Genomic DNA, 133,455 nt, shown 5'->3' on the forward strand with positions numbered 1-133,455 from the left:
GAGTGAAACAGGCAGCTAAAGATACACCTGTTTAAACAGTTTGGAGAAGGGAAGGCAAAGGGTTTTTTGACAGATGACAAAAGCACTACATGAATTGATTATTCAGTATTTGGAAAGAAATCATCTCTTTAGTAAAGTATCAGAATGTAAACACTTCTTGTTTTCTTCCTTTGCAGAAAGTTCAAAAGTTTAATCTAATTTTGGAATTTTCTCTGAGCTCATTGAACAGATACACAGTATAATAACTTAGCTGTGCCTTCTGTGTTGAAGTATCAACATAATTTATTGTACAGTGCAATCTCAAAAGCTGACCATGTCTCACCCAATTCTGGCAAATTTCCTGCCTCTTCCATGTTTTATATTGAATGATATTCTGATGTAGCAAGTCAATTCAAACATGTGCAACTAAGCATATGCCAAACATTAAGTATTTATCTAGGTCCAATACAATCAGTGCTGTACTTGGGTTTCAGAGTATAATCAAAATCTCTGATTTGACTAGAAAAAATAATAATAAAAAAGTCTTTTCTTTTACAGGGCTTCTTTAGTATTTGATCTGCTCGAAAATGAATATGGATTTATACACAACGAAGTAACAGGGCCTGCCTGCATCCTAATCTCAGTGAGACAACGGTGTTTGGGATAAAGGCATGCCGAGAGAATTTGCGCGCAGCGCCCGTGGTCTGAGCCGCTTTTCTCAGCTTTGGCTGTGGCAAAGCTGCACTCTAGTGGAACTGAGGCAGAAACACGCCCTGGGCTGAATCCACACCTCAGCCCCTTTGCTTCACTGCAGCTCTGCTGAGGGGTTTCGTGTGTCTGGAGTTCACTTAGGAAGTACTCCAGGCTGAGATGATCCCGAATGGCACAGCTGATGGGTGATTCCGAGGGAAGTTTGCGCTCCATCTGTACCGTGTGGCTGCTCACCTCAGTGCTGTACAGAACAAAGGCATTCACCAGCTACGCTGTGCAGCCCCTACATCTCCATGGGCAGCACCATCCCTAAACCACCAGAACATCTGGGGTTGTCAAGATTATGGACAGGTTATTTTCCCAAAACATCTCATCTCTGCAGACCCCACTGTTTTTAGTGACTACCAGTGTCATATTATTTAAAGTGTTCAGAGATTTTAAGTGCCTTAATAGGACATGAGTTCTTTATAGTATGTCCCAAGAGCACCTGACCTTCAGGCTGCTTAAATCAACGTTGATACACAAAAGTCAAGTAGTAGAGACAAAGCTGGAGTTATTGACAGTGAGTGAGTTAAAGTGAGGCTAAGATCAGTCCCTGTTATTGGAACAATACAAGATGTGCCTTGGAAAATGTCCAAACTTCACCTGACAGGAAAACAGATTTAAACTAAAGGGCTTTTGGTTGCTACATAGCAGTCAATAGCAACCAAAAAGAACCCTTTGTGTCGTGTTAACTTCACTTGTGTGAACTCTAAGTTCTGAACTAAAGCCATAGGTGAAAAAAAAAGCATAAGAAAAACCAATTCAACCATACAAATAACACAGGAATTAGTGCTGAGTTATTAAAAAATACAAGAGGGAACACATTTGGTGGCTGAATATTATATACATTGAAATCAATTTGGCTTCTCAAGTAGAGATACCACTGTAAGTTTTGCTGCCATCTTCTGTTGCAGCATGGACATATCCAGTAGGTCTGGACTCCGGGTTGCTGTGCCTCTGGGAACAGGTGAGTATGCCAAAAAATCTGCTGTTCATAGATTAAAGAGGAGTTTGTGAACACTTCTACACAGTGGAAATTAACTTTGTTTCTTCTTCCAAAACAAATGCAAAATTTCAGTAGAATTTGCCAAATATTCTTGGCATGAGAAGTAGAATCGGGGAAACATTTCTTTTTGGCGTTCTAAAAATGAAGTACTTAAAGACTTTCTGAGGTAAATTTTGGGCTACCCACGATCAATTCTGAAGATTGAAAAAAAAAGTCAGGACAAAATATGTAAATCAGAAATGGACTGTTTGACCACTTGCACTACAGAAGTCCTCATTCTAAAGGTTCTGGGGTTTGTGGTGTGTGCTGTGTCTTTGTTGCTGGTAGGCCCTCACCTCTTAGATGAAAGGTGCATCAGGCAGGTCATGATTACATCTCAGATATGCCCTTGCTGTGTGCACAGCAGAGGGCTTTTGAAGCTTTCCTGTTATCTGTGTGTGCAGCACTGTGAATCTGGTTTGATGATCTAGAATTCACACTACTATTGCCAATAACAAAGAAACATCCTCTCTCTGAGTATCAAGTCCACATTTTGTGCTGAACATTTTAGCCTGCACACCGAATTGCAGGTTTTGTGATAGAGGCAGTACTTCAAGATGCTAGGTTCAAAAATACAAAGGTAGTTTAAAAGCTGTTCACAGCTGATTAAGGAAAAAAAAGAGACACACAAGGGACTTTATTTCCATGATAGCTGTGCCTTCATCTCGACTGTCAGCAATGTGATTCTGTCACAGGCTTTCTTTGCAAAACATCAAAATACCTCCCTTTTCAGGGGTAATGTTAGCTATCTCTTTTTGAAATGGCATCAAGGGAATGTGCTTTTCTAACTTCAGTTTCCAAAAAGAGAAGCTAAGGTTTGAGCTCTTCTTCTTGCACTGAAGAACCCAGAGACTTAATATCTTCTGTTTCAGAGAACACCCTCCTTTTGTGCTTAATATACCATGGTCTCCATCATTACAATATTTCAAAAATAAATTTTAAAAAACCAACCAACCAAACAAACAAGAAAACCACAAAACACACAACAAATTTCTTTTTTTTTTTTTTCCAGTCATCATAAAGCTGTAGCCCATACATCATCAGTCAGGTGCATGAATAAAACATTATGAAGCAATTCTTCTTCTGCCTTGTCCTGTTTAAGCCACTTTTCAAGTTGCTGGCTTCAGGCAATAATTTGTTAATGCAGGTGTGCCATGTTTTCTTGTGACTGCAGAAGCTGAAAAAGTGACTTTGAATAAAGGAGGGTGGAAATTCTAAGGCTGTAACAGAACTGGGCCTAAAGATAGGGCTGTGGCCTGACAGGGACCTTCATCTTACAGCCGTGCCCATAGAAGGAGATTTCTGCCTTCAGAAAATGGAGGAGAGCTATTTCAGTAACTGATTGAAACACACTCATGTATTCAGTAAATGCAGTTAAGGTTAAGGGTTAAAGATGTATCTCATGTCTGTCTTATGCTCTTCTAAACATGGGCAATTCCCCTACCCTCTCACACTCCCTTCCCATGGTTAAGTAGTGAGGCAGAGCAAGGATTGGACCTGGCACTATGAAAGCAACACTCTATTCAAATCAATTTGTCTTAACAAGGCCATAAAATCACAGTCTAAAATGGAAAGCTGTCCATCTTCCCTGAGGTTTCTGGAAGACTGAAACTCAAGAAGGATATCGGTGGTTCTCCAGGTGCTGACACTCTCCTAAATCTCCCCACTGCTCATTTGCTCCAAAATCTGGCATCAGCACACTTTGAGTCAGGCTCTAAAATTCTACTTTAATGCTTTTGTTGTGAGCTTTGAGCTGGAGATGTTGCAGGAAGGAAAACTGTTGAAATAAAATAGAAGGAGAAATAGAGGGAGAATATAAAAAGATATTCAGATTTAAATAAAGCCTATTTTGCAGATGCTAGGGTTAAGGTGCTCAACAATCAATACAGCTGACGTTTTACTCTAATTGTCATCCTTGTTGCTCTTTTCTATCAGGCCCACATGCTATGAGAAGCAGTGAAGAGACAATTTCATATCTACTAATTATTATCATGATGTTATTAATTTAGAGTAAAGATAATAATAAGATAGGGTGTGTGTAGAAAGAATTCATTATGAAATTAATTGCACTGATTAGGGTCAACACATAAGATAAGGTTTATAAAGCATTTTAGAAACAATTAGTTTTGATGGCTATTTGGCATCCTAAGACATGTAAATCTAGAGTATGCATTTTACATTTCTCCCCCCTCCCCATTCATATGCTAAGTCCTCTGAAAAACGCAGCTTGTTCAAAAGAAAATTGAAATCAGTGGATTGAAGCAAAGCTGGATAATGAGGTATTATTGATATATTCTGTAAATGCTTCAATTATTTCTGCCTTTGGGTTTGAAATTATTTCAAAGAAACAAAGAAATATATTAAAAATGGCTTTTTACAAAGTCAATTTTAACGTCTCCATTGCATTTGTGGTTGTTGTCTTTTCCCCTTAATAGACATAGAAAGGGCTTGATTATAGTTATCTTTCTGAATATACTGTTGCTTTTTGCAATTCCTTTCTCTTGACTCTCAAGGGCTCTCTCACAGAATGGTGGCCCTCAGTTATGTGAAGCACCTGTTCCCAATTCATCTCTGTAAATGAAACTTAACATGGCTTTGTCTCCTTGCATCCTAAATGCCCTTTCTTCTTTTCTTTCTTTCCCCTGAATTCTTATAGAAAACAACTGACAGAAGGAGCTAGCAGAAACATCCTTTAAACCAAAGAATGATTGTGCATTCAGGGTGTTCTTTACCATAATGGTCTGCAGTAGTCTACATTCCTCCCTAATGAAGTTGATTTTTGGCACTTGATTTCAACATGACCATACTTGGTCAGTCCTGACAGCTTTCAAAGACCTCATCCTAAATACAGGCTGTTCACACCAAAAAGACAGTTTAGCTAAACTTAGCTGCTTCTGACCCAACAGAGAGGTCTGATCCCTGTCTGCCACAACACGTGGGCTCTCATGAGGTTCATCAGTGTAGCTGCCCTGAAAGTGGACACATCCATTTAGATCTTGCTCATCTCCCTTTCTCCCTGTCCAGTCACTCAGACTAACAATGGAAGCAGCCAGCTCCTCTGTACAACAAATGAGAAGTCCTCGGGCTTTTTTCTTTTTCTAAGAAGCAACAATCATTATCTATTTCTTTGCAGATGGGGAAACTGAGGCCCTGAGGTGCATGACTAATGTACCCAGAAGACCAAAGAGGTGCTGGCATACCGCCCATTTCTCCAGAGCCCTGGCACAGAAAGGACATTAGGGAGCTGTGGGTACATAAGCACAGCATATACAGCTTCCTGGATTCAAATCCCTGAGAAACACAGGAGGGTGCAATTAGGAATGGAACCAGAGCTTACTGAAGTGAGTGGAAATCCTTCCAATTATTTCAACAGGTATCTGGCACTGGCCCCTGATGAATCCTCTGGGGCTGCCTGTTGCCTGCTCTGCGTGGCTCATTAACAACAAAACTCATTGTGAGCATGTAACTCCTCAGCTGGCAGGTTTGCAGGTATCTGTGCTTATCTTTCCACTGCAAGCAGCAGCTAACAGAGACAGGATGGGGAAAAGAATGTAAGAGGGGAGAGATCAGCCACAGCAAGTCACAAGAGGAAGCAGCTTACAGCAGTGGCAGGACCTCTTGTTCACTTTTGCCTGTCCTCCAGGAGCTTGGCAGAAAGCTGACAACTTTGTGGCAGTCAGTAGAGCAAGCACCATTTCTCAGCTTATTTTCTATTGCAAAAGTAGCTTGATACTGTGACTGATCGATGCTCCTGGAGAGTCAATACCCAGATCACATGCAGTAAATCCCAGGAGCAGTGCCAAAACTGCAGTGAGTGACTATGTCTCAGCACACTGCCAAATTCTCCTGCCCCTCCCACACCAGAAACCCACCAAGCCAATGGAGCTGATGTGAGTGACATCAGCCCACCAGAAGCTAGAATTTGGCTCATTTCAGTCTCAGAGACATCATCATCAGACATATAGCTCCAGGGGAAAGGTCTAGAAAAAGCAGCACGTTCTTTAAAAGTGAAAATAACACAGATAGGAATTTTGGAGAGCTGCAGTAATGCAGTACAATACCCCAGGTGATATGCCACTCAAACAATGCCCTGCATCAGGGCAAGCTAGTCTATTTCATTAGTCCAGTAGAAGAAAAAGAAAAAGAAAAAGAAAAAGGAAAAGAAAAAACCAGATTATACAACAGCAGGCAGCCCTGCTGCTCAATACCAAGTAATAAAAATCAATTGTATGATCAATAGGCTTTTCTGTCCACAGGGCTTTGAAGATTCTGCTGTCATGCTCTCTGCTATAATTAGCACTTGATGAACTTAAAATGTTTGATGACTGTGAAATTGTATTCCTTTAGAGACAATGCACATCTGGAATAACAGCGTTCAATTCAGGGATCTATGGAGTCTCACACCATTAAACACAGAACTTTAAATAGAGTTTTCACTGTGAAAACGGGGCGGCCTCTTTGACATGCTAACATCAGCTCTGGTCCACTTGGTCCTCAAATCACTGGTGTAGCAGACAATCTTCAAAAAGCTCAGGATACACTTTTACGCAACTACAACATTTGCTTGTTTAGGAATTAATGTATTCTCCCAGGAGAAGATGAAGAGAGGCAGACCACCCTTACTTCAATTTCACCTTCACAGTCAGAATGAAGGCAGAATGGGATATATCACTCTATATACCAGTAAATACAGGGAGAGAGAAAGACTCATTAACAAATTAACCCATTCTAGCTTCAGTACAAAATAAGCTGCTTTGTGATAAGAGATTAGAAAATAGAATCTTTTGTTGGAAGAAAAAATGAGAAAATGCATTGCAAACACGACTGACTCCAACTCAGTTTTGCAAGGCTGAGAATGCAATGGAGATGTACAGGAGAGTGTATGTTTCCTTCTCCAGAACCAGTATTTTTCACCGTAAGCATTTCTGCCTTGTACACTAAACGAAAAAAGCCTTCTTTTGCCTGAGCTGGGAACACACACCTGAAAAGGAAAGCTGAACTGGGGCAAGGGCAAGACAAAGAGCAAGGAGAGGCTGATGTTTTCACTCCCAAGAACAGCAAAACCTTGGCCACAGCCTCAGTTTAGAACTGATTCCTTCATAGTGTCAGGATAACCTGCACTAATGTTTCCAGCTGTGCTACTCATTACTCCTCCTGGAAATAAAAACCCCGAAAGAAAAGGCCCATTTTATCAGACAGCTATTTCCAAAGGGTGGACACACAAGACAGATCAGGTGGTGTCACCAACCCTGCTTTAAGGGTTAATGCCAGTGTGAATGTGACTTTCAGAAGACATTGCTGGTAAGAAGCCGGCCCTCTCAGAATGAGGGCCCACAACATGGGAGCACTGGGTGGCAGCTCAGACTGGCCTAAGCTGCCTCTCACTCTACACTAAAGCCTAAACCCAGAAAAACTAAAAATGAAGGCCTGCAAATGGATCTTGTCCTTCTGGGGGTGTTCAGGGCCAGTGTTCAGAACCAGGACACTGGCTTCTACTATCATGCTGGGCAGATATCAAAAGCAGCTGAGTCCCTATCAGAATTCTCTCTTTTAGTGCTGCCTCCTCAACCATTGTAAAAAATTCTCTTCTGTCTCTCTACATGTCCCACCATTGCCCCCAGAGCCCAAGGAAACAAATGTAAGCCTAAATATTCATAAATATTTTCATGGTTTCAGTCTGACTACATGTGTTTCTGCACAGAAATTCAATGTGGATTGCTGCTTTAGATCTTGTGCTTGACCTCTTCAGTTTTTGAAGAGCTATGGAAGGCTTGTCATGAATCAGAATCATGGAATATTTTGAGTTGCAAGGGACACACAAGGATCATTGAGTCCAACTCCTGGCCTTGCACAGGAACCCCAAGGATCACACCACGTTCCTGAGAGTGTTGTCCAAACACTTTTGGAACTCTGTCAGGCTTGGTGCTGTGGCTCTTCCCTGGGGAGCCTGAATTTATTGTGAAGTAAGAAAGGTAAAACCATCAGCACTCTTCTAGCATTCATTATGCGACAAGGTTAGTGCATGGTAAGGTTTGAGGGCTGGATATGAATCTGTAGGGCTGATTTCAGACTTCAAGCTGAACTTTTTAGAGGTTTGTCTATGCTAACACTGCTAGAATTATCCAAGTTGTTCCCATTTTTGATCTGTAAGGTCTGAAAGCACATAAAAATACAATGAAGATCAGACATTGCTGAAACAGAGCAGCATCTCATATTTAGAGACACCTGCAAAAAATGTGTGAATATGGATCAAAAACCAAGAAAAAATTCCCTTCGTATATCACATGAGAAGTACCAGTGTGTACTTTCTGTCTGCTTTTGTAAGGTGCCTATAGAACATTTTAAAGCTAGGGGTTAAACATTCAACCTCTATTTTGAGCTTTCCTGCCCCTGAAGTGTTTCCATAGATACTTAAAATATAAGACAACCTGACCTTTGAAGGATGCTCTATTGAGTTTTCAGGTATTATCTGATTGTAACACTTTACCCCTAACCTATTCTTGGCTTCTGCTTTGTATTACCATGAATCTCTAGTTTGTACCTGTAGGGGCAAGGTCTTAGGGTTTTTTCTTCAAACTTTAGTAGCATGGCACTGGGACCGGCTTTTGCTTCACCAATTCTTTGATCACAACAGAACTGCAGCAAAACCATAAAGAGCAGAAAAGCTTTGTTAATTCAAGTCCCTACTGCTCTTAAACTCTTCCCCATACTCCTCTTTATTTCTTTTTCCAGAAGGTGGAGGTGTAATTAGCTGATAGTTGCCACTTCAGCCACAACAGGCAGCAGGACAATCTGAAGACATGGCACATCTTTGCTTGGCTGTTTCACAACCTGTTGCATGGGTAGCAAAGGCTGTGCCAAATTCCTGTGTTGTCCTAAGGGCACATCCCAGCAGGCAGCCTGGAACATCAGTTACTGATCTAATGCACCTGCCTTGTCACACTCATCTAAACTGACTGGATCACAGTTTATATTTAGGGAAATATCCCAAGTTATGAGAGCTGGAGGAGCTGGGCCATTGACCTCAATGAAGACATGATAATTTACATCAGCCAGAGTAGCAGCTTTGTGGAAATTTGCTCATTTAAATCAGTGAAGGATTTCCCCCATTGTCCCTGGAAAGGTTCCACCAAAATACAATGTTGCCTCTAGTCTCTGTTGCCATTGTCTTAAGCAATTACTGCTCCATATTCCCCAGAAAAATGTGCAGCAGTATGTATTTTAGTCTCAAGGTGACTTACTGCCTGTTTTTCTGTAACAAGAGATGGGTGCTTTACTTCAATAGCTTTTATTAGTGGTGAAAAAAGAAAAGGCAGTGATAAGATTTTGTAATTGAATAGAGAAGGTAATTTGCACTGCAGTCTTCTTGGAAATGAGGCTTTTTATTAGAAAAAGGAAAAGGTCTGAAAGGAATAACTGTCTTTCGTGCATTGTGGCACATAAGAAAAAGGCTGGAGAATAGTAGGGGCTGTCCCTTTCTTCCAATGTGTAGTTTTTTCCTGGAGACAAAACCAGAGCTAAATCTTAGCCAGATCTCTGTGGCACTGACCAGTTAGTTGGCTCTCAGGGATCCTGAACGTGGGCAGCCCTTGTAAGCACAGGCCTTGTCTTGCACTGACAACACAAGAAACAGCACAGAGAAAAAGAGGGATTGGGTTCTGAAGAGTGTGTGAAGACAGTGTGAAAACCTGTATCATATTCCAGGCTGTACCTAGGGAGAATTTCCCTGCTGCCACAAGGCCACAGGAGCCAGCACTGTGGAAACAATAGAAATAGACAGCAAATGGATCCTTCACTGCTGACATATTTGAGGTAGGGGTACTGCTCCTGCAAAATCAGGTGTCGTGAAAAATCAGCACTGTGTACTTCGAAGAAGTAGAAAGCCTCAATTGTAAATAAAAGGCTTGCAATTAAAAATGGTGTCAATAATTTCATGAATGAGACTGAAATCAGTGGCTCAGAGAGTTATGATTCCACTTAAGTAATCTGGAACATGGTTGGAAGCCCAAAGACTTTTGTTTTACATAATACAAAGTAACATTTTTGACGATCTTTGGTAAAGTTTTCGGGTGAAGCAAAAAAGCCTGCTTACAAGTTGAATTTACATTTCCATTTCATTACAAAATAGTAATTTCTTTTCATTTGCTTATTAAAATCCAGCATGAAACACAAACAGAAGGTGAAAATGCCAGCTTTACTTTGGATTTCTTCAAGAAAAAGAAATTAATAGTCAAACTGCAGAAGCAGTTGATGATAAAGACTCCACTGTCAGAAAAAAAAAAAAAAAACACCCTGGTCATTTCCTGATTAAGGAACAAAAGTAAGAACAGTGATATTTTTCAAAGACTTAAAAAAAAAAAACCTAAACCAACTGAAATACTGTTTCCTGACTGCATTTTATACAATGGAATGGATTTTCTCACTGTTTTCATCTCAGACTTTTCTCTGTCTGCAGGCTATTCCCCATGCCTGCAAAAACCAGATAATGATGCTGATACATAAGTAAAGAGGAACTCACTGGAGCAGAGAGGTGTGAACGGTTGAGCCAGCCTTGACTGGAGCTCAGAAGACTATTTGTTGCTCAGAGAGGCACTAGATGGTTGTGTAAGATGGGGATGGCAAGATCAGCTGCAATTAGAGTCTGTCCTGAGACTGGAACAATCAGCTGTATGACTGCAGCAGAAGGAAAAAAACCCCATAAACAAAAACTTTCCTTTTAGAAATATTGACTAACATCCTCTGCCAAGACAATCAGCTTCTCAAGATGAACAGAGCCCAGGACTGGGCCATCTGCACTTTGAGTTCATGTTTTCAGAGCACGGGAAATGCAGCAACAACCACCACCATCAACAGGTGCAGCTGAAGAAGAACATTTTAAGTACCATATATGAAGTTTTACACTTCAGAATTACTGGGGGCATCTTCAAGATGGGACACAAATATGAACTGTAGATTTTAATTAACTGGTGTGGTTTTGGTTGCTGCCTCTATTTGGTTGCTGAGTATATGGTATGAATAAATGAAGAGAGAGAACCCAGGGGGAAAAAAACCCCACATTGCAAACACAGTTCAGCCAAGCTTTACTTTTCAACTGGTTAAAGAAGAAGCTTCTTAAACTTAATATGACCTAGAAACTGCACATTCCCCAGCAGCCCTAATTAGTTGAAGAAACTAAGCGTTTTACCACATAACCTTCAAATAATCTCTTTGAATTCACTGGTTTCCCAAGTGCTTCTTCCTTGTCCCATTTCATACAGTTAATGAAACATCTCAATCAAGAAGCAGGTTTTTATATGTGAGCAGTTTCTGTCTGCATTCTAAAGGGCTGAGATTTGAAACAAATCGCCACTCTTTGCCTTGTTCCTTAGGGTAAAAATGAGTGTCAGCACCATATCCTCTTTCTGACCCAGAAATGATTTCTCAGGTACCTCACCTCCATTTTTAGTCTCAGAAGAATACTTTCACATCTCAGGAGGAAAAGAGTATGGGCATAGGAATCCAAAAATGCTTTGCTTCTCATGTACAGCTGCTAATTGGAACGTCCAGCCCCTCTCCAGCTTTACATTTGAGGTGGGGTATTTTGGTCTGTGCCCTGGGAAAGTTCTTGTGAACAGAACACAGTTCATGCTTGTCAAGGCACTGATGTTGCCACAGCTGGCACATATGTATGTAAATAAAATTTAATCAATCCAGGGCAGAGGGTGACAGGGGCATCCTGTTCATGGAAGGCCTGTCTTCCTTTTTTTTTTTATCCAGCAGCTGTCCAGAAATTGCTTTTCAGTGACCTTTAGTCCAGTCTTCCAGGAACAGATCTCTAACATAAGATACCTAAGCTAAACTGACCAAAGCAGGGTCATCCCATTCCAAAGTCTGGGAAATTCACCCACACAGAGAAAGTCTGGAATTTGTGCAGCATTTCTAGAGCTTCTTCTGCCTTTCTCCTTGTGTTCCTCCACTCACTTATTTCCACTATGACTAAGTAGGACAAATACAGTTGAAATTCCTATTGGAATTATTGCTATTGGCAAATCCTCTACTAAGGGAAAAATCTGTTGAAGTTTAATCTATATGGAGTCACATAATTCAGATGGTTAAAGTGTTCATGTAATATAGGTACTTGATGACCTTCAAAATTTGGGGTCTGGTTGGCTCAGTGAGCTACCCCAGAATCCTCAATATGGTCACTGTTTGCCTCTCTTTCTCACTTTGAACTGCACTTAGCTAAAAACTTAGTGAAAAGGTTTATAAGCTCATCAGTTTTGAGGACAGCTGGTAAGCAAAAGAAGATGAAGTTAACTAATCTGTAAAATAATTGTTAACACTCTTTTACTCTATTTTTTTTCTAAAAATGCTCAACTAAATGATCATTTAAAATATGAAAAATTATTGCTGGATTTCCACTAAAAATCCCAATTCTGCTCCTGCTAAAGCTGTAGGGGTTTTAGAATAACTAAAGAACATTGTGTGTGTGAAAGTGTTCCAGTGAAAACATTTGGCCAGCCCCAACAGACTCCTAGAAAACTTCTTCTTTTGTCTTACCGTTACAAATGTGGGTATAAGTACATAATGGGGTAAAGAAATTACTTATTGACCAAGGCTTTTATCTATTTGCTTTCTGAAATAAGAACACATTGCAGTTTTGAAGGCTATAAAAACTACAATGCAAATGCAAGCTCACGATCTGCAGCATTATAACTCATTAATGACTAGGCACAAGGAAGAGAACAAAGACCAGAAGGGAAGAGGTGAAAGAAAGCATGGCATACAAATCTAACCTCAAGAACCAGCTGGAAATTATCCATCAGAGGGTTCCCTAATTGAAAACAACTTCAACAAAACTGCAAATTGCATTTTTTGCAGTAATTATTTCAACTCCACAGTGGGAGAAATTGCAATGAAGTTATTTCAACAGTTTTCAACATTTTCAAATCCTACTTCGGGTCATAGACAAATGCTCAAAGGTTGAAATATCCCTTAGGAGGGGAAAAAAAAAAGTTGTCCAGACTTGCTGCTTCACTTTGATCTTCCTGAGTAAGATACTCTTTTGACAAACAAATTCTCATCAGGTGGAAGCAAACCCAATGGTTCAGAACCCACTGAGTTGTCATTTGGCTCACAGCTCTGACAGCCTCTTTTTTCCTGGATGCTCTTGGAAGAATGCTGTTCAGAGAACGTGTTTGCTTCTGGTGCCAGGTGCATTTCCTTTTCAGAGTATCTGGGGCACACAGAAACCAGCTCCATCAATGTTCAGCACCATGTTCTGACTTCTCACAATGGGGTAACAGAGAAGGTTAGTATCGGTTCAGTATCACATAAACCTGTGATACACCTGTTCTGCTGCAACTGTTACTCCTTTCCTAAGAACTGTTCGTTCTCTTCCTGTGTAAAATTTTACAGCTGCTTGAAAACGTGCTCGTGTTTCTGGCACTATTTTTGCCTAGAAGCGATTCGCTAACTTGGAACTTTGTGAAAAATGCGGTTGATTCTTTTTTTCAGCTTCGGAAAAATAAACCGGGCTTGTCGTCCTCAGCCGAGTGTCCAGCCCACAGCAGGGACATAGCAGCTGGAAGCTGGTGTTCCTTCCGCCTGGAAGAGCAGTGCTGGAGCTGGCGGGCTGCTGGCACCATCTAGTGATGCCTGCGGGCTTGCACAGCTCCCTCCTGCCTGAAGCACGAGGGAATGCTGGCTCAGGGTGCCAGAGATCCCTGGAAGGAAAAACAACTCTTAAACCACAAACACTGTTACAAGGACTAGAGTTCTATCCTTGGTATCACCATTTTTAACTGGCTTTTCCCGTGACACACCATGTAACACTAAGTACGTTTGCATCACATTTGTATGGATATCAAATGAACTACAGAGGGTTTACAGGGCACAACAAAGTGGTACTTACTGGAGAAAGCAAGATGCAGTGGGAAGGTTCAAACACATTTCCAAATGCATTTCTCTGTAAATCCAAAGTTTTCAGTCAAAAAAAAAAAAAATCTAGACCAACCCCCAGGTTTTCTCTCCTCCCTGCTGAAGCTGACAGCTCTCTCAGGCTCTGCTCATATGGCAACAAGGAGAACTTCCACTGGTCCTCTTTTGGAAACTTTTGAAAGGCCTTCACCTCAAGGCACTGGGGACACTGGCCTTTCTCTCGGTCTCCTCATCAGGTGTGAGACTGGACTTGGGTTCCTGTTGCAGAAACCAAGGTGGAAGGTGCTGCCACCTGTCACCTACCATGAAGGTGGGCTGCAGCGGAGAGGAGGCCTGTGTTGATTTCCCACCTTAGTAACAAGAAGTCCATGCTCCATTGTGAATTTGACTGTAGGTTCCTCCTCTCATCCCAGTCAGGTCCCTTAGTGGTCCCTTGCCTTTCCTGCCTGCTCTTCTGCACAAACCAGAAGGGAAACAGCGCAGTGCTCAGCTCTCCGAGGACTGACATCACCTGTAAAGCTGGACACATCTTTTCTTTCCTGCTTCCCGTCTTCAGGAGCAGATGGTTTTGGTCAACCAAAGGCTTTTGTGACTCTGTCCCCTTTTTTTGGTCTGTTGTTGCATTTTTTTCCCTTAGAGGAAAATTAATCAAGGTATCTAAGGCCATTTTAGGCTCTATGGAATCAAAATGAGGCCAAAAAAAAAAAATTCTAGGGGAGTTGGAAGCCATTTTTAGTTTAAAAATCTTCTTTTTTTGTAAGACATTCCAGAACTGCCACTGAATGACAGGGTCAGAGTCAAAAACAAGGGTTGAGGCTGACCAGAAATTTTTTCCCCATTGTTTTCATCCACTGGTGGATATAAGAGGTCAAAACCAGATTACTTTGAAAGGAAAACGTTTCCTTTCCTCTGTCCTCCTTCTTCTTAACCGGTGATCTGAGTTTTGGTGATATATTTAGTGCCACATCGCTGCAATAATAGCAGTGAGAGACACACTAAAGACCACAGGAAAGGCAGAAGATCACAGAGAGATCATCAGGTTGGAGAGGGCCAAGGACAAAGCAGGGGTCTTTGCCTGAACAGAGCTGGCTGGAGAGAGAGGCATCCATTTCCAAATGAGGTCAGCTCGTGCCCTCAGCTCCCAGGCAGGACTTGAGTCACACCCATGGAGTGCAGAGCAAAGTGACCCCTAGAAAGAGGTTTGCTTAGCTCCAGCTGGCCGATGAGCATTTCACTGGATTTCAGCCCTTGCCAGGGCTGCAAGTTCATGCTGAGGCAAGAGACCTTGCCTGGGGCTAAGGGTTATGTCAGGGGACCAACAGGAGACCCCCATCCCCTGGAGTGGTGCTTGGAGGACCAGCCCAGGAATTCATACTCTTTGTAAGGACCAGCACTATTTAGAAAAGATAGGGTTTGGTGGATGTTTTTTTAATTAGAAGTGGGAAACAAGGAGTTACAAGCCTCAGGATCTGTGCTGTAAGTTACGAAGCTCTCAGTTTATTGCCTGTCTCCAGAGACCCTTGTGTAAAAGTAGGGGCAGTTCTTGTCTGAATTGTCAGAGCATTTCCAGGGTTTGCTGGCTAATGCTTGAAAAAAGGCATAGAAACCTTTGAATGAAAATTCTGTGACACAGAATTCAGGAGACTAGAATTAAAACAGAGCAAGAGAAAGAGCAGATTTGTGTAAAAAAACGCCCCACAAACATGTCTCTAGTTCTGCCATGGGGAGCTATTCACCTAAAAATGAACTTAAAGGCTATTGGTGACTTCATGGGGATCTTTTGAGTTTGAGGGCAGAGAATATGGGAAGGGATGAGAGCAGAAATTAGGTGCTCTCCATTTTTCCTGCCACTGTGCTAAAACTGAGGTTGGCATTGTGCTCCCAGAGACTGAGTACCTACTCACAGTCCAATCTTCTACTAAAATTATCCAAAGAAGTCTCACCTGAAGAGTTAAGTTGCTGAGTGCTGTCTATATATGAGCTGATAGATGCACTCTGCAACCACTCAGGGCACTGTCAACATCCCTGTTCCTGGCATCCCCTCTGAGGGACCCATCACTATCTTTCCACTCAACTTTTTGCCATAACTCTCCTTTGGCTGGTTTTGATGGAAACAATCCCATCAATAAACCTCATCTGTCCCTCACATGCAGCACAGCCTCTGCTGCAGATGACAGCAGCTTGAGCACTCTGACCTTTACAGGGCTAAAGGAGACCAAGAAGGCTCCTTTGACCAGCCCATGGGCAAGGGACAGGTTCAGCTGTCTGGCTTGAGCCAGGGTGCGTTGCTGCAGGTCTGGTGCTTCCAGCCAAGGGCGAGATGCAGAGAACTCAATTTACCAAGGTTAAAAATACAACCTGGGCAAGGGAAGGATCTATCCTTTTAGATTTACCTTTTCCTACATATAGCCTATGTTATACATATATACACTTACATTACATACAAGAACAGTGGTAAAGCCACTTATGACAGCATGGCTAAGCTTTAAAAACAAACAAAAGACAACCACCAAACCGAAACCAGGAACCTAGCATTTCAGCTCCTTCAGAGCGTTAGCAAAGCCTGAGTAAGGCAGCTGAATTAAGAGCTTGCTCTGTCCCTATACATGCCATCAGGAAGCTAAGCCATCCCCCACACAAGCCAATGCACCTTTCAGGCAGCTCAGTTTGTGGGCAGGATCTCCCACTGGCCTGCACGGTACTGCAGAGCCATGCGCTTGTGCTTGGCTACCTGGTTCTGTTAAAAAACAATTTAGCACAAAGCAGATTCTTAGCATCTTTTCAGCCTAGTAGGTTTTACCCTGGTTTTCTACCAGGAAAAAACCAGCAGGTTTTCTGCCAGGGTGCGAGGAACTAGTCAAAGATAAGGATGACCTGACTGCAGGTTTAAGGGAAAATGATTTCTCAGGTTGCCAACCTACTTGGGCTCTCTAGATCAACCACCTTGTCCTGAAAATGCCTTCCTGGGGGTGGGGGGCAGCACTAGCTGGTGGTACAAAAGGCAGGGCCTCCTGTATTGATGCAGTTTGAAATCATTAACTCGCACAACACAGGCAGAGGCGCTCACGTACCCAGCCCCCACCATCTCTATGCCATGCTCTTAGATCTCCCTTGCAGTCCGTGGGCAGGCCCAGGCACCACTCCTGTTCCCTGTCTGTACCATAAACTGCTCACATGCTGCCTACAAAACTTCAGGAGCAGCAACCCAAGCCTGCCCCTTGGCACTGACAGCCCCTGCCACACTGCAGCCCCCCAGGCTATGTCCTGTGGTAGCACTGCACCCTGCTCTTTGCTGCTTGAGTAACAACTGCACAGCTCAGAAACCCACATTTTCATGACAGGCTAAGATGACAGAGGGCAGGGGGGCACTGCTTATTAGAAAACATTTAATCAGAGACGACAAAAGCTCTAGGACTGTTCAAAGCTGCACATAGAGCTATCCCCCTATCAAACGGTTTGCCTTTATCCCTTGGCAAGTAGGAGTTGTTCTGTGCTAGTAGGAAGCAAGAATGACCAAGCCCCAGAAGGTAAGTCAGCATCATGGGCTAATCAGCCCAGGTTTTCTAAAGTGGCCAGGCTGGCAGAGGTGAAATGTCACCTTTGCAGGCTATCCCAGGCTCCACAGCTCTAAAGACATTTTCAACAGCTCTACAAGACAGTACTATAGCCATAGGGATGATGGATGACACAAATTTTTATACATCTATTGCTAATTCCCTGAGTGAGACTGCACCAGAGATCCTTCTGGAATGCAGAATGGTCACCTGCATTACCTCTGAAACTCAAATTTAAATCCCACAGCTTCCATCAAGCTGCCTTTCTTCTCCTGTGGCAGAGAATGTTGCCTTTCGTGCCCATTGGGCCCACCCTTCCAAATCACAAACCGGTTCAGCATTGTGTTTGAACCTCATCCATGTGCATGCAGCCCCCACCTTGCACCCTGTCCTTACTGAAGTGGACAGGGAAATGAAAACAAAACATTGAAGAGGAAAAAGAACGTTCTTCTGGAGCCACTGCCCCTGTCTGCAGTCAAGTCTGGCATCTCTGTACTGACTCCCCCAGTCCCATCTGCCTGGCTTGAGGTCTTCAGGAGCTCTGTCTAACACTGGCACTGCTCCTGCCTCTCATTACAAATGGCTTCCACAGCCATTAATAAATGGAAGATAGAAGCTGCAGGTTCCTTAATAAAGTTTATTTAATCATAACTATGCTTAGGAAAATACACTTGTAAAGGTTAATATAATGAAATTTAGTTTAACTTTATACTACATTTTGAACAAAAGACTTCTTATACATGATTTAGGTAAAAACAGGAAGTATGATCTGGCTCGTTTTACATCTATTACAAACGTAGAAAAGACTGTCATGCACTACAGTAGAGAGCATGAAAAAAATTACCTTTGGTTTAATTCAGAGAATACAAGTATTGCACTGTAAAAGCATCAAACATGGTGCAACTAAACATCATAAACATGTTTCCATGCCAGCTTACAAAAGTTTGTTAGCTAGTGTAATTTTAGAGGGGGGGAAAATATATGTACACATAAAACAATTTAATTAGCTATTTGGATTCTGTTAATATCATATGCACGCCACATATCTACACAACTGACATTCAAGAAAACTCTTGAATTTGATTTAATACCTTTCAGCTACATTAAATGTGTTGAAATCAATGACATTACTGTATCTTAACTGGCCTGTCAGCTGTTAAACATTCTTCTTTACATGACTAAAGTTCCAGCCTAGATCATCAAAATCCAGAAGCAGCAATTGCAATACCATGGATTTTAAGTGCCTAGCTACCCATTTCTTGACCATTTCTCCAGGCAGTTAGTTTGAGTGTATAGATTCATACAGAAAAGGCCCAAAACACATGACTCAACTGAGGGCTGGCAGTGTAGGGGTGTATAAGCGTGCTAATCCTTCCAACCACATATTGGAGGTTGAACACAAATACAGGTATTATTGCCAAAAAACACAAACATGCTAGCATTGGCAAACCCAACACAAAATAATTTAACAATATTGAAAGAGACCAAAAAAAAAAACAAAGGCATTGTTTATAGGGAGATACAGCAATGTAAGACCACCATATATGGTAGGCTACGTGACCCGCACTCCCCCTCAAATACTCATATTAGCAGTGCCTAACATTTGAGATAAACATAATGCATAAACACAATACATCCTTGCCTTTTTACTGTAACATAATCCCAAACCTTGCAGACAATTTCAACACAGTTCTGCACCAAGATTAGCTATTTCAGGACATTGTCAACGGGTCTTAGATAGAAAAAAATCAACTTTTCTTCTTTTTAATACGTTAATAATTTATTTTCAGTTTCTCATCTTGTGGTAGAAAACTCCGCCAAAGAGGAGCCGACTGTTGTCTTCGACGAGTTCTTGTCAGATCAAGCATTGAAACCTTGACCACTTCACAGAAATGTGCAGCACAGTATTTCAGGGAACCACCTTTGCTTTTATCTCACAGAGAGAAATTTAAAGTCAGTCAACAGCATCATTTTCATTTAAAAACAAACAGGAAAAAATTATCAGGCCAGTCCATGAGTTTACTTGAACATAGCTAAAGTCCTTGAAGTCTCTCATAAAATAGCAAGGATAGGAAGGGAGTTTTAAACCTCTACACGTACTGGAATTCCCAGCATCTGCTCATATCACTCACAAATGGTGGCAACATTTATATATAAAAGAAACACTACTAAGAGGAAAAAAAAATACATCTAAAACTATTACAACTGGTACTTTAGGAAAGCAATTCAACTACGTTTGTTTTCTTAATGTTTAACATAAATATAGTTGCAACTTGATCTTGAGTTGACAATGATTGTCGCAGCCAAGGTAAGGATTGAACACCATCTATGCAAACAAAAACTCACTATACATTATACAACTTATTTCTGCCATGAGGGATGCCTTCCCTCTCAAATCTTTGGCCTCCTATTACTAATCTCTCCCAAAAGCAGAAGCAATGTAGCATTGTTGCTCTCTATTCATTCACAGCAGTGGGTTTGTTTGGAGGGGAAGATGCTGTGGGGACAGTGAAGAATGGGGTTTATTCCAGAGCTTACACAGAGAGTTACTTGCAATAAAGTGCTCTGACAAATGCTGTCTGAGCTCTTCAACTCCACTCTCCAAATAACACCTGCCTCCAAATTTGTTTCTTTGGAGCTGTCCCCAACTGCTCCCACTGGAAAGGCAGCTAATGACAGTCGGAAGAGTGCACAGATGGGACCTGGAAGGTTTTCCTTCTTCCCTGCTGGTTTGGATTTTGTTTACATTTTGCCACTGGTTGGCAACCAGCATTTAGGTATGCCATCTCTCTTGCATTTGTGTGTGCTAGAAATGAAATCTGTTTAGAATTAAAAACTCCTGGTATGACATGTAGACCTGAGATGACAATCTGATCACTTATATGTTTCTCTCTGCATGGAAGCTGGATGGTTTTATTAAATGCAACTTGAATTAATACGGAGCAGAAATTTCTGCAGATTTTTAATGCCAGGTTTGTTGCTTACCAGTTGATTTATCCTTATTTGTTTGTTGTGGTTTCTTGTGTATGAGATGTTAGATTATATCACTGCTGCTATTTTATTGTTTTAAAGCTCTTGAAGTTTGACTGCTGTCCACCACAAAAATGAAAACGGAAGGGGAAAAAAAATAATCATCCAGACTTGCAGAATCTGCAGACTGTTTCCACTGAAAGCAATTTTTTCCTGCCTGGTGATCCCAAATTATAAATCAGAATTTATCACTCTGCATGTGTATTCAAAGAATCAGAAGTGGCATTTCCATGACAGAATAAATCTTGTAAAAGAGCGTTTTGGAGCTGCATGTGTATCCTTTTGCTCAAGGACTGTACAATTCTAAAGCCACTTAAAAATGCATAGCCAAGCAGTTCATAATTTCAGCAACTTCATGCACAGCTAATCACATCCCAGGAAAACAAGAAAAATCTGCAGTAAGGAGCATCACAGAAAGCTGCCACAGAAAACTGTCTCATGGTAAGCAACAAGTCTGAATGTTTTCAAATAAAAAAAACTTACATATACAAAACCAAACATGCATATATAAAGTGTACATATACTGCACAAGCGCTATTCCTAGAAGATTAAACTGCATAGGTAAAAATCAAAAACAAGTGCAACATTTTAAGCCCTTAAAGCACAATCAAAAAACAAAAAGCAGAAATTAAAAATAACAAACTTGCTCCCCCACAACAAAGCCAATTACATATCAGTGATTAAGATATTAATCAAGACAAAGACTTTCCAATCAAAAGTTGGAAGTGATGCCTTAGGGTTTAACTTTTATATTTTTCAAATCCTGTACTGCCTAGTGTGTAACTCTGAAGTTTCGTGTGGCCTGTTAGCTGCTGCTCTCTCATGCTGGTTAGACATAACAAACCTCTCTAGGTTTGCTCTCCAAGGACGCCCAGATTGTCCTAGGTCCAAAATGTGTAAATGAAAATCTTAAGAAGGGGGGTAAACCTGGGGAAATTACATCATTAACTGAAGTTTTAATTGGAGAATTAACCCTGATATGCAAATGAACCAAACTTATAAAAGTGTGAAGAAGAACCCGTGACCTGCATCCATCTTGGGTGTAGCCTTTTGACTGCCCAAGGTGTACCCTGAAAGCCCTTCAAATAAATACCTACCTTTATTCCCTTATTCTTGTCTAGCCTCTGTTTTTAGGTGGCCACCCCAGGCATCAGAAGGACTACTCTCAAATTTTGGCTCATCATTCACACTTAGGGGATCTGAAATGTATGTTCATAATTGTAATTAGCTTAAACATTTATGTTCATCACTAGCCAACTTTGATTTCTTTTACAAAGTGCTCTTTATGTAATAGAAGCTATCTTCCTGGTAGAAAAACCATCAAGTAGTTTAACACTGAACATCAAGATACATTGAAAAGAACTTAAAAAAAAAAAAGTGGGAAAGGGAAAAAGGGAGAGAAAGAGTTGGCTGCTAGAACAAAAAGCAACTTATGCCAGTGGCTCTATAAACATCCAACTTGTATATTGTTAGCTCCAGTCTTGTTCCTAAAACTCAGTTTATAAAAGAGCTGCATAAGCTAATAGACTAGAAGCTTACAGTGACTTTATAGGACAAAACCTTATACACCCTACCTGCTTTCTCTAATTAAGAGATCCAATAGTTAATGAGTTCACCATGACACATAAAGTTGTCAAAAATATTTTCAACTTAAAAAAAAAAAAACTAAACCAAAAAAGAAACCAATGCAGACACTAAAGCAAACCATGCTTAAAAAAAAAAATCTACAGTATTTTTACACAAGCTGTGTAAGATCTTACAAAAGAAGATTCCCCAAACCACAGCTACTTCTACTCCTGCCCTTTTGCTGCCTTCTCAAGATAATACACATTAACTAAGTGCCTGTTGAGGTGCTTGCTGTATTCACCTTCCTTTTTAAATGAGCGGTCACAAAAAATGCACACATAGTTCTCCCTGGCCACCGTGGTGTCCGGAGCTCCTTGTGACATCTTTGGACTTGTTTCCTCTTGTACAGAGCGAGCACCATTTAACCCCGAGTCATCGCTTCCTTCTGATATGTTGTCGCTGATGTCGCTGCCTTCATGGCTGTGGATGCCCTCATCCTCATCCATTTCCTGAGACTCATTCACGGCTGTGTTATCCCGAGATAAGGACAGAGCCACTTTAGGGCTTTGTGTACACCCTTCTCCAGGCACAGGTGCTGGCGCAGCATCTCCTGTCGGCTCTGTCGCTGGCAGGCATGTCTTGCTCAGGTCCATCAGGTCTGAGTTACTCTCAGTTTCTGCCACAGTTTCCTCTGGCTCCTTCTCAGGTGCCAGATCTGGTATCACATCCATGAGCACATCCAAGCTTTTTTCAGAAGACACTGCATGGGAAGGTTTCTCAGAGCAAGTGTCTTCCCCTCTGTCCACCTGTTTCTCCTCCTCCTTTGCACCACCAGTGTCTTCACCCTCACCTGCTGCTGCAGGCATTTCTTGGTCCTTTACCTCAGCTTCTGTGTTTGCATCCTGAGCTGGCAGATAAAGCTGCCCTGGGCCTTGGATGCAGTTTCCTTTGGGATCAGTGCTCTCCCCACTGAGAGCATGACCACCATTGTTGTTTAATGCCACTGTGTCAGTGGGATCTTGCTCCTTCTGGTCACTGCCCTCAGTGTCCAGCTTCACACATCCATCTTCTTCTTCTTCTGTAATAGGATACTCATCTGGCATCTCCTCTTCCTCAATCTTCTCCTGATTGAGTTTACTGCTTTTTTTACTATGCTTAATTTTCAGAGCTTTCTTTTTTCTGTTTTTCTTGAGGCAGTAATTTTGCTTTTTAGGCTCTTCCTCTGGTGCAACATCACTTTTTTGAGCTTCCGGGCAGTCTCTGGGTTTAGCTTCCACTTTCTTTTTCTTTTTTGTTACTACTGAGGTATCATTTGCAGGCTCTTGCTTTGAGGAAGTTGCCTCAGTTTCTGCCTTTCTTTTGACCTTCTTTGTTTTACATGTTTTCTCAGTACTTTTCTCAGTTTTAATATCCACCTCCTTGTTTTCTGAAGCCGATTTCCGACTTCTGGTTGTCACCTGGCCCGCAGAAACATTGTTTGTTGACTTCTTTTCCTTTGCCGAATTATCTTTTTTCTCCACCTTCACAATTTTCTCCGTTTTCTTTGCAGCTGAATCCCCTTTCGTTGGTTCCTTCTCCACTTTGTCATTACTGCTCTCAGAAAAGTCAGCTTCGCTCTTTTTAGTCCGTAGCTTCACCTTTGAGACATCCATGGTGATGTCAGAACAATCAGGATGCCTGGACTTGATGTGATACTGCAGGTTACATTTTTTAGACGCTGCATAATCACAGACAGGGCAGAGAAACTGGCGCGGGTTGACATGGAGCTCAACGTGCTTTTTGAAATTGCTGCGGTCAGCGGTTTTGTAGTTACAGTGCGGGCAGATCAGAGGCTTGGGCCCATTGTGCACTTGCCTCGCATGACGAGTCACCTCGTGCTGGTTTGAGGCCACGTAGCTGCACTGGTCACATTTGAATGGCTTCTCACCTAAGGAAAGGAGGACGGAACAGAATGATGGTGATTATTAAGCATGGTGGTTTCGGAGCAATCACGTCCCACTAACACAGATACAGAAATATGAAACTTGAAAAGGATAAAAAAAAAATTATCCATGCGCCTTTAAAATTAAGCAAAGTCAACATAAGAAATCCACAAGTCACAAACACATTCACGAGACACTAAGAAAAAAATACAAAAAAAAAAAAAAAAAGAGAGAAGGGGTGAGGGTTGGGAGGAAGGGGATCCAAAACCAAACAAGCAGTAACAACGTCACAGGTTCTGGCTAGGCATACATACCGGCAGAGATCTCTCTACAGTAATATTAGCAAATGGAATCCATACCCAACTGGTCCATTGAATGCATTGTAGAAAAACGGAAATGTAACATTTGATGAATAGCAGTTTCACACAAGCGTTTCAAAAAAAGTCCAACTTTACACAGATTTAGCATACTTCATGTTTGCATTGAAAAGGAAATGAGGGAAAAGAAGCTGGCAAAAACCTAAGAACATGAAAGGGGTGCCCAGATGATCTTTACCTCTGAAAAAATTCAGTTCAGTGTTTTGGTGCCTCCAACACGTGGTACATTGCCTGCAGGCTACTCTTGGCAAGTTAAACAAACATACTTCAAAGCCATCATGTTACTATTAAAATCTGCATTTATGTTAGTGCAATGACTCTTGCAGAAGTGGTCCTGAAACGTTCTGTTTAGCACATGCCACTGCAGCAGAAGTAGCTTTCCCTTACACATCAAAGCAAATAGGAAAAACACTTCTAGTGCAACAACTCAAGTCCAGAAATACTTCGGGAGCATCTGTGCATGTGCCAATTTAGCTGAGGAATTTGGGATGCTCCTGAGCTCTGAACCAGCATCTCAAAACTGATCTGCAGAACTAATGCATGCTACTTCTTCAGTATGTTGAAAATCCATTCTAGTCCCTTCTGCTCCCATACAACAGGGCTTCTCCCTTCCCTGCAACCCACTGCCCATACTCAAGCATGCTCTGTAGCATGACTCAGGAGACCAGCCAGCCTGCAGTGAAGATGTGGTGCCTGTGTGTGTTAACCACGTATCTGCAACACCCTCACAAACTCTAGAAAAGCTGTGCTGCCTCCCTGGCAGGAAGGAGCGGGACACTTGTTTAAGAGTCCAGATCATTTCATGTCTGTCTGCAGCATCTAATTATTATTTAAAGAAGAGCTACTTTGATTCCCTCCCTCTCCACTTTACTTCCTTCTTTTTTTCTCCCACTTCCTGGTGACATTTTCCACAAGTTTAAGCTTGATGTGTTTATTGCTCATCCTTCCTCCAAGTATAGAGCCTTTATCACCTAAATTTCAAAGAATAGTTCTGTGTTACACTGGGGGAGGACAAGAACAGCCTCTCTTATATACACATGAACAAGCTGTTCTAAGCGCACAGAGTGCTCAGAGGCAGCTGCAACAGCGTAACTCAAAGATAGCATGTGAAGAGTTTGTGTCCATCGTCTCTACTAAATCCAGGGGTTTTACTGCGCAAGTGAAAAGGATATGTACCAATATGGCTAAAAAAACAGCTCTGAATTAGGCTCTAAACCACTGTTATTTGCCATCCGGCATGGGAAGAAAGCTACAGCACCTGCGAGCCTGTGAACTGCAGGACTCCAGAAACTGCCATAGAAAAGGTGCAGATGTCTGGGCAATGCAATAAAACATACAGCAGAATTTAGGGGAGCTAGTAATACAGCACCCCTGACAGCAAAATCATGCCTTCCCTCAGAGACCTTTGAGGCAAGGGCCACAGGCAGATCACACTCCTTACCTCCCTCAGATTTGAGACTTCCTTGAACAGAACAAGGGCGGAGTAATATGCTAGTGACATGGTTTCCAGGCTCGGTATTGATGAAACCATTTGCAAATTTGGTGGTTCATTTGCAAACCAGAGGTTCAACCAACTATTATTTTTGTTTCTGAAAGCAGAATACTACATTCACAAAATTCTCACACCAAAATACTGACATGACATTTTAAAGCTGGCTATTTTTAATGGGCCCAAGCCTCACTCCACTACAGTTAAAACTGACTGACTCCTGGTTTCAATTAAAAGCCTCATCAATTGAAATTGAGACAATTACTGCTCAGGAGACTTCAACTCCTGTTTGCCAGCATTAGGAATTCACCTAGGGCTGGTCAATTCAGATTTTACAAAAACAAATCAAAAGCACAGGCTCAGGTCTACCTGAACTCCCCTATAAGAGTCATAAAGGACAACTATGCTTGTGTCTATGGTGTTACAGCTCCCAAAAATGCTGTTAATTCATTCAAAAAGAGATTCACGAGCGCAAGGGCAGATATTTGTAACACCACACAGCTCATGACCAGTAACTGGAAATAAAGGCTAGTGAAAATTGTTAATTTGGCTTTTAGTGCAATGAGACTGAGTTACTTGTGAACATCCTCTTGAGTTTGCTTTTTCTCCTGTGTCTCCCTGCCACAAGCAGACACTAATTTATATCACTGTGTCATACTAAACAAAAGCTCAGAACCCCTAGATGAGATCCAATCCCAGACATCACAGAGGAGACTCTCAGCTACTCAAAATTTTCCCAGCTTCACTGATTTGAACTCAGCTATGACAGCAGGCAGAGTACAAAGATTTGTTCCTATATCATCACAATGTTGTATTTATTCCTAGATTACTAGGACTACTAGAGCAGTCCTATGAATATCAGAATAGATCTTGAAAAGTAAAAGGATATATTCCCATTATCAGTTATATTCATGGCACTTAGCATTCCTTAGCAAGACAACCTTCCCCATTATAAAAGGAGCTAAAAGCTCAGGCCATACTCGCTAAGATGGCATCTCACACAGAACTGGGCAGGCTGCTTTAGGTGGCCCTTCTGGACCCAGGATCTGGCCCAGATGACCTCCAGAGGTCCCTTCCAACTGCAACCATGCTGTGATACTGTGACCCACCCCCTTTTCCTCAGTCACGCTGCTGCCACTCTGTACCAACCTGAGTGGGTGCGCATGTGCCTGGTTAAATGCGTCTTCTGAGAGCTGGAATAAGGACACATCGCACATTGATACGGTCGCTCCCCTGCAAAAACAAACAGCAAAGTAGTTACTGAAACACAGCAGATTCCCAAACTTGGTTACAAAGCCACACAGGGGAGGCTGTCACAGATCCTCACACTGTAGAGCACGTTATCTCGCAGCAAGGGACAGTGAGAAGTATATGCCCAAGCTGGACCACTGCAACATGTCATGCCTTATGAATGAGGGCAGTGAAAGGGCAGGATATGACAGAGGCACATTCTAATGTCCACCTGGGGTCAAGAGTAACCTCAGCAAAAAGGTGATGAGGACAGACAACTTTAAAAAGCCTTAAGCCACCAGAACTGACTTCCCTACAGCATTTTCTCCCAACACTCAGAAGATGCACAAAAGATCCTGTAAGAAACTAGCTATGTTTTTGCTTTGCATAACATCTTACACAAAACCTCCATGTTTAATTTGGATTAAGATGTGGTACAACCACCAGAACACAACTGCAGATAGACCAAGTCTTTACTTCCAAAGTTTTACTGGCAGAGTGAAAATAGCTTGCAGCATGGAAAAGCATGATGCCCTGCTCAGTGAAATTATGCTGCTAGCAAAAGCTTAAATGTAGCATAAACATTTCTTTTGAAGACTCAAAACCCCATGCCTGAAGAGTTCTTGGTTCTGGAGAACTAATGGAAACTAAGATGTCATAAATTATATCTCCACTGAGGACAGTCAGCTTGTAATTGTAGCTAAAAATTGTATCAGTACAATGATACTCGAAAATCTTTTTCAAGTGAAGACAAGCTCCAAACAAAGGCAGACAGTTTTATAATTAACATGTTAGGCAGGTCCAGATAAGCACCAGGAGGTTTTGCCCCAAACTGCTAGCACACTGTCTCCACTACAAAGACTTTTTAGTCTTGGGTGGACGCCCACAAGAGAAGAGAGGAGGGAAGCTGAAAAGGGAAAAAGAAGTTACTCAGTCATAGTATTTATTCAAATCATACCCAGAATTACACTACAGCATTTTGATAAATTTGCTACGTATGAAGCATACAACCAAGGTGCTCTCCAAATCACAGAGACCTGGACATCAGCAAAAGCCCTGCACACGGGCTATGTGTTCACTCTCAGAAGCACACCTGTATCTGCAGCAGCAAAGACCTGCATCTGCCAGTATGTGATGTCAGGCTCCGCTGCTGGCCTGTGCCAAAACAGCAGTAGAAGCAGCCTTTGTAATGCAGATTAATTCCACATTTCTTCCTTCCATCCAACATTTAGACTATCGTTCTTGATTAGATCAGCAGTTTAAAGGTAAATTCACCCTAACAACCACAACTCCTCTCCCTTTCCAATTAAAACAAAGTAGGAGATTGGTGCAATACACACAGTAAGATTAAGTCATGTACAAGGGAGGGGTACTCCTTTTGTTACAAAGAAATGGTTTTGGTTTTAAATGACTCCTTACAATTAAAAAATATGTGGCCGAAGGTCCTGGAATATTCAGTCATATCTTCTTCCCATTACCTGAAATTTCATATCTGTAAAGTTACCTACAACGTTAGGAATGTGAAACAGGCTTTCTTTCATGCCCTTTTTTACATAGGGCACAGCCACAAAACATACTGGATTTAAGCATAATGAACACAACTAATTTAAAATGTGTTGTTGCCACTTGAGAATTAAATGCATTGTACAGGCTGTTCTGTCAAATACAATCCCCCAAAGGATATGTATTGTAATTTTATAAGCTCGTTCATTATATGCAAACGAGCCATCAAAAAAACCTCTCCAGAAGACACTTACAGAATAAGCTGCAATCTAGCAAAAGCTTAAGCAGGCACTTAACTCTATGCAAATGAACAGGCAGACTGATATCGGCATACAAATTTAAGATCATCTTGTTAAGGAAAGTTCCCACCATTCAAGAGACTCTGGCAGCCACACTCCCAAGGCCAGACTGCTGGGTCTGAAGCCCCTTCACGGCAGGAGCTCCAGTGACCCAACACGTGCCCCACTTGACTCCCTGCACACCCCACTCACACAGTGTCAGACCAGGTTTCCTCACTAGTTTGACCCCAGGTTTCCCAGAGCAGAGTCTCAGATGTCTCATTCCATAAAGCCACTTACTCATGGCACAGTAACACAGAAACACCCGGAGCTGGTGCCTCCAAAGAGGACCCCCAACGATGGAACCCCTGGGCTCTTATACCCTCACAATCTACCCGCACGCAAGTCTCGCTCTTCCTCCCCAGCCTTTGCTCCTGCTGCTGAGCCTCTCCATGTCCATCTACCTCGCTGGCATCACCAGTCTTCATCTGCTTTGTTATCCAAAAGGCTGGCAGTCCATGGCTCCTGCTGTGCCTCTCAAGTGTCCATTCACCTGGCTGGCACCACCAGTACAGGGTTGGCAATTCATGGCCTCTCTGCGCTCTCACCCTGAGCAAAACCTGCATCTCGAACTGCAGCTTGCACACTGAGCTACCTGCACCAAAGGTATTCCTCAACAATGTCTTGATAAAGCCTTTTTTAATAATGCCAAAACTAGACACAGAACATTGTAACTGCCTGAAGCAGATGTCTTAGTTATATAGTCCTTCAGATTATTTTCAACGAAGTTTTCTAGAAATTTCTTCTAACAAGCAAAATACGGAAAAAAGAAAGAGAACAATGCTGCACTGTCTTGCACATAGTACAGCTTCAGGATCAGCAGGTAAATCAAGTCAAAACTTGGTCTAAAAGGTCTAACGAGCACTAACGAGCTCAGGTAGATCTGTCCCTGACACAAAGAGTCCTTTCTGCTCCAGCAGCAGAGGGAGGGATTGCCCTGAACATCTCCAGCCACCCACTGGGCAGCAGACAGGCTCTTCCAGATGCAGCTTTCCCAGGTGGCAAGTCTATGACCATCTATAGGGTCCTTGAAACATCCGTCTGCCCAAGGTCCCCCACATTTGTCAGCAGCCTGTCACACAAGCACTGTCACAAGCTGCAAGGTATCTTCAGTACAGGGTGGGCTCTGGGACACCTGCTTTTCAACATGGATGCAAGCAACAGGCAGGCAGACAACCTCAGCCTGCCTTCCCGTGGTCCCCAAGCATGCAGAGGATAGGTATGTTTCCCAATCATGCATGCAGCCCCCTTCCCTGCTCCTGGCCACGTGCTCTGGTGTTTGCATGAGCCCTTAGTAAGGCAACTAAGTTCACTAACCAGCAGAGAACCAACCTGGACAAGAGGATCTCCTTTACTCCATTTTAGCGAGCTGAATCAGCTAGTCCCAGGATACAGGTAGAAAACTGAGACTGCCTTTCTCCAGCAGCAGCAGCACATTCACAGTGGAGTGAAACCCCACTCTGTACAGTCAGTGTTTCAGAAAACTGTACGGCTCTAACACAGCAGAATCAAATTAACTGCAAAGAGGCATTTTCCCCCACAAAAAAAATTTTTTTAAAAAGTCTGGTGAAGAACATAAAACAGGAGAAAGAAAAGTATCTATCCAAAATTATTTCACCTATTAGCAATCAGGAAACCAAAGAAACAAACAATTCCAACTTTCTTCTTTAATATTCTGAACCCATAAAACAGGAAGAAAATGATGGATGGATGTATCCCATTCATTTTTCCCAACAAATATGTTTTTTGGTTTCAAATGAAAACTACAATCCAAAGCTATTTTGGTATCATTTAGACAGTTTTTACTAAATTCAATACTGTTATGTAAACAGTCTGCAAATACTTTTGACTATAAAATATCTGCGGGTGTTTTTTCAGGATTTTTTGGGGTAGGGGTTGTTTGGGAAGTTTTTTTGTGCATTCTGGTTTTGTGTTTTTTAAGGCAACTTATTACACACTAACATTGGCAGAGACTTTTAGCCTGGTATATAAAATATACCTGCCAGAAGCTTACTCATTCTTCTAATACCCAGCTTTAACAGTCTCCTCCACAAAATCAATGTTACTGGAAACAAGGCACATTCCTAAATCATTCTACTAACATATTTGGAAGTTTTTTATCAAGCAAGAACTGCCTGAAACACTTTAACTATGTAGTTATGAAGTAGCAAAGAAACACCTACAAGGGTAGACTAAAACATGCCGAAATCATAATCGCTCATTCCAGCTTAATTACAGTAATGAAAAGAACCAGAAACCTTGACTGCACCACTGTCTTCAAAGGAGCAAAAGAGGATCTGGATATGCTTGATTTTTTTAAAGTTTAACACAGTTCATTGGTAAATTGGTCAAATGCAGTGATAAGAGAGCGCTTCTTCAGCAAACATGCTTTCATGGTTAGTTTCTGTAAAACTCAACAAGTGCTTTCAGAAATCAGAAAGGGGGACCTAATGTCATCCACAAACACAAGCAGAGATTAATTTAAAGTTGAGACAAATGTAAACTAGACAGGAACTACAGCACTGGCTCACATTTCACCATGAGTTCCCCACATGATTCATTTAGGTTTTTTCTTACTATTTTGACATTTTTACCTGGTCTCTTTCCTGTTATCTCCTACAAAACACACAAAGAAAATGATCTGGAGGATAAACCACACCATTTTCCTAATACCTCTCACAATAAACTTTATTTACTTGTTTAGAAAAAAAATACTGAGACAGGACTGATTTTGAAACTGATGGTATCCTCTGAACAACAGCACACAGCTATTCTTAGGAGAATAGTATGTCTTAAAGTACTGAAATTCCCAGCAGACCCTCCCAGCCTCAACAAAGCAGATACTGAAACGAGCCGACGAACACAAACTCCTGCACACTTAAGCTCAAGCCCAGCCCCGAGGCCTCCGGAGTGCCCAACCCTTCCAGACAGCTGCAGCCAACTGAACTGAAACCTCCAAACCATTCATGCCTCTGCTGTGACAAAACACGACTTTAAAGGAGAAATTCCCCAGTGCTTTGCTCAGCCAGCACAGTCTAAAATAAAGGGGAACCAAGTCAGGTGAGCACACTAGGAGATGGTTAACAAGCCAACCCTCTCCACAGAAAAGCCCTGACACGGTGGAAATAAAAGCTTCTAAGAAGCAGCAAGGAAGCTCTGAATTGCCCTCTCACTTCCACAAAAGGGATTAGGAGGCATAGTAAGTGTACCCCATGGCCCAGAGAGGTGACATGGATATGATAACCCCTCGTTGAAAGGAGTTTTGGTTCGTCAGAACTCCCCATGTGAGAGGCTGGTGAGGCTCTCTGATGAAAAGCAAGGTATTTCCTAAGTCACCTGTGGTCCCAGCTCACAGGATGGCAGCAACACTGCAGGTCCTCTGATTCCACTTGGTATACACCAGGGAAAAAGGGGCCTCACACTGTCCCTTCCAATTACAAACCGAGGCTAGGAGAAGTCAGGAAGTCAGGCCAGACTCCCTCGAAGGCTTCCTATATGGCAACAAAAGTATGTGTCTACTTCTGGCTGCTGCAGTGATGCAGGCCCTAGAAAAAACGAAGCCTCTGAGCATTAAAAGGAATTAATTCACTGTTCAACTCTTATTCTGACTTTGTGGATGCTGGATATATACTCCTTTGCATGTATATATCAGCTCTTTCTTCTCTGTAATTACATCTTAGTCAAGTTTCAGCTCAGTCTGAAGGTACCATTTTCAAAACTACCTATGGGATTCAGGCACCTTTTGTCAACCTGTTTGTTTTGGTTTTAGAGTACATCAGGTTTTGGCGTTGTAGACCCTGACAATTACCACTGGCACACTTTGTCCTGCCCTCTTCAAAAAACTGGCTTAAAATTACTAAACAGGATGCCCTTCATCTTCTCTTGGGCATCTGAAATTTCCTCAGTCCTCTAGGACTGTAGACTGGAGCTCAGACCAAATTCCATGAGGCTATAACCTGGTAGAACCAAGAGAAAAGAGCACAAAGCTTTATCAGGGTAGAACAAACTTTGCAAAAAGAGGACTCTGCTTGCTTCATTCATCACAGATTCTCAGAAGTCTTACTGCATTTCAGTCAAAAAAAGATGAAAAACTTACCTGTGTGAGTTCGAATATGTTGAATATAATTGTTCTTCCTGTCTGAAAAATAGGAGCACTCTGAGCAGGTATACACTTTCCTGGGAAAATGATTTCTTAGGTGTTTTTTCCAGTGATATTCACTGACAGTAGTGTAAGTGCATATGGTACACTTGTAGACTCTCTCGTTTTCGCCTGCTTTGTTGTGGTGCTTCAAGTGAGCCAGATAGTGATCATATCTGTTAGTGTTATAGCCACAGCGATCACAACGGATTGGGCCCTTAGAGAAATCCACCTCTTCTGCACTGCAGGAATCAGACTCCTTCACCTGTGCTTGCTTTTCTGCATTTTCTTCCACGAAAAATTTCTTAGCACTGTGAACCCTGATATGATGCACAAACTCCTCTTCAGACTCTGCCTCGTACTGGCAAGGCTTACAACGAAATGGTTTGCTCTTCAAGCTCTTACACTTGTCCTCTGTGCTTTCTGGAGTACCCAGTGCTTCCAATGAGACATCTTTGTCCACACTGGGAGTCTTAGGAGGGGAACAAGCAGCTGGACCTTGAGTTTCCACACTAGGAACCTCAAGGGAGCTTAATTCCATATTTTCAGGTGCTTCACGGTCACTCTCCGCAGCCTGGGTATCTTCCATACCCTCTCCATCACTATCTGAGAAGTTGCTGTCCCCCACCGTTGTCAGTTCTGCCATTTGTCTCTCTTCTCCAACCAGGTAATCACAGCAGTTGCCACTAACTTCTCCCGTCAAGGCCACATTTGCCAACATAATAAGCTGAGGAGCTGCCAGCTCAGCTTTAGAAAGGTCCTGTAAGTCATACATGTCATTGGACAATGCCATGCCAATATTAGAACTGCCAGGAAAGAGGCTGTTCCCACCAGACTGTCCCAGCACTTGAGTTGCCATGGCAGTAATTCTGTTGGAAGAGAAAAGGAACACCTGTAAGCACCCGAGTGTGGAAAACCCTCCTCTGCTGTGTACTGTCGAAGCAGCCCTCCAGGGAACACCAGCGAACTAAAGCTCTTTGCTGACGTGTTGGGGCAGCGGGAAGCAGAACCCGGAGCTGGGGGACCTCGGTCCTCGCCCGAAGGGGCTGTTGAGCTCTTGCCTACGTGTGGTGCAGGATCCCACCGTGTGGAGGACGGGTGGGAGGCGCTGACAACGGGGTCCCAGGGCCCAGGCGGGGCTCCGGGCAGGCGAGCGACCCCGGGCCGGGCTCCGCGGCTCCTGCCACGCCAGACACCGGGGGCCCGCCGGTGGGTGCTGCGGCCAGGCTCCACCGAGTGCCCCTGTCCGGCCGCCGCCCGCCCCAAGGGCCCCGCCGGGCCCAAGGCCGCCAACAAAGGGGGGCGGCCCGGCCCTGCGGCGACCTCCCCGCGGCCCGGCGCACATCCGCCGGGGGAGACGGGCCGGGCCGGGCCGTGCCCCCGCCACCCTCCCTCCTTCCCTCCCTCCCTCCCTGCCTGACAGGCATGCGGCCATTTTCTGCCTGCCCACACAAAGCGCCCTCCCCGCGCCGCCCCCGGCCCGCCCGCTGCCGCCGGCCGGTCGGGACGTCCGGCTTCCTCCTCCCCCCGCGGCGGCCAGGGCAGGGCAGCGGCGCCGGCGCGGGGGCGCGGGGCGAAGGAAGCGCCTCGGTACCGGCAAGGTCACGGCGGCCGCGCCCACCCGATGCCCGGCTGCGGGAGGGGGAGCGAGCGGCGCCCCGGGCCTGCGCCCGGGCCCAGGGCCTGCGGCTGCGCCCGGCCCGGCCCGGCCCGGCCAGCGACGGCTTCGCCTTCCGGCGGCGGCGCGGCCCGGCGAGCGCCCCCGCGGCCAGCGCGGCTCCTTAGCCGTGGTGCTGATCGCCCCGCGGCCCGGCCCGCCCGGCCGCCCCCGCCCGCCCGCCGGCCGCAGATCAGCCCTGGACAGCGCCTCTCGCCCGGCTCCCGGCCCCCCCTCCCCGGCCCCGCCGGGCCCCGCCGCACTCACTCACCCACCGGCGGCGCCGGGCCGCCCGGCCGCGCGGCTGCTGCGGGGCGGGGCGGGGCGGGCGGGAGGCGCTGCTGGCGGCGGCGGCGGGCGGAGGCGCCCCCGCATTCCAGCACACAGCGCGCAGCGGCGGCACCGCCCCGCCCGCCCCCGGCAGGAGGGGCCGGGCCCAGCGGGGTCACCCGGCAGCGGCGGGGGCACCGGGCGGGCGGCGTGCGAGGGGGAAGGGGCACCCGCCCGAGGGGAGGGTTCGTACCCAGGAGTAGAGTTGGCGGCCGCGGGGATTGTCTGTGCCTGGCCCCGCTGCTGTGAGCTCCTTTGTCCCGTTCAGGGATGATAACGCTGATCTGCCCAGCTTCGAGGCGGTGCCCACGGCATCGCCTTCACGAGGCGAGTCCAGAGAAGGGCAGCGAAGCTGGTGAAGGGTTTGGAGCTCAAGTCTAATGAGGAGCATCTGAGAGAACTGGGTATGTTTAGCCTGGTGAAAAGAAGGCTCGGGGTGACCTTATCGCTCTACAAGCACCTGAAAGGAGGTTGTAGCCAGGTGGGGGTCGGTCTTTTCCCCCAGGTAACTAGTGACAGGAGGACAGTCTTCAGCTGCACCAAGGGAGGTTTAGGCTAGATATTAGCCACGGAAGGGATGGTTAGACATTGGAATGGGCTGCCCGGGAAGGTGGTCATCGTCTCTGGAGGTGTTTAAGGAAAGACTGGCTGAGGCCCTTCTTTCCACGGTCTAGGCTGACATGGTAGTGTCCGGTCAAAGGTTGGATTCAGTAGCCCCAGAGGTCTTTTCCAACCTAACTGATTCTGTGATTCACCCTGCTCCACCATCGCATGGTCCAGGCCACTAAACTGCTCAAATTGCCCTTGAAACATAAAATCCCTTAAGCAATCATGGGACTCAAAACCTCCATAGTTTGTCCTCATTGTTCCAAAACTAGAGAAAACCCAAAAAAGTTGCTCTTTCAGAGCCTAGCCATGCACTCACTGGCTGCAACAGAGAGGTCAAGAGCAGCACCCAGTCCTGCTTAGGCAACAATCCCAGTCCTAAATGAGGAACCCAAATTTCTTAGTGGTTCTTTCGTCTCTTGGGCACTCACGTGACTCTTCACCATGAATATCTGAAAAATTTCCTTGGCCCTGACATTCCTCAGGCTGAGCTGATTTATGAACATCAAAACTTTCAGCAGGACCTGAGTACCTATTGAGCTGACACCACTGGGAGACTGCAAAAACCCCTCTCTCTGTGTCATCTGGCCAACTTCAAAGCGAGCTGTGCTGCACCGCCTGGCAGTGGGTGCAGGCAGGGCCAGCCACCCCAGCTAGCAAAGCAGAAATGTCTCTGAAACTGGAGAAAGTAAATGGGGTTTTTCCCTAGCTACAAAAACAACTGGAGAATACAAACTACATCAGGAGTTGTTGAAGGAGCAAAAAGATACTTTGTTAGATATTTAAACTGAGCATGTAAAAAGTATCCCTGATCTACTCCTGTGAGTAACAGCCTTCCTAGCCTGAACAGCAGAGATGTTTTGTGTGTGCTGGCCAGTCTTGCCAACTGGCCCTACTTCTGCTTAGCTATTTCTGTTTCCCAAGGGCAAGCTCCTTTCTCCAACCTCCATATATGCCTGCCTGTCATTTTCATCATCCAGAAGAGAAACTCTGTAATACGTGTATGTTGTATTACAAATTTATACATATTTTTATGTATTATGTTATGGATTTATTTGGGAGAGGTTGCCCTAAAACCTTAACCTGAGGTCCCTTGCCTAAGCACCACATCCTTGCAAACTCCATGTGTCTTTCTTCCTTCTTCACTGCTCTCAGGATACTCATAGTTTGGAGCAGGGTGCTTAGAGCACAGCTGTGCTCTGGTACTAATAAAGGTTACAGCTCTGAGCAGCTACTCTGGCAAAGAAACTTGAACACACAGGGGGACAGACTCACATCAAAGCTTTGCCTTTACAAAATACATGGATGCTACCGGCTCAGACTACTTGGCTCCAAAAAATCTAACCCAACTTCAGTCCAGCTTCTGTAAGCAGTTTTGACATTGCCATTGCCTACCCCTCTTCCTGCAGAACTTACCTTATTTGCAGACAGCTCCTTCTTTGCTCAACGCTCTCCTTATGCCAGGCAAACACAAAAGATGTGCTCCCCGGTGAAAAACTCCTTTGAGCTCTATGTCAAGTCTGAGCCATTCACAAACCCCCTTAACTCTAGGGCTGCCCCATCAGATTTATAGGTTAAAACCCAAGTTACACCACTCCTAAGCTATGACAGCAGTCAAGTGCAGTTAGTTCTCCAGTGCTTTCCAAAAAAATCCCACATGTGCACTCCAAGAAATCTTAGCAGCACGCGGAAGTGGCTACACCAATTATTCCGTGGTCAGGATGCTCTCGAGCAGCTTGAATATAGACAGTCCTGCAGTGAATATGTATCGTGAAAGAAATGTTCCACATCAAAGCCTGTAATGTCTGCAAAAAATGCAATCATAAATAAAAACTTCTGCCAAAACAAGAAACCTGACATTAACACTCAGATGGATTGTTTCCATCCTGCATCAGCTGGAGAGCAGGGATCTGCAACTGCGTTTCTAATAGAAAGCATATTTCAATATTAACATCCATCTGTTATAAAAATAAAGGCACTGCATTTAGAATTGTTAAAGCATTTTAGATGACTTGAGATTCCTGAGGGAACTTTGGTTCTTTCTTTTGTGTATAATTTCACAACTGAATTTGACATAAGCGCCCTTTTAGGTTCATTGCCTGGAAGAAGGTTTTTTGCACCATCTGGTTTTCCTCATTTTTTTTTCTAGTGACCAAATTGCTTAGGCTTCTCTGAAAGCACCACTATTAATGTTATCTTAATAGTATTTTAATGTTTATCACTTCAACAGAGATCTCTTTCACCTTTCAGAAACCAGTCTGACCAGATTTCTCAACTTTTGTACTCTGCAAGTACACCAATGTGCCGTAACTGTCTGTGTTAATGTGGTAAAAATGTGTTTATGGTTCCAGTGTTCTAAAAAAATTAAATATTAATTGCTTCACTGCCAGGAATAGAGCCTACAAGCACTTGCTTTAACAATGCAAACACTATTCAGAGCCTCACACCATATATACACTTTGTAGTATTGTGCTCTGGGAGGAATCTCTTTTAGTGCTGGTGGAGAAAAAGCATTGCTGTCTGGGTTAAAAAAGGTCTCCATCTGTTTTGTTTTGCCTCCTTTGCTACTTACAAGACATGTCATGTTTGAAAGACAGATTGGGCCAAAATTTCAAGCTCTATGCAGCATCACTTACATCTCAGAAATCCTGGCCTTAATCCTTTTGAACAAGCTCGTTCTACAGCTTTCAGTAGACACAGATCTCATGATGAGAGCAATCTAATAAATTATTTTTTTTAAAAGTCAGTAAAATTCTCTGACTCATAGCCATTCCACTGTGGCACCTCCTCCCTCCTTCCAGCATGAAGGTTTCCACACCTGTGTGGTGAACAGGATCAGTAGAACAACACATATTAAAACTACCTCTCCAAAAAGCTCCTCATCTGTGAGTAGCACTGGTTTTTCCTACCTTACAAGATCAGTGGAAGCGCCATGTTCTCACTTCTGCCTAGAAGTGGGTGTAACAGGGGTCAGTTTGAGGGAATACGAGTTTCCAGAAGGTTATCCACACTTAGCTACTTGCTCTTTGCTCTTTCAGAAAAGCACACAGAACAGATTGCATTTGTTATGGTTTCGCTGCCTTCTTGGATAGCAGTTGATACTGTGAAGGGACAAACTTTGGCAAAGGCATCATTTCATACACTACAAAATATCATGCACAAATAAGACTAAGACTCTTCAAAAAGGTACTTACTGAAAGTTACCTTTTTTATTCAGAGGATATTTCTCTACAAGCAATCAGGCTTAATATTTGTACCTATTTTAACATAGCCTTTTCAAAACATCTTTCAGCTTCTAACATAAGACTGTTTCCAACTGCTGTTGCTGTGATTTTACCAAGCAGTAAACCCAGTGTTCAGGTTGCCACTGCCAGACCTAATCCACCACAGCCATCTGACTCAAAGCACAAACCTGGCACAGAACACGTCCTGTCAAGTCCTGTTTGTTTCAAGATGCTCTGAATGGTTAATTTTGTGCCATCAGATTTTACACAGTTCCCATTTATGTGGTTGGTTCCACATGATTTCAGTCCATGGAAAGGAGAGGCAGTAGGTACCAAGAGATGTGGAAAATGTGCTCTCAAGTTTGCAGCTGAAAGCTGTGCAGCTGGGTGTCAGGGCTAGGCACACAGCACCTAATCCTCTGCAGCAATTCCTGGCTTCTAAAACTAAAGTTGCCTGAGTAACTATTTGGAAGGGGAGGGTAATGTTGTGCCTGAAATCACAGTGCCACAGCCTAAACAGACGTGCAGCTGCAACAACTTGTAAAACTGTTTTTAAAGGCCCTTCTCGTATGGGAGTACTGGTGTAACTGGATTTGGAGCTGTACATCTTTTGTCTTGGACGACGATAGGGTTGGGAATAGTGTGCCTGGTGTTTGACAACAGTTCCCTGGATGAGCAACTGTTGCTTAAGCAACAGCCCTCTGCTCTTTGCCACTGGCTAATTGAAAACAACAGGGATTATGTGGGGAGAAGATGTAATGTACAATTGCTGGGTGAGAGGAAGAGCAAGGGAGGAGGAAGGCCCCCTTTAGATGGAACACGTGGTTATGTGGTGGGGCTCAGCTGTTCTGACCACAGTCCTGTCCCTTGGTTTCCCCTTTGTTCCCAGCAAGTCAAACTCCATGCTGCATGTCTGCTCTCAGTAAGTCCTGCTGGCAAGAGTCTGTCTTACTTCAGGTTCAGAAATTCCACCTAACTTTGCTAAACACCTCTGCATTTAAGTCACAATCCTCTTGCTCCTGCTTCTCACCAGGCTTCCTATGCTCACTGGCTTGGAAGTGTCACTCAGTCAAACCCATGTGGGATGTTCACCCTTTAATGAAGCCCTTCCTTCCTCTGTTTCCTCCTTCACTGAGTCTTTGCCCTATCTTTCCCAGAACAGCAACCACTGCCTGTTCTCCTACCTGCTGCAAGCACCAGCTTGCCCTCTGACAACCAGGCAATATTTAACCCAAGTCTGACTTCTCTGGAAGAGCTGTACCTTTGCAGTACCAGGGACTGGAGGAGGGGTTAAAGATTGTACAGTAGCAAGGGAAGGATACTTTAAATCATGTGATAAGACTAAAAAGAGACAAAAAAACTTCCAGCGTTCACTCCAGCCCAGCTCTCCAACCTTTGCTGTTTTCAGCAGCGCAACTGTTCTGAGGGGAAAAGTTGAAAACATTGTCTAAATAAACATATAAACTTTTCCACTTTGCCTCTAGTAATTGTTCAGTCAACAGAAACATCGTTTCACTAGCCTGAAATAATCCCTAAGAATCAGTGAAGTGTATGAGCATTTTCCTGAGCATGCTCTCTGTTCACTCCCCTGGAATTGTACGGGCTTTTTCAAATGCTCAACACTGGGCCATGCCGTGGCTTTCCACGCTAGGAAAGCTGCACCACACAGGACACCCACTTACTGTCTGGATGTCAGGAAAACCCACAAACACCAGAGGTTTACGTCCAAAGAGGAGACAGAAGAGTCCTGTAACTTTATTCGAATGAAGGAAGAAACTCCACTGGGGCACACGCCCACAGGGTTTCCTCTCTTGAGGTTTTGGAGGGCGCAGCCTCCTTTTATCCCAAACTCCCGGCCGCATGTTGCCCTCTTCCTTCCCCCATTGGCTAAGGTACCAGGAAGGTACAGCCTGCCTGAACTGCCTCCCACATATCCCCCCTTGAACCTACTATTTTACCCCAAAGTTCAGAAACTCGGGCTTATGCAGACCCACTTGTCTGTTTCAGGAGCCAAACTGTCTGGGCTCTGCAACAAACCTGGTGCCCGAAGTTAGTAGAGACATGAAAACCCATTTCAAAGATCTTAACATCCATACCTTCACCCATCAAATTGTTTGTAAAGACATTAGCACACATCTTTCCCATCATGAACAAAGCACCCAGGGGTGTTTCTTGCCCTTCTGTTCTCGGGATAAGTTGTGGGGTTGTAGCACAGTTTCAAGAAAGGTTTCACTGGTGCAGTCACATCACTCAGTACAACACTGGCTAAAGCCCAGGTTTAAGCAAGGCCTAACATTTCCTTTACATATGGAAAATGCAGTACTCTACGCAGAGAAAATTACTTTTCTATTGTCCTCATTTTTTTCTTAATGGGAAGCCAGAAAAAAACAAACAAAACAAAAGCTGTCATTAACAGCTGCCATTCACCTTTGACACACAGGTAAGTCTCAAACCCCCATTATTAATGTCTCCCTTTTCACTCTTTTCCCAAGTATCTCTGCAGCTCATCTTGAGCCAATAAACCACTGCCCACAAGGTAAGAAAGGAACTAGAAAACCCACCTCCCCTTCATCTTTGCAGGGTGATCCTTGCCCCCAGTCTTTTGTCTGGGGGACCTGAAGGACGGGGATTGTGTCTTACTGGGGGTAAAACACTGCCCAGTATGATCCATCCTTTTCTTTTTCCAGTCTGTGCAAAGCGTTTTTCAGTCGTCATTACCTTTCTGTGCTCGGAGGCTGTGCCTAGGATAAGTAGATCCTTATCCTCATAGACAATGGTGTAAGAGCTATCATACTGCCCTGGAGGAAAGCTCTGCCTACTCCAGTACCCCGACTCTGATGGAGGCCATTAACACCTTCTGTTTCTGGAGTTCAAGTTCTAGGGCTTTTTCAGCCAGAAGTCGTGTAATGGCTCAGTCACTGATGTATTGCTTTTAAGCAAAATCACCCAATCCTTTCCTTTTCATCTTTAGTTTTGGCCTTTAGAATATGTTGTGGTACAAAGTTTGATAAACCAGATTGCCTGTGTTTCAAGGTGCACGTGATTTCTGAGCTGGCAAGATTGTGAAAATGTATGGTTAGGCCGAGCGTTTGGGAGGAGAGCAAGAGAACGGCCAGCACTGACCCAGCAACTGAACCAATACAGAGTCTTCATAAGCCACATGCAGACCATGGGATGCAGCTCCTCCAGCTTGCTGCAGCCACAGTGTACAAGAACACCCTCCAGTGTGCCGGCTGGCTCCACCAGAGCATTCTACATCTCTTCTTAAAGGTCTCTGCTGCTGACTGTTCCATACCGTTGATTTATTTGTCATTCCAGGGCATGAAACATTCCTGTAGCTCAGCTGTCTTCCTGGGCCTCTCCTGACATACTGTCCAAAGGTCATTAAATACAATATTCCCTCACCCACAGCCTCTTGGCTTGGAGGTCTGCCAAGCTGAGGCTAAGTGGTAGCACTCGTGGCTCCATGAGGCCTCTCAGGTGCTTAAGCACACAAAGACTGGAGAGGAACAGATGCCTCGGTAGCAGGTTCAGGCTAGAAACACTCACTGGTTTCTGTGTGGGACTTCCTGTTCTCCCCTCCTCTTCTCAGGCTGAATGCCCTTGGAGGATGGTTCATGCTGTGCTTCTCTCTCAGCTGCTGCAGAAAGTTCTGTTTCTCAGTTATGTCCAAAGCAGTTTCACAATTTAAAAGTCAGTATCTGCCCAAACCCTATCTCCTCTTTAGCAGCTGCATCAGCTAGGCAAAAGGGAATGTATTAGTGTCTTATGTAAAACTGGATTACCTGAGTCAAGTATGGTCTTCCTCTCCTCACTTATGTTTGCACTGTTTCAGCTCTTTACACACTCACTTAGTTACAGCCTAATCCCCAGCTCCTTGTTAAAAAGGAAATAAATTGTTCCACCCGTTAATGTAGAATTAACCACCTAAGCCTGCCAATTCAGAATCACACTGGACTGTGACCCAGGGGGCCTGGCTGATTTTCTGACAGTCTGGATGAGGATACGGGGTTTGCCTACCTAAGGCAAAGAGAACTTCAGCGCTGACAGTAGTTATCAGCAGCAGATGACACTTTGTGCCGAACAGGATCTCCTTAGCTCAAAGCAAAGACAGGAACAACTTTGAGCTGTTTCAGCCTGATTGGAGCTTGTTTTCACCTCGGTTTCAGAAACAGCACAGATCAGTTTGTTTGTGTCTATGCTGCAACCATGTGAATTTCTGCACTGATCTAACCTCACTTTTTACTGGTACCAATTCTTTGCAAGCTGTGTATCAAACTACAAAGAGCCCCAAACAGGTCTGATTTTGTTGAACACCAAACCTGGTACAGTTCTAAGTCTTCCACTCTCGCAGTGCGGAAGACACTGATGGCATTATTTAAATCCACATCAATAAAGTACTCATCCAACTCCTGGAGAAGAATGTTGATAAAGTAATCCCAGCATGAAGGTTAGCTCCGCAAAATTGTTCCAACTCAACATTTTATCTACATTCATTGTACTTTTTTTCCCTTTCCCCCAGCTGCAATTGCTGTCTGTCCGTTAAAGCAGATGTGATATGTTTACAGCTGCTAAAGGACATGAAAATGACTACAGGAGCTGACTGGGAGATGAATAACTCCCATTAGGCAGCAGCAGCAAAAGGTGTTTTGGATTGCTGGTAATTCCAGTGCTGCCTCAATAAAGACATCCCCCCCACACGCTGATTACAAGGACACAGGAGGCATACAGAAGGCGGCTTACAGGAACAATGATGTCAGGGCTGTGATCTCAAGGCCAAGTCTCATAGGATCCTGCACAATGACATCTAAATAAAGTTGCACAGCAAAGACTGCATAAGTCTTGGTGCCAGGGAAGTCAAGGCAAATGCAGTAAATGAGGAAAAGCTCCCTTTGCAGTACTTCAGAGAATCTGGTCTTTAAGCAGGCAATGATTCGTCTCCTCCAAATCTCACAGTGGGTAGTTTGAAGTCTGCATTATGGTATGGCTTAGATGGCCCCCAGAGCAAAAGGTGTCAATCCATATTACTGCTAATTGTCTGTAGGACTGAACTTCAGGGATGCAAGATAAACTTTTAAATCCAGTAAAATAATCCTGATACAACTGCTGTTGTGTGAGAAGAGGGAGCAGGCAGGACATACTAGGACACAGACTGCACCTGCAAGCCTGGCTTTGGCCTACTATAGATGTAAACTTGCTACCCTTTGTCATAGTTGCTTGCTGCTCTTTCCATGTTTGGCCTTCTCTGTTCACTCCAAGTCACACTGCAGCAGGAAAGAAACACAGATGCACGGCCAAGTCACTTTTCTTCTGCTTGGCATTTTCAGAAGCACCTGGTATCTTTGAACATACATCTGCTTACAGGATTTGCAACGGCATGATTGTGGAGTGGCTGAGCTAGCACATCCTAGGCCAGCTTCCTGGTGATACAAGTCTTAGTCATTCCTAAACTAGGATGGAAAGGATGTTTTTAGGTCTCCTTGCTGCCAGTTCACCAGCCCTTAATCTGCTCCAATCCCCAGCTGCGACAGTGTACCTTTGACAAAAATGCTTCTCTGACAGAAAGCTAAAAAAGTCCTTCCACAGACATACTGCCCACAAAGGTCAATTCACAGCCTGACAATTGGTCCCCGTGACTTCATCGCTATCTACTCCATCCATTCCCAGCTGAATGCACTTTTTACAACTGCTCGTCCTTTCCTTGCTAAAGAAACATTGACCCCCAGCAGGAACAGAGGGAACTATAAGATGGAACACAGTGGGAGATAAGATATACAGGCCACATAAAGGGAGTCTGCTGATTATTTCCATTAGCATTGGCAAATCACAGCTGCAATAGAAAAAGGGGTGTCAGAAAGTGAAGACTACTGCAGCTACACACAATATTTGGAAAGCAAAAGAACTGGCTGCAAAGGAAGGTTTCAGCAAAATATGCCAAGTGATAAGGAGCCTCTCCCACACAGCACTCAAACCTGAGCTACCCCAACAGGTACAGAAGGAAAACAAGGGACCTGATGTTATGTTTCATTAGACACAACATGAGACAACAGCACTGATTGCTGGTTCACACTGCGTTGCTGTGAGATTTTAATACTTTTGTGGGTTTGCTCATATACCTTAGTTCACAGGCAGCTGGGCTATTTCTGAAAATATTAATACTACTTTGCTTTAGTAAGGAAGAAAAAATACAGCACTTGTAATTGGTGCTATGTGCAAGTGCTGCATTTTCAGCTTTTAGACAGCTGTGCAGGCAGGTAGGTATTGCTTGTTACTTCAGTAATTTCTCTCTGCAATAGCTTCTAGTGCTGGAAACTGTGCCACCTGGCTTAATTCCCCTTTTGGAACTCAGTGATGTAAAGTGATGACCACGGAGGAATTTTATTTTTAAAACCAACCACCTACCATCTTGCTTTGGTGCTAAGTCAAACACACACATGGCATCCAGGGAAAAGAGCAAGGTGCACAGCATGAGAGTCCGCAGAACCAGCCAAGATCTGACCTGGCAGCTGAGTCACAAGACACAGCAGCACTGAGAAAGCTTATCTCTATCTTTTTTTTTCCTTTTGTCACATGCTTCATGGGAAGTCAGCTGTAAAACCAGGAGTTTCGTTTCTGTAATGAGTTTTAGCTTTGTGTGCGGATGTAAGCCTTGTCACAGTACCAGCAGTTCTGGTCCCAAGTGCCAACTAGAATTGCAACTATCTACAACAGCATTTAACAGTTTAAGCATTTACATATGCCTTGCAGCAATGAAGTTGCTGTGAAAATGCTTCCAAAACCCCACCCAGGAGCAGAAGGGAGACTAGGAGCTTCCAGATCTGATGCTCAGGAAGGAAGTTCAAGGTCTCTCACAAATATCAGCTTTAAGCTGCCTTCCACAAGTTCTTTTCACTCAGGAGCATCAGCAACATTTGACAAAGGAAACACTGACAGCAGGATTTGCAGGCCTTTGTTTAACACCAGTTTACAACTGCCAAGATGTTTAACTCTGTGTGTAGACCACGTCTCTGTTCAGCAGTGACACAACCTCTGTGTAAGAAGCCAGTACATCAGCTTGGGCTGTCCCTGTGCTGAATTCTGCTCTGTCCACAACCAGGAACAGCAGCAGTGATTATAAATTCTTTTGAAGGGTTCAGCTCACCACCTTGTAAGAGCAGGAACTTGCTCACATAAGAGTTTTTCTGCAGACTCAGATGCCAAACCTTGATTTACAAGACAGCCTTCAATTTCTTATAGGGTTCAGTGTTTTGTTATTGAAAACTTAATCAATGCAATAACTCTATTCCCAGTATTGTTTTATTTTATTGAAACAACATACAGCTTACCCACTCTGCATCTGAGGGTAAAGGATGGTATTACACAACCCAGGAAGTGGATGATGAGACAGACTCTGAGAAAACACACAATTCCATCCCTGCAGGCCTCAAGACACTGATTTAAAAACAAAAATACTCCTTATTCACTTATTTCATTCCTTTATCAAAGGGAAGGGCAAAAATATCCTACAGATTCAGAATCTATGTAATTCATCAGATTTAGGTATCAAATCACATTTCATGCAGAAACTATAAATACATAAATAAAAATGTAAACATTGTCTAAAACATTTCATAACATACTGTAATTTGAGAGCAAACTTTGGCTTCAAGCTACCCAGTTAGAAAAAATCCGGTTTCATTGTTATGCGATTAGTTGGCATAATCATTGACTGTGACCAGCTTAACCTGAATACACTTAAAAATAAGTAAAGACTCCATATTTAAAATACATTTTTTTGCTACACTATGTCATAAAGGTAAGATTTACCATGGACTTTCTTCTCATAAAAGGTAGAGCTTTCCCTTTTTAGGTTCATAGTGCAGGCTATTAATGCAGTTATTTTCCCCCAACCCTCAGGGAGCTCTGAGAAGCAAACCACCACTTTACCCTCAAATTATCAATTTCATTTGATACTTTCAAAATAACACGAAGTACAAGCACTTTTTCATGAACCACCTTTTCTGTCTGTCTGCTTCATAAAGATGTCTGGGTTTTGCTGGTTTTGCTTGCTTATGTATTTTTTTGTTTGTTTTCTTTTCTTGTTTTCTCTCTTTTGGTTGCTTAAGCCACACAACGAACTTGGGTGTTACCATATGAGCTTCTGTACTCACGAATGGACATGGCTGCTCTCTGGTGAGTTATGCTGGAGTCAGTTTCTTAGACTAACCAGACCTACTGAATCTCCTTGTGCAGATGCACCTTGTATCAGCTCAGCAGTGCTTTGCTTTTGCTGTAATAGCAGGTATCAGCTCCCAGACACAGTATTTTCACAAGGCTGGAAGATAGCGCTTCTCTGGCTGCTGCCAGCATACGCAAGCTGTGCACACACAAACACTTCTACACTCTGTTAGCATGGCTCGGGAGAAGAGCTGGTAATCAAGCAGCCCGTTTTTCACTCTTCCTCTCTCCCCACAACCCTGAGAAATTTCTCTGCTTTTTATCCAGCAATGCCTCTCCCAGGAGAGAGTAAATCACCCAAGAACTACTGTATGACACTTCACAGGCCCCAAAATACCATCACAGAACAAAGCAAGGCCTCTCTGCTTCCCACTTTTTGACAGCACTTTGTTTTAATAACCACAGTTGGGGAAGTTTACATCCTCTTAGATATTCAAGTTCCTTTCTTTGCTTAGTATCAAGGCCTGCTGTGTCCCAGAGATTCCACCATCTTTGCATTAAGACCATTCCCTTCCCTTTCTCAATGCTTTACTGTGCCCTGGACAGGTCATCTAGCAGGACAGACCATTCACATCACAAGTTTTCACAGCACTGCAAACATCCACCATTAAAAGGAAAGTCTGTGGCCTTGATGGAGGCAAAATATCTGTAGTCACCTGAATTTAAATTACCTCGGTCTTCCAGAAACAGGTCCAAATTTCCAGGCTACTTATTTATTTACCCCCGTAAGTTAGAGACAAAATCCCATAGATTTGCACAGTCACCTTGGATAAGCTCTAAAACGTTGAGAATCCATGAATCTGCACAATTTGGCTCCAACAGTCACACAGCACAGATACAAATATTAATGTTAGTCTCTTCATATACAGTTTTGCTCTTGTCCACTGAGGAAGAACTCCAACACTTATCTGAGTAGCTGACTGCACTTACAGTAAAGTTCACATGAATTCTGCAAAGGTGAACAAAAGTAGCTTCAAAGAACAGCCCTTCTTACGTATCAGGTAGATGCTGGACTACCAGGAAAGAGGAAAAGAATATCAGAAATCCTGGATCAAATGAAATTAAACCCAGAACATGAGTAGTAAGATACATGCTTTGAAAATCTGGTAAGGCTGTCATTGCCATAATCCCTCAAGTACAGTCACTGTAACATCATTCTTCTTAACTTGGATGAGCTTTTTCTGCATGACATGCTGCTGATTTGAAACACTGGATGTTCCAGCACCTGTGATACCCTAAACAGCAGTCAGAGTCCACAGAGAAAGTGAGGAATTCTTTGCCTAGTCCTTCATACCTCATATTCACTTCTGAAGTATACTACTACTAAAAGAAGTACAAGTACACAACAAGATTTAGTTCAATCACTCTGATGTAATAATGTCAAGGATTTCATCTTCGTTTTGTGCCCCCAAAGCCTGCAAAGAAAAAAAAAAAAAAGTCAGCTCCCCCATGGCCTTTCCACTGAACTCTCTAGTTCTAAAAAGGCTAAAGGTGGCAAGGGAGACAAGGTAAACATATTCACGTGAAATGGAACAGCAAGCAACTGTGGGCTGACTGGCCTGGAAACTATTCTGCTCTTGCACATTAGACAACCCGCATTCTACAGAGAACATGTCTGTGCATGTTTGCTAGAGAACGGAAAGCCTTAAATTAATGCACCTTGCCAGTGAAGACAAGCCAAATGCTGGTGGTGCCATGCCCACCGCAGGCCTGTGGGGAATTTCATGCCTCACAATGGTTCCCTACTTCCATAGGGAATGGAAGGAAGGGACATCATTACATGCCACCTACACCAACTGGTAAAATAAAACAAGAGGCTTGTTGAACCTCAACTAACATCTGCATGTTTTTGATAGGTCAAAGTCTCTTGAGCTTCAGGAAATTAAAAGGTGTTTTGCCCTACCAGAAGCAGTTCTTGTTCCTGAACTGCTGCCTTCTGTGGAATTCCTTGAGTACCCGTTCATAGGAGGTGCAGCTGTGGGATCTGTCCACATACTGTGATACGGGGAACGCGGCTGTGCTCTGGCACGAAACAAAGCAGAAGAAAGGCTTCATTAGTGGCCTTAGGAAAAATTAAGAAGATACCATTCCAAACAAGAGAACTGACTGCACCTCCAAGAGAAAACTGTAAGCAGTTATTTCAAAGCTGGAAATGTTTCTATTTAATTTAACACGTTGAGAGCAAGGATACCCAGTGCTGTGATATCATGATCTGTAGACTTTCAAAAGGAAATTAGCTTTGTTCTTCAGAATAAGCAATTCTAACAACTGCAAATGAGGAAATTTTTAACTCTGAAATTTTGACCTTAGATTCTGTCAGACAAGAAAGAAGTTTGAAATCTGAAGTTTAAATGCATTTTGGTATCACCTACATCCCAGCCATGTTTGGCAAGAGAAAACATCCTTCTGTTAACTATTTTGAAAAGGTCATATCAATAACACTAACATATCATGGTCTTTGACTCATTGACTTAAAATTACTTGCTTCCATGGATATGGAATTTCCTGCTGTTGAAATTTACAAATAGCTCTCTCACACTTCCTGGCACCAGCATTTTGAGACACATAATTTCAAAAGCCTAAAATACCAAATTAAACAACAGTGGACCAAAGACTGTTTTAAACAAAAAGAAGCCCAAGTTAGGAAGCTTGTTCATGTATTTGAACTTACTCAGTTACATCTCTAATCTTGAACAACTATTTGTGGCTCCTGAAATGGAGGTTTGTGTAGAAATCAGGGAACTAACCTGTATGTAGATACTACATAAATATAGTGCCTCAACACAAGAGTCATGTATTTAAGACTTAAGAAATAACAGGCCAATAAAAACTTCAACACATTATACCTTATAAAACTTCTTAGCAGAATGAATATAAGGCTTCTGTTATTAAAAATAGCCCACAACTTTACAATGAAGATGCTTAGCACACTCCTGTCCATAAATCTTACTCTCTAATCTGTTACATTACTACAGGAATAGACTTGATACATATGCAAGTTATTTGATAAATAGAGAAAACTGCTTAGGCTCTGAAGATTTCCTGCAGGAATCTCGTATTTTCTCCAGTGAAACTTAGAATGGCAGCAATTGTTCTCTTTAAACTGTTAATCTAAAAATGATGCATTCTACACGTCTAAAAGTCTATAGCAAATATGGCCATCCAGACTTATTTTAGGACATATGACACTGATACAAGAGACCCACCTACAGATGATTATATGCTTAATATGACTATGTGTGTTTTAAGGCATTCTGCAGATAAATCGTTTAAATGCTCAATTTAAATTTGCAGGACATCATGCCAGGTCAGAGGAAGCAGAATTAAGTACCTCAGTCTTTCCAATTCTTCCTCAGAAACATGTTTGAAATGTCTCTGGTCCTGGTGCTACAAAGAGCTGCTCAAAATTCTTCTAGCAGTAGGATTTTATAGCTTGAATGACACAGGCCTGAAAGCTTAGAAACAATGTCAACATAGTATATGGCATATCCCCTGAAAGCTTAAATGCTTAAAATCTGATAGTATACATATTTTACCTGTAACTGCCTGCCAAGTAGCCTAGCAAGCCTCCTGTTCCTAATCCAGTCCAAAATCCTGGTCCTGAACTGGTTCCATGATGGGAATGCGTTCCGAAGCTGCTGTCATCTTAAACAAAATGAAGATAGGAAGCATCAGTTAGTAATAGCCTAATCCTCAGGCCAGCTGTTGCAACAAGGTTCTCTCCTGTTAGAGATAACGGAAAATTAGACAACAAACTGTCCTGATTTCAGCAGATTCTTGATCAAGCTTAACTTGAAAGGCCTCATATTTCAGAAAGCAGGAAAACCCACATAAATGAACACTACTGTAAAGAGTTTTATGTCAAAAATCTGCTTCCACTTCATCTCACAGCCCTGATGTTTGCAAAACATAGAAAGAGTCCCTGCCTTCTGATCTATAAACAGACAAGCTAGATTAAAAATAGAAAAGGAAATGAAGAAAGAATAATCTGCTGAAGGTCACAGAGCAGGCCAGAAGCAGATGCAGGAACACAAATCAAGTAGGTAACGCTGTGCGGCGAGCAAACCACAAAGACACAGGGCTCCTAATCTCACTGAGCACAGCTGCACAATCTGAGTCACAGTGGCTCAGTGTAACGCTAACATTACTGGTATTGTTCCTGGTAATCCGAGTCTGGCACTTGTTATCAAAAAGCCAAGCTAACTGCAATCACATTGCAAAGTTTTTATTATGCATGAGTCACCAAGCTTGACAAATACCTTGATGCAACTGCAGGTCGTGGGGGAAGGAGTCGCAAATTTTTTTACATGCGACCTGCGTAACATGAGGTTCTGAGTCAGAACAAATGTCTTCCATTAAAAGTGAAGAGAGAAAATACAAACCCAAACTAAAACAATTTTCTCATCTAGCAAAAATCATGGATGCAAGAATAAGCTCAGCCCCAGGCTTAATACATAAGGAAATATATAAAAAGGACTGAAGATAATATTAGGGTCTCCCTGAACCATGCCCACCTGAACAAGTGGGCCAAAGATGACATAGGTAAAAATTACACAGGGCCTGGTTTGTCTTCAAACTGGTATGGGTTGTCTGAAGTCATAGAAGACAAAACAATAATAAAATAATCGGTTTCAGTCTACACTGGATTTGATGTTGAATTTCATTTTGAAATGTGTGGGGAGAAAGATAAACTCTCATTGGGATGATATACCATTAAATTATGCTGATTTGGAGCAACAACCAAAAAAATGACTTAATTTGCTGCAAAAACAATGCTAATCAGAGATGAACCAACCCATTTGTTTAAAAGCACCATGACCAAACACTGACTCAAAACCCAGTAATTTTTTGTTGAAATATCTGGAGTAAACATTAAGAATCATGTTAAACCACTAACAGAGAGAAAGCAGAATTTAATTAAGATAGTCTAGCTAAACAAGTTTCACAGGACACATTCTGCATGTTAAGGGGATTTAAAATGAGGCAAATTAAATATTAACAGCAATATGTAAACAACATTGCTTTTCATTACTGTCCAGGCTCCAAAAGACTGATACATTCCTGGAACACATGGACATACAAACTCAGAGATATGCTTTTGCTCTGCTCCTGCAGTGTAAGGCAGACACTAAATGCACGAAGTATCCTAACACTTAGTATTTTTAATCTGACTCCACATTTCAGAGTTTTCCTCCTTACTTTGCCTGAAATCTAAAGAGACATCACTGACATCACATTTTACTAAAAACATCACAAGTTAAACATTATATGGCTCCCAATGTGTATTTTAAGTGTCTCAGTTTTCACCAGTCAAGAAAACATTCTTTCAGGGCCCTGCCCTTGCCCGACTTGACACTCCTGCAAAGAAAAAATGCATTGGGGGCAATTAATTGACAAGGAACTGAACAGAAAAAAATGAAAATAACTCTTCACTGTTTCACCTGAGCCCAGTGTGACAGAGCTGCGTGTCATGGCCAGGGCTCTTATTGACCACCACATAGAGCCAGTGCCATGCCTACACACGGCCACTGATGCACACACAGACAGACAGACTGACATAACTACATGCAAACATGCAAAAAAAAACCCCCAAAATTTGCTATGCCAACAGAAGCAGATTCCCTTTAATCTTCTGGTGCAGGTACAGCTGAAAGTTTCTGCTGAGCACACCCTGCACTAGGGTATCCAAAAGAATTACACTGCACCCTCTGTTGGCCAAGCTGCTTAAGTAAAACTTGGAAAAAGCATTAATAACCATTATTAAAATATAAACTTTTGACTAAGTAAACTTAATCCTTGCTATGTGTTTTCTTGCCAAAACCCCTTCTCTATTTTACAAAAAAAAAAAAAAAAAAAAAAGTAAGTTGTGAGAATGTAATTTAAGTTCCAGCGCTGTGAGTAGCTGGCATGTTTACAGCCAGTTAAATGAGTTAGTCAGACACCAGATGAGCAATGTTTATTTCCCTGAGACACTATGAGGAAGACCATTTGTTATGTGACAGAACTCACCAGTTTTCTGGGAAAAGAAAAACTGCCTCTTTTCCCAGCAGCAGCCTTGTCACTGCTTTTGTAATTTTCAACTTCAGATGAAAGGCCCCACATGAGATTCAGATGCTGTACCCGCTAATGACTGTCCACAGACACTGTTCTTTGCTCTGGGAACCAGATCTTTCAGCTGCTGGGACTACACTGAAGCACTGCTAAACAGAGGACTGGCACATGATACTCAACTCCATCAACTGCTTTGTGAATGAAATCAGGGCTGAAAGACCCTTCTGTAAAGTTTCAAAGTGCTCCTTTGGCATGGTTTTGTTTCCGGCTGTGTAAGACCATTCTCTTTTCCAGATTACCTATGACAATCATTCCCCCTGTCACAATCCTGCTATTTCACAGGTGATGAAAAGAATGCTTGCAGAGCATGGGGAGATGGCTTTTCAAAGGTTCAAAGGGCAGCCAGCCCTGAAAGCCTGTGGAAAACCAAGCCCTTATTTCCTCTTTTGAACAAAGAGCAGAATGCAAAGCTGGCCGTCGGCTCTGCAGGCCAATTCGGCAGTCACCTGCAAATGCTGTGGTTTTAACTCTATCCCACCTTCCCTTACCACACATAAAACAGGACAATCCTGCTTGCTCTTTTGAATACTGTAAATGGCTCAGAGCCCTACCTGTGAAGGTGGACTTAAAACCAGGAGGAGGAGGAGGTGCCTGCTGACTCTGCCAGAAGGGCCGAGAGAACCCATCACTGTCCCCAGAACTCTGCTGAGACTGCTGGTTGTTGCTGAGGAAGAACTTGTATACTCCAAAAGCAAGAATGAGAAGAACAATTACAACAATTGCTCCAGAACCAGAATCAGAATAATCTTTCCTTGACTGGTAATAGCTAGAGCCAAAGCTTCCGGAGTTCTTCACTTTCCTTTCACCTTCCTCAGTCAGCTCCAGCCTGAACAGCAAACTACAGGAGCCTCTTAGGATGTAAGGATCATCCGGGTAATCGTAGCCTTCACAGCTCACTTCTAGTTGTCCAAAACGGTATGCATTTTCCAAGTCTGCTTTGCACTGCCACTGAAAAATAAACACAATACAAAGTAAAACGTACTGCCCCAGAGATGAAAACACCTGTCTGCTTCTCCAAATACGCCCTGAAATAACAAATCATCTAAGAGGCATAGAGTAAGACATTTCTGTGCACTCCTATTTTGAAAAGGAGTAGGAATTTGATGTTCAAATGAATTTTAAATCCTAAAACTTAAAATTTAAAAAAAAAAATCTTATCTTTCAGAACACTGAAGAGTTACAACTCTAGAAGATTTCAGTTCTTCACTGAACAGGTTTTTCAAATATCCTTTCTTTAGATACAGCAATACTTCTAAAAACATGCTGTACCCTGTGCAACAGCTACTTAATAAATGCCTGTCCTGTGCAAACTCGATGGCAGCTCCAAAAATGTAATGCGTGAGCCTGAAATCCAGTGCACCCTATTCCATTTCTGTCTGTGCAGAAATCAAGAGAAACTGGGACAGACATCATTAGGCATCCATGTGCAACACTTAACAATTATACTGGGGATTCTCTGGTTGAATATAGGTGGATCCTCAACCTCATGTTTCCTTGAGGTACCCAAACACAGGGATCTCTAATGGCACATGGCATGTATTTTGGAGAGGAAATAAAAAAGTAGTCATTTCTAACTTAATAATTCAGGACAGCAGCACCAACTGTCAATTCAGATTTGACTGTTCTTTCACAATACTGTATCAGTTTTAACAATTACTTTCAGCCTTGTTTCCTGATTATCCATTGACAGGATCCTCGGTAACAGTTAACAAAACAGAGGGTCATGACAATTTACTGACTAGCACTCACATCCTAAGGAGCAAGAAAAAGTCAGGCAAGTCTGAAATTTAGTTTTTAAAAGGTAGAGCAAATATTCAGAAGCCCTGTCCATGCTAATAAAAAATGGAAATCCACAAAGCAATAACAATTCAAGAGCATCGTCTGGGGTTTGCAAGAGTTTGATTTTATAAACTCAAGCATCATTTTATTTAAAACCAACAAAGGTTTTCTATGCCATGCTTTTACATTAGCTCCTTCAAAGATATTTCAAACATACACCTATAGCAGTTATGGAAAATCCAAATCTAAAAGTATTTAGATTAAGTTTTAGCTGCAAGAGTTCATGTAACAAAAAGCACCTGAACTGACAACCTAGCTCATTACTCTTTTTTCCTTCAGAACTTACCAGCTTGGGGGAAGGTGATTTCATAAACAGCTTAACAAGTTTTAAACAGTTACCTGTACATCATAGCCATCCCATCCTTTGTTGTAACACTGAACAACCTCAGGGACACGGGAACACCCTGCAGAGCCTCCTGTGCACTGGAGCTGAGGGAGTGCGGCTGTCCGCCTGGATGTCGTGTATTGCCCTCTGTGGAAAGTGAGCACCTGAACATCCCGCAGCAGAACCTTCCCTGAAACAGGCAGCACAAAGAATCACAGAAGCCATTAGGCTGGAAAAGACCTCTGCGATCATCGAGTTTAACCTCAATAAACAAGCCCTACCACGTCAACCGGACCATGGCACGGAGTACCACGTCCAGCCTTTCCCTAAACACTCCAGGGACTCTAGCACCATCCTGGGCAGCCCATTCCAATATTTAATCACCCTTCCTGTGAAAAAATTCTTCCTAGTGCTTGTCAGCGCTTGTGCAGGTGCACTCCTCTTGCCTACAAGGGCCTCCTCTCAGGAAAAGGCTGCAGATACAGAGACCGAAGCAGTAAGCCTGCATCTTTACGAGAGAAAGCTCTAGGAAGCATCAGACATCCAGAGGGAAACATGGCAGAGCTCCCCATTTCCTTCCGAGGCGGCTCTGGGCTACTCCTCGCATACAGACAGCCACCACTGACCGCAGTGCGGGATTACTGCTGCGACACAAGCCGATACAGAGGGAGCCCAAACCCAAACGCCTTCCTAGCGCGCACTGCGGCACAAGCCCTTCTTCCCCCGTGCCGCCCGCCGCTAAACCGGCAGCACTGCGCAGCGCCGGGCCGCGAGGAGCCGCCGACGCTCCGGGAGAGGCGGCAGGGGCGGCTGAGGCCGCATGAGGCCCCCTCATCCCGCGGGTCTCACCCGGTCGGTCCCAGCCCAGCACGGGTCCCGCGGCGGCGCAGAGCAGCAGCAGGAGGAGCGGCGCAGGGCCCGCCATAGCAGCACCGATGCCCTTCAGCCTCCACCCAGGGGGCGGCCGCCCGCGCCGGAACGGGCGGGGCCCGGGGAGAAGCCCCGTCCCCAGTGCGCCGCGGGGCCAATGGGCGGCCAGGGCGCGGCGCTTCCCGCGCATCGCGCAGGGGGCGGGGCCGCCGGCGGCGGCCCTGCGCGCGCCACGTGTGAGCGTCACGGGGCAGGACCGGGAGGGGCGGGGCACGGCCCTCCCCCCCGGCGGAAGCGGCTTCCGCTTCCGCGCGGCACTTCCGCTTCCCGGCGCGCGCCTCTGGGGTGCCGCGCGGTTGGCGGGACGGGCGGCGCCATGGCCGGGATCAAAGGTGCGCGCGGCGGGGCGCGGCGGCCGCCCGGTAACGGCGGGAGCACGCGGCCCGCGCGGGGAGGGGCCGGGCGGGCCCCCGGGCGGGAGGGGCCGGGAGCCGCCGCGGGAGCCCGAGTGCCCCCGCTCCGCCGGGCGGGCGGGGCTGCGCTGAGCCCCGCGTTTGTTTGCGGGCTGCGGTCGGTGTGTGACACGGTGCGCTGTACCCTTCATGTTGGTTCGATCTGTTCTCGTTGTAGCTCTGATCAGCCTGTCCTTTGGGGGAGCGGTCGGACTGATGTTCTTGATGCTCGGATGTGCCCTTCCCCAGTACAAGTACCGTGCACTCTCCTTCTGTTCTGCATTTCTTTTTTGTGTGTCTGTAGCTTCATAGTAATCCGGCTTCCATAATGGTGGATTGATAAATCCTCTCTCTGTAGGAAACGCCTTAGGTTTTTTGGGTGGGGTTTTGGGGGATTTTGTTTTGGTTGGTTGGGCTTTCTTGGCTTTTACTTCAAAAGACTGGGGTGGGAAAAAAAAGCACCATTCAGGATTTAATTAACCCTAAAAAGTAATGGCAGCAGAAGTTAAACTACCAGGGCTGGCTGCAAACTGTGAAAGGATGTGCTGCCCTGAGTGTCTCGACTGGTGTCCCGCTGTGGCTGACAGGCAGACAGCAGCATCTCCTGAGGTGGGCGGCAAGTGTGTGTTATCCAGGGAAGCACGTGCCTTTTCTGTGGCTGCCTAGTGATAGCTGGGCTGTCAGTGACCATCAGGTGGATCCTTGGCTGTGTCCCACACTGGTAATGTAGCATCTCGAGTAATTGCAGCTGCTATCTGTACTTTCCCTACATTGATTCCTATCTCTTAGCTTTCCGGAGATACCCAGTAGCAGACCAGGTGTTAAGATAGTAAGGCCTATGGCTTTGACTCTTTGCAAGTGAATGCTGATTTTACAGAAAATATTTTAAATTTACTTATTCAGTGTTGAATAAATACTAGATATCCTGTTATTGGTTGTGAATTGCAGTTCTCTACATATATGACTAGAATTCTTATGCCAGCTTTCTCTTGTTACAAAACCATTGCTAGTGGCACAAACGCTTAGGAAGGAGACCCTTATGCGGTTTCCCTTCAAACAATGCAGTAAAGTTTTACTGAAACAATGTGCACTTGTGTTTGTGTGCCTGAGAAATCTAGTCTGGGGCGCTGCAAGCAACAAAGCAAAGTGTTGCCAAATATGGTGGTGTACTTCTTGTAGGTTTCTGCCGGTTGCACTCAGATTTAAAAAAAAAAATGAAAGTCTTGGTTCCCTGCAGTGACTGAGTATGGGCTGAGAACAATACTCTGCTCCATCTGTGCACTGAAAGCTTATTGACAAAATGATGTAAGGGCCCTGTGATGGTATCTCTGCAATTCTTAAGTACAGCTGATAGGATAAACTTGGAGTTAAGCTCACCTTGTGAGGTGGCATTAGATTTAGGCTTGCTTTATGAATATCCTGTTAGTGAGCTCTGCTGCCGTTGAGGTCAGCCGAAGCCACTCACAAATAGTCTGTTGGATAAATGTCAGCTCATTTCAAGGCAAAGGATTTGCCTTCTCTGGGTTTGTCTGTCTTTCTTAAATGGGGATGCTGGATGGGGAAAAGTGCATTGATTTTAGGAGGAGCAGGAAGTAAATCCAGTTAACTAAAACTTTTCTTCTCCTTTCTTTTTCAGCCAGTACTGGCCACTGTTTGTTCTGTTTTTTTACATCCTTTCCCCTATCCCATACTGCATAGCAAGAAGATTGGTAGATGACACAGATGCTACAAGTAATGCCTGCAAGGAGTTAGCAATATTCCTTACAACAGGCATTGTGGTCTCAGCGTTTGGGCTGCCCATAGTGTTTGCAAGAGCAGAACTGGTTAGTAATATTTCAAGCTGTGATTGCTTTTTCATTTTTTTTTCTAGAAAACTTCGTTCTTCATGTTTGTTTGTTTGTTTTTTAATTGAAGGTAAAGCTTTCATGCACTAAATAATTCTTATAATTCCATACTTTTGGAACCTGAATAAGAGTTCTTTTGGCAAGAAAAATCAATACAGAAACAGGAGCATGGCAGACCATTGTGATTGCCAATTGCTTCACGTGGTCATGGAATAAAGCCTAACAAAGCAATGCAGAGAAAATGAGACAGAAAATACTGTGAAAACTTAACAGGGAAGTAACCAAATATAGAAGTGTAAAGAATACTTTGAAGACAGTTTGTGGAATAGTTGGGCTAAAGCAGCATGAATAAACAAACAAACAAAAAAAATGCATTTTTTTACTGAGTGTAAATGATATCGGTGTAATTTTTAAAAACTTCCAGGTTCTCATTACGTACTTCCTGGTATACAGCTTTTCACTAAAATACTTTAAAAGTTCACTTTTAAAGTGGATGTCAGAAGGCGCTACCAAGTCAAAAAACATGGGGTGCACTTTCATAAATGTCTTTAGGCAAGAAGAGTTCAAATGGGCAGTTTGAATGCCTCACATCCTTTGCATAATCCACTTACTCTCCTGTGAAAACATCCACCTCCTTTTTTGTTGCTGGGGTTTTGAAGACCTTAAATATCTGTTTTTAACAGTCTTACAGCATAGCTGGGCTGCAGATGTGTTTGATGCTGTTGTCTAGCCTTACTCTACATACCAAACCAGTTGAGCCTGCTAGCCTGTGCTTTGAGTACAGCTGGGAGAAACTTGCAGTGCTGCTTGGCTGGCTGTGAATTTGTCAAGTAATTTTGGGTAAACCCAGCCTGCTCGGTGTAAGCACAAGTAATGAGACATTGCCTCTTGCATCATGGACATGTTACTGAACTTTGTTGAGAATGGGACAATAAGATGTTACCTTTTGTCTTGTTAGGGTTCAACTCCAAACGTGTCTAACTGAATTCCCCCTGTTCACAGATTTACTGGGGCGCGTGTGCACTCGTTCTTACCGGGAATACAGTCATCTTTGCTACGATCCTAGGATTTTTCTTGGTCTTTGGCAGCAATGACGACTTCAGCTGGCAGCAGTGGTGAAAGGAAGATAAGAGAACTATCCACAGGCGTCTTGTCATGCAGTGGCCATCCATACAAATGAGAGAATGGGCAATAAAGAGAAGTAGCGTAGCAAGCCTCTTGAGTATTCTAGATGCTCCTTTTGACATTGTTCGTTCTGAGTGTACTACTGTTGCTGACAGGGTTTCTACGTTTTTATGAAGTGGAGAGATGATTGATTTCATTTTTACCTATGGTATGTTTTTAGGTGCTCTCTTGGTTTAAAATTGTTATCCTTCTGTCCAATGTTTTATGTGAAGCTTTAAACCAGGAACAACATTTAAACATAGTTTCAAAGATTTAAACTTGGGGGGTTTTGGTGGGGTTTTTTTGGTTTTCTTTTTGTTTTTTAAGTTAAGCATTAATACTATCTTTCAATTTTTTTTTTTTAATACCAGGATTAAATTATATACAAGCTGAATGGAGGTAAAAGATTGCCCACCACCATTGCCAATTACCAGATCAATAGATTGTTGTTATATTTTAGCAGAGGCAAGGTGGGTTGGAGAGTACCGGTTGCAGATTTTCTTCTGCCCATACCTCAGACTGGGTGATGAATGTTGATAGCCTTCATTTCAAGAGAAGGCTGAGGAGCAGGTAGAGTTATCTGGGAGAAGAGTCCTAAATTTTAACACCACTAGCTCTTTTACCTGCTTTGTTACCGATTCTGTGGATGTGACATTCAAATACTCTGTAAATGTATTGATGCTGACATACAAAACAAGTGTATTGTAGGGGAAGAGAAAATGATGTTTAAATTCCATTTTTTAAAAAAAGTATCTTTTGAACTCTTTCTATTTATAAGTATTGTATGGTTTTGAAGTTTTATGTCAACTTTTTACCACAAAGATGGTAAAATGTTCATTTATGGAACTACTGGTCTGTGTTAATTTGAAGCATATACAAAACTATTTCCTCCTCCCCCTTTTTAATTTATTTTATACATAGCATATATATATATAAATATATAATAAAACAGCTTTTAAAATGTAGATTAAAACTTTGTGTTAAACTTGCCTGAGTTTTTCCCCCCCTTTTTTTTTGTTATTTTCCCCCCCCCCTCAATGCAGCTGAGGCATGACTTTTTCGGAAGTCACTGGCTGAACTGATGTCACTGACTGTTTTTAAGTTCTTATGCACTATTGGTTAATAAGATTTACTGTTATGTCTGTAACTGTAGCTTGTGTTCTGTAAGATTGCACATGTAGCTTCAAGTATTTAAGACAAGTTTTCTGCATACCTCTCAATTGTCCGGATTTTTTGTTTGAATAAATCTGCCATTAGACATTCCATCACAACACAGTTAATGAGTACCACTTAACCAGGTTTTCCTGTACCATGCGCAGTGATGACCTTGACCAAACTTACTTCTAAACTTTTATTTTTCAGTTCTTTAAAAATAAGTCTATGAAACTTAACCATGTAGAATTAAAAGCTGACAGTTGCTTAGGTTTTGCTTAACAGTATGAAAAGGCACAGAACTGCAGGTCTTAGCTGTAGTAGTTGTGTGTGGATGCAAACAAAGTATAAAGCTTGCATATATATATATATATATATGTTCATAAATGTATATGGATATATACAAAGTCTGGTAGTAATGGGGTGTGCTCCAGGAACCGGTACTGGCAGGTGGGACCAGCAGGGGTGTAGGTACCTACACACGCTGCTTTGTTAATGTCCTGTGTGTGAAACAGAGGAACAAGCAGGTACCAAGGCTCCAGTGCAGAAGCCAGTCCAAAGGAGACAGTATTTCAAGCATAGACAAGTGCTTCACCAGGCTGCCTGTGATGGTGGTGTTTGGAGCTGCACGAGGGCTGTAGGATCATGTGTTTCTTCCCCTTTTTCAGCAAGATTTCCGCACCCAGGCCCCCAGTACAATGGAGGCTTCAGAAAATCTTCCAAACCAGTGGCTAAAGTTGCAGTCCTCTACAGTCCTTACAAAGGAAGAATGCCTAGGACTTGTACAAATATGAATGTTACCTATTTCTTTTTCATGGTCAGGAACTGTTTTCTCCTTCGTTCCTGAAGCCACGTGATGCTATTTTCCGGATCCCTGGTCATGGAGCTGACTGTGTATGTATCAATGGTGCATTTTTTGTTTGTTAATTGCATTACAGCACTCCCTCCTTGCTTGCACACCAAGTACATGCAGTATTGCTCTGATTTATGAGCGAGACACTTGAGAGGTATGATCCTTCCATATAATATGCACTGAGATTGTGTTACCATCCTTCTAGAGGGAAAAACTTCGAGCGATACAAATTTTAAATAGCAATCTTGAGTTCTGTATGTTTAATCAAAAATACTCTAATAAAAAGAGTATTTTGTTTAAAGTATTAATTGTTCTTTCTCCAATGTGGTTGTCATTCCTGTGGAAGAGATGACACTGGATTGCTCACTAGTCCTTCAGAGTGAGTATTTGTCTTGTTTACCTGGGACTACTCTATAAAGAGGGGCTCCAGTGTCCCAAGTTGCACTGAGCTGACTTTTTTGGTCATATCTCACATGCCAGTTTTTTCTGCAGTTTCTGCTTGAAAGCCAAATCCTGATATATTGGTGGTGTTATACAAAGTGATGGCCACCTTTACCCTGAGTCACACCACGTGCCTGAGAGCATTGTCACAAAGCTTCTTGAATTGTCAGCCTTGGTGCTGTGCCCACTTCCCTGGGGAGCCTGTTCCAGTGCCCAACCACCCTCTGAGTGAAGAACTTTTTCCTCATATGTAGCCTAGACCTTCCCTGACTGAGCTCCTTTCTGTTTCCTTGAGTCCTGTCACTGGGCACCAGAGTGAAGAGGTCGTACTTGCCCTTCCTTTTCCTCTCATGAAGATGTTGAAGACCACAAGGAGGTCTCCCCTCTCTCCAGGCTGAACAGACCAAGTGACCTCAGCTGCTCCTCACACAGCTTCCCCTCAGGGCCCTTCACCATTCTTATGGCCCTCCTCTGGACACTCTCTAACAACTTAATGTATTTTTATCCTGTGGCACCCAGACCTGCCCCCAGCACTGGAGGGGAGGCTGCCCCAGAGCAGAGGAGAGCAGAGTGGGACAATCCCCTCCCCTGCCCGGCTGGCGATGCTGTGCCTGATGCCCCCCAGGGCACACTTGGCCCTCCTGGCTGCCAGGGCACTGCTGGCTCATGTTCAGCTTGCCATGGACCAGGACCCCCAGGGCCCTTTCTGCAGCGCTGCTCTCCAGCCTCTCGTTCTCCCGTCTGTACACACAACCAGGACTGCCCAGGTGCAGAACCCGCACTTGCCCTTGTTACACTTCATACTCGCAGCGTTGCCCGCAGGAGTAAGACCTTGTAGCGCACTGACACAATCACACATCACCGGCTCGGGGCAGGGCGAGAGGAGGCGCCGGGAGGGGCGGGGCTGCCGGAAGGGCACCGGCGCCGGTGGGGGGCGGGGCCCCGCTCGGCACTTCCGCTTCCGGCGCAGCACCGCCCCCGCGACGTGTGTCTGGTCCCGGTGCCAAGATGGCGGCAGCCGCGGGGGCGGCGGCGGCAGCGGCGGGGCTGTGGAGCGAGGTGAACCGCTGCGGCCAGAACGGCGACTTCGCTCGCGCGCTCAAGTCCGTCAATAAGAGTGAGTGCGGCGGCAGCGCCGGCCCCCGCCCCGCGGGGCTGTGGTCTCTGCCCGGGCGCGTTGGCCTTGTGGAGGAGCGCTGCCGTGTGGCGGGGAGTGGGTGGTGTCCGTCCGTAGGCTTCGTGCCGGGAGCAGGGCTGCGGGCAAAGGCTCCGGGGGTCTTACTGTGTTGGGGTAGAGGGAAGAGGGGCAGCCGGGGCCCAGGCTCCGCTGCTGTATCACACTCATCGGGTGCTTGTGTTGCATCGCGCATCCCTTGCTGTGGGTCAAGCCTTCAAGGAAAACTCGTGGGTTTTCCTTCCATTTTGATCATGGGAGGAAGGAGGGCTTTTCCCCCGGGAACTGGAGGAGTGGTGTTGTGCATATGGACCAACTGACTTGGGAGCAATAACTTGCTCGGAACGGAGAGTCTGCGTTGAGGTGTGTTGTTTTTGTAGCTTGGCATCCAAAAGGGGATTGCAGTATAAGGCACGTTGTGGTTAAAAGTTCTGTCTTTGCTGCTAGGCAGTAGGGATTCATCTCCTCTCCTAGAAAAGCTGGCATCCGTGAAAAAAAATCAAATAGCAGAACCCATGGCTCTCTTCTAGTTCTCCCTCACTGTCATCCACTGGCAGAAAGTTTTAGCATGTAAAGTGATTCCCCGATGAGAGCCACACTGTTCTTGTGTACCTGCTGTTTTCCTTCCTGTGTATCCTTTACGTGGCACTGGGGCCTTGGCACTGTGTTCTCTGCCTGGAAGTGAAATGCCATTGAAAGGTTTGCCCAGGTGTGTACAGCCCCTTTGGTGCATCCCTCTTCCAGACATGTTAGCACAGCGGATGCTTCAGGTAAGTTCAGGATTTATGCTGGATTCTTTTATCTTGATGGGGTTTGTTTCATGATCTGAGCCAAAGCAAGCCATGCCGGGATGCTTTAAGTTGATGTGACCACTGTCTAGGATGGGTTTTTGCAGCTGTAACAATATGAGGCTCTTAAAAAGCTTGAGTGTGTTTGATAGTGAGTTGGATTGTTGTGTTGAAACTGGTTTCTTCTCCAGTACTGCAGATCAACAAAGATGATGTGACTGCACTTCAGTGTAAAGTAGTGTGTCTTATCCAGAATGGGAACTTCAAGGAAGCCCTTGGTGTAATCAATACCCACACTAAAGTGTTAACCAGGTGAGTTATGGTTTGCTGTGCTCTACAAAATATGAAACTCCTAAGTCCTTGAGAAGCTGCTGCAGCTTCAGTGGAGGGGACTAATAAAGCAGCAAAATAAAGAGCAGGATATGCTCAGAGGCATTGGGGTTGGTCTTCTCAGTGACACACTGATATTTGGGAGGAGATGAGATGGGGTCTGGTTGAGTTTGAGGCAGTCTTAAACATCTTGCTGTTACTGTTGAAGGGATTGTCCCTAACCTAGTTTTCAGCCTCTTTCACGTGCTGATTCTGCTTGTAGGTATGGCTGGGTAGCACAGCTGGTACAAGGGAAGGGGACAGATCTCTCAGGGAGAGAAGTGAGAAGGGAGAAGCCTTGTTGGTGGCAGTGAGCTGTTGGCTCTGCTTGCCTGTCTCACCATACAGCTCTTTGGGGTCCTTTTCTCTGCCAGCCTGAAGAAACTGCCTCAGCTTCTGGGGTGGTGCAAGCCCTTTGTGCATCCTCTCAAAATCAGGACCTCAGAGACAAACTGTGTTTAAGAACAAGTCAAGCTTCTCATTTGTGTCATTAAGATTCTAATTTTATTCCTCATAAGGATGCTCTTTGTGCAGTGACAAGGATGAAAAGTGCTACCCAAGAGCTGGCTGGCAGCAAAATTTTTGTATTTCAGTTACTGTTCTTATTAAGGAACTTCCCAGAAAGGTGTGTTGAAGTTATCAGTGTGATGAAACATACCCTTGTTTTTGTTCACATCTGAGTAACACATAATTACCCTGTTCACCAATTCCTTCTTACCTGGGACAAAAGGGTTTAATTCAAGTTTTTCAGCTTATTATTTTATTATTTGGTAAGGAGGAGGAATATTTTGTTTTATATTCAACTGGTTTCAGAGTTCTTCCTATAACTTCTTTAGGTTCACTCTACTGTGTGTCTGTTTCTATGTCCTGCAGAGCAAGGAAAGTGGCGGTTCTTGGTCTGTCTTGGAAGTTTTCCTGTCCTGCACTGAGGCTGCTTTGCTTTAATTCTAAATGCCATTAATTTTCAAACTTCCTCAATACTCAGTTGAATCGAGATAATTTTAAATAGGCAAAGAAAAACTGATTATAAGTGGCCGTGGGCATGAACTAAAGGAATTGCTGATTAATTTTCCTTTGGCTTAACTGGTAACTCAGGGAGTAGGTGGAACATAGCATTCAAGGCTCTGCTTCTTTGGGAATGCTTCCCTGCTGGTGTGAGCTTCCTTTGAAGCCAGTTTTATGTTGGCAAAAGCAAACCCTTTTGCTGCAGTTCTGCTGTGATGATATTTCAAAATAGGTTAATGTTACTTTTGTCTTGGTATCAGCCTGTAAGTGGGACTGTGTTTTAGACCTTTTCCTTTCTTTCTGTGAGTCAATTATCTTTAAAAGTGTTCTGTGACAATAGTTCATTGCAATGTGATGCCTTCTCCTTAAGAAAATGTCACAGAATGAAGTTTGCTATTGTTTTACCTTTTAAGCATTTGATTAGCGTAATCAATAGGCAGCCTGGAGCAGAGAGGATTTGGAATGCTATGTGTGTGGAAATGCCATTAAAAAGGAACCCTTTTTTTTGGATGAAGTTTTGATACGCTTTCTCTGTTGAACACAAAGTAGATAGAAGATACTTTCAGTGCACAACAGATACATAATTCAGTAATCTGGGATCGTGTCTTTGGATTTTTGGTTATGTAGCAGTCTGTGACTAATTAGGGCTGCTTATATGTGGGTGAATGCTGATGAATGCAAACTAGTGCATGCTGTCAGCCTTTGTCTTGTCCTTGCAGTGATGTTATTGCCTTTGAGAAGGCCTACTGTGAATACAGGTTGAACCGTATTGAAAGTGCTCTCAAGACCATTCAGAGTGCCAGTCAGCAGACAGACAAACTGAAGGAGCTTTATGGACAAGTGGTAATTACAAGCTTTTCTTCCTGGTGGGAGTTTCATATGCTGGATGCCTTGTCCCTCCTTTAGTGGGGGGCAAGTATGGGGACAGAATTTCCTTCTCTGGCTTGAAGGTAAGGACAGGTATGGTTCCAACTGCTCAAACTTCTGTGGAGCTTCAGTTGCCTGTTTCTGGAGATAGAGTCATCATCTTATTCCCACTGAACCAAAACAATACATCTGTGACTTCCACTCCCTTCCTGGGTCTGGCTTGGTATTAGCCATCTGGTTGAGGAAGAAAGAGATCTGGTGGGATTTGTTAGTGTTTCAGCCATCTGTTTGCATTAGATATGTCTTCAGGAATGGTTTGTGGGACCTGACATCTCAGGCATTAAAAGTGATGCAGAAAAGAAGTTTTGCTTTTTCCTCTCATTTTTTCCTGGTTGATCAGAACAGTTTTGTGAAGAATTGGCTATCTTCTCTCAGCTGCATGAAAGACCATTCATTTAATTTCTTTCTTAGAGAGGCGATCTAATTTGGAAGAAGGCTATTTGAGGACAAAACTGAGTAAACTGCTGCTTTTAAAGAAGCTGTTTTAGGAGTAAGAGCTGTGTCATTTTTGTGCAGGTATCTGGTGTCACTGCTTGAGTCTTTGCAAGTACAGTCTGTATAGTTTGCCCCTAAAAGGTAGATGCAAATGTTAGTAGTGTTCAGCTTAAAACATATGATGCTCTGCTGCCCCCAGTCCATGGGGAGGGAGGAGGGAGGCTGTAGATACCAGCATGCCCTGAAAAATACTGTTCTGAAGGCTAACCCCTTTCCTTTCTCAGTTGTACAGACTGGAGCGTTATGATGATTGTCTGGCTGCATACAGGGATCTCATCCGCAACTCCCAGGATGAGTATGAGGAGGAGAGAAAAACCAACCTCTCTGCTGTTGTGGCAGCACAAAGCACATGGGAGAAGGTGGTGCCAGTAAGTGAGTATGTGTGTCTATGGGTGTAAGAGTGAGAGCCAAGGAATAAGGGATACAGATTGTATTGAACTGTAGATATTGAACAGGACAGAAATGTGTTCCTGTCTCAAAGATTTCTGAGTGTGTTGAAGATCACCTAGTGGTTTTCCCTGTATGGAGGAATAAATGTTATTGTTCATGAATTACACTTCACCTTTGATCTCTAGAAAGCTTGTACTATTAGATGTTACAGCAGAACAGGAAGTAGATTTTCCTGAACCTGCATTAGCAGAACACCTGTGGTGACTAGTACTTTCCTCTCTCATTACCCTCTTGCCCAGGGTTAAAGCTAATTGCTCTGATCACCCAGCCGTGCTTGGGAACATTTTTGTTAAGAACAGTGCAGATTGTAATGTTTTGCTTAGAAATCCTTGGATGTGTGCACAGCGTGCTCAGCTTTCTGCTCAGTGCTGTGGATCCACTTTCTAGTTCTCTAGAGCAGCAGTTCTTACCTGCCCTCTTGCACCAGCCTAAGTAGTCCTCATGTTCGGGCTGGAGTTCCCTTGCTGCCTTGTCAGTTGCCTCCAACTTCGTGCAGTGTGAGGGAAGAAGATCCTTTGTGCTGCAGCTTACTTGCCAGGTGTGTGCCCTGTTCAAATTGCCTCTTAAATTTATTTTGCAAGGATTAGTTTGAATGTACAGGAAATCTCTAGTTTGTGTCCATTGCCTGTCAAATCTGTACCGATCAGTTGGTGTTTATGCAGTGTTATATTTGTTTTTCATGCTAGGAGGATTTAGGCCTTCGAGAAGCTACCTACGAGCTGTGTTATAACAGTGCATGTGCGTTGATTGGGCAAGGAAAGCTGAATGAAGCAATGAAAAAACTACAAAAAGCAGAAGGTAAAAGCCTGGTGAGGTGAGAGGGAAACTTTGTGTGATAGAAGTAGTTATTTGCTCTCTGTAGACGCAAATCAGAGGAAAAGAGGTTTTGAGAATTTAAAAACTGACCAGCAGCAGGATTTGTTGCAAAGCTGGTGTTTTTGTAGAAGTGTTCCTCTGCAGCTCTTTTCCAGAGCCATGCAGCATGTACCATTTCCTGGCTTTCCTATAGCCCCCTGATTTGTGTTCAATAACTTTGAGCAGTTTTTTGAAGCAGGATATAGAGGTGGGTGTAATCTCTTCTCATAAGCATGAGATGTCTCATCTGTTCTAACTCCTGATTTTGTTAGTATGAGTATGTATTTAAATACATGCTATAAAAGTTCAAAATACTTCATGGTATGAAATTAGTATAAGCCAGTAAATGAGCTTTTAGCAAAGAAGATTTTTTTTTTCTCTGGGATGAAAGGGGGATTCTGTCTGTTTAAAAAGCAGGTTGGGAAGAGAACTAGGAAGGACTAGTTCTGTTTGATCTAATTGGTCTTGCAGATAAATAGGTCAGTTCTGTGTCAGTTTTGATGAAGAATAACAGCTGTCCCATACAACTGATAAGCGTGTGTAATTTGAGGCTATGTCCTTTGATAGTAATCTTTTGGAGAGCAAATAAGTGATATTCTGGTGAAGTATGAGAAAGTTAAGAACTGACTAGTATGGATATTGAAAACTAACAGAATTGATGCAACATAAAGGGTGATGTAAACTGAATATTGCAGGTTTGCAGCACCTAACTCACAAGACAGTTGCAGCTGAGTGATCCCTATGGGAAAAATCGGGAACTGTATCTAAGGAAATTTGCTTAGGAGAGAAATTGAGTGTCTGGGAGGGACAGTATCTTCTGTGCCCTTGATATTTCTTTCACATCATTTAGTTTGCTCCCTCATACTCAGTCCCATCCATCATCAGACTTGTAGTCTGTTGTGCCCTTGTAGTGCTGCAGAAGTTTCAGGGATACATGAAAAAGTTCTATGTTCCCCATGCTTCTTTCGTGTTTTTTTCTCCCTAAAGCCTTCTAAATTGTGTGTTTTTTCAATTTCTTTTTCCTTGCAGAGCTGTGCCGCCAGTCACTGTCAGAAGACTCCGTAAGTTCTTGATGTTCTCGAGAGTGTTTGCTTTGCAGCAGCAGGAGCGAGGGTGCAGTCACAAAGTGCAGAGAGCCAGAGGAGAGCCAGTGCTGCTCTGCTGGTACCAGCCTGTGAGGCTGGGGCAGCCGTCATGGCTGTTGCAGGAGGGCAGCTGACGCTGCAAGCTGTTTGCTGCTGTGCTCCTTGCATAGTTGCCTGTTCTGGGGCAGGTAGAAGGGTACAGGTTGTGTGAAACCTCCCTGTGACCTACCCCTGCTAGGGATGAACACTTTGAGTGGGTGGTGACAAACAGGGAATTTGTAACCGATCGTTGCAGAGGGGCAGATTCAATGTACAAGTTAAGGTAATCTTCAGATTCTCACTGGAGTAGGTGAAGCTTTCTTTTCTCCCAGTTTAGCTCAGATATGCTTCTGTTTGTGCTGTGGCTACAACCTTCACCTCTGGCAGCTGGGGTACTTTGCCGCTAATACTGCCCAGAAATGCTCACAGACGTTTGCCAGCAGAATGCTGAAGCCAGGGGCAGAGAGGTGAGATAGCAGCTTTTTACTTTTTGCTTTGATTTTCCTTCAGGATGTGACAGAGGAAGACATTGAGGCTGAACTGGCTATTATTCATGGTCAGATGGCTTATATCATGCAACTGCAGGGGCGTACAGAGGATGCTCTACAGCTCTACAATCAAATAATCAAGTTGAAGTAAGGAGGTTTTTTTTTCAACAAATGCTCAGCCTTCCATCTGTGAGAGACCGCTGTTCAGTAACAGTATGCTTTCTGCTTTTCTTATTTGCAGGCCAACAGATGTAGGACTCCTTGCTGTCATTGCAAATAATATCATCACAATTAACAAGGTAAAGAATTTCATTGCAGTTACTCAACTTGCTTCTCTGCTTCTGTAGAGGGAAGGGAGATAATCAGTAAAGACATTTTCTTAAACAGTAGTTAAATTGCAAACCCAGGGACCTTTTCTTCTTCGAGGAATGTAGTGAAATCTTCTCATGATGTGCAATTTCCCCAGGACCAAAATGTCTTTGATTCAAAGAAAAAGGTGAAGCTGACCAATGCAGAAGGTGTTGAGCATAAACTCTCCAAGAAGCAGCTCCAGGCGATTGAATTCAACAAAGCTTTGCTTGCAATGTACACTAACCAGGTAGGGGAGACTGATCTGCAGTTAGTAGCTACAGATTAAATCCACGGGACTTTGACTGGGCAAAAATGGAGATGCAGCTGTTCTGTGTCAGAAGATAAGGCCATTTGGTTTAGGCACATAAGTGAGCAGAAAAACAAAATCACCCCTGCAAACACAACTCTCTGTTTAGTGACTTGGGTATTGCTATAGGGAAGGGATATGGGGGTTCTTAGATGTGTCTGAAGTGCCACTAAGAGGACTTCATCTTGGTTCTGTGTAGTCATTTCAGGGGAGTCATCACTAGTATCTCTTCTTAGATACTGTTGGTTTCTTAGCCCTGTGTAAGGTGCTCGCTGAGGTTGAGAAAAGTGTATTCTCTCTTCCCACTCCTCAGGCAGATCAGTGCCGCAAGCTGTCAGCAAGCCTGCAGTCCCAGAGCCCTGAGCACCTGCTCCCTGTGCTTATCCAGGCAGCCCAGCTGTGTCGTGAGAAGCAGCATGCAAAGGCCGTAGGGCTTCTGCAGGTGGGTTAAGAGAAAGTTCGCCAAGCTCCATTTAAACTTGTGCTTTGTGTTCTCCTGTGCTGTTTTGCCTTAGTATGTTTTGTTTGGTTTCAATTTCCAGGGGTATCTGACTCCTTATTTTGGTTTGGTCTAATGCTACTGGAAAGCCTTCGCACCAATTGAACAATTCTGCTTTTAAAGGGAAATAGTTCCCTTACACCTCTGATTTTTGTGCTTAGGAAGCTGTAGTAGACTTCTAGGGTAAGCAGTAGGCTTTGTTGCTCTGCTTACACCCTTTTTTTTGGAGGGAATGAGTGGCCTGGGACAGAAATCTGAAAGGGCAGACTTGGGGGTCCTCCTCTGCTGTGTGCTGAAGCCTGCCTGTGCTGGAAAGCTTCTTTTGGCTCTTGCCAGCTTGCTGTGACTGGCATGACATATGATTCACCAAAGCAGCAGCCTGCTGCCCACGCACAAGTTGAATTGTTGTTTCTTCTGACTCTCAGGACTTCGCAGACCAGCACCCTGCCAATGCAGTTGAGATCAAGCTGACGATGGCCCAGCTAAAAATTGCTCAAGGTATCTAGTGTCCTCTTTTGTTGGGAAGTGTCTGCACATGATAATGGTAGAAGGGGTAAGAAAATCAGACTTCAGGGCAATCTTTGCTGCAGTCACTGTTGTGACAGGGGTGCAGAGCAGAGATACTTTCAGATATTTAGCTATGGTAGGATGCTTATAGCTTAATGCTGTAGCTATATAGCTTAGTGCTTATAGGTTGATGTCTGGATACACAGGCTCCACAGATTGCTGGCAGAAATGCCCTCAGTCTCTGTGAATGATATGGCTGAATCTGTTCTGGGGCAGGATAATTTTGGGAGCAGTGTGGGGCTCCACAATGGTACCATTCCTGTATGCAGTCGGGCAGCACAGACTTGAGCCTGAAGAGAACTCCCTGGTAGCCAAAGCTTGCTCCTGAACCCTTGCAGGATGTGGCAAGGGCAGAAAGGTCCATTGTGTGGAGGCTTATCCTTAATTCCTGGAACGGGGGAGATGTTGTGAGAAGGGGAATTGTTCTGTCCTCGTTGTTTACCTTTGGCTCGAAGTTCACTGGTGGGATCAGGTGTTGTGATGCCATTCAGAGTGTGTTCTTCCTTGTCTCTCTTCTAGGTAGTGTTACCAAAGCCTGCATGATCCTGAGGAGCATAGAAGAACTGCAGCACAAGCCTGGTATGGTAAGCAAAACTCAGTCTGAACTGTGTTTTCACAAGTCTCCCTTGTAGGAGAGCTTTGCACTGCCTGCTCCTTTTTGCCTCTTCCCCGTGGTTTCCACTTGACTTGAAGTGTCTACAGGGATTCTGAGCCCATCTTCCTTGTCTTGGACAAAGGTGGTATTGTAACTTGCTTCAGGTAGCCTGAACGTAGCCACAGAAGTACTCTGTCTGTCAGAGAATGCTCTCTGCCAATGTTCCCGCTCCCTGGTAATCTCTTAGTCCTGCATGTTGCCTGGATTTACTTGCGTAACATGACTGGAGCAAACTGCTGGTTGCTGGTATGTACTGTTGGGACATTTTAGAAGCATCTTTAGGACAAGAGGCCTTAGGGGGAAAGTACTGTGTTCCATCCCTGCAGCATCACCCTGGTCTGCATGCTTATCCACACCTGGTATTCAGAAAACCTTGATGACCTTGTAAATGCTCACATGTTCAGCATAAGCATCTTGAACAGGGGCTGATAGTTGTGGATCTGTTCCAATTTTAAGTGTGATGATCAAAGTAATTTATAGGGGCAGTTAACAGTAACAGCTCCTTTTCCTGGATCACCTCTACTTGTGACTGGGAGGTTGGCAAATGGATGGTATCCTTATCATCTCTTCAGTGTTGATTTCTTTTTTCATAGCTCTTACAACAGAGAATGGGGGATGAAAAAGATTTTGTAATGAAACTGAGTCCTGTGATAAGCAAATAAAGTGCCAAGACAAGAATCCTTCTGTGAATGCAATCTTAGGCTTGTACCACAGGAGAAAGATGGTGGGGATGTTCCTTTGGGAGGGACTCGGGTAGGAAGATCTGGCCTGGGTATCCTGCCCCTTACCACAGCTGTTTTTTAGGAACAGAGCAGAAAGCTCACACTGACTTTACTTTTGGGAAATCCCATCATTTAACTGCTGAAACTCTGGCTACAGACAATTTGCATGAAGATCTGCTACTGCTCTTGAATGTTTGCAGGTGTCTGCGCTGGTGACAATGTACAGTCATGAAGAGGATATTGACAGTGCAATTGAGGTCTTCACACAGGCTATCCAGTGGTATCAGCAATACCAGGCAAGTCAGACCAGAGGAGCTAATGTGCAAGAATCTGTCTTGGTATTACCTAGCTAGTCCAGTTCAGCTTTTCCTGTTGATGTGTAGCCCCAGCAGTTATCCAGTTGGGGGTTTGGAGACGGGTGAGCTCCTGTTTTGTGAGCATTTATCAATAATACATTATTTTAGATGTGTTGCAAATAGGGAGAAGCAGCTGCTGTCAGATTAGGAGAGTGGCAACAATGGATACCCAAATGTAGCAATCAGGACTTCTCCCTGATGGGAAAACATGGTGGAGCAGCAAACTGCCTTGTCGCATGCAGTTCTGCCTCACTTCCCAGACTGCAAAGGTGGTCTGCTTTCTGCATGACAGGATGTTCACTCAGTTCTCCTTGGCCAGGCCTCAAGGGCATTAAAGCCAGCTAGAGCTGGGCTCCATGCTGTGATGATAAGGATCTAATCATGGCTGCTGTGTCTTTCAGCCAAAGTCTCCTGTCCATTTGTCACTGATAAGGGAAGCTGCCAACTTCAAACTAAAGCATGGCAGGAAGAAGGAAGCAATCAGCGACTTGGAGGAGCTCTGGAAGTGAGTTGGGTGATTGCTGAGCAGCAGGTCTCCACCCAGAGTCCTCTGCAAGCTGTCTGATGGCAGGCAGTGTCTGACAATTGTAGCTGTCCTTTAGAGTTGCTTTTGCACAGGGGCTTCAATGCAAGGCCGTATTTTGGAAGAAGGGGAGATAATTAACTTGATCTATAGTTGATGTTCACTTGAAAATGTGGTAGACTTGTCCCAGAGGCCTCTTGTGTGCAGTGAACATTGCTTTGGGGACTGGAATGCAGTTTTTTCTAGTGCTACATAAACACAGATGTCTAGGTTTTAGTTTCTTTTGTGCACTTAATGGGATCTTTTATTGGAGGGGAGTGTTAGCTTGCCTTTGCTACTGAGTTTTTCATCTTTCATTGCTTGCTTCATGATACTGTGAAGTTGTCTACATCTCCCTTTGTCCACACCAGCGATGTTTGCTGCGCTGGAGGAGACCACATACTAATAAGCCTGTCCCCACAGATAGCAGCTGTGCTGCAGCAGCAAGCACTGCCTGGTGTTACCAGTCTTTGGGATGAGCAACATTGGTAACTTGGTCCTTTTCTGTTTTGTTTTGCTTTTTTCTTTTCTCTACAAAGGCAAAACCCGAAAGATGTGCATACCCTGGCACAGCTCATCTCTGCCTATTCCCTGGTTGACCCTGAAAAAGCTAAAGTGTATCCTTTTAATGGTGGTGAAAGAGGTGTTTGGGCATTGCTTCCTTGGACTTTCAGCTGTGTGGGGACTTCAGACCCACTCTTACCCAAAGAACAGCAAGGAACCTCTCCAGAACAGCTACATATCCAGGTCAACTTGTCTGGAGCTACATTATTTCTCCAACTGGCTTCATTACTGTGATATCTCAGGACCCTTTTATCTTTGGCCTCCTTCTCTTTGAGAATTAATAAGACAAGGTAGAACCAAAAATAAGAGCACCTCCATCTTTTCTGTCGGAATCTTAAATCTATGGTAGTAAGGCAGGACTGATAAAATGTGGCTAAGCTCTTGCTCACCCAAAATATGGTTGACATTCTGCTTTTGTCAGCTGAGCCACTTTCACAGGAAGTTGCTCCCTCTGTCCCCACATTAAAGAGGGAAAAATGAGGCAGATGGTGATTAAGCAGCTCATCCCAACTTGTGTAAAAAGCTAGTGAGAGAGATGGAAATAGGCCTGTCTGGTGTCTGCATTGCTAACAGACAGAATTTATTCAAGCTGAAGTTGTTTCTTGGTGTCTGGAAGAACATGGGTGTTTATCCTTGCTGGTTTGCATCCCTGAACTCTTCCCTTGCAGTCTTAGCAAACACTTGCCTTCCTCAGACACCATGTCATTGAAAGTAGATGTTGATGCGCTGGAGAACTCCCATGGAGCAACCTATGTTCGGAAGAAAGCTGGGAAGCTCACTGGAGACAACCAGCAGAAGGAGCAAGGGTAAAGCAGGCTGCTATATTGTTTATTTTGTTTTCTTGCTATAGCTCTGGTGCATCCTTCTTTGGGGTGGTTCAAGAACCACACCTGGTGTGGTAATTGCTGCAGAAGGCAGGCTGGTGCAAAGGGAGCCTGTTATTTAACTGCAAGGAGCTTTATGTAGCAGCATACCAAGTTCTTAGAGAGATGTTTTAGCTTCTGCCAGAGCTGGTTTTTAGTTGACTTGTCTGCTCTGTCTCTGCTGTGTCACAGTGTCTTGTTTCCCTTTCAGACAAGGCGAAGTGAAGAAAAAGAAGAAAAAAAAGAAGGGTAAGTTGTATTTCCTAGCTGTTGACATGGCACAGCTCCAGAGAGCTCGCCAGGTTGTTTCTTCAAATAGCCAGCCTCCAGGTCCCTAGGAGCTAGAGCCCTTTGCTAGGACTGAGTCTCTGGGAACCTGGATCTTCATGATAGCTTGTTTGGTTGGGGCATTTTACTGCAGAATTGAGAGGAACACCCTGATGGGATGATGTAGTTGCTGGTCTCTTTGCACTGCCTGTTTATTGACATCCCATGCATGTCCCTTGGTGATGCCTCTAGTGTGTTGACCCCAGTCTCATTTCCTGGCACTGGATGTTCTTCAGGAAAGCTGCCGAAGAACTATGACCCCAAGGTGACTCCTGACCCTGAGCGGTGGCTTCCAATGCGAGAGCGGTCCTACTATCGTGGACGGAAGAAGGGCAAGAAGAAGGATCAGGTTGGCAAGGGGACTCAGGGTTCAACCACAACTGGCTCCTCTGAACTGTAAGTACCCATTTTGCAAGGATTGATATGGAGATTCACTCCTGGGCAGCTGGGAGGGCTGTGTTTGTGTTGCTCTGCTGCAGCTCTGTCACCACACCACCTGCAGGTAGCACAAGTGACATTGTACTTTGCTGCTTGAACCTGCTACCCTCTGCTCTCCCTGGAGATCCCTATAGGTTCCTGAAAGCCAGTGTGATAAGATAGCCATACTTGAAGTTGCCAGTGTGCAAGTAAAATTCCCATAGTCTTTTAATGTGCTTTTCCTAGCTTTGGCAATGAGATGATTTTGCATGCTTTCTCTTGAGCAATTTGCTTTCAAGTCTTTTGGCAGCTGCAGAACGTTAGCCATGATTTGAGAAAACACTATACTTCCTTCTAAGCTGACACTGATTATTTGAGCTGGAATCAAGAATTACCATTAGTAAGAAGCCTGACAGCAAGATGGTGTCTTATTAGCATCTGAGAGGAAGAATGCTGGGTTTGCACTGCCTAAGAGTGGGACCTGAAAGGCTTCTTGTGTGTTGCATGAGCTGTCACATGTCTATTCAAGAAGAAAGTTAGCCTTGCTTTCACTGTCAGGGACTTACGCTGTCTAGTGAACATCAATTGGGGGGTGATTGCTGCCCTTTGAGACATGTTCCTATCCTCCATCAGCTCCTTCTGTATGTTGGAGCTATTTAAGATCTTGCATGAGTGCCCTCCCATACATAATGCTACCTAATGGGGCAGCTGCTGTTTTTCACTGCCAGCTCCCTGCATTAGTACCACATCTTGCAGGTGGTTGTGAACCCACACGGTGTCTTTTTCTCTTGCCTTCCTGCAGGGATGCCAGTAGAACTGCCAGCAGCCCACCTACCTCCCCTCGGCCCGGCAGCGGGGCAGCTGTATCGGCTACAAGTAACGTCATCCCTCCCAGGCACCAAAAACCCGCGGGTGCTCCAGCCACCAAGAAGAAACAGCAGCAGAAAAAGAAGAAAGGGGCTAAAGGAGGGTGGTAAAAAGCAGGATGTGTAACCTCCCTCCTTCAACAGGTGATGCTGGTTGCAGAATAAAGGTCAAAAGCAAGTGCTGCCGAAAGACTCTTGGCATCTGGATCTCTGTCCTGCCTGTCAGTGGTCTGGGGGGAGATGGGCTGGTATAAGTGTCATGTGTCTGCTTTCCAAGTTCCCTTCCTCACATTTGCCCCCACTGTGACTTGGGTTGGTTGCCATCAAAGTCAAATGTAGCCCCTAAGAAGAAATCTCTTTCTGTGTTGCCAGACATTTAAGAGATATGGGATAAACAAGAATTTCTTGAAATACAGTTTCATGCTCCTCCTGCATATGCCAGTTTAGGCCTTTAGCAGATTTATCTATGCATGATGCAAGAACTGGTCTTTATGTCAGTCCTTGACCACCAAAGAGCCAAGGCACAAAGCGTCTTAGAAAACAACATCAGGGCTTTATTATAACAGGATAAGATAATCTGAAGGGGGATAACAAAGACTGGTAGGAGAAAGCGTGGTGAAATATATAGCAGCGGATTCAGTGTCCCGTTTTCTGCAAGCCAGCTGCCATATTCTAAAGGGCTTGGCAAAACAAAGGTGAGTGGAATGTGTGTGGTTGTCTCAAGTGCCCTTCCTCCTCCTTTGGCCTTGACCCTGTGTTTCTTAAGTCATAGGTGTTGGGCTTATAAAAATAAATTAAGAGTGCTACAGCAGGAGGTCGGCTTAAGCTCGGTGACTCTGGAGAGGGACTCGGAACAAAAGAAATCCCCAAGAAATGATACCTTTGAGACTGTAAGTGCCCACCCTACATGTGCCTTGCACGTGCCTCTTGGCCCAATGGTTATTTTGGTCTGGATCTTTAACACCTTATTGAGGTGTTCGCTGTGTCTGTGCAGGAAGGCTGTTAATGGTTCTTGGGAAGTTGCCGCTTTGCTGACGGTTGCTTCCTTACCTTCTGGTGCACCTGCTCACTGGCAGAGCATGGGAAACGAAAAGAGCCCGAGTTAGGATAAACATACTTACCAATAATGAAAATAGCAGTATGTTATCAATATTCTTCCTGTACTAAAGACAAAACACAGCAATGCACTAACTACTAGGAAAATCACGAAGCAAACTAATTTCAGATACGGAGGTGTAAGTTCATGGTTTGCAGCCTGTGGCTTCAGCAAATCCAGGTACTCATCCTGAGCAAGTAAAGCTAAGCAAACAGCATACTAAATCATACAGAATTGTAACTCATTCTGCTGAAAACTTACTCATGCTAAACAACTACTATTTCTCAACATGTCTTGAAACTTCTGGTTTGATCTGAATGTAGCCAAAACATTTTTCCAGACATGGACTGTCAGTGGGTAGAAATGGCACCTTGAAAAGAGGGTTGTCAGATGTCAGCCCAAAATGCAAAGGCTTCTGTCTCTGAAAGAATTTAAAGCAAAGGCCTGAAAAGGCAGGGAGCAAGGGACATGTCACTGTGGCTTAAGGAAAAAACAACTCCTGAGTCACCAGGGAGTAAAAATCTAAGCAGAATCAATTTTTTTTTACCTTGACTGTACAGCGGAAGTATCTGGGAAGGGGGCTGAAAGTGTGTTGTCTGAGAGAAAGGAACAGAGCATAGAGAAAGAAAACAGTTGTATGAATGGCTGGCAGGCACTTGCTGCCGAGTGCTGAACAAAGAGTGTTGTTTTAAATTACTTCCCTGGGTGCTGTGCCTCCGTTTAGGCAGCAGCTGGTGATTACAGGAGAGAGAGCACTGCCCTGCAGCAGTCCAGTGTTAGGACGAGAGATGCTGGAGGAGAACGCAGCTCTGTTCTTCAGGCGTCTTTTCTGGTCAAACCTATCATAATCTCTGGCCTGATGGAAACGCTGACTTGTGGCACTGCTGGAGCCCTGGGCCGGGTACCTGGACAGTGTCCTGACTGCTGCGCCGGAGCTGGGCGCGCAGGCAGAGGCAAGCTGGGAACAAATCCCGCGGGGCTGGGAGCAGGGGCGGGCAGTAGCTGGTGTGCGGAAACCGTGGCCTGCCTCCCTGCACCAGCGAAAAGCCGCCCGTGGCACGGCTTGCTCTCTCTTTCACTGCCACTCGCGTGTTCCCAGCCTGGCCCTGGGAGCCCGGCCGGCGGCGGGAGCCGCGTTCGGGGCTGCGGGGGGCGCTCTCCGTGCGCGGTGCGGGTGCGCGGTGTCCGGTGCCCGCGGCCGGAGCGCTGCCCGCGGCCGGAGCGGCGATGGGCTCCCGCCTGCGGGCCGCCGCGCTCTGGGGGGCGGCGCTGGTCCTGGCGGGCGGCACGGTCGTGGCGCTCCGGGCCTGGGCCCGCCTGCGGAGCCGCGTCGCGCTGCCCGCCCGCTCTGCAGCCGCCGCTGCCGCCGCCGATCAGGTACCGGGCTTGGTCGGGGCGGCGGGCGAGGCCGCGGGGTCGGGGAACGCCCGCGGCGCCGCCCGGGACCTCTCGGGCCGCCGGCGCTCGCCGGCAGCCTCGGCGGTGCCCTGGGCCGCGGCGGGGCGGGTGGCCGGGCCGGGGCCGCTCTCCCCGCTTTCCTGCCCCGCAGTGCCCGGGGCCGGCTGATGTCCCGGGGATCCCCCATCGCTGCGGCCGTGCGCTTGTGCCGCGGGAGCCCAGCGGGCATCTTCGGCCTCTTCACCGCCAAGTGGCTTTTGCTGTGCCCTCCAGGCCCCTTGTTCAGCCTCCTTCTTTCCCCCAGCCCTGCTAAGCTTTGCTCTTGCCCCGGCTGCCCGGGTAAGTATGCTGCCCCTCGCTTTGCAGGGTAAAGGCCACGGTAAGCAGATCCTGGTGCTGGGCCTGGATGGGGCTGGGAAGACTAGCATTCTTCACTCCCTGGCAACTAACCACGTCAAGCGCAGCGTGGCTCCCACCGAGGGCTTCAATGCCATCTGCATCAACACCGAAGAGTCCCAGATGGAGTTTCTGGAGAGTGAGTGAACCTATTTTAGTATTGAACATAAAATAAGTTCCTGTCTTGTGCCCTAGGGATCAGGCACATATTTTAAAAGCTCGGTATCCCCACATGCCAGCTCAATAACATGAAGTTGGGATTATTTTCCCCCTGGGGATTCTGCTTTCCTACCCAGCCTCTTTGAAGGAGAAGACACAATGATGTTCGAGATCAGTTTTCATTCAGCCCTGACATCCTGGGAATTCTGCTCCCAGAGAGAGAAGAGTAATAAGCCTGATTGGGTGAAACCAGCAGACATTTCCCCGATAAGGCCTGTGTTGTGGTTCATAGCTTTTGTGCTGCTTCTCCTTGGTGCTCATGCCTGGTAAAGGGCAAGAGCTACAGAGGAATAAATAATAAGTGAAAGAAGAGAGGGGGAAGAGAAAACCCTTTCTATTTAAAAGCCTCATAAGTGGTGTTTTCTAGTCTTAAACAGCTTTTGAATGTCCATAGCATTTTGTTAAAACTTTTGTACTGTCCTTAGCTCTTATTTTTGGGTATCGTCCGTGCCTGCAGATGGCATCTCCTGTGATGCCTTTGGGCCATCACAGCTGTTTGAGGTGCAGCTAGCTGATGGGAAAGGTGGAGGCCCTGGGGTCAGGTCAGTCCCTGGTACAGAGAGGCTGACCTGCCTTCTGTGGAGGCAGAAGCTGCCCATTGCTTCCTGCTGTTTCTGCCCTCTGGTGTACCAGTGCTGACTGGCTCAGTTGGCAGCTAGCTAGTAGATGTCCCTGTACCTTTAGCAGGCCTAGAGGAGTTGTGCTGTTCCCAGGTAAGTTTTTGGGGTGTGAGGATGAGGTTGCTTAGGCAGAGTTTCATTCCCAGTCTTATTACCACAGGAGTCTCTGCAGTGGCTTGGGGAAATCATCTTTAGAGAGATGCTTGTAGTCTGTGCCCCTCGCCTGGTAGATAAGAGGGTATTTCCTACTGGGATGTGCTTTGCCTATCTGAGCCCAGAGAAACCCACAGTGTCTCTGCTCCTGCCTGGGGACATTCTGGGCCCAGCACCACACACACCACAGCAGAACCTGTTGTTTCTGAGTCGTCCTTCCCTCTCTGGTCCAGGTTGGTAGTGACTGAGATGTGATGGCTGCGATCTGACTCATGGGAAATGCAATGTCTCAGGCCAGTTTCAGCCAGGTAAATCCGTGCATGGCTCTAATCTGGTTACTTATCCAGTCTGTACCATCGCCTAGTCCAGGGGTTAGCAGCCTGTGCTGTGATCACATGGCACAAGGTGATCAGCGAACAGCAGGGGTTTTGTTGTGCTGGCTTAGACATGTGGAAAACTGTTCTTTTCTTTGTATCAGCATACAGATAACTGGGTGGTACCTCGCCCTCTGCAAAGAGTAGGAGCTCCTGGCTTCTGCTGAGTTCCTACAGGCTGGGAAAAAAGTGTTCTCTGTGAGGTTGCTGACCCCTGGGTTATGCTATGCATGAATACACTTAACAAAGGGAGCAGTACTGAGCCCCTGTGGTATCGCAGTACAGAATCGGGTTTCTGTCCCAAAAATTACATGTCAGTCACAGCCCTTTGTCTCCTTTCCACAGTGGCAGACTTGCAGTTCTGCCTCCAGGTACACTGGGCCACTTGAAGAGGCAGGCATGCTCTAGTGGGAAATGTTACTTCCCTTTCTGTGTTCTTGAAACTACTGAATCCTTTTGACTTAAGTGAAAGCAAAATTGCTTTGAAACAAAACAGTCAAAGAGGGCAATAAAAGATGGCTGTCTAGTAAGACAATTTTGAGAAGAGCTCCTCTGTAAGGCAGGGGAGTTATAGGGAACCCCAGATACATTGCTTTGAGAACATGCTACTTTTGAGAGACTCGCACATGCCTTTTGAGCACCTCAGTACTCTTTGAGCGAGTGTTCCTGCAATGTGCCTGGAGAAGACCTAGAGACCTGAAAACACATCTGAACTACTTAGTATACTGATAGTTATTCCTTCTGCTATTGAACTCAACAAACTACTGAATTCTTTGTCCCCAGATGGGAACAACAATCTCAAACAACTTGCTGTCTGTGGTTTCACCAGAGAATTGTTGTAAGACCTAGTTTTGAAGGTGGACAGCTTTCCTCTGTATCCAGCAGAGAAGAGCTCATGTAGAAATGTATGCTGTGAAAAGATGACTCCTAAGCATTGCCTGAAGAGTCTGCTGGGACTTGATTTTTCGCTCTTCCTTAAGCACCTCTGGTTATTGACAAAACTCTGTGAGTTTTGAGCTAGTTCTTAGTGTCATACAAATATGATGAGAACCCTCCACACCTCAGAGCTAAATTTCTCCCCTGGAAATTGTAGACCTGCTTTGTGTTACAATGAGATGGGCACGTGGAGATAGGTTATAAGGGGACATTTGGTGTTTATGGACACTGAACCATTTCTACTCTCTTTACTTGCTTGAGAGCAAGAACCAACAAGGCAGAAAGCAACCACAAAGATACTGAACCCAAAATCCTCTCAAAATAAGAGCTTAAAATGGACAGATTCTTTGTTTCCTCCCAGAGCATACAGATATGCCTTCATGGGCCTTGACTGGGGAAAATAAAGCTGTTTTCAGTCTCATATGCAGTAGCTCAAATACTCTGAGTCTCTGGTAACCCAAATACCTTGGGTTTTCAGTTCAGGGAAATGCTGTCTGCACCTCTGGGAGCAGTGCTGCTTGAACTACTTGGTGAATCCTGTGCTGCTGTCTTCTCTTCCAGTCGGGGGCAGTGAATCTCTGCGTTCATACTGGAAGATGTACTTGCCCAAAGTGCTGTTGCTGGTCTATGTCGTGGACTCGGCTGATCATGCCCGACTGCCTATGGCGAAACAGCTGCTTCATCAGCTAATCCAGAACAACTCCACCCTGCCTGTGGTGGTTCTGGCCAACAAGCAGGTAAGAGTTCCCTACTGCTAGCACAGCTAGGTTTGGCAGCAGCTTTGGAAACAGCAACAAAGCCTTTCAAAAGAGGCTTCATGCCTTTAAGGAAGGCACATGGCTGGGAGTCTTTCTGACACACCTGTTGACCACAAAACAAAATAATCTGAGGTTGTTTTGGATCTGCAAGATGCAGGTCCTGTGCCTGGTGAAGATGCAATCAGAGCTGTGGGTGAAAACTGCTGTACAGTTGCAAGGTTTGGGAGCTTCAAGGGAGACCACAGTTAGATATGAAGTTAGGTTTCTGTTCTGAGTATCTGCCTGGAAGTACCACTTTACCTAGCAGCGGCTAAAAAGTGAAGCACTGTTGTTTGCCTTCAGACTGTCCAGTTGGTTGTTCCAAAGGCTGCTGCTGAAACCTGAGAGAAAGAGCAGTTTTCCTCACAAGGCAGTGCTTCCTCCTAAGATCTTTGTGAAAGTCTCAATGATTGGTGCTGTATCTGAAATAGAATTGGGCCTCTGGTACAATCAGATGACAGAAGAGCCCAAGGGTTTTAATAACAGATTCTCTTTTATCAAGGTTGTGTGCTCAGTTTGCTCTAAGTTGTTACCTCCTAAATTTCTAGTAACTGAGGCCTGTTACTAGTAGTCATTTATGTAACTCTTGAACTCAAGTGCAGGCTTGGGCTTCATCAGACTCAAATGCATCAGAAACACTGGTGGCTAAGAAGGTAGGCAGGGCATGACTGTTGTATATTTGCCCTATTTTTATAACCCTTTGCTGAGCGCGTAGGGTCTTGGTCCAGCAGTGCTTTTGTCTGCCTTGTACAGGTGGTCTTCCATAGTTATCAGAAACACTGGAAGTGGTGTAGAAATAGGAACAGAACTGTACCCATATTTCTTTGGGAAGAAATCAGGTTAGATTTTTCCCCAATGCATTTTAGGACATGGGAAGTTGACCTCATAGAAGGTACGTAAGAATGGCACCCCAGAGCTTTTGAGACTCTTTCCCTCCCTGGACAAAAGCCGTGGCTCAAAGTAGGAATGGTGCCACCACCTCTTGCAACTAACAGGGTTGTTTTATTTTTGTGTAACAGGACCTCGAAGGTGCATATTGCATCACTGATATTCACGATGCTCTGGCTCTGTCTGATATTGGGGATGAGAGGAAGATGTTCTTGATTGGTACCCATGTGGCAGAAGATGGCTCTGAGATCTCCTCCAGCATGAAGGATGCCAAGGAGCTGATAGGGACGCTGGTTTTGGAAACACAGTGACAGCTCTTTTCTTACAACATGGAGTTTGCAGCTGAGGGAGACCAGGTGTTAGTATATGGTCAGTTTACTGTGTGGCAGCTGAAATGTACAGATATGCTTTCCTGGTGGGCGTGGAATTCCTCTGAAAGTGGTATCTAGTTGGTAAGAAAATCTAATTTATAGTAGTTTGAAAATACATTTGAGAAGTAGTCTATTTTTAGCATATTTGTAGGAGAAAAATAGTCTGTCTCTCAGGCAGCAGATTTAAGGGGAAATATAGCTCAGATGGGCAAGATAGCTTCATGTCAGGTGGGACTCAAGCACTGATTTCCGTGGAAGAAAGTTGCATCCAGTGAATTCAACATGGCTTGATGTCTCAGGTTAAAGAGAAATATGTTTACTTCACAGATTTTACAGAACCCTTTTAACAGTGGTGTTCTGCTAAAAATGAGACCTCACTTCTTGACAGTGTCAGAAATTTAAAGTGCTGCAACTAGTATTTTTGACAGTGACAGTTCTTGTTGCTGTGTTGGACCCAGTTGTTAAGGGAGTGGCAAACTAGTAATCTCTGGAAATTGGGTTGGTTACTGTTTCTTTAGTGGGTAAGGACAAGAAAATGAAAGCAGTAATATATTAAGTGTTTCTTTGCCTACAGGCAAAAAGCCAAAATGGTGTAATTTGAGGTAGCAACTGGATGCATTTAAGTTAAATTGGCAGCAAAGGCGGGAGACTCGTCCATCGGGTTGAGCAGCTTATTTAAGCTTAGTCCAAGATGTCCTCGAGCAATCAGTCTTCCTTGTGAAAACCCTGTTGTTTCTTGCCAGTGGTTTCTGTTAGCACAGCAGGTGAGGAAGGTGACAACCTGCTGAGGAGTGTCACTCTCCCAGTGTCCTCCTAATCATACTCGAAGGACATGACCCCGGAGCAGTCCTGTAAAGGACCTGTTTTGCACCCGCATCTATTGTACGAGGCTTTTATAGTTTTGTCCTTTGTAACAGATGCATAAAGCAGAAAATTCCACCCTAACCACTGGTCCGGGCTGCTCTCTTCCAGTTGGGGAACAAGATGTTGGGATGCGGGAGGCTCCCGAGGCCTCTCTGGGACAGCCACCATGACGGGGGCCGCGTCACCCGTGGGCTGCGGCCGGGGCCCGGCTCGGGCTGCCGCCGGCAGCGCCGTGTGTGTGCCGGGCCCGGCGGGGCGGGCGGAGCCGTTGGGCGGGGCCGGGCCGGGCCATGGCGGCGGCCGGGGACATCTACGGTGCGTGGGGCCGGGGCGGCCGGGGACATCTACGGTGCGTGGGGCCGGGGCGGCCGGGGCCCAGCGGCGCCGGGGCCCGCGGGGGGGAGTGGCTCCTCCGCCGAGCCCCGGCCCCGCACCCGGCCGCGGTGGGCTCTGGCAGGGAGGGCTCCCGGGCACGGTGGGCTGGCTGGCGCCGGCAGGCCTCGAGCACCGCGGCGGGGAGTGCGGGATGCCGGCCCCGTTTTCGTGGCCATCGCTGCCATGGCACCTGGCTGCACGTGTCGCTGGTTTTCCTGTCATCCCGTGTCTCCCACCCCCGTCTTAAAACACGGCAGGTTGTTTTGTGCTGGCGCCGAGTCCCAGTTTAACACGGTTGCTATTCCCCGAGGCTCTGAAAACCTCCCCTGGAAGCTACTGAAGGCGGTCGTAAGGGGTGGCTACACTGAGTCGGGTGGGAGCCCGCAGGCTGGTGACCACTGTGCCAGGAGGAGGATGTAGTGCTGGGGCTGCTCTATCCTGCAGCCTTGGGGGCTGCCAGCATCCCCCCGTGAGGAGCAACCACTGGAGAGGAAGGTAGCAGGGAAAAAGAATGCAGACGTCTTCTGAGCAACTATCCTAAGGAGATGCACAAACTTCATCTGCCATATGATTATTGCACACTAAAGAGCAGGCAGCCCAGGCTCTGGGTGCTACCAAGCTTTTAAATTCACCTGTTCTTGTTTTTGCAGTTTCATCTTATACATCTTCTTACACATGTGTACACCGCCCACGCAGCAGGTAAGAAGCCCTCTCAGCCTCCTGGCTGGGTGTTCAGGCCATGCTCCATGTCTCTTGAGAGGGCTCAGTCAGGGATTTACACCAAGCAGTGAGTCCGTATATTGGATGATACTGTGATAAATACTTGAGAGGAAATGATGCCCAGTTTTGCCCTTACCTCAGCTTCTAACAAACATCCTGCCTCTTCAAAACGGAAGCTGTGACTGCTTTACAAGGAACTGATCTCAAAAGGAGTTGATCCCCCTTAAGCAATGAGTCTGTGAATGCTCAGACAGTGGAGGGGAGGTGTTTCTATGTCTGGCTGAAGCAAGGCCTCATTTTCCTTGCTGGGAAGCATGAGCAGGTCCAAACAACAAAGGCTCCACCAGGGCTGTCTTGTCAGTGAGGTGGTTTAACTCCTTCAAGTTGCAGAGCTGCTGTGGGTGCATCCTGTGTGAGGATATCTGTCTATCTATCATCTATCTATCTATCTATCTATCTATCTTTTTGCTGTGATAAAACTAATTTTTTGTAATTGGCAAAAAAACGCAAAGATTGTCAAGTGAGTTGAGAGACGTGATCTGAGTGTACGTGGGACTCTTTCCTTGGCCGGATCATGGTGCAAGCTTTGCACAGCAGTGTGGGGCACTAGGGCCATGTGCACGTTGTGCTAGATTTGGCTGTGGCTGTGCGCTGGGCCTGTGCCAGCGGTTGAGGAAAAGCAATGGGCCTGCTTGCAGAGATAGAGCCAGCTCTGCAATACAGCTAGGCTGGGGGGGACCTCTGTGTGCTAATCCTTCACCCCCTTGCACCTTTGCAAGGAAAACCCTCTGGGGAGCCGCTTGGGAATAAAGAACTGAAACTGGGTTTTGGCTCCTGAAATGACATCTGCCTTCCTGACCATGTCCTGTCTTGAACTAGTGGCAGGGGGCCAAAGTCCTACAGGCAGTTGCCTCTCTGGGATCTCAGCAGGAGCCGTGTTTGCAGCACTGTGGCCCAAGTGAGGCAGGACAGGCATCTCACAGGGAACGTGCAGTGAAGGTGCTGTAACAGCAGCCTGCCATTTCAGGGATCTCTGTGGTGCTGGGTATTCTGACAAGCATTTGCCAGGGCTTGGCATCTTACTAGCAGTATTAGCCCCATCAGAGAAACCACAGGTGTGTCCCCAAAGCACAGATTGTTTTCTGTTGGCAAGTATCACTCTCTGCTGGTGTCCTTGCTCTTCTCTAGGGCTATGCTAGGCATCTTTGCCAGGTGATACAGAGCGGGAAGCAATGCCCCAGGCTTCCACCTTCTCTGCTTTTTCCATGGTGGGGCACTTCCATAGGTGCCTGCACAGTGTGGTTGTTCACCAGCTGGCTGTGGGTAGGCACCTGTTGCCACAGTGGGTGGGTATGGGCTTGGTCTGTGACATTGAGGAGTTGTGTAATACACTTGTGGCACTGGATCATCTTGTTCTTCTTTCTGTACCGAGGCTCTTAAATTTCAAGCACTTCCCAGTCACTAGGATTTCAGGCCTCAGCAGTGATAGCTGATCTTCCTGAAAGGTTTTGGTCTGTTGTATATTCAGGAAAAACATTTCCAGAGCTGCTCCTAGGGCACAGACTGTGTATGTTCCTGTGTCTCTGTAGCATCTAGGACCTCTGTGCTAAATGGAGTGAAATAAAATGTGCTCCTAAAGCCATGTGGGAACACAGTGCTGTCTCCATGGTGCCTTTTAGTAAACCACAAAGGTGGTGCTAACAGGTGTTTCTTCATCTGGGCTCCCATAGGCTGGGAGAGCATCCCTCTCGTACCTGCAGAGGTTTCATGGTATGTTATTGACCAGAAAAGTTCCTTCCCGCTCCCCTAGCCATTTCCCAGAGGGACCTTTCAGTGGAGGCAGAATTGCAAATTTGTGTCTCTGCAGTCCAAGAGAAAACACAAAAAATCATGGGCTGGTGAGTTTGCCAGATGAAATGGATGGAAAGTACTTGAAGAGAGAGGTCCTTAAACACACTCTGTCAAGGGAATGGAGGCAAAAGCACAGGGGCTTGAGAGTGTTTATATGGCTTTGAGTACAGCAGTAGCTTCTTCATGCTTTGTTGGTTTAAGTTATGATGATGGCATGTTTGTCCTTTTCTGCAATTTTGACAGGATACATGTACTTGCAGAACCCAAGCAACGATTTTGTGACAGCAGTCCCAGGTAAGTAGGTGCTCAAACAGTGCTTGCTCGAGGGCTGGAGACTGACAGGGCTCAACCAGAGCAGACCCTTGGCCATTGTCTTGCTACTGCTTTCCCCGCTGTCTCCAGAAAAGCAGACTGAGATGTTCCATGCTTTAAGGGCTCCCTCCAATTTTCTCTTTCAAGTTTTCAATCAAAAAACTGGGCTTGACTCAAGCCTTGCCTTTGTTGCCCCATCTGATCTGAGCTGCCCAACTGAGATTTTGTGGGGTAGGATGGTGTGTGTGGTGCAAGGTGACCAGACTCATGGGAGCCACAGGCTGCTCTGTCCTGGAGGATACAGTCCAGCTTTAGGAACAGAGCTGCTGTCTGCATGATGTGATCAAACTACAGCTTGACAAGCCAGGGCAACAGTATCTTGATAACATCTCTTCTCCGTTACCTGTGTGGGTCTCGAAAAAGGCTCCACAAACCCATTGCCCTGCTGTTCCCTGTCCTGACTACCCTGGTACCCTCTCCCACCATGGCCTCTCACTGAGGGATGAGCAACTCCAAATTTGCCCTGGGCACAGGAGAGTAACCACTAACCTGCTGTAAAACCTCACCCACTTTCCACGGCACACCCTGACTGTAACATTATTACTATTTTTACTGTCATACCTGTGGTATAGTTAGGTGGTAACAGTGAGGCAAAAGAAATGCAATGATGAAACTCCCCCAGGGGTTTCAGAGAAGTAATGAAATGACCCTTTCTGCACATCCACTGGTAACTAAAACCAGAGCTATCACTTCAAAACTCTTTTGTTTTTTAGTTGACAACAACCAGCAGGAGAGTGTTGGGAAATTCAGTGCCACAGAAGGTGAATGCGCAGGGGGTGGTAGTGGCATTTTGCAGGTGTGGGGAGCCATAGGGCGTGTGTATGTGTGTGTGTTCCATCCTAGGCAGGGAAGGATAGCCCCAGCAAACACATTTCATGTTTCATAACTTGTGCATGTTACTAAAATTTCACAATCTTGCTGTTCTTGCTAGGCTTGTGTGGGGAACCCAACAGATGATATGGACCCCCTCATGGGGTGCTATGACAGCTCGACCATCTGCAAGAATATTGTCACTGTCCAAGCCCAAGAAAGATTATAGCGAGTACCAGTGCAGGTCAGTGACGTGGTAGCACATCCTGGGGAAGGAGGCAGCTCAGAGCATGTTCTCTAGGGGGGCATACTGGCTCCCAGGGAAAGGGGAGATGCGATGTCCTCTCCTGAAAAGGCTGCCCCACAGGTAGCTCCATGGCACTGAAACTCACCAGGCTGTTTTGTGCTTGGAACAGGGGCTGGCTGAAGCAGGGAAGAAAGTGCTATGGGAGCATAGTCACCCTGAGTACTTGACTTCCAAAATGGGGAGGAACTGGCGAGTGCTAGATTTTGGTGCCTTTTTATTTCCTCATACCCACTTCCCAGCTGTGAGAAGGACTTCTGCAACACATAGTTGCTGGTCTGATTAGAGCTCTGGGTTCCCATCAGCTGCCATAGGAGCTTGTCTTGATCTCAGTCTCCAAGCACAAGGGAGCATGTTCCTCTGCTGTAACAAAAATACCCATCCAACAGCTCTGCTTTGGTTTGAAGTAGACATCATGTGCATGCATGCATTCCTTGATGGAATGTGTGTGTTGCACCTGCGAGTAGAGAGGAACTGTCCCTAGAATGTTCCCTGTCCTATTGGGGCTGATGCAGCCCAGACAGGCATCTGGACACAGTTAATGATCCCCTGCATCCTCTTGGAGTCTGACCTAAATCTTTAAGATAAGGTTAAGAACAGAGAAGTCTTGCAGTGTTCTGCTGCTGGAAGGAATCCAGGTCTCTTGCCTTGAGTTAAACCTCTGCTGTCACTGCATGGTGAAAAACTAGACCATGCTTTGTAATTGGAATGAAAAATTATGTAAAAAGTATAAATCACAGTGGTGCTAGATGATGCTGCATTACTTGAAGCAAGTCATCTGTAGCTCTGTTGGAGGAGATGAAGCTCTTGTGGAGTCAGGATGGTGGTTGCTCATCTGTAAGAAGTCCTAGCAATGAGGATGGAGATGGAACTGTGTTGCACTCCTGGCTCTCCTCTGCCTGGAAGGATGTCAAGACATGCATGTCTGTAGTTTTATCCCCTCTGCCAATGTCATCAGTGATGGGCTCTCATCCCTCTGAGAGCTTCTTCCTCTTGCTAAAGGTGTCTATATGACAGCCCTTCCTGCCTTTCTGCTTACCTCTGCTTGCTTCTTCCTTGGTGATGACAGGCATAGTCCAGCAGTTAAGCTTGATTGAAAGCTGGATGAACAAGGCACTAGGGGAGATACCATGATGAAAGGAGCTACAAGGGCACAAGGTGCTGTCAAGCCATTGTAACAAAGAGGTTTCTGAATTGGCAGAGCTGACCAACATAAATGCTGCTGGCTGTTGTGGGGCAGCTTCTTTAAATGGTCCAGGAAAAGCCTAGACTTTGAATGCACTGAGGGCGCTTAAAAGAGGACTCTTCAGATGCAAACAGCATTTAAAGTGAGGAAATCTCAGGTATAAATGCCTATTTGTTCATGGCTTTTCCATGTGCACCAGGGCCAGCTTTTGTACATGCAGCAGGCATAGATGTTAACCAGACTTAGGTTACCATCTGCTAGGATCATGTTCTCTGTCAGTTGCCTTTTGCTGACTCTTTCGTTCTGTTCCTCAAAATCCTTCCTTCTGTACAGATGCAGACCAGTGATCGGTGGGCGTCCCCCGCTAGCGAAGTTTGGCTACCCTTCTGAACGGCTGCTGAGGTTGGCTGAACCTAAAAAATACCTCGCTGCTTACCTGGAACAAAGGTGAGAGGCTAGAAAGCCTATAGGGTGGTATAGGTAGGGCCTCGGGCCTTGTAGCATCAGTGCATCTTCAAAGTAATAAATGCAGGAACAGAGGATGGGTAAACAGAGGGCAAAATGCAGAGCAGAGTCTCTGCTGGGATTAGAACTTCTGGATTCTCTCGTGGGATGAGTTCTGCACTGAAATGGCCACAAGACAAAGCTGCCTTCTACTGCAGCAAATGTGAGGCTTAGACACACCAGCTGCAGGCGGAGTGGGGAATATCTGTGAGTGGCATGCCGTGACTCTCTGCTTCCAGAGCCCGTGAGTCCCCCGAGTGGCCCGTGTCCCCGGCTGCACGGAACTATAATGCCTCCCAGCGGATCCTGGAGCTTGCCCGGCCAAAGCTGCTGCACCCAGACTTCCTGCCGGCCAGAGAGGTGAGGAGGAGGTTGAGTGAGATTTGGAGGGTGCAGGGATGCAGCAAACTGTCCTGAGATTTTAGATGCAGTATGCCACCCCTGGATGTGCCACCTCTGGATGTGCCCAGTGTGTGCTCTGGAGGGGAGAAGCTGTCTGGTTCTGCTGGGGTTTATGACACTGAGAGAAAGTGCGTTTTCAGAGAAGAATGTTGTCTTTGCAAATCTCCTGCTGGGAGACAAAAAACAGGCAGGTTGGAGCAGCCTAGTATAGCAGGAGAGCCAAGGGAGGCATCTGGGCTGCATCCTCTGATAAAGCAGCCTGGGAAAGTGGAGAGACCTGTTGGAAATGGTGTGTTTAGCTCTTAGGGAGTAGTCATGTTTGTAGCTGGGCAGCTGTGCTCCTGTCTGAGTACACAGGGGGCATGAGATTGCAATCCCTGTGTATATTTTAACTACAATTTACTAGAAGCCTAATTTAGAGACATATTTCTGAGCTTGTTCCTTTTAGGTGGGTCATTGCTTTGGCAGGGGTGAAAGGGATTGGAGCAATCTCAGATTACACTCATTTCCATGGCAAAGGCTAGGTTTTCTGCATGCAACCTCTGGGGCTGGGAAATGGGAGGCTGGGCTGGAGCAGGACTGGGCAACAGTAACCCTGTGAAAAATAGGGGAAGAAGTCCCCTGCTGGAGAAGTAATCATTTTTTTCTGTAGGAATGCAGTTAACTGTACCAGCAAATTTACCCTGAAATCTGAGTGTCTCTCCTTAGCAGGGAAGTCACTTGATTCAGACTGGAAGATGAATATTAAAAACATGGAAGAAATTCCTCTGCACTTTTACCTGGCTACACAGGGTCTCATTACAGGCACTCCCCTCCTGGCTCTGAGTGGGCAACAGCTGGGGAATCCCTGTAGCACCAAAATTATCGAATAGTTCAGGTGAAAGAAAAATAATAGCTTCTGAAAAAGTAAGTGACCATGTCTGCAGAGGAAGGGTGCTGGGCTGCTCATCCTTGTGGAGAGGGAGCATGTCCCTATGGGCTGCTGTACAAGCTCTGTGTCTGCACATCCCTTCCCCATTCTGGACCCATGCAGGTGCCAACAGAGGTTTCCAAGTTTGCGACCTCGGCCAGTGCATCGGCGCGGATCCAGCAACTGGCAGAGCCCTTGATCAGGGAGATGACGTGCTGCTCTAGGCACACCCATCCTGGTCCTGCCATCTCTGCGGTAAGGCAGCATCACCCAGGACCCTACATGGATGGGACTCTTGGCAGAGGAGAGGGCACGGGAGCTCAGTCACTCATGGCTCTCTTCATCCAGCCCTCATGCTTCTCTCCATGAGGCTGGCACAGCTGCTTCCTGAGCTGGAAAGCAGGGCTTGTGCTCCATTCAGTGCATGAACTGACTCCCAGCACAAATCCCCAGAGAATGGTGGAGATGTGCCTAGCCTGCATTTGTGGGGATGGAGAGAGGTGGACAAGTGCCTAACTGGGATCTCTGGTGCTGGGCGTGGGTTGGGCAAAGGGCTGTGGGTAATAGGAGGCTGGAGGGCAGGTTGTGGGACTGGCCAGGCAGTGATTTCTCCTTCTACGGTTTGTCTGGTGCCAAACACAGCTGAGGACAGGATCGTGTCCCATCTGCATGTGGTCAGTGGCTGTGAACCTGGTTACACTGAGTTAGTTGCAGGCTGAGCACCCCTAAATGCCAGAAGCACCTCTAAGGACCTTCTTCCCCATTCTTTCACAGGTTTCCAGGTCTCAGAAGGTAATTGCGAGCCCTCGGACCATTGAGCTGTCGAGGCCAAAACAACTCCACGCAGACTATGCACACCCGCGGGATCCCGAGTGGCCTGTGACAGAGGCTGCCAAGCGCGCAGTGGCTACACCAAGGGTTCTGGAGCTGGCCCAGCCTAGCGCAAGGTAGGTACTGCTTCCCTGTCACGGGGAAATGATCAGCTGCCAGCCCATTTTGTGTGGCTCGTGGCACCTAGTTCATTTGTGTTTGGCCAGAGAGATTAGGCCAAGATTAGGAAGCGCTCTGCCAACATGCATGGATTTTACATGTCTGGATGTGTTAATGCTACATGGATTGCAGTTTAAAAAGCCCTTTTGAGGTGGAAGGAGAGTCAAAAGAGAAGAAGCAGGAACTTTCTAATTCCAGCAGGAATTACTGTTTGGGACTTCTTATTAATTGCAGTTATAAAAATCAACCAGCTGACAAAGGGCAGAGTGTACGACATTCATGTTGCCCAGCACGTTGCAGCTGACCTCAGCCCAGTCTGCAGGATGTGCTGGGGAGGATTCACAGAGGGTGAGGGAATGCCTGGCTGTAGCAGCTGTGAGAGATGTCCCTCTCCTGACAACAACAGTGGAGGTGTGATGCCTTTTGTCCTCCCTTGACAGGGAAGGGCAGGCATAGGTGAAGGTGTGGGAGCTGGCAGGCAGCTGACAGCTGGCCTTGCTCCAGTCAGGATTGACCATCCCTACCCTCTCTCCTCCAGACCTCGTGTGGGCTTGACTGCATACAACCCAGATGCATTCAGAGTGAAGGAGGCTGCTTTGAAGGCAGCTTGTTCTCAGCGGCTCCAAGAACTAGCTCAACCAATTCTGCGCTAAGCTCCCTCAGAAATGCTCCTGCCAGCTGCCCACATCACCCCTTGAACATCACTCTCTCTGTGCAATGGCTGGAAAATCTACTTGAACAGAGCACAGAGGCAGCACTCAGCAGTAACACTTTCTGGGAATTCAAATAAAATCATCATTCCTTAAGATTAGTCTTCAGGGAAAATTAACAGAATTTGACCAAATGTGGGAAGATTCTCTCCCTAGGATGGGTTATGTCTGAAGTTTCTCTCTTGATTGTTTTGCTGTAATAGTTTAAGATGTAACAAAACAACTGCTGGGGGAAGGAACTGTCCTTTCATGCAGGGAAGTGTGGCAAACCAAACCCAAGAGCATGCAGTAAGCTGATGCAACACAACTCCTGAATTTGGGTTCAAAAATTTTTGCTGAAGTTTAAACATCTCCTGACACCCAGAAGTTTTGTGCTTGTGACAGAAGTAGATATACAAAAGGCTACAATGTATGTTGAATTGGCTTGGATTTGGGGCCTGTTTTCTCAAATGCCTGGAGAACAGGCAGACCCAGTTACATAGCTGGGTTAAATCTGTGTGGTTCAGATACTCAGTTGTGTGACCCCAGACAAAATAAGAGAGCTCTGCATTGGGATTTTTGGAGCCTAACTCAAAAAAGCAGATTTCCCCTCAGAGTAAGAGAGAAGGCACACTGCAAGGGCTAAGCAGAAAACAGGTATTGATGCCAGAGTCTGCAGAACAAATTCTGAGCTCCAGCTGGGTCTGTGGGTGAGTCACTTTGGCAGCTGGATTGCAGGGGAACAACACAGCCTGTGTGGGGCATGGCATAAGGGAGAATGCTTTTATCTGTTTCCTACAAGGTCGGTGTGTTTTGCACTGGCTGCCCAACCACTGGCGACAGGCTGGAGATACTGAGGCAAGAGAGATGCTCACCAGGAAGAGAAAAAAGCCACAAATGAAAGCATATGGCAGTTTCAGAGCCAATGTATTTTAATCTTCCCTGTGTTAAGATGGTTCTCCTTCCAAAGGAGTAGAGGGCAGGTGACCACAAACCAGAAGGGGATTAATCAGAGGATCCATTAATTGATTCAATAATCCACTAAGCAGAGGACTTTTGAAGGCTTTTGAACAAGGTAAGGTCACTGGGCAATGGTGCTGGTTATTTTTAGAGCAGACATTGCCCTATGCCAGGATGGATGAGAGTTTGGACTTTGTGCAAGAGGCCCAGTGCAACTGCATTCCTCAGGCTTGAGAATGGCCAGGAGGAGACTGGGGTCTTCCCCTAAAGCCCCTACCCTGTGGGGGAACCCCAGCACCACCAGCCTCTGCCACCCTGGCAGTTAGGGTATGTGTGGGGCTGTGTGGGCTGCCATGCATGGACCCACAGGTGCCTTAGGAGATGAGGCTGCTCATGGCTGTCCCTGTGGCAAGAGGGGAAACCCACAGTGCCCACTGAGGCTGCCTGGGAGAAATGCTGCCCTTCCAGAGGAAGGAGTCCGCCTCCTGTCATGGGGGCAGGGAGCACGAGCAGGGACAACACAGCTCCTCTCATCAAAAAACTTATTATTGCACTGGGAAAAATCCCAAAACAAGCCACGAGTTCTTTCTCTTTAGTGACCTTTAACAGAAAGGTAAAAAAAGGCATTCAAGGGGTGCTTCGCTTGGTCTGATTATGGTCTAGGCACTTGGTTTGCCAGTATCCAGAGCTGATTCAGGCATGTTGAGCCAAACCAGGTCACCTGAACAACATACCTGGTTTTCCAGATGTCCTACTCTTTGGATGATCTGTACCTTAAAGCTAGCACACATACTTTGCTTCTGAGGATTGTAAGGAAAAGGCATCTTTATTTCTTCCTTCTATATTTGAACATACATCATGGCAAATTTCCTGCAAGCCTGGGACAAGGGCATGAAATTGCATTTTCCTGTGCAGCTGCTGTTAATGGTTTGGAATCACTAGACAGGTTATCAGCCATCAAAAGTTGTATACACACATGTATATACATATATATAAAATGGGATTTTTTCTGGTTATGTACATGTTAAATAAAACTTATGTTAAATAGCAGAGTATTTGTATCGCAAAACCTATTGCAACAGAAGAACCCCAAGGAAACCCACTCTGAAGAGCTTCACCATCATTTATAAGAGGCAAGGGGATTGGAGCAGCATCCTCTAGTCCCTGACAGACCCGCTTTCTGAGGGCAGCCCTTCAGACTTCCTCCACTCTGCCAGGCGCTGCTTGAACCATTTCTGGAGAGAAAGAACAAAACAGAGTTTGAGTGCACTGGGCTGAGTGAAGCCTCCGAATAACTTTGCTCAAGGTGCAGATGTGGTCAGCACGTGGGACCACGTGAGGGGAACTCCTGGTGCTGCTGCCTTGTAGCAAGGTGCTGTTCCCGGGCAGTACAGGCAGCAGGACAGTTGCTCCTGACCGAACGGTCTTTTAACCTACATCTGCACCTCTTTCCAATTCATTTCTCTTGCTCACTTCAGACCTTGACAAGCATGGGTAAGTCCTTATTGCTGTGCGTCCAGGTTTTTTCTTGCAAACAGAGTAACAGACTGGCTAAGGAGCTGGATGGTGTCTGTTTAAATGACTGGAGCAGTGAAACAATCACTTGCAGGTCCAAAACTGACAGGAATCAAAAGCTCACCTGTTTCAGAAAGCATGAGAGGTGGCACTCAACAAATTTAAGAACAAATATATTTTTTAAATTGTTTAAAAATTGTCTTGGTCTTCAGGCAATATGCATGTCTATGTTAGGAGTAACTTAGCACTATGTCTGTAGTAACTTAGCATCTGCAAGCCCATTCCAAGAGCTGCTGATTCCACTTCAACACAGACAAAATTAAAAATAGATAAAATGTATCTGGTTAAAGCTACACTACCTAAGAAGAAAAGTAAGAGAAGAGATATAAGTCATGTGCCGGAAACACAGCTTAGCCTTTTGTTTGGCAATGTGCCTGTGATTCCTTTTGTTGCAGCTCATTTTGTTGCTATATTTGTTCATGGCTATTTTTGAAGCTATTATGGTCCGTAATGATACAACCTCGGTGCTCTCTACAAGTGTCTCTCGCACTCACACTGCCTTTGACCACATCCAGTCAGAAGACTGACAGCCTAGCCTCCTCCCAAAAATTTCACTTTCTGTCCTAAACCACCATCTCCTCTTTGCATCTCATTGTTACTTAATTTTTTATTAAAATGGCTACTATTTCTAGACGATAAAGCTCTCCAGATGTCAGGAGCAATGACTCCCTGTGTTCTATGCAATGCAGGCACTTTGCAGCTCACCACCCCAGTCTTGATCCTGTCCCTAACATGACCTTCATCTTCAGATCTCTCGGAGCACTCTAGACTAGTGGAAAAAGATGGCTATCAGGGAAGATTTTAAGACATCTAAAGAGGTGCCTTGGGTGTATATGGCCTGTGTTTACAACTTGCTGTAGGAAAAAAAAAAGGAACAGTGCCATTTCTATGGAGAAGAAGGTATTTTAGGGGTACTGCCTCCTTGCTGCCTCAAACAAGCAGTGATTGATACCTGCCTGTCACTAAAGCACAATCCACGCCAGCCGAGGACTATCAGTGCAATGGATGCTGTCCCAGCATCTTTCCCTGGGACAGGCTAAATGCTGACATTGCCTGCTCGGCTTTTATATCCCTTTGGCTTTGCTGAGGGAGAGACAGGCTTGGCAGCTCTCTGCAAACTGCTGTTAACTTTTCCAGTGGGTTGGATTTCTTTTCTATACCCATAAATGCTATGGGTCTAGTAGACACCTGCGTCACAGTGAGCTGCACTGCCACCTGAAGGAACTGGGAAGAAGCCGTTTGCTTCTGAAGCCCATGGTAGCCTGCAGGTAGCCAGGTGGAGCACAGGGCTTGGTGGAATTCCCAGACAGGGGCAGCCTGTCCCTGTGGAGGGGTATTTGGAGGCTTCTATGTCTCCTGGAGAGGCTGACAGACTTGCCTGACACCTGGGCTTAGGGACGCTGAGGCGGAGGGTGCAGAGCCTGAGCATGTCCCACATCACATCCTGCAGGAGTTGCATCTATCCTCAGTCTGTTTGAAAATGACAGTAGTTTCTTCAGACCTTAAAGCCAGCAGTAGTTTGTGCATCCAGGATTATCAGAAATGGTTTGGAAGAGCAGCATGCACGGGCTGTACATTCAGGAGCAGAAACACGTGGGTTGCAGGAAGGATGTGGGGTACAGGGAGGTGCTGTGTTGCATTAGAGCTCTGTGGGTGCAGTGTGGAGTTAGGGGTGTGCTGGGGTTTGCAGAGGTGCAGAAGAGACTTGTAGGCGCAGTGAGGAGTACGCAGGATGCACAGTGATCCAGGGAGTGCAGGCAGGGAGCACATGGGGCACAGAGGAGTGCAGGCAGTGTCGGGGCATCATGAGAGGGGCAGGGACTGCTGTAGGAAGCCTGTGCAGGGGACAGACGGGTGCAGGTGTATGATAGAGAGACCAGGACAGGAGAGGCAGGAGATGTGGGGCACAGAGGCATGCAGGGGGAGTGGGGCTGGTGCCAGGGGAGGGATGAGAGACATACACTCACCAGAGTCTGCTCCTCAGAGAGCCCGGTCTCCGCCGCGATGAGGCACAGCGTGGTGGGGTCAGGATGCTTGTTCACCTTGCAGAAGTGGTACTCCAGGATCTCCAGCTGCTCCTCAGTGGGAATCACTGGCTTTTCCATGGCCATCTCCTCCTGGGGCAGGGCTATGGGGCCAGGCACTGCAGAGAGGGGCCGGTGTCATTGCTCAAGCTGGGAGTGGCCACCAGTGGGGCCACAGTTGCTGAGCCCCAGATTTGCAATCCGTGTCCCCACCAGCCTCCCTCCCCCCCCCTGCCGTGGCCTCTGGCTGCAGCAGGGCTCAACTCCCTTCCCAAAGACATGCCAGGGAACTCAGCTGGGAGCGCCAGCCCCCCAGCAACTCCTGTCTCAGTTTCCTCAGTGCAGAGACCGCACGCCAGCAGTGCCCAGCACTGAGCTGCCTTACCATCCTCAGCTGGCAGGAAGCTGCAGGCTGCTCAGCGCTCCCCTGTTGCTGTATTTATAGCCAGTGTGACTCCCATGGGAACGATTCCTGTTTACAGCCGTATTTAGGCCTGGGCGTCACTTAGGAGTGATGTCACAGAAATGGGCATGTTCAGGGGGTTAATTTAAAGATATTAGTTTAAAAAATTATTTGTCCTCTCGGTGAAGGGACAATATCTGGCATCTAGCCTAGTGAGTTGTTGGTTTTTTTGTCCCTATTTCCCAGTGATCAGGCAAGTTTGTGCAAAGGAATCACAAAACAGAGGATACAAGATCTTCTGGGAGCATGGTCTTTGACCCAGCAACCACTCTATTTCCCCTCCTGGTCAGTGTCCTGGTCCTTCTCTTAGCAGTGTGGCTGGCCATGAGACGGTAAGCTGCATTGTTTTAAGTAATATTTAATGTTACCACACATGGGCATAAACAGTTAGTCCTGTTGTTCCTGAGCATCACTGGTTGGTTGGGTTTTGGTGTATAAGTGAGGGGTCAGTCCTCGACGACTGTACCCAGTGTATGTTAGTTGCTCAGGCACTTGCTGCCTCTGCCTGTGGTCAGTGCTAGGTGCTCCCAGCAATGGCAGCAGCAAGAAGCCCATGTTTTGCTCCAGAGTAATATTTGTCCCACTTGTGCTTTGCACAATCTCTGGAAGATTTGGCCCAAAAGCACAAGCAAAACAGGTGCATCTTGGGTATGTCCCACACCCCTCCTCTGCTGGGCTCCAAGTTTGTTTCCACGTGGCAGAGGGTCAAGCTTGCCAGTTCAGTCAACTAAAACACGAGGCACTGTCCCCACACAGCATGCACACGTCCCTTGATGCTGAATCACTGTGGTGTTTCCGAAACCAGGCTGTGGGGTATTGGCAGGGGAGGAGCTGGTTGCAAAAATGTGGCCTTTCTTGATCTGCTGTCCTGCTGTCCCAGTTGCCCGGCCCGTCTCTGTCAGGTTGGCTGGTTGGTGTTGCTGGCTCTCCAGTGCTGCCAGGAGCCCTTTGCCCACCTCGGGACTTCTGTGGGCCATCTGCTGCAGACCTGACCTGCCTCCACATTGCAGTCCAGCTTCTCCTTCCCTTTGGCTCTGGGATATAACCCCAGAACATCCATCATGCTGCACTCCTACTGCATAGGTTTAAACCCAACTGCTTTCTTGGTTGACTGATAACCCACCTTAAGGCACGCTGGGGTATTGAGTGCCCCAGGGCTTTTACTTGCTGACAGAATTGCTAGGATGGAGGTAAGCTTCAAAACTGTCTTGCAGCTTGCAAAGAGCCAGGCTTAGCGAGAGGCTGGAGAGATCCTCCTCTTTGAACTTTACCTCATAAAGCAAAGATCCCCCTGAGTCTCCTCTGCAGAAAGTGCTTTGACTAATGAAAGAGTCCTCTGGCATTTGAGTAGGGGCTTATAAATAGACCAGGGCTGGTTGTGAAACAGCCCACTCTGCTTGAGTCACTTGGTAAATACTCATTGTAACTCAGTGGTTGTGTAACTCTGGAGCACCTCTGAGCGTGATGAAGTGCTGGTAGACACTATCATCCACCAACCCGGGATGGACTGGGGAAAGACCATCTTTAACCCCAGGTACTGCAAGACTACAGACAAGCTGGCCTTGTCTGCAGAGCGTTGCAGCTGCCTGGTTTTCCTGGGGTCAGCTCAGTTCAGAAGCATCCATATAGGAACGGGGCAGACATAATTCAGTTCCTCGTGCACGTGAGGTAGTAGAAGTCTGCTGAATGCTGCTCACCTACCTTAGGTGTTTGGAGACCTCTGGAAAAGATGCAGGGGTACAAGGAGGACCCCTGCAACTGAGGTGCTGCTCTCCAGCACTGTGGCTGCCAGGCTCTCCACAAGGTCACAATGCAAATGAGGCCAAGCTCAGGCCACAAGTCATGCCTGTCCTCCTCTATCAGCACACCACTGAGCCACCTGCCCTTCTCATAGAAAGCCCAGCCAAAAAAGGGCTCCTCATCACCTCCAGATCATGCATCTAGCCCAGGCCACCAGCAGGAACATGACTTGGCAGTTCATAAATCATTGTTTGCAGCCTGCCGCATTAATGTACCTTGATGTGTGTGCATGGATTTGCATAGGGAACACAGGCTTCAGCTTTCATGTTTCACCTGCACAGCTATTTCTGCTTCTGATTATCTCTAGGTTCCTGAGGCATTTCCCCGCAGGACACAGTATCTTCTACCTGCTGGCAGCTCAGGGTGCCCCAACATGTGGGATGTGATGCCCGATGGCTTTTCTTTGTGTCCCCTCTACCCCTGCTCTGGAAGGAGAACAGTTTTTACCTCTCAAGGTTGCGAGATGGGTTTCAGGAAAAGGCAAAAACCCTGGGGCGCCTGGAGGGCTTTGCAGGTCTCCCCACATCACTCCACTAGGTCCTAGAGGCTTTCAGGAGCCATGTGGCCCCTGTGCAGCATATGGCCTCTAGCACTTGGCACATCCTAGGTGCTAAAAATTGGGGGAATATGACATGACTTGAGGGCACCAGGAATGCCTAAATGCCCTGACTGGCCCTACGGAGACCACTAGTCACCCACCCACTACTTAAATGGAGCCTCATTTCAGCCTAGGCCTGCAGCCTGGCCTTCAGACTGTCCAGGATCTCTCCCCTGTACAGGAAAGGTGACTGTCTCACATTTCTTTAAGCCTGGTAGAAACATGGAGACTCACAGCTGTTTGGCTTAGCTGCTGAAAATCACCACTTCTCACTGCTTTTTTCCTCTTAAATTTTTGACAGTGTTGAAAAAAAATTGCTTTTGCCGTGCAAGGAATGCTAGCCATTCAGAAAGGCTGTGGGGCTGCAGTTGTCATTCAGCTGGGGTTTACTCAGCTAGGCAGAAATGACAATGCCAGATGCGCTGTCACAGTGAAACTACCACACCTGCTCTGTCCTATGTGTCAAGCTAAAGACCCCCGGGGAACTCACGCTTGGCTCTGACTATTTTGGTTTTAGGTGGAGCAGTGTGAGAGCAGAAGCTTGCAAGTGGTTCAGCGGTTGCCTGGGCTGTGGGCAGCTCCAACCAGCATTGCTGTCAACGTGACAGCACCTGGTGCTCTTAGTGTGCCTGATAGGGCATTAAAATGCACCTCAGGGCCATTTTGGAGGGAGCAGACAAAAGGTAATGGCTGATGGACACAAGTTGCAGCAAGAGAAAGTCTTATTATAAATATATAGTACTGTGCCCATGTCCTGTGGCTGCACTCAGTTCCCCAGAGACATCCTGGAGGTTACTAGCAGGACACCTAGCTCCGGCCTGAAATGGGAGTCTGTCTCCCAGCATGCTTGCCCAGCACTGCTAGTGCAGTCAGCATTTACTATCCTGGCAGAAGTCTGCCACTTTTCCAGAAAAGACATGATCTCTGTTTGCTCAGCTCTGCTTTTCTGAACAGTAGTCACAATAGCTGGCTGGCTGCGCAGCTTTCTAACGATTTACTGCACCCGAAGCCCCTAGAAATCTCTCTGAGCGGTAGCTCCTGCCAAGCTGATGGGGCCCCATAGCCTCTGCTGGGCTTCTTGACCCCTTTCCCAGTGTTCCCACTGTCAGGGCTGGGATGTGACTGGAGGCATCTGCATCTGGTTTTAGCTTGCAGCTATTTCCTGCCACTGCAGGGATCAAAATAGCAGTTCTCAATGCAAACGAGCCCTCTTACCCTCCCTTGCTCTGCTGCAGAGCCATGTCCTGTCCTGAGCTTTGCTCGGCCGCCTGCTGTGTAGTGCTGTGGATAACATCAGCCAGCATGGTGCACAGGATAAGGTGGGACAGAGGCTTTAAAAATAAACCGGGCCCTGCCATAAATAAGGAAAAAACACCTGTCACGCATCCTGTAAACTACCCGTCCAGTCTTTTAGAAGATAATATCGGATGGGAACAAAGAAAACAGGAGTGCAGCAGCTGCTGTAGCAGAGGCAGGACCCCGTGGTGGCCCCTGCCTGGGGTCTCTCCTGCCTGCGTGCCCTTCTGTCTGCCCCGGGCATGAGCCTTCCTGCCCTGCTGGGTGCAGCTCCGACCTCCTCAGCATCAGCATTAACAGGGCAGCTCCTCCCTCCATCCCCTCATGCCCAACTGCAAACCCACCCCAGCACCCCCAGCTCAAAGCTTGTCCTTACCTGGAGGTGGCAGGGCCCAGAAGTGTGTAAAACAAGAACCCCGCAGGTCCTTGGGTGACTGCTTAAGTATCTGCGTGTGTGTGTGACAGGCGGGGACCTGAAAAACCCGCCGCAAATCACAGGAGCTGCCGGGATCCACAGCCACTCTCGGGGCTGGTAATTCAGGTTTGGCACCCGCTCCCCTTGGCAGGGCTCCGCGCGTGGCTGTGCGCGGCGGGCTCCCGGTGGCCCGGCAGCCGTCGGGGCGCGCCCCGCCGCGCTCGGGGCCCGGGGCCGCTTCCTGCGGGGCTACGGAAGGGTGCAGCGGGGTGCGGCGGAAAGCGCGCTTCTGCCAGCGGAGCTCCAGCCGAGCCCGCCTGTCCCTCCCGGCCGCGCTGCATCCCGCGCCCCCGCCGTAAGGAGCCCCGCTGCCGCCTTCGCTGATGGAGCCCGGCAGCGCTCGCTGCTGCGCACGGCTGGCTTCTCATCGCGCTGTAGTATCCTGCAAATGATGTGTCCAGCTTTAACATTCCTGAGCCTGCTGTCACTTTAGTCAGCCATGTGGTCCCGCCAGGCCGCGTGTAAGGGCAGGACTAGGTCCTGGATCTGTCCTGCTGCTGCAGTCTAAGTGCCCTCAGAGGCACAGCCTGGCTGGGGATGGGGAGGCAAGAAGGGCATCCTTTCTGCCAAAGACCTCTCCTCAATTAAAGTGCCCAGGAGCCTGCAGTTCCCAGTGGGGTGCTCTGGAAGCATTAGGTAGCAGCTTAAAAAGAGGCATCTTGTGGGGTGGGGTGCAGTGGGAGGGGCTGATTTTTCTCTCAGTTCATAGACAGCTGGAAGGGGATGCTGGAAAATCAGAGAGGCTGAAGAAAGGGCTCATGAAAAATTGACTATGGCTTGCAGTGGCTGAGATTATCTGCCAGAGCAAAACTCAAATTGGCACAGAATGCAAAAAGCTGTGGAGCTGACTGGAGCCAGAGGCAGGGAGCCCTGACCCTGGAGAGAAGTGGCTGCACAAACCCAGGCAGGGAACCTGCCATATGTTTAGCAGTGAGCCAAAACTGCCCTGAAGAGGTTTTGTAATGTTGGGGAAAACATGGGCCAAGGCAACGGGATTGCAAAGAGATCTGTGCCGAAGGACAGGCAGACCTGTGTCAATCTTCCTGGCAGGATGACATTGATCAAGCAAGATCCGGGGATGGCTTTACTGCCTGATAAACCAAATGGTGCTGTTCAGTGGCTGCCAGAGGAGGTTTTTGGGGGAAGACTTGATCCTGCATGCCTTGGGCAGGCACCTGGCCAAAGGAATATGCCCTGTTTATCACTGGTGCTAAGCAACAGGAGCATGGGTGGCAATTGGTGCAGATTGGACAATGTGTCCAGTGGGATGGCTCCAGTAGCTGTGGCTGGGGGCATCAGGGTGTATTCAAGGAGGCTGGAGCAGACCCCAGACTCAGCCGTGGATTTCAACCCCATTTTGGGAAAGTCCAGGCAGAGGTCCTGAGCTGCATACTGACATTTTCTTAGGGGAGCTCTCAGGGGTATTGCTGCTTATCTGCCCCTTGCTCTATGCTCTGCTCTGGCATCTGCTCTTGGCCAGCCTTGGTGACAGGACAGATGGGAAAATATTCTGGCCCAGAAAGATTTTCCTATGTTTGTATGCTGTCTTTTTTTTTTTTTTCTTCCATGCATGTGCCCCAAGCATTGCAAAATGTGAGTAACCTGGCCCTCAGGAACAGGATGGGCTCCTCTCTTCCCTTGTTTGTTACCATCAACAGAGAGAAAGCCTTTAATGTGGAAAAACCCTTTTCTCTTAGCCTGTGAACCCAGCCCAGACTTGCACTGGGAGCACTGGCAGTGACGTGATTCAGGCTGAGACACCCCACTGAAATGGTTTCAGAGGTGCTAGGAGTCGTGCAGTGACAGTGTGAAAGTCATGTCACAAATCTGTTCACATCTGGCTGGCATGTGTTAATGCTTTTCTGACCTTTTTAAAAATCTTTTAGGCCCCATTTCTCCTCCTGGGAGAGGGTCGAAGTACTGCTGATCACCTGTATCACCTGATATGATGAGATCCTGTTCCCAGAGGATGTCCATTGTCAGCAGAATTAGATTAAATAGAAACAAAATGCAGGGTGCATCCAGGCCCATCACAGAGACTTTTTTCCTGTTGAGAAGAAGTACAGATGTTGTGATGTGAATTTGACAATTTTGCGTAATACTGAAGCATTGCAGGGAGGAGTTGGCAGCTGCAGCCTGCATTCAGCACCCCACTCCTCTGGACCCCTCCTGCAGAGGCTTGAATATCATCCATATTGCTCCATGGCAAGATATTGGCTGAAGTCACTCTTGGGGGGGAGGTGGGGTGGGCATTGGACACACAGCTCATGCTCATCCTGGCCCAAATGTTGTCCTTTAACACTGCATGGAGACAGCATGGAAGAAAAACATGGAAAGGAGAGGGGGGAAGCAACTTGTCAAGCCATCAGGATAGAATGGGATATAATTTAACTTTTCTGACTTGTTCATATTTCCTCCTTTTCATGTATGTGTCTCTTAAATTTTGCCATGTTTTCTTTCCTGAAAATAAGGCTTAGCACCAGCACCCCTTGTCTGGGGATTAAGCAGAGATTTTTTTTTTTTTCCTGAGTGTGTGAATTAAAAAATATGTGCTTTCCAGACTCCACCCCAACCCAAGTGTCAGAGAGAGAGCAAAAGCTTCCTTTCTCCCTCTGAACACCCCAATGCAAAGGAAAACCTCAAAAGCCATCTTCTGTTTAGTTTTCCAGTTTGTTGGGTTATTTTTCCTAGTGTGCTGGGGTTTTCTGGCTGCTAATGCAAAAAAACGTGTGGCTGGAAAGAAGGCTTTACAGAATATTTTGGCTCCGATTCAGTTAGAGAAGAGTTTTCTAACCAGCCAGTACTGACTCACAGGAAAACTCTTGCAGCTAACCAGATGAGATTCTACCTCCATATCCCACTTGCCCCATAACAGCATAAGAGATTGGTTGTTCTTCAGGGTACAGCTAACAATTGCCTTTGTTGGACATCCCAACACACAGGAACTTGACTGAGTCATTGTTCTTTTGATCAGTTTTTTCCCTAGGAGAGCAGCAACACTGGTTGCAGCCCAAGAGCCAGCAGCACACAGTGCTTACCCAGACCGTGCCCTGGGCAGGGCCAAGAGGAGGTGGCACAGGTGGGTCCTTGCTGCTGGAGCAGGGATGTGCGCCTGGGCTCAGCAGTTGCCTTTTCTGCACTCCGCTTCATGCATTTTCCTCTGTTTTAAGTGGGCAGGGTTCAGCCTGTCTCTCCTCAGCAGTAGAACAGATCCAGGCCAGACAGATACTAATCAGATGTGACTTCCAATAAGATCCCTGCCTTTACTTTGTCCGTGGGATACAGTTCTGTGGATAGAAACTGCAGTGTTTTATTATTCCTCCAGTTGTTCCAATACTTCTCAGAGAGCAGTGTCATCTCATTGGTATTTCCATGTGCAATCTCTGCCTGGGGTACAGTCTTCCTCCCTACTCTCACTCTTACTAACCGGATTGTTTTGAAGTGACTAAACTGGGAGTTGATACATGCAGTTCTTTGCCGGGAGGATTTCCAGCAGCGCTGCCATAGCTTGTAGGCAGAACGTGCAGCAGCATGCAGAGACAGCCGGCAGGGCACACACGTGGGATGGGAGCTGCTGCCGTGCCCAGCCCAGGAAAACACGGGCTCCGGCACTGGTGAGAGGCAGGCAGGGAGGAGGACAGAGTAGACTTGCAGATCCATCTCTGCCCTGGCAGTGCCAGGGCTAAGTGCAGGGGAGCGAGTGCCCTTCCACAGACTCGGATGGCTGTGCATTTTCTAGGGAGACGGGAGGCTGGAGAATGTCTGCTGAAATCTGTTCTGTTTTGAATCTCTAGCCTGAAGCTGCCTGGTTTTGGAGGTTCTGACTGAGACACTTCAGTGATCAAATACTTCAAGCTCAGTGAAGGGACCTTATCCGTCTCCAGAGCAGGGATGAGCTCTGTCCAAACACTTGCCTGCCACCAACATGGCCCTCTCAGTTGCAGCAGGAATGCTATCCTGAAGACCTACTTGGAGGGTCTTAGCAGGGTGAGCACAGGTGCTGACCATCCTGTGACTTTACGCAGCCTTCACCACGAAGGACAAGAACCACATTTTCCCCTGTGCTGTCCCATGCCAGGGAGCCCACGCATGCCTGGCCCTTGTGCCCACCTCATGGCAGTGGTGTCATGCAGCCAGCAGCCTGTGGTTTCTGTCAGACCAGTTTGGGTGGGCACCTGCAGAGAGGTGATTCTGGTGCTGCCAGCTGCTGGGGCATTGCCACAGGCAATGGGCAGGATGGGTCATCTCTGTGTGACACACACCACGGTCCCTGTGGCACCTGTGGTGTCCTGTGGCACTGGCAGACAACTAGAAACACTTGCAGAGTGACAATGAACAGGGAAATACTGTGATGGAGACTGGCCCTCTGCTCCACCTGCTGGGTGTCAGGGAGTGGCTTCAAGCGCACTAAGCAATTAACTTTAAAAATGTTGTTCCCTTTAGCAACCTGGTTGATAAAGAGGGCTTCTGGAAAGCTGGCAGTGACAAAGGATGCTAGCTGCCCACAGCCGTCTCTATGAGGACAGTTGAGTGAGCATAACAGAGGCACTCACAGATGCCTTCCTCATTGCTCTGACAGCCTCATCACCCCAGGGAGCGAGTCACCCTCAGTGGGACACCCCCTGCTCCTGGGAGCAACCCCCTGCTCCAACTCTGGGGGCTCAGGCAGTGCACTGTCAGAGGGTTGGCTGTGTCTAGTGTGTCTGGCAGAGAGGCTCCAGGATGGAGGAGGGTGCTCCTTGCCATCTGTCTCAGGGTATGGTGACTGGGCTGGTGGATGGGGGTGCTTTCCAGGGAGGAGTATGGGAGCAGGGAGCAGTGCTGCAGGCAAGCAGCTGGAGAGTGCTCAACACACAGAAGAGCCCAGCAGGCTCAAACAAGCACAAACAGCCTAAGGAACCTGAGCTAACGAAGCCGTACCACTGCTTAGGGAAGTCACACTCTTGTCACAGCACGTCTTTTAGCACCTTGTCCTGCTGAAAGGAAGTGGTTTGGGGGACACCCAAGGCTGGGGGACCAGTTCCCATCAGCGGTGAGGGAAGGCTCTGGAGGCTCACTGCCAATCTGAGGCTGTTTGAAGCAGAAGGAAGGCTTCTGGCACCGGTGTGGGATTGCTCTCATGTTGCTCCAAGTGTCTCTTGGCTGGCTGGTGCTACATACAGCCAGTCTGTCTGGCTTCTCTGGGTGGGTTTTTCTCCCTTCTTCAAAGGCTGTTTCCCATCCTAGGCCTAGTCCTGGCTAGTAAGATCTTCTCCAGGGTCCATGTATGTAGGGCCATGCCTCCTGTTTCTTAGGTCTCTGGTCTGGCCGCAGAAAGCCCTGCTCAGTGGGGTGGGCACAGCAGGGCTGAGCCGAGGGAGCCCACTGCAGAGCTGTGACCCCTGTGCTACTCCTGCTGTCCAGCACAGGCCTATCTGCATGGCAAGGGAGCACTGGAACAGACTGTCAGGGGTTTCCAGAGCCTGCTTCCCTTGAAATACACTTCACTTAGCAGATACTATTTTAGCAAGATACTGATTCTAGCCTCTGCTGCCCATTCACCTGTTCTGTGCATAGAAATGGGTTTGCTGACTTGGGGGGCTGAGCTGGCTTGAAAGTATCTGGCTGTAAAGGTAGCCTTGAGTTCTTGTGACTTGATTGTTCCCAACTTGATTTCTCTTCCCCCTCACCCTCCATTGTTGTGTTGTGCCACTGGGAAACTTCTGCCAGCAGCAAAGAAGGAACAAACTTGCACCATCCAGGGTGAAAGGATTTCTCCAGGGCATATTCATTCTGTGCTGCAGCATCTTCTCTGTGCTAGATCTCTGCACAGCTTCAAAAGAAACAGTTCATGGCAGTGCTGTAGAGCACTTTCATCTGCTCTGGACCTTCTCTGGCCTAGGAGAAAGCATGGCCAAAGGAGTTCTCTCTGGCTAAAAATGCCACTTCACTGACCCTCGGTTAGCAGGGTGGGAGGACCATGAAGTCTGGAAGAGAAGAAGCAGGTGGCAAGAAGAGGCTAACATGTCCGCATATCAGCCATCCTGGATTGCTTTCTGCTTGTCCTTAACTTGAAATTCATTCTCCCTCCCTTGGTTCCAGCAAAGGTCACTGCAGCTTGTACATCTCACCCTGGTGCAGAGCTCTGGAGCTTGGCCACATTCATCCTGCTGTTCACAGCAACACCCTTCTCAACCCTCTTCAGACTCAGAGATTAATTGCACAGCTACAGAGCAAGCCTGTGTGCCTCAGGAAGAGCTGTGACACATCATTATTCCCTGTGATGACCAGGGTCCTCCCAAGGGAACTTCTTCAGTTGAGTACTGCTGATCTTTTTCTGTGCCATGGTTTAACCCCAGTCTGCAACTAAGTACCATCAGCTGCTTGCTCACTCCCTCCACTCCTGCTGGGATGGGGAGGAGAATTGGGAAAAAGTACAACGCTTGTGGATTGAGATAAGAACAGACAACTTTGGATGAAGAAGCACAGTCCCAGAGTGACTCCACTTGTACAGACACAACTACTTTATAGGGACTGGGAGTTACAATAATTCAGTAAGTTAAAGAAACAGGATGGGTACAAGGAGGTCATGTGTGTCTGCTCATTACTGAGCTGAGAGTGTTATCCTTTCTCTGTGTGATGTGTAATTGCTCAGTTACATCACTGGCTCTGCAGTGGGGTGTCAGCTTGGGCGGGTGATCTACTCTTCGCAGCCTGTTTTGTATGAACATGATGCTTGCAGCCTGGCCACCCAACCCCCTGACCATGTCCTGCTTTCCTGACTGCCAGAATGGATCAGGGTTCCCAGTACATTTAAAGGCTCAGTGGCGTTCCCACAGCTCAGCTGGGTCAGTAGAAATGCCAGTGTGCCCAATCATGGCAAACATGAGCCATGGGAAAAATAAAATACACAAGGGGCCAGCTCTGCTCTCTGTGCCCAGCCTGCTGTTGCATTGGAAATGCTGGTGACCTGGAAGTAGGGACACACGGGAGAGACCTGGTCTGTAACTGCTCACAGCCTGCTGGTCTCTGCCACATGTTTTTCAGTACTGCCATTTCTGAAGACCTGGAGGCTTTCTTGAGTCTCTGAGAGTGTTTTATCTGTTCTGAATAAAGTAATCTTATCACTCCCTAATGGCAGGCTGTTGACCCTAGACACTCATTTCATGATGTTTTCACCCAAGGAGATTGAATGCAAGAGATGGGGAGTTAAGCAGAAGGCTCAGAGGCATTTTTCTGCTGTGCACCTACACACAGAACTCCAGATGACTGAGGTGCTTTCTCATAAGTAGTCAGACCTGTCAGGGTGGTTCTGGTGGTTCTGGTAACACCCGACTTTGGACAGCAGAGGTGCTGGTTGCAAATGCACTGGCAGCCTGTTGCTATTGCAAACTACAGAATAAGTGAGGTGGAAATGACCTCTCCAGGTCTCTAGTCCAACCTCCTGCTCCAAGCAGGGCCCTCTAGATCAGGTAGCTTAGGATTGTGAGCAGCAGAATTGTGAACATCTTGAAGAATGTTGTTCCTAAAGCCTCCATGTGCTCCTGTTCTAGTATTACTCATGGGAAATAAATTTTTGCTGGTATTTGATAAAATTTTTGCAGGTATACAAGATCCCTATCCTAGCCCATTATTACTTATATGTGGTTTTTTGCCTTACTGGTGCATGACAGAGTCTAAAGGCGCTTTTTGTCAAGGCACAACAAATGGTTTTTTCCCTCCTCATGAGCCCAAACAGTTTTCTTTTCAGAGTTAAAAATCTCCTTTTCCTCTTCTGACGACTTTTTAAAAGGATCTTCTTTCTCTGTGGGAGTGGAAGAACTCCTTAAAATATGCAGGTTTTTCCTCTTTTTGGACTCAGTTACATAGCAACAGGTGGTACTAGGAGTTTACAGACCCTTATGCCCAGAGTTTAGAAAATCTTTACTTTGGCTGATCCATGGAGATGACTTGCATATTGCTTTGTCCTATTTGGTTCTGACATGAATACTATCTATCTCTCAACTGACAACAACACATATGCTCAAGTTTTAAACTTTGATTATGGTTGCAGATCCCTAAACTCTCCTGGAGAATTTGGCTGGTCATGGCATGGATAGGTGCACTGTTTGCCATGTAAAAAACTGGCTGTGTGGCAGGACCCGGGAAGTGTTGGTGAATGGCATTACATCCAGTATGTGGACGGTCACCAGTGGGATTCCCCAGGGCTCGGTGTTGGGGCCAGCCCTGTTTAATGTCTTTATCAATGATCTGGCCAAGGGAACTGAGTGCATCCTCTGGGCAGAGGGCAAGCTGATAGGTGGAGACAGCACCAGGGATAAAATTTGCATTTTGCTTGATTGTCAGGATTTACATTTAATAACACAGCTTAGTGGAAATGGCCATGTTAGGTTTACGGTTGATGACCTTAAAGGTCTTTTCCAACCTAAATGATTCTATGAATCTTAGTAGATGAACTTAATCATTGATGCGACCTCCCATTCACAACCATTTCACTACAGCTTTGTGCATCCAGCTGTATTTATGTCTCCTACCACAGGCCTAGGGAAGGCAGAAACATTGTGGGGCAAGCTATGAATCCCATGCAAATGCAAAGCTGATTTGTAGAAATTCAGAGAGAAGCAAGCTACTTGGAGTTTTCCAAAGCTTACCAGAAGGTAAGAGTGTGCCTGCTGATAGCTACTGTATAACAGCCCCAAAGCCTCCTACAGAAACCACTCCTCTCTTTGACAGATGCTCTTCAAATGAAGAGAGAGGGTTCACTTCAAGTGCCCATTTACAGACATCTGCATATTGCTGGATAGCCAAAATATTTGAAGGGGACTGGCAAGTAAGAAAGGACTTCCAGGAAACCCAGGCCCTTTCAGGGCAGCAGGTTGGGGCTTGCTACAATATCCCACAGAACCTTCAGTGACACCAGATATTACTAGACAAGTTAAAGACCCCAGTCCCAGCCCTATTTGCTGCTCCAGAGTGCTTCACAGTCGGATTTTTCCCTGGGGAAGCTGTAGCAGACTAGCTTAGGTAGGAACAGTTTTAGGTCAAATTTAAACACTTTTGTACCTAATATCAGGAAGGAGTATTCAGAACTGCTTAAAATATAAAACAAAACACATGTACCATAGTCTTGCACAATTTCTTACCAGTTGACAGAAAAAGCACTTAAAAGGGTTAATTTTTCCTCAATGTAAAGATAAGACTCTGTCACAGAGAAAAGTTGGGGTTTTTTTCTGAGGTTATCTAGCTAAGAATTCCCAGCCCAGAAACCTACGCTACTTCTATAGATGTTTAGAGTTTAGAAAATGAAGCAGTTGCTACGTGACCACCTCGAGAATCACAAAGCTAAGATAGAAGCCAGTGCAATCCTACACATGGCAATGAATGCCACAGCTTCATCTGTGAGTCATCTGCCCACAGAATAACATTTCTACCAAATTGTGTGCCATGGAGTCTCCTTCATCAAATATACCTAGATTCAATGATCAGGAAAAAGCAAGTGAACTTTGCCAAGTAAATGAGATTGACCGTGTATCAATGGCACTAATAATGCAGTTGAAAACAAACAGCTCCTAACAGAACGTTTATGCATTCAAACTATAAGGATGAATAAAAAGCCTTTCCTAAACGCCCTTCTGAGAACACAAAATGAGATTTAAAAGAAAAGAAATGCTGCCGCCTAGAGAGCAAGGTGGAAATCCACAAATCCAAACTCTTTGTTCTGACTCTCTCCCACAGGAATCAGGCATGGCTTTCCCTTCTGCTCTTGCTCATGGTCCTGTGTCATCCAGGAGAGACTTCTCCCTTCCTCTAGATACCAGTGTTAGCCAGTATTAACCAGTTACACCTCTGGCTGAGACCCTTCAAAGGGTGCCTGAAGCAAGGGGCTGAGCACTTCCAAACTACCCACAGCTAAGCTGGGAGCTGGAGCCCAGTTGTCCCAGAAAGCACACACGCTGCCTGCTGAGCAACAGTACGTGGAGTTCAGGGAACTTTTTAAAACATGTTTCCTGGGCAAATTTAAAAAAAATTAAAATTCCACAGGAGGGAGAATTTAATTCTGGAATTTAATCAGCTAAATAAAGCTCTTCTTGTAACTCAGCCAGGGAAAAAAGCCATTCATCTCCACATTTCATTAGCAAAAGCCAGTAAGACATCTTCTGACCTTCCTTTCATCTATGGGGATGGCTGCACATTCTCTGCCCAGTGACATCAGGAAGTGCAAGGCAAAACCATTGTTTTTCAAACCCGAAGTCACTGACCTGAGAACGTTCCTGAGGCATGAAGTATGCTGTACATACCTGCCTGCACTGCTGCTGCCCAGCAAAGCCTGACAAAGCCATTGTCTGGGACCAGGGGGAGAGCAGGTGCTGCTTGGCTTAGATCAAAGCCACCTGTGTATTACCAAGCACTGTAGGGCAACCCAAACACAGTTACTTTCAAGCAACATGCAAAAAACAGGTGCTCAGTGGAACAGAAAGGAACAAACCTAAGATACGTGCCCATATCCATGCCACGTACAAGGAGAGGACCAAACCCCGATGCTTGCACACCCTCCCTGTGGCAAGGCCCCCCAGAGCTACTCTGGAGTTCACCCCTTCACAAGAGTCTTGAGCTTTCCAATTCTGCTGGGTGTTTGCCACAGGAAGTGGCTCTTGGGTGCCAGCCAGGCCAGTGACATCATTGCCCCAGGGAGCAGAGCCCAGAGGGATGGGGACCTGGAGGGCAGTGCATACCCCTTGCCCATGCCTCCAGCATTCCACACCAGTCCTTCCTTCCTCAGCAAGAGCAGATGGTGCCCAGGTCACTGCCCTCCACCAGCAGGACCTGCAGGTTGGGAGCCAGGGGCAGAGGCTTGGCACGTGTCAGGTTGCCATCACCAGTTTGGTAGCCACCACAGGAAACCCCTCCAGTGGCTCTCCAGGGGTCGCTGGCACCTGTGGGCTCAGAATATCCCAGAAACAAAGAGCACTGCCTTTGACAGAGATGCTGGAGCCTCCTTGATCCCAGCCAGGGCTGTGGGAATGGCACTTGGTACCCATTCACTTCCTTCTTTGGTACACTCAATCCCTTCTCTGGACAACTGACCTACTGGTATAGAGTCAGGACATCTCTTTCTTATGATCCATCTTTTGTAAGAAAATAAATCAGGGTTCAGGTTATAACTGTACTATGGATATGTTTATGAACACTGGTTTTAATACAGTAAACATACTTGAAATATGCAAGCTTGTTTATTAAGACAGGCTACTTAAAAGGTACATCTAAGGCATTGTTTCCATTTGGACTGGCTGTGACCCTCTTATTTTCCTGAAAAGTGGTCATCTGTCATATCAGCAAGTTCCCCGTCGAACAATTTTTACATGCTTGTGCTCTTCCCTACAAACAGAAGAGAAATATATTAGAAGAGGAGCACTACTTGAATTTTACAGACATGTTTTATAAAGCGGACTCTCTCATGTCTTTCTGTGTGTTCAATTAAATGCAGTGATGCATTAATTGCATCACTTACTGTAAGCATTACCACAAAGTAACCATGATGCAAAAATTTATGAATCACATATACAGAGTAACTTACCGCAGGCTTTGTTACCTATAAAAACCTGATAAAACCAATGCAAATCTGAGAACTGTCAAACCACAGGACAAATCTCACCAGGAGGACTAACATGTCCATTACAAAGCACTAACACAAGTTAAACTTCGCAGTCTCTGAGGTGCGAACCAGTTCTAAGGCTTACAATATTTCCACCTTTCACATGGGAACTCAGTGGGAAGGGTGTGCATCCTGACGCACCTCTGCATCTGAGGCTTCACTAAATTTTGAATGTGTGGTTCTCTGAATGCTGGAATCTTATTTAAGGAAATTTTAGCCAAGTACCCCTCAGTTTGGGAACACTGGTTTGGTTTTTTTGCAAGTCCTATAAATAGTATTTTGGGGAGCTCCATTTACAAATCTGAATTTACTAGGCAAGTGCAGATAGAAAAAGAAAGTAATACAATGCAAATTGTCCTAGATGGTCAGTTTGTTTCCTTAATAGAATCAAGCTGGTTTACTCCTCATGAAATTCAAGAGACTTACGTTTACCCAAAAGTAGGGTTAATCTGTACTAATAGTTTTATCAGGGATCTTTTTAACCAGAAGGTAGTGGAGCAGATTAGGAATATGAAAGGCAAAATCAAGGCCAGGGGATGTAAAACACCAGTAAAGATGTAAGGAGAAGTTCTGGCTGAAGGACAGCCCTTACAGTAAACCCTGCAAAGACAGCTGAAGCTGCTGCATCTATTTCCAAAGAGCACGTGTTGCTGTCGGACTAGGTTTAAACTAAGATCAGATGTTGTCATTGCTACTGGACACTGAGTGTGGAAGAGACCTGGGATTTGAGCACTAACTTGAGAATGGATTAAATCTAAGCTTTAAAAGAAAAAAAAGTAGGGAGGAAAACCAACTTTGATCTTACAGTTAAGGGGCTTTACTGCAGAGCCAGGATGGGCAGGGTCTGTGCTTCACCTTTGCTCCAGGTGTCTCATGTTATCATGGATCAACCACAGCAACCTCTTCTGCAGCACTCCATTCACACAGGGCTCAGCAGGTGCCCACACAGTCCTGCATGGCTAAAACAGCTCATGGACAGTACTGTCTTGGCCATCAGGGAAGTACAACTCCCTTTAAAAAGTCCCTTCATGGGCTTAAATATGGTCTAGAACACATCTGCAAGTTGGCCATTGAGAATCACTCCAAGTTAATTGAGAAGTGCCTGTTTTGTAATTTAGTACTGGATGTGTCCATGTATCTGTTTCTATATCACCACATTACACTATTTCAGCAGCTGGTCATGCAGCTTGCTAAATAGGGCAGAAAAATCTCTGTTCTGTCCTCCTAAGAAGTGTGACAGACTGTACCTTAGATTACTTGGAGCGGAATGACCATTGCTTATGACTATGGACAGTTCTTCAAAGCTGAAATTCCTCCAATAAAGCAATGTGTTTTATCCGTGTTGTGTTCATGCCAAGTCAAACACTTTAGAACAACTCCAGACTGAACTAGAAGGCCCCCAAATGTGCCAACTACTGAACTATAGAAGAAAAACCATCAGGAGAGTATCTGACCATCCTGTGTCCCTTCAGACCAAAATACATGTTTCTGAGCATGTAAGAAGACAGCAAAAAAAAGATAGTTACGACAAAATTCTATCTTGTATGTATAATTGGATTTAATTTCATGTATCACACAAAACGTGTCCTTTACATCTTAAACTAAAAAGACATAAGCCCCATCACTAATTACACTTAAGGAATTACTTAAGGAGTTGAAATAAGCAACAGATTTGACTGGAGAACCCTTTGTTCTGTGTGTAATGCTGTATTCAGGAATCTGCCATGCATCCATCTGGAACTGCGGGATCATGCCTAAAAAATAAAGCATCTAGAAAAGTAAGGATGGATCTCAAAGCCCATCCTTCTGCTCTGAAAGGATCAAAGATACTGTTTAGGTCATGAGATGCTCTCTGGTCTGTATCTCCACAATATGGATTTGCACTCTCTATGGGCAATACTCAGCACTTCTCTTTGTCTTTTATTGTACTGATTTCACTCAATTTCTCCAGATCCCTGAGCATTTTTATGATATCCTGCACAGATCATCATATCCATGCCATCTGCAATTTTTATTACATAAAATATAATAACACTTTCCAATGTAAAATGCTGATCACTGCTTTTGAACCACAGCATGTCAAACTTCTGTGATTTCATCCTTTAACAATTTCAGCTGAATAATTGTTTGTTTGCTTCTGTGAATGTCAAGTGGAGATAATGTAAAATGCCTTATAAATGTCATGCACCAATGCTTCTACTTCCTCCTACTCTGTTTGGCCAAGTTATCATGCCAAAAAACTAAATCTCATGGATTTGACCGGATTATTTCTGACAAATCTGTATCTGCTTTGCTTACTTTCCTCTTTACCTTTGGCTATGTACAAAGCCAATCACTTAATAACTTACTCCAACAGCACTCTAGGCAGGAAAGATGGGTAGGCTCCTAATACGTAACATTCCAGAACCTCTTTTCTTTGCTTTTAAGAGATTCTACTGTGTGTGAATTTTGATTTCTTTTTTTCTATGCTATAGGTTTACCAATTTTCTTTGCAATCTGTCGTTTGCTTGTGTAGTTTGTGTTGTGTTCTGGTGAAAGTGTTAGCAAATTATGCAGATCTGCATGACACACTTCAGCACTTTCTTTACAGTATTACCTTGAGTGTCCTTTGACACCTTTGCCTCTTTCCTTATTCTGGCCTATGTTTCCTCTGTCTTGGTCATTTGAATTTTGTAAATCATCTGGTCAGAATTAATCTTTCCTCTGCCCCAAAGTCAGAAACACATTTCAGCCTTCCGTTTCTTGAGATCTATCTGTTCATAGTTTTGTAAGTCCCCCTCACTGCTATTCTGCTACTCTCACTTCTACCCTCTGCTGGAAACAAATGATCTTTTATTTAATTTGTATAAATTGCCTTTTACCATCAAAATTCTATTCACAGCAGTTCCTCTCAGTTTGTATGGAGAGACTGCTCTATAAAGGTTTCCAGTCAATTGTAATGGGAAGTAATAATGCTCACTAGATACTGATTCTGTGTTTTCAATTTGTTTTTAAAAATTATTACCTTATTAAAGAATAAAATACTCTCTCTCAAATATCAGGCAGTCTTTTTCTTGATTTTTAGACAACCTGAAGGCAAAATAGTATTTTCCCCTAACATTTAGCATTCTTACTCTTCTTTGTGAAAGAAGTACAGGCGATTGGATCTTGAACATAAATATTTTATATTTAAAGCTGCATTTTGGGTGGGATCTTTCATGTTTTCTGATGGAGTGTGGAAGGGTCTGGCACTATATTCATAGGTAGTATGGCATTGTATGAACATGACAGGCAACCTCCTCTAAGATGCTCCTTCTCAGGAATTACTAATACAAATACTCAGTACATCCAGCTGACTGAATCCAAATTAAGCCATTTACAGGTATTGCAATAAAATCTGTTGCAAGGGATTCATGGCTGAGAGGACACTGCTGAAACTGCAGTGCAACAGTGTGAATGATCCAAAGCCAGTAAATGATCTGTCAGTTACCTGGGATGTCAGGGTGAATGTTTTGCTTGCATATAGGGAAGGGAAGGACAGAATTAAGTGACTACCTGTTAGCAAGGCAGAGCACACACTCATTTCCATAGGTCTCTCCATCCGTGCCACAAACTGGATGGTAGTCCCTTGGACATGTATGTGAACCATAGCTGTCACAGTCAGGCTAGGGAAGACGTACAAAAAAAGCTTAAGTTACACCATTTGAAACAGGTTTCTGCTCATGTTCTGAAGAATCCTGACATGCACAGAAAAAACGTGTCCAACAGGAGCTGGCATAGCATTTTAAAGTGCCACATTATTTTTTATGCTCTTATGGGAATTTATCACTTGAGGCTTGGCTCCTGCTACCTGGCACGGCTCAGCTGTGGTGTCAGGACATATGTGTGCCCCACTGCGCAGCCCTTCTGACCTCTGAGCGTCATCGGGACACACGGACAGCGAGTCCCCATGAAGGGCAATGCATCGAAGATGGTAAGAGATGGGAATCACCAGGGCTTGTGTGCTGCGGAGCCAGCAGCCTCCCGGGCCCCTCAGCTGTGGGGAGAGCCCCCTGCTCAGCGCCGGAGCTCCGGAGCCAGGGCAGGCACAGACCCCCAGCGTGAGGCCCGCGGCCCTGGGGAAGGGGCAGCCGGCAGCGGGAGGCAGGGGGGACGGCGGGGCGGGCGGCACTCACCGAGTAGCTAGCCATGGCGCCGGGACACGAGAGGAGCCCTGTGGAGAGCAAGCGGCGTTAACGGCGCCTGGTCCCGCACGGGCCCCCGACCTCCGCGGGACCGGCCCTGCCCGTTACCGACCGGGCGCTGCCCCGTGCCCGCAGCCCCTGACTGTCCGCTCCCGGGACACCCTGACTGTCCACCGTCCCATCCCGGCATCCCCGACCAGCCGCTGTCCCGTCCCGGTCCCGGCTCCCCCACGACCAGCCGCTGCCCCGGTACCGGCCCCGACCAGCTGTCGTCCGGCACCATCCTGCGCCGGTTCCCCGCCCTGCCTCCGGATGGCTGTGGTGCCCACCCCCGGCTTTAGATTCCGCCGCCGCGCCGCTGAACGAGCCGGGGCACAGTACCGGCTCAGGTTTGCCCTTCCCTGAGACGGGACTGCGCGGGGCACGCTACCAGCCCGTTTCCCACTACCCCGGCACCGCCTCTCCTCCTCTCCCCAGCGCGGTACCGGCGAGGAGGACGGGCAGCAGCAGCAGCAGGAGCGCCGGCAGCCGCGCCATGTCGCGAACTGCGCGGGCGGGGACGGCGGCACGGGCGGCTCGGGGCGCAACGGCCGCGCCGCGCGGGGGAGCAACGGGGGAGGGGGCGCGGGGCGGGGCGGGAGCGGGGACACGCGCGACTGGGATGCCAGGGCGGGAACGCGGGGTTGAGCATGGCAGGAACCTCCCCAGAACACCCTCACGGGATGGAAAACTTTCCCGTCGCAGCTGGGCAGGTGGGCAGCACAGTTAATGGCGGGGCGCCGGCTGTAATCTCAGCGTTTCCCGGGCTTCCCTGCTTGCCTTCAGCTCCTTAGGGTTGTGCTTTGATTGCAGTGTCTTGGGCAATGCAGCGAGGTTGGAAATACGCAGTGCCATGCGGCTTTTAAGGTCATATCCCCCATCTCGTCATAAAGTGACATGAGATGGCTTCTGCTGACCTGTGAGTGCATTCCTGCCAAGAGGAACGGAAAAACTAGTACAGTCCCAGCAATAAAGCAACCTGCCTGCCTCCAAAGACATGAGAATACAGGGGCTGGAAAGCCTTGGCACGCTGTCCTGCCAGCATGGCTGGGTGTGTCGGCAGCACTGCTTTCCAAAGAGTATCTTATCTGTCGGTCATTGATAAGAGTGGTTAGCTTTGCAGAGCCCAGATGTTGGCTTTGCACAGAGACTGGCTGTGCAAATGTTTTTATGCAGTTTCTTAAGATCTAGGGTATGAACTTGTTGTGAAATGGCCTGTGCTTCTGTGTATGAGCTGGTGTTAGACCTGTCAAGTGTTTTGATATGCCCCACACAGGTACATACACAGGCATCACACACACCTTTCTTGTCTGTGTGTCTGCCTCTGAGTCCTTTCAAGTATGGCTTTTCTTTCTGACAGTGTGCCCTGCCTATGTGGCATCATAGGGAGGTTATTTTATTATCTGCTTAATATGTTCTTATTCCTCCAGGTAACCTCTGAAAATTGATAGCAGTTTCAGATTTTCATTCAGTGCCCACCTTTGTGATGATTACCCAACACAATGAGTCTCTGGCTTGGCTATTTTAAGCAAGATGCCTAATCAGAACGTTTTGTGGCTGGTGAAGCATGTAGAGGGTTATTTCTCTCTGCTTGATCTCCTTCCCTAGCTTTCCCAACTTTCTGCCTCAGCTTTGCCTACTAAGCCATTTGAGATGAGGGTGTGTTTCTGTTGTTATTAGTGGGATGGTTGCTGCATTTGCCATCCTTGGAGGAAGGATCAGAAGGGGGTTAAATACTGGAGAGTTATGCTGGTGTGGGTTTCCTTGTTTCTTGAAGGTGTGATTTTTCAAAGGGAAAGGTGCCAGCTGAAGGTGAAGAAAGCACAACCACAGGGAAGGTGAAGAAAGCAAAACCAAGGCTAGAAGTTCTCTCTTAGATTGTGAAGTTTGTAAGTTCCTCTGAACAGTTAAATGCAAAGCTCTTGCACAGAAAAAAAGCCTGAGCAACATGAACCAAGTAAGAGCTCAGTGTTCCAGCTGTTGGTAGCCCAGACGAGCTTTGTCCTGAACAACTCCTGCACAACAGGCACTAAATGGGTGTGTACTGTCATAATGTCACCTAAGAGAATAGCTGCCCCCTAAAAAATGTTCTCACACTGATGTATTTTCCAGCATATTTAATGTTAATTCCATGGTCATCAATGTGTTGCACTTGATCCCAGATAAATGGCGTGAATGGGACCATTTGGTTAAACATCACTTCAGTGGCCTTTCTGTGACAGCAGTATGAACTCAGTCACAGCCGTGTGTTCTGCCCTGGATGTTTCCTCTTGATGTTGCAGAGAAAATAGGGAAAAGTAAAATGAAGGTGCTCTATTAATTCTTAATGTGACAATCATATTTGAAACTGGTGCCAGTCTTTTCAGTTCTGAAAGCATTTTGTTTCACTACTTGTATTTTTCTACTGGGAGTATTTAATTTTGCCTTATTTGAGTAAAATTTTAGAGACAAGTCTTTAGAGAAGGGAAAATTATAGAAATGAGATTTTAAACAGAAGAAAAGATAACTTACAAAATTTTTCTTCTGACAAGATTGAGTGTCTATTACAAGATACTAATTTTCTTTTGTAAATTATTAAGAACTGGAGGCAAGGAAGAGTATAATTATGCAGAGGGCTTCTTAATAGCTTTTGTATTCTGTTAGCACATTTCTGATATGAATGCTGAGTCACTGGAAAGGAAAATTGCAGAATTATTTGCATATCTCCTAGAAGTTATCTTCTTGTTAACGTCAGGTAGCTGATTAATAAACATGGAAAATAATAATGATCCGAACATCTAGGCTGCAGGGAACAATGCATAATTAGAAGTTACATCCCTACAGAGAAGGTCTGTTTCTGCCTTATGCTTAGTGGAATAACCCTCTGTGCTTGGAAGCTAGAATTTATTTGAACTTCACTCAAACTCTTCTGGTGCTCCACAGCCTTGCTGCTACTCCAGTGAGTGATGGGCAGGTGTTTCTGAGATGTACCTCAGTCCAGGTACCAGGAGGATTGGGACTAAGGGACTGGATTGCCTGCTACCTTAAACTCTAGGATTCATCAGTGTGGCATGAAATACCCTCTTTGCCACAGGCTGTGGTGGTTTCTAAAGGTTTAGAATTGAAAAACAGAGTTGCAAGGTAAGAAACCAAGAGGTGGCCTTAAGAGCATGAAAATTCCCACTTGAACAGGTTCCTGCAGGCTGCTGCAGGCAGGAGGGTGACACATGGGAAGTCTGAGTATGCATTTGCTCCCGTTTTCTCTAGACTGTTGTTGCTGGCCTCTTGGAGAGCAGAGGCTGGTGAGAGGGATGCTACAATGACACATCCTTGCATCCTTGCATTAACCTGCAGTTAATGTCCTCTTGCAGCTCCCGGTCACTTGGGGGAGAGTTAATCCACTGTAGCAGCAGGACAGTGCAGCTGGCGGTGGGCCTGTGCTGCTGCAGGTGGTCTGGAAGGGCACAGTGCTTGGACACAGTGCTTGGGCATGTCCCAGCTGCACTTGTGCCATGTACATGTGAGTCTCTTGCCGTAAGTACAGAAGTTGGTCTTTCCACCTGAGTAACTGCAGGGGTAAAACCAAGCAACGTAGCACAGGACAATCAAAAGTGCTTCTGAGCTGCTTTTTGGCACGCTGTCCTGGGGTGGCACTGCTGAAAGCCTCTTTCCTAAGGCACTGGGGGGCTCCTGCCTCTGATCAGACTGGAATGCCCTAGAAATGATTTGGCACTTGCTAACTGGCTGATTCTGCCAACCTGAACCTGCACAGCAGCAGGGCAGAGATGGACAGAGGGGGAGGATTTTTCTAACGTTTTAGTCTCCCTGACAAAGATTCCTGCAGGAAAGAAGTCAGCAGCACTGAGAAGAATGATAGGCTTTTGGTGTAAGTGTGGGTTTGTTGTGAGTGGGGAATCAGTTCCAGTTGACAAGCTTCCTCCCTGACCAGGTCCTGAGTGCTGAGCTGTGGCATCATCTCTAATTTTGGTAGACTCCTCCAGGCTGTTTCCATAGAGGCTGGGTTCAAAGGTTCATAGAAAGATGTGGAGGAAGCTCCTCATCTCATACACTCCCTCACCATCCTGTCAGTGGCATTCCCACCTCCACACCACTAAGATATTGCTCTGAGGGTCCTATCTGTCACACACAGCCCGTGAATCATTCCCTTCAGTTGTGCTCCTACGTTTGCAATCCCACGTAGTCCCAAAGACAGGATCCAGGCCTCAGGGATTCAATTATGTACACTCCACTTAGTCTTTCCATCCTTGATCCCTCTGTGCCCATTCATTTTGCTTCATCATGTGCTGTTCTCTGCTGTATCAGTCACAGATGGGCAATTCATCCTCTCCTGTTTCCCACATGAATCCCATCTATCACCTGCCTGTCTTTGAAATTAATTTACTGGCTGGCCAGCTGCCCACTTTGTGTCCCTGGTTCCTTCCCACCCGTACATAACACAGGGGGGGTGCTCCCTGAAAGGGGGTGGCCACAGGTGCTGCAGTGTTCTGTGCCCTAAGGAGCATTGCTGACCTGTAGGCAGTGCTCTGGGACAGGACTGCTGCATGTGCTGTGGGACAGGGGGAAAGGGCTGCCGGGAGGTACCCACACCCTCCTGGATCTGCTCATGCTGTCATTCACCGTCACAGCACAAAGCAGCAGCCTTCTGCCTGGCAGAGAGATGTGTGCGTATTGCTGCGGTGCTCAGGCTTGAATGAGGGCTTTAGTAATCCCTGGAGCCTGCAGAAAGCTCCTGAAGGGTGTCCTGATGGGCAGAAATCAACACAGTTTTCTTTTTTCTCAAGCCTCCAGAAGGCCTTTCCTGCTGTTGTTTTCAACTCAATTAAGCACATCTGTCAACTTGATCTGTCATGGACAGGTTTACAGGTGCTGGCTTTGACTTCTGCTGTGTGCTAGTTCAAATGACTCATGGCAGAGCTGGGCCACCATCCTGCTGGAGGGGACACACACTTTGTCTTACTGATTTGCCCAGGATCATAACTCCTTTGGAGGGAGGTGGTTGGTCCCAGTGGCATTTCTTGTGTCAAAAGTTTTCTCAAAAAGCAGAGAGTTTCAGGACAGGCTTTAAAGCTTCTTCTAACTGCTTAAAGGAGACAAGGTTAAGGGAACCTACCCAGAAGGCTGCTCACCTTTTTCTGGGTGCTAAGGCTGAACCCAAACCCCATAGCTGACCTGCAGCTATAGAGGAACAGCTTGGCTGGAGGGTCAGCAGAAACTTTTTTCAGCTGTGAAAGGGCAGAGGGTGTCCATGGGAGCAAAGCTGCTACTGCATCAGTGCAGTGCTTGAAAGTGAATGGATCCAGCAATACTTGTCTTCCATATGAGAAGACACTTTGAAAGGTCAAAGGCATCTTCTTTAATGCCCACCTGTTGCTCATAAAGTGAGTGGTTTCAGCCAGGGCAGTACCTATGCAGATCTGCTTTCAGAGACAGACTCACACCCTCTTCGCCCTCCAGGAAAAAGCTTTGTGAAGGGTGTGATCATTTAAGAAATGTGGTCCCCACCTCTATTCCAGCAGAGCTCCTGTCCAGCTTCTAGTACCCTTGGGCTGGGTTTGTAGGATGTGGACATTTTACTTGCTGGGGGAAAGGGATAGATAGCTATGAACAGAGAGGGCAGGTGGAGTGGAGGAGAGGGAGTATGTTCAGCATCTCCATTTTCCCAGTGCCCTGTTTATGCAGCACTGTGCCCTGAGCATATTTCATAACACTGTGTGCTCTCTCTGACCCTATAAAGAAAGGTATTCTTATCTTGAAGAACCCACTCAATGTACTTTATGCTCTCCAGGAGTGAGGATGAACTGCGGATAAGGATTTCACAGTTGGCTAGTTTATCTCAGTCAAGCTTTGATGCCTGTCCACCTGATGGATTGCCTGGTAAAATGGAGGATAAAAAGACCTTTATTCACCAGGGAAGACGACGGCTTGGAGATGGGGATGAGTTTGCTGCAAAGATGGCAGGCACCATGCCCATGAAGGCTCAGTGCTGCTGAACTGTCTCTTCTCTGTGAAGGCCAGTGACAGAGGCACCACTTTGCAATGTCTGGCTGTGTCTCACTGCCTGAACCACTGACAGCCACCACTTTGGGATCTGTATTTTCATTAGGAACCTGCCATAGATCAAGGGAGGAGAACAGCAAATGGAGGAGGGGGTGGTAAAGCCTGGGCCTTGTTGGAGACACCATTTCTGTGTGGTTCTGCTGGATGGAAGACCTTCAAAAGTTAGGAATCCCCAAAACACGGCCTGGGCTTGAGGATGATGGAGGCAGGTAAATGTCAGCTTTGTTCCTCTGTCATCCTTCTATGGCCTGACCTGGCCTGTACTCTTCTAACACAAAGCTGTGATTTCTCTTGCTCTTCTTGCTTCTACTGTGTTTTGGTTCTGTTACTGGAGAGCAGAACCACAGAACCACAGTTACCTGAACTGCTCTGTAGTTCAACACGAGAGGCCAAGGCTGCCCAGCCATTATTGGAAATATTGTACTTTTGGATTTAGTTCCATGCCACAAGCAATGTGAATTTAGGAACTGCAAAAGCTTGGTAGATTTTTGTCTACCAGTGCTCTCAGGCTCTGCTGAGCGCAGACTTTTCTGATCGGTGGGGCACTTGTTAAACTGATTTACTCCATTCTAATTTTCCATAGTGAGAGCAGCTAGATCTCATCTGTGTCTTAGGAATCTCTATTTTACGAGATTCAGGTGGTTTCTTTCAAGAGATTTTAGTGAGTTGGAGTGGGTGGAAGGGTGCCAGAGAAACAGTTCCTGATCAAAGTAATTGATCCAGCTGAGACATCAGGATTTGGCCATAGCTTGTTAGTGAGCCAAGGGGTTGTTGGAGGTGTGAGGATAGTTTTCCCCTCTCCTGCTCTGGCTCAAGGAGTCTACAGGCTTGTCTTTGCACCATGTGGTGGCAGCCTTGCACACGGTAAGTGCTCTGTCTTGCCGACTTGGGTGACTGGTTTTGTTTGCAGCATTTTTTTAGGGTGAAGAGCTCAATGGTCCATTTATGCTGTCAGCTGGATAATATTGTACTGTAATATAGTGGTCTCATCCTCACAGCATCAGCAGTGCACGACTGCTTCCTTTCCTTGCTGTGCTGGGGACACCTATAATTCCGTGTAAAACTGCCTGTTCTGGTGGGCTCAGTGCTTCAACATCCATTGTCAGCGCTGCAGGAGTGACAGGGCTGTGCAGGAATGAGGGCATGAGGATGTCTGGGGCATGTGAGATCTCACCCAGCTGTTCAGATCCCTGCCTGGCAATCTTAGAGGCTTCCAGGAGCTGTGGGCAAGGACTGGTAGCAGGTAGCAAGGGCCATTCCTAGCTGACTCTCTTCCTTTTTCCCCTGCTAATTCACACAGGATTTTTCTTGTCTGTACTGTGTCTCACTCTGAGCCCCATTTGGGAGGGCTGGGATCTCTTCTGCTCACAAGTGTGCCTGTGCTGGTGCTCAAGGGGAGGAAGGGGACAGGTGGTATTTATCTTGATTGAGCTGCAGGGTTGTGTTTGGCAGGGCTTTCCAGCAGCAATGGCTGAGCAGGTTGTGGGCATACTCAGGAGTGAGTCACCAAGTAATAATGACAGTAGGAAGCGGAGAAGAGAAATGCTTCAGGAGTTGTTCAGCTTTTCCTGCTGGGAGCCAAACACAGGGGCAAGGTTTACTTGGAGCGGCAGAAAGCATCTAAACTGAAAGGTCAGCTGAGGTAATCTGGGGACGTGGCTCAGCTGTGGTCTCTGTCTTGAATCCTCTTGTGTCCCTGTCACCAGATGATGTGGAGACTTCCTGGCAGATACATATGATGTTTGCAGGAGAATTTCCTACCTGTCAGCTCCTCTAGCCACCAAGAATCTCATCAGACTGATGTGGCTGTCCTAAGGGACATTTGCTTCAGTGTAAGCTGGCTGTACTAGAAATGATCCAAACACATCATATTTAAACAGCACGTACTGCTGTAATAAAAGCACCTGCATGGAGATGACAGTTTCCTGAAACTGGGTTACACTTCACTGAGCTCCAGCAGAAAGGAGGTGTGCGATTTGCAATACTGGTTTTTTCTCATTAATTTTGGCTTTCACTGCTGTTTCTGATCAGAGATGAATGTATGGGATAGTAATTAGGAAAAATTTTCTAGGCTGCGTTCTGAGGAATACAAGACTACTGCTGTGTTTTTCCCTCTGCAATATTTGCTGGCCAGGTTGCCTAAATGAGGGAGCTCTGCTCCCTCTACATTGTGGTTCTGATGTATATGCCACATTGAGGCCCAGTACCCTGTAGGCACATTGGCATTGCTATGGGATCCTGCAAATTCCACCCTTTTGCTTGCAGATGCTGACCCCATGATAATGACCACAGTAGAAAAACCTACTGGTGAGTTACCCTTTTGGTTTATCACACAGAGGGGACCCTTTGCAGCAGATCTGATTTTGCTCTGGGCTTCAAGTGGAGGTCTTGGAGCTATGAGATGAGTTTGTTGTAGAAACCAAGTGTAGTGCAGTAACTAATGACAGGATAATACCACTGGGGAGCTTGGGAATGAGCTACAATTGCTAATGGCAGAGTTTTCTAGTGCAAAGGACAAGGAAGCTGTGGCCTCTTACTCATGTATTTGCTATTACTTTAGCATGGAGCTTTTCCTGCTGCTAAGTGGCAACTGTGCAAGCTGCTTGCCCTGTGGTGTTGGTCTATGATGGGATGCTTCCTGTTTTAACTGTGATTCCCATTAGTTCCTTGCACATTACCAGGTTTATCTACCAGACTCTGGAAGCAAACTGGTGATTAATGCTGAGGTTGCTGCTGAGGACTGTGGTTACACTGCCAGCAGGAGAGGCAGGGAGCGACCTGGCTTGTGGAGCAGCCTACCTGGGTGCATCCAGCATGTGGGAAGCCTTTTCTTCTGTGAGTAGGTGTGTGGAGAAGTGCAGAGCTGAAGCCAAGGCTAGATTACACCATTCCTTAGCTATAATGCTCTGACCTCTTAAAAAGCCATTTTACTTTGGGTCAGGCCTGCCGTGTTGGGATGCTCAGGGTTGTGGGCATTCTCCCAGAGCCCTGTGCTAGAGAGGTTTTGGGAATGGTGGTGTTAGTGGAACATGGTTTAGGGGTACATTTGAAAGTGGCTTTGGAAAAGGGCCATGGATATATCCTAACAACCCAACTCTGACTTTTGTTGGTTTGCTCCCAATTCTGAGTCTGAGCAGGTGGTGACCAGAGGCTGCAAAGCCACATGGAACAAACTAAGAAGGGCTGGAGAGAAGTCCCACATTCTGCTATACTTCCCGAATGGTTTGGGGAAGAAAGGCCTCTTGTCTGTGCCTCTCAGAGCAATCTTTGTGGGGGATTCCAGTCACTCCCATCAGGGCAGAGAAGACAGGCTGAGCTTGCAAACCCCCTGTGGGCATCCCTCAAAACCTATCACAACCAGGAGCCAAAGAAATTGCCTTGGAAACTGTGATGAAGCTGAATTTGCAGGGAGCTCCTGCCAGGCTAACTGGAATTGCAATGTAAATACCGGTTGCACTGCTGGCATCAGGCAGAACTCAACAATCCTGGGGATGCTCATCCCAAGCCACATCCTGGCATAGCACAATCCTAGGCAGCTTTTCAGTTGCAGGTCTGCACACCTTCGGGAACTTGACAAGAGGCAAAGTTCATATCAAAGTACTTTCTCCCCAGGCTAAGAGTGAGGTCAGTCAGCTGTGCCTGTTCCTTGGCTGTGTTATCCTCTGAGAAAGATGAATGAGCTGAGCAGGTACATTTGCACTTGCAGCAGTGAAGGAAAGGGGTTCTGTGTGGAGTGGGAAAGGAGATGGACTGGAAGACCAAGCAGCTGATAAATTGCCTAAGGGACAAAGAGAAGTTACTCAATTATTTTTTTTTTCACATTTGCCGTGGGCTAATTAAGGAATCTATGTAATGCTGGAAACCTTTGAATGTTTAATGGAAAAGCAGCTAATTAATTAACATTACAAATCATAACCATTAAGGAATTAATCTTTCATGAACTTAATTAGGAATGGTGAGTGAATGGGTACATGGGAGGATGACTTTTGGAATATGAATTATGGTTGTTTCTTTCCTAATCACTGCTAGTTAATGAAGACACACAGCAATATTACTGAGCAAACAATGCAGAAGGGAACAAGGCTGTGTAATGATCCCAGCTAGGAGTGATAACTGCTTCATTTGTGGGGAATGCTCACAAATTGCAAGTGCTATTTGCCATGATCATTCTGTTGCTAGAGATGACCATTTGCTTATGGCAATAAACAGTTAAATTGTCATTGCGTAATTTTGCCCGGAAGGCAAAACTCCTGACTGGCTGAGCCTTTGTGTCCAGTTCCCAGGGCCAGTTTTGGTCACTGCCCAGGGACCTTGGAAGTTCTCTCATCACAAGGTAATATGATGTAGATGAGAACTACAGTTTTTGAAAGAAGGAAAATGGCCACAGTGCTTTGTGAGGGCAGTACAGAAAGAGATTGGAAGGTCTGAGAGGACTGCAGTGGTCTGGATCATGAGACTTCCCTCTGTGGCATTTTCCTAAGGGGTGTGTGCTGCTCCATGTGATGGTTCCCAGGGTGTTCAGGTCCACCTGGGAATTTCAGACTACTAAAAATGTGGCTCTCATTTTGTGCTGTATTGGGGATCAGCTTCCCGTTGTCTGACTCGCTTCTGCTAAACAGAGATCCTGCCTACACCAGGGTGGTGTGACTGTCTTGGGGATGGTCCCAGTGCCAGGCAGAGCTCTAAGAGAGCAAAAAGACTCCAAATGATGTTTGGAGAGTTCTCCGTTAGTTAATCAGCCCTGTTTCCTGTTCAGTGCTCATTTGGGGATCATTCTGCTAATAATTGTTCTTCAGCTTGGCAGTCAGACAGACAGAGTGAGGCTAAGGACTCATTTTGGATGGAGGAAGAGACAGATCTTACAGGGATTTACCTAGGGTGCACATGCCAGTGGAGTTACACTAACAGCAATAGCAGGGAAGGAGCATTGGCCCTCTGTTTTTGTCTCTGGAAGGGGCGTCTGACATAAGGTTCCTTTGGGCACTAGAGAACAAAATATTGGAACAAAAGCTAATAAACACCCTCCTTCCTTAAACTACAACTTAAATACAGCTCTTCTGGCAGTGCTTGATAGATTTCTCTTTCATTAAAGAAACTCCTTAAGAACCTTGTTCTCCCCTCTTTTTTTTTTTTTTTTTTTTAAATGTATTTAGGTTGGTTGTTCTGGACACAGAAAACAACCTATATCAGAGGTGGCTAACAGAGTCAAAGAATAAAGGATGGTTATGAACCCCGCTCTTCACTGAACATTCCTTTCTGATGCTGTGCACTGGGAGCTGGCTTGCATGTCTGCGCAGACATGTTTGCACTCTCCCCTTCCTGCAGAGTAGGTGGTGTCTTTTCAGGTGGAAGTGGAAGGGGGCACAGGACGTTTTCCGGGTTTTGGTGTTCCAAGCTCCCTTTGAATGTCCACAGTCTCTGGAATTCAGGGATGCGGTGTGTAGTACTTGTGCAGTGCAGTAAGATATCTGGAAAGAGGTAGTGGAACCAAAGAAATTCTTTCCAGATATCTGGAAAGAGGTAGTGGAACCTTTGGGTGATGAGTGTTGAAGTGGAAAGAAGACAAGCTAGTCATGGACCCTGCTTAGCGGAATTCGCTCTGATTTGCTGCAGAAAGTCCAGCATAGACAAAAAAGGGTGGGCTCTTATATATTGGGAATTAGAGACCTTGCAGACTGACCATTTGGTTTGTTCTGATAGTGAGCCTATCTATAAAATTCAGACATAGTTCTGGCATGAGTGCTGGGACTGTTTCCCCGCCGAACTCGCACTCACTGCCAGAGCAGCCTGTGACCGTGGCGATCACGCAGTAGCCCTTGGTGTTACTTTGTGTGTGATGGCCTGTAGGATGGCTGGGGACCAGCCAATGCCAACACAACTAACATACAAGCAGAGGTTCTCTGTGCAATGAGGCAGCACTAATTTCTTCATTCCAGGTTCGCTGGCTCTACAGTGGGGGAAGGCTTTGCACTTCCGCACTGCAATAGCCTTCGATGCATTCAGATAAATAATGAAATAAATGAATGAGAGTGAGTTCTATTAACGTGGGGTTTAGCTCCTACAATTCTTTTGTTAATTTGGGCTTTAAATATTAGGCAGAATTGGATGTTCATATGACTTGAAGGGATAGACCAGCCCCAGATACTCTTTATGGATTATGCTAAAAGAAAAAAAGTGAGCAAGTATATGCTTGTCAAGCACATTATTAGGCTAATTTACTGCAGTTTCATGAAACTAATTAAAGAAGAACAAGACAAGGATGAAAATAAGCTCACAATTAAGACTGAATCGATAAATCACTGTATTCAGCAATTTAATGCAGCAAGTAATTTAACTGAATTATGAGTTTGGCATAAGAAAGAATTAATTTTTGTGTAAATCCTGTTCAGGGGTAGGTAAAGGAGACTCAGCTCTATTTGAACCAAAGCATACAATTCATTTGCTCTCATGGATTAATGCACTGACTTTGCTTGGGACACCTTGAGAGCTTGATCCATCGTGGGCAGAAGCCTGTAGGAGCTGGGCACCAGATCTGCTCTTAGCCCCTCACCTGGGGGTGCTGCTCAGTGCAGGCTGCACTCTGCCCAAAAAAACTCCCATAAGGAAGGAACCAACATGACTGTCCAGAGCTGTTCCATCCGTGACAGTTCCATTCCACACACTATCCTTGAATATCTCTGTGCTTATATGGTTTTGGTTTGCTCCTTATTTCTCTCTTCTAAGTCTATGCAAATACAAAAGGTCACACCTTCCTACAAAGGCAATGACAAAATCAATTTGAGCAGCGGTTTTAAGCAGTGGTCTTTTTTGATCACCTATATTTCCTGACAAACTGGGAGATGCACATACTCAATATGAAGAAATTGGACCTGCCAGAGACCTTTTCTTTCAAAGGAAGGGTAAGGTATATTGAGTGATTCCTTGATGGCTTCAAGTGTTGAGAGACCAAGAGATCATTTTGAGGTATGAAGTTTTTTCTGGAAACTTAGGAAGTGTTGCTTGCTGCACAGTTAGAAGCAGGATTTTAAAAACTCTTGTGTATTCTGTGATGAAATTAAGTGTATTGAATGCATATAGATGTAATAGTCCTTTAAATACTCAACAGCATATTCCAAAATTGCCAAACTGACAGGAAAAAAAGGGCAGACTAATGCAAACAATTCCACCATAAATAAATTAACAACTGCTAAAAAACCCCAAGACTTTATGTTGAACATCCTTCTACTTCGAATTCCAGAAGTTTAGGAATGGAAAACACCCTAAGGTGAAATGAACATATCTTCCAGGGTTGATATATAATGTCTCAATATCTTCTTTACTGTCTTTCCACTGGGCTGTTTTTAAATATAAACTCTCAAAGTAAGGAACATTGCTTGTGAGATTTCAACTGTTTTAGAAACAGGTTAAATTTATCTTAAGGTATTTGACTGTCTCATGGCATTACCTTCTATCAGCAGTCCCAGTCCAGGACAAATCTGGGATGACTAGTGGGGCTTACTTCCCTTTTGAGATTGCTTCTGCTTGTGCCACTCTTTCTTCTCTTATTGCATTAATTAAACTTTATGTGGGAAAGATAATATGTTAACAGTAATAAAACCCTGATGAACTGGCCAATTCCTCTAGTAGCCAAGTACTAATTTTAAGTGTTTCTCTTCATTAAGAAGTCTTCAAGAATTGCAGTATTGTAGATTATTGTTTCAGAACACTTGAGATTATGCCCTTATGGCAAATTTCACACCAAAATGAGTGAAAATTTTATGAACTGGCAACTTTCAATAGTTATGCCCTATTCCTAGTAACTACCTACTGCTCTGGCTTCATCATTCCCAGACTGACACTGCAGTGGAAGATTCTCTTTGACTTGTATGTTGGCAATAGAACTGAGAGGACAGGAGTGTGTGTGGTGCTGACAGCTGAGAAGCACAGGCAGAATGTAAAAACAAACCAATTTTGAACAGTAGCCGGTGCTGTATGGAAGGAACTGGAAACCCAGTTTTGTTTCTCAGCCAGTGTTGTTCAGCAACAGGGCCTGTTTGCAGCTGATCCACCTTAAAATGTGATTTTTGTCCCAGTAGAAAACCAGCTATTTATTGAACTTTTCTTCTGAGATACATAAATGCTATCACAGAAGAAGCCCTGACCTCCCCTAGAGTTATTTCTGCCTGCATCATGCAGTTCCTCCCCTTATGCTTGTGGCATCAAGGGAGGCTTGCACTGCCATCCCTATATGGGAGCGTCCCTACAGCTCACTGGGATGCTGGGTTTGCCTTCTCCCGTTTCATTCTTCTCATTCTACATTCTACCTATCATTGGTGGTGGTGATCACCCACATTACTACAATTCCCCTAACAGGCAGGCAGCAACTTACTGTTCAGGGCAGCTCTTGCCATCCCAGACATCCCTTGCCATCTTGTGGGTCAGGAGCCCTTTACTTTTAGCCTCCAGAGTATCTTACTGGGCATGAAAGAGGGGTATATGGGCAATGGGTT

The 133,455-nt window shown here is 45.9% G+C and overlaps 8 protein-coding genes across 16 annotated transcripts; 4 read left to right on the forward strand and 4 right to left on the reverse strand.

Annotated features, from left to right (window-relative positions):
- Window positions 1-21,398: 21,398 nt before the first annotated feature.
- Window positions 21,399-34,822, reverse strand: REST (RE1 silencing transcription factor). 2 transcript variants are annotated; one of them, XM_032108924.1, is made up of 4 exons: window positions 34,772-34,822; window positions 32,802-33,712; window positions 26,784-26,867; window positions 21,399-23,773 (listed from the first exon to the last, which is right to left on the reverse strand). In XM_032108924.1, exons 2-4 carry the CDS (start codon window positions 33,700-33,702, stop codon window positions 22,071-22,073), a joined length of 2,688 nt encoding a protein of 895 aa, XP_031964815.1. In that variant the 5' UTR covers window positions 33,703-33,712; window positions 34,772-34,822; the 3' UTR covers window positions 21,399-22,070. The 2 variants fall into 2 exon arrangements, with proteins under 2 accessions (XP_031964815.1, XP_031964816.1); XM_032108925.1 differs by having other exon boundaries at window positions 34,776-34,797.
- An 11,116-nt stretch (window positions 34,823-45,938) lies between these two features.
- SARAF (store-operated calcium entry associated regulatory factor) lies at window positions 45,939-56,156 on the reverse strand. Its single transcript, XM_032109208.1, has 6 exons — window positions 56,002-56,156; window positions 55,167-55,342; window positions 53,540-53,936; window positions 50,414-50,522; window positions 48,781-48,899; window positions 45,939-48,292 (listed from the first exon to the last, which is right to left on the reverse strand). Exons 1-6 carry the CDS (start codon window positions 56,075-56,077, stop codon window positions 48,267-48,269), a joined length of 903 nt encoding a protein of 300 aa, XP_031965099.1. The 5' UTR covers window positions 56,078-56,156; the 3' UTR covers window positions 45,939-48,266.
- Window positions 56,157-56,304: 148 nt separating this feature from the next.
- LEPROTL1 (leptin receptor overlapping transcript like 1) lies at window positions 56,305-61,791 on the forward strand. Its single transcript, XM_032109609.1, has 4 exons — window positions 56,305-56,414; window positions 56,653-56,728; window positions 58,111-58,297; window positions 59,321-61,791. Exons 1-4 carry the CDS (start codon window positions 56,399-56,401, stop codon window positions 59,435-59,437), a joined length of 396 nt encoding a protein of 131 aa, XP_031965500.1. The 5' UTR covers window positions 56,305-56,398; the 3' UTR covers window positions 59,438-61,791.
- Window positions 61,792-62,880: 1,089 nt separating this feature from the next.
- Window positions 62,881-76,852, forward strand: SRP72 (signal recognition particle 72). The gene is made up of 19 exons (XM_032108440.1): window positions 62,881-63,045; window positions 64,082-64,202; window positions 65,984-66,107; window positions 66,911-67,054; window positions 67,823-67,934; window positions 69,021-69,052; window positions 69,626-69,750; window positions 69,845-69,902; window positions 70,070-70,201; window positions 70,575-70,703; window positions 71,186-71,258; window positions 71,847-71,911; window positions 72,905-73,000; window positions 73,462-73,565; window positions 74,162-74,239; window positions 74,855-74,992; window positions 75,261-75,298; window positions 75,613-75,772; window positions 76,596-76,852. The coding sequence occupies exons 1-19, from the start codon at window positions 62,937-62,939 to the stop codon at window positions 76,768-76,770; spliced, it is 2,013 nt and encodes a 670-aa protein (XP_031964331.1). The 5' UTR covers window positions 62,881-62,936; the 3' UTR covers window positions 76,771-76,852.
- Window positions 76,853-78,754: 1,902 nt separating this feature from the next.
- ARL9 (ADP ribosylation factor like GTPase 9) lies at window positions 78,755-84,852 on the forward strand. Of its 2 annotated transcripts, none has more exons than XM_032108442.1 (4): window positions 78,755-79,132; window positions 79,520-79,688; window positions 82,413-82,588; window positions 83,402-83,659. In XM_032108442.1, exons 1-4 carry the CDS (start codon window positions 78,983-78,985, stop codon window positions 83,546-83,548), a joined length of 642 nt encoding a protein of 213 aa, XP_031964333.1. In that variant the 5' UTR covers window positions 78,755-78,982; the 3' UTR covers window positions 83,549-83,659. The 2 variants fall into 2 exon arrangements, with proteins under 2 accessions (XP_031964333.1, XP_031964332.1); XM_032108441.1 differs by lacking the exon at window positions 83,402-83,659 and adding an exon at window positions 83,668-84,852 and having other exon boundaries at window positions 78,775-79,132.
- A 197-nt stretch (window positions 84,853-85,049) lies between these two features.
- Window positions 85,050-95,894, forward strand: THEGL (theg spermatid protein like). Of its 4 annotated transcripts, XM_032108444.1 has the most exons (9): window positions 85,050-85,086; window positions 85,797-85,845; window positions 87,961-88,011; window positions 89,021-89,143; window positions 90,723-90,836; window positions 91,133-91,253; window positions 92,329-92,460; window positions 92,980-93,152; window positions 93,734-95,894. In XM_032108444.1, the coding sequence occupies exons 1-9, from the start codon at window positions 85,062-85,064 to the stop codon at window positions 93,846-93,848; spliced, it is 903 nt and encodes a 300-aa protein (XP_031964335.1). In that variant the 5' UTR covers window positions 85,050-85,061; the 3' UTR covers window positions 93,849-95,894. The 4 variants fall into 4 exon arrangements, with proteins under 4 accessions (XP_031964335.1, XP_031964338.1, XP_031964334.1 ...); XM_032108447.1 differs by lacking the exon at window positions 89,021-89,143; XM_032108443.1 differs by lacking the exons at window positions 85,050-85,086; window positions 85,797-85,845 and having other exon boundaries at window positions 85,852-88,011.
- HOPX (HOP homeobox) lies at window positions 95,652-103,178 on the reverse strand. Of its 3 annotated transcripts, none has more exons than XM_032108448.1 (3): window positions 102,977-103,178; window positions 98,387-98,562; window positions 95,652-96,079 (listed from the first exon to the last, which is right to left on the reverse strand). In XM_032108448.1, the coding sequence occupies exons 2-3, from the start codon at window positions 98,528-98,530 to the stop codon at window positions 96,002-96,004; spliced, it is 222 nt and encodes a 73-aa protein (XP_031964339.1). In that variant the 5' UTR covers window positions 98,531-98,562; window positions 102,977-103,178; the 3' UTR covers window positions 95,652-96,001. The 3 variants fall into 3 exon arrangements, with proteins under 3 accessions (XP_031964339.1, XP_031964341.1, XP_031964340.1); XM_032108450.1 differs by lacking the exon at window positions 102,977-103,178 and adding an exon at window positions 98,829-98,927; XM_032108449.1 differs by lacking the exon at window positions 102,977-103,178 and adding an exon at window positions 98,727-98,825.
- An 11,043-nt stretch (window positions 103,179-114,221) lies between these two features.
- SPINK2 (serine peptidase inhibitor Kazal type 2) lies at window positions 114,222-119,467 on the reverse strand. Of its 2 annotated transcripts, none has more exons than XM_032110112.1 (4): window positions 119,356-119,467; window positions 118,862-118,899; window positions 118,242-118,351; window positions 114,222-114,430 (listed from the first exon to the last, which is right to left on the reverse strand). In XM_032110112.1, exons 1-4 carry the CDS (start codon window positions 119,405-119,407, stop codon window positions 114,385-114,387), a joined length of 246 nt encoding a protein of 81 aa, XP_031966003.1. In that variant the 5' UTR covers window positions 119,408-119,467; the 3' UTR covers window positions 114,222-114,384. The 2 variants fall into 2 exon arrangements, with proteins under 2 accessions (XP_031966003.1, XP_031966002.1); XM_032110111.1 differs by lacking the exon at window positions 119,356-119,467 and adding an exon at window positions 118,983-119,126.
- Window positions 119,468-133,455: the final 13,988 nt, after the last annotated feature.

Source organism: Corvus moneduloides, chromosome 5 (genome assembly GCF_009650955.1).
Source record: "Corvus moneduloides isolate bCorMon1 chromosome 5, bCorMon1.pri, whole genome shotgun sequence".
Lineage (NCBI taxonomy): Eukaryota > Metazoa > Chordata > Aves > Passeriformes > Corvidae > Corvus > Corvus moneduloides.

Bases quoted from the DNA above. Each gene is read 5' to 3' on its own strand.
- ARL9 (XM_032108441.1), top strand. From the start codon at position 78,983: ATGGGCTCCCGCCTGCGGGCCGCCGCGCTCTGGGGGGCGGCGCTGGTC. The intron at 79,689-82,412 runs GTGAGTGAACCT...CTTCTCTTCCAG, and splicing joins CCAGATGGAGTTTCTGGAGA to TCGGGGGCAGTGAATCTCTG. The intron at 82,589-83,667 runs GTAAGAGTTCCC...TTTGTGTAACAG, and splicing joins TGGTTCTGGCCAACAAGCAG to GACCTCGAAGGTGCATATTG.
- HOPX (XM_032108448.1), bottom strand. From the start codon at position 98,530: ATGGCCATGGAAAAGCCAGTGATTCCCACTGAGGAGCAGCTGGAGATC. The intron at 96,080-98,386 runs GTGAGTGTATGT...CTTTCTCTCCAG, and splicing joins TCTCTGAGGAGCAGACTCTG to AAATGGTTCAAGCAGCGCCT.
- REST (XM_032108924.1), bottom strand. From the start codon at position 33,702: ATGGCAACTCAAGTGCTGGGACAGTCTGGTGGGAACAGCCTCTTTCCT. The intron at 26,868-32,801 runs GTAAGTTTTTCA...TTGTTTTTGCAG, and splicing joins ACATATTCGAACTCACACAG to GGGAGCGACCGTATCAATGT. The intron at 23,774-26,783 runs GTTGGTACAGAG...TCCTTTCCTTAG, and splicing joins GCACATGCGCACCCACTCAG to GTGAGAAGCCATTCAAATGT.
- THEGL (XM_032108443.1), top strand. From the start codon at position 87,836: ATGGAGGCAAAAGCACAGGGGCTTGAGAGTGTTTATATGGCTTTGAGT. The intron at 92,461-92,979 runs GTAAGGCAGCAT...ATTCTTTCACAG, and splicing joins CTGGTCCTGCCATCTCTGCG to GTTTCCAGGTCTCAGAAGGT. The intron at 93,153-93,733 runs GTAGGTACTGCT...TCTCTCCTCCAG, and splicing joins CTGGCCCAGCCTAGCGCAAG to ACCTCGTGTGGGCTTGACTG.
- SPINK2 (XM_032110111.1), bottom strand. From the start codon at position 119,052: ATGGGACGGTGGACAGTCAGGGTGTCCCGGGAGCGGACAGTCAGGGGC. The intron at 118,900-118,982 runs GTCGGTAACGGG...TGCTCTCCACAG, and splicing joins CGGGCACGGGGCAGCGCCCG to GGCTCCTCTCGTGTCCCGGC. The intron at 114,431-118,241 runs GTAGTCACTTAA...TTCTGTTTGTAG, and splicing joins GTGCTCTGCCTTGCTAACAG to GGAAGAGCACAAGCATGTAA.
- SARAF (XM_032109208.1), bottom strand. From the start codon at position 56,077: ATGGCGGGCCCTGCGCCGCTCCTCCTGCTGCTGCTCTGCGCCGCCGCG. The intron at 53,937-55,166 runs GTAACTGTTTAA...TTTATTTTTCAG, and splicing joins GGGATGGCTATGATGTACAG to TGGCAGTGCAAAGCAGACTT. The intron at 48,293-48,780 runs GTAGGGCAAAAC...TTTTCTTTGCAG, and splicing joins AGGAACAAGAACTGCTTCTG to GCTTTGGGGGCACAAAACGA.
- LEPROTL1 (XM_032109609.1), top strand. The intron at 56,729-58,110 runs GTACCGTGCACT...TTTCTTTTTCAG, and splicing joins TGTGCCCTTCCCCAGTACAA to CCAGTACTGGCCACTGTTTG. The intron at 58,298-59,320 runs GTTAGTAATATT...CCCTGTTCACAG, and splicing joins TGTTTGCAAGAGCAGAACTG to ATTTACTGGGGCGCGTGTGC.
- SRP72 (XM_032108440.1), top strand. From the start codon at position 62,937: ATGGCGGCAGCCGCGGGGGCGGCGGCGGCAGCGGCGGGGCTGTGGAGC. The intron at 67,055-67,822 runs GTAAGTGAGTAT...TTTTCATGCTAG, and splicing joins CATGGGAGAAGGTGGTGCCA to GAGGATTTAGGCCTTCGAGA. The intron at 70,202-70,574 runs GTAGGGGAGACT...CCCACTCCTCAG, and splicing joins TTGCAATGTACACTAACCAG to GCAGATCAGTGCCGCAAGCT.